Source organism: Chanodichthys erythropterus, chromosome 22 (assembly GCF_024489055.1).
Source record: "Chanodichthys erythropterus isolate Z2021 chromosome 22, ASM2448905v1, whole genome shotgun sequence".
Taxonomy (NCBI): Eukaryota; Metazoa; Chordata; class Actinopteri; order Cypriniformes; family Xenocyprididae; genus Chanodichthys; species Chanodichthys erythropterus.
In genome coordinates, this window is record NC_090242.1 from 34,074,388 (window position 1) to 34,178,946 (window position 104,559).

General features: G+C 36.5%; 8 protein-coding genes and 1 long non-coding RNA gene across 17 annotated transcripts in view; all 9 read left to right on the forward strand.

The window, feature by feature from the left end:
- The window catches only part of LOC137012398 (uncharacterized), an 8,770-nt gene extending 6,784 nt beyond the window's left edge, over positions 1–1,986 (forward strand). Inside the window, exon 3 of the long non-coding RNA XR_010893565.1 lies at positions 1,884–1,986. This is a non-coding gene — a long non-coding RNA (uncharacterized lncRNA). The remainder of the gene's footprint in view (positions 1–1,883) is intronic.
- A 5,047-nt stretch (positions 1,987–7,033) lies between these two features.
- LOC137012397 (uncharacterized) lies at positions 7,034–9,956 on the forward strand. The gene is made up of 3 exons (XM_067375577.1): positions 7,034–7,051; positions 8,607–8,835; positions 9,587–9,956. Exons 1-3 carry the CDS (start codon positions 7,037–7,039, stop codon positions 9,622–9,624), a joined length of 282 nt encoding a protein of 93 aa, XP_067231678.1. The 5' UTR covers positions 7,034–7,036; the 3' UTR covers positions 9,625–9,956.
- A 14,708-nt stretch (positions 9,957–24,664) lies between these two features.
- Positions 24,665–32,055, forward strand: LOC137012391 (synaptonemal complex protein 1-like). Of its 2 annotated transcripts, none has more exons than XR_010893564.1 (7): positions 24,665–24,801; positions 25,017–25,135; positions 25,455–25,478; positions 28,649–30,065; positions 30,873–30,998; positions 31,076–31,266; positions 31,660–32,055. XR_010893564.1 is itself a non-coding variant. In XM_067375565.1 (7 exons), exons 4-7 carry the CDS (start codon positions 25,464–25,466, stop codon positions 31,135–31,137), a joined length of 1,620 nt encoding a protein of 539 aa, XP_067231666.1. In that variant the 5' UTR covers positions 24,665–24,801; positions 25,017–25,043; positions 25,118–25,135; positions 25,455–25,463; the 3' UTR covers positions 31,138–32,055. The 2 variants fall into 2 exon arrangements, 1 of the variants encoding a protein (XP_067231666.1); XM_067375565.1 differs by having other exon boundaries at positions 25,017–25,043; positions 25,118–25,135; positions 31,076–32,055.
- Positions 32,056–39,644: 7,589 nt separating this feature from the next.
- si:ch211-241b2.5 (programmed cell death 1 ligand 1) lies at positions 39,645–55,125 on the forward strand. Of its 3 annotated transcripts, none has more exons than XM_067375569.1 (9): positions 39,645–39,844; positions 42,577–42,643; positions 44,033–44,386; positions 45,747–46,025; positions 48,325–48,432; positions 49,619–49,693; positions 51,668–51,721; positions 52,036–52,147; positions 53,930–55,125. In XM_067375569.1, the coding sequence occupies exons 2-9, from the start codon at positions 42,583–42,585 to the stop codon at positions 54,405–54,407; spliced, it is 1,521 nt and encodes a 506-aa protein (XP_067231670.1). In that variant the 5' UTR covers positions 39,645–39,844; positions 42,577–42,582; the 3' UTR covers positions 54,408–55,125. The 3 variants fall into 3 exon arrangements, with proteins under 3 accessions (XP_067231670.1, XP_067231669.1, XP_067231667.1); XM_067375568.1 differs by lacking the exon at positions 39,645–39,844 and adding an exon at positions 40,132–40,304; XM_067375566.1 differs by lacking the exon at positions 39,645–39,844 and having other exon boundaries at positions 42,186–42,643.
- Positions 55,126–68,659: 13,534 nt separating this feature from the next.
- Positions 68,660–74,759, forward strand: si:ch211-241b2.4 (C2H2-type zinc finger protein). The gene is made up of 3 exons (XM_067375575.1): positions 68,660–68,808; positions 69,906–70,700; positions 74,731–74,759. Exons 1-2 carry the CDS (start codon positions 68,733–68,735, stop codon positions 70,625–70,627), a joined length of 798 nt encoding a protein of 265 aa, XP_067231676.1. The 5' UTR covers positions 68,660–68,732; the 3' UTR covers positions 70,628–70,700; positions 74,731–74,759.
- Positions 70,564–76,539, forward strand: LOC137012393 (gastrula zinc finger protein XlCGF52.1-like). Of its 5 annotated transcripts, none has more exons than XM_067375573.1 (2): positions 70,564–70,700; positions 74,731–76,539. In XM_067375573.1, exon 2 carries the CDS (start codon positions 74,736–74,738, stop codon positions 75,504–75,506), a length of 771 nt encoding a protein of 256 aa, XP_067231674.1. In that variant the 5' UTR covers positions 70,564–70,700; positions 74,731–74,735; the 3' UTR covers positions 75,507–76,539. The 5 variants fall into 5 exon arrangements, with proteins under 5 accessions (XP_067231674.1, XP_067231672.1, XP_067231673.1 ...); XM_067375571.1 differs by lacking the exon at positions 70,564–70,700 and adding an exon at positions 73,602–74,039; XM_067375572.1 differs by lacking the exon at positions 70,564–70,700 and adding an exon at positions 73,602–74,015.
- An 858-nt stretch (positions 76,540–77,397) lies between these two features.
- LOC137013152 (oocyte zinc finger protein XlCOF6-like) lies at positions 77,398–80,673 on the forward strand. The gene is made up of 3 exons (XM_067376780.1): positions 77,398–77,463; positions 78,658–78,776; positions 78,996–80,673. Coding segments are annotated over exons 1-3 (1,659 nt in total). The 5' UTR covers positions 77,398–77,461; the 3' UTR covers positions 80,534–80,673.
- Positions 80,674–81,316: 643 nt separating this feature from the next.
- On the forward strand, positions 81,317–84,683 carry LOC137013155 (gastrula zinc finger protein XlCGF57.1-like). Its single transcript, XM_067376785.1, has 3 exons — positions 81,317–81,364; positions 82,328–82,441; positions 82,606–84,683. The coding sequence occupies exons 2-3, from the start codon at positions 82,384–82,386 to the stop codon at positions 83,475–83,477; spliced, it is 930 nt and encodes a 309-aa protein (XP_067232886.1). The 5' UTR covers positions 81,317–81,364; positions 82,328–82,383; the 3' UTR covers positions 83,478–84,683.
- A 377-nt stretch (positions 84,684–85,060) lies between these two features.
- Positions 85,061–97,114, forward strand: LOC137013153 (gastrula zinc finger protein XlCGF57.1-like). Of its 2 annotated transcripts, XM_067376782.1 has the most exons (3): positions 85,061–85,564; positions 88,644–88,766; positions 95,784–97,114. In XM_067376782.1, the coding sequence occupies exons 2-3, from the start codon at positions 88,706–88,708 to the stop codon at positions 96,980–96,982; spliced, it is 1,260 nt and encodes a 419-aa protein (XP_067232883.1). In that variant the 5' UTR covers positions 85,061–85,564; positions 88,644–88,705; the 3' UTR covers positions 96,983–97,114. The 2 variants fall into 2 exon arrangements, with proteins under 2 accessions (XP_067232883.1, XP_067232884.1); XM_067376783.1 differs by lacking the exon at positions 85,061–85,564 and having other exon boundaries at positions 88,456–88,766.
- The last annotated feature ends 7,445 nt before the right edge of the window (positions 97,115–104,559 follow it).

Consider the following 104,559-nt stretch of genomic DNA (forward strand, 5'->3'; position numbering starts at 1 on the left):
TCTACCCGATGGCGGAGATAGGCGGCGAATCTCCAGAAACCCAAGTCCTGTAGCCCTTCCATCTCACACTGAGGTAGAGGATCATCAATGCAGCAATTAAAAATATCCTTCAGTGCTGCGTCGTTGTACCTCAGCCCCACCGCCATCGTCCAAAAGAGCGTGGCGAAGCATCCTACCTCTTCTCCCTCCTGGCGTAGAGCCCTCACTGCCCCAAGCAGTGCCACGCGCTCCCTGCAAGTGCCTGCCAGAATGGTCCTCATGCTGCTGGATCTTAATGGTGGTGGTTCATTGTGTCACGGAACAGAAAGGCAAAAGGTAGATCCAAGTGCAGCAAAGGGTGTTTATTAAGGGCAATTCCAAAAGGCGTAATCCAGAGTACAGGCAGGGGTCAGCATCCAAACAACAGTCCAAAAATAAAACAAGAAACGAGAAAACTACAAACCAAAACGGGAGAACAAGGGAAAAAAAACAGGGAACAGACCAAGGGTGACATCAAACAATGAACCACAAGAACAGACAGAAACAACTCAGATTAAATACACAGACACTAATGACAAAATAACAAACAGCTGAGTGCAATGACGAATGGTGATTAGTCCGGGGAGTATGTATGGGAAATGTAGTTCATGAAATGGGTGAAACAGAGAGTCCGGGAAGGAGTGCCCTCTAGAGGCTGAAGGGCACTCTCACAGGTGATCGTGACAAAAAGGATCTCTCAGATAAGTAGGATCTAAACCAGTCAAGAACAGAACCTTTTAGCCCCACAAGGGATTCCAATCTGGACAGAAGCAATGTGTGATCAGCAGTATCGAAGGCAGCAGACAGGTCTAAGAGTACTAAAATCACAGAGTCACCAGCATCGGTAGCCACAAAAATATAATTTAAGACTCTCAGCAGGGCAGATGAAAGTGCTTAAACCCAGACTGGAAGACCTCAAAAATTTGATTATTTTCTAAAAATGATTGAAGTTGGCACAACACAACCTTTTCCATTATCTTAAAGCTAAAAGGAACCACAGAGACTGAGCGATAGTTATTTAAAACAGAGGTATCTAAAGAGGGCTTCTTAAGTAAAGGAGTAACAGTGGCCACTTTCAGACTTTCAAGTAGGAACTGAACCAGTTAATAAACATTTATCTGATCAACGCTCGTTCGGTGGCAAACAAGACCTTTCTACTTAACGACCTCTTCTCCTCTCACAAGTTGGATTTTATGTTTATAACTGAATCATGGACACAGGTGGGAGATCTAAGTCCTTTTTCTGAATTGGTCCCTAACGATTGCTCATTTTTTAACTCTCCACATCTAAATGGTCGAATGGTGACTGTACTAAAACAGACTTTCCTCTCTCGCTGTCAAATGGTTTCTATAAGGGCATTCTCTACATTTGAAGTTCAATTACTGAGATTTGAATGGAAGGGTCCGGTTCTGATAGCCATGATCTATCACCCTCCACATCTTGTTAAAGATTTTATCCTTGAAATAACGGAATTGCTGGGGTTTATCACTACTAACTTTGATCGATTTTTATTAGTTGGTGATTATAATGTTCATGTATGCTGCCCCTTAAATACACTATCAAAGGAGTTTTTAACTCTAACTTTAATATGTGTGTATATAGTGTGAATATTTCTCTGCTTTTTGTTCTTTGCCTTAACTGTTTCTCTCATATTTTATGTACACTCCTCTAATTGTTGTACAGCACTTTGGTCGGCCTCTGGCCGTTTTTAAATGTGCTTTAGAAATAAACCGAACTTGAACTTGAATAATGTAGCATAACATTTAAAAGTAATGTTCCCCAACACTGCTGTTACAACTAATGTTCCTGGAAAAAAAGATGGCACCTAAATAGTCAGTCTGTCTGTCTGTCTGTCTTTTCATCAGTGTCTGAAACCTCCCTGAACGGACCATGATTGCACAGAAACAAGATTTTCCAGCTTTCCAGTGGAGGTTGAGCACAACTGATTGTCACAAGGTAGTTGCAGGGTAAGTAGGAACAGGACCCAAATGCAGCAGTAAAAGGATTTATGAACGCAGAACAGAACAACCATCTAAACGCAACAATAACAGACACTGAAATTAACAAAACACAGGGCTTAAATATACAGTGAACTGAGGAACTAACTAGATAATTGACAAGACACACCTGAACAGAATACTAAAGCAATCAAGAACCATAATGACAAACAAGGAAAGAACGGAGGAATATGCACAGAACAGATCAAAACACAAACTGAACAAAACTCAAACCATGACACCGATCAGCTTATTCATCAATTGATTTATAAATATGATATGATATGATATAGCTTTATTATCAGACAATGGTTTTGTCAATAAGTCTGATATTTTTCTTGCATGACAGTATGTCCATTCATCCAGTTATTACCAGATGGATCAGCAGATCTTTACAAACTCAAAGCAAAATACAAATTTTTCACAATAGACTCTACAAAAAACAACAACAACAAAAATCTCATTAGTTGAGTTATGATTTTTCATATGCCTTATTCCATTCTAGGACAGCTTGATGCTCAAAAGAGTGCTTAAATTAAATCTTTGGACCTTATATTGCCGATTAGATGATAAAGTACAAATTAATTGTACATCATATGATTCAGGTCGGAAACAGTATTATTGATCATGTATAATTCATATACCTTTTCAAGATTTTTATTTTTATTTTGAACCCAACAGACAAACTCATGTACCAAATAGAATTACAGTACTGTAAATCACTCATGATCACAGACATAAAGAATAACAATAAAATTATCTGTTTTCTTGCTCCACAGGACCCAGACAGTCCTTCTTCTTCTTCTCCGAAATGAATCGCTTTTTTGAGGGCCTAAACATGCTCGAAAACTCATGAAACTTTGCACATGCATCAGTGGTGAAAATGTACGTCTGATATGGGTTTCAGAATTAGGTGTGGCAAAATGCCTCAATAGTGCCACCTACAAAATTTCAATTAAGCCCCCTTTGTGCTACTTTTCACGTACAGGTATGAAATTCTGTAGACACGTGTAACAGCCCTATACCTACAAAAAAGTCCCCGGGTGCAAAATCTGAAAACCCAACAGGAAGTGAGATATTTTGAGTTTTCCATTTTCAGATGCTATAATTTAACAAACTCCTCATAGAAATTTAATCAGATCATATTTGGTCAGTCTAATCTAAAGGCCTTTGCAACATTAAATTGTGGAGATCTTGTGTTTTCGTTAAAGGGCGTGTCTGTGGGGGCCTGACAAAATCTGATGTTTCTCCATGAAAGAGGAAGCTGTTGTAACTCAGGCAAACAATGTCCGATCTGGCCCAAACTTCACATGTGTGATAAGAGTCCTGATCTGAAGACATCTATATGCCAATATAACAGGAAATGGCATGCTTTACACTGTAATTCACTTGCTGAAACACATTTAAATATGCCACGAAAATACCAAACATACTAGAAACATGTTAAATCATGCAACAGTTGGCTAAGTGCTAATGTATGTGATTAACGCCATGAAACAGGAAGGGCGAGGGCCATTTCATTGCTGCTTGCAGCTTTAATAGTGCATTACATTTGGCAATCAGAAAAAATTGTAATTTTTCACTCTTTTAGTGTGATTACTGTGCCCTTTGTCCTTATGTGTGTATAGTGGTGTTTTCTGAACCTTGTTTGATGCTGCTTCTGTTTTACACATTTTTTTTTTTTGTTATTTACCTAGGTATCAGATTGCTTTGTATCAGTCTATTTAGCCAAAGAGGGATTACTAGGCGTGGTTATCTGCTTAGCGTCATGGTGAAAAAAGAAAAAGAAGATAATATGCACTTTATGAACTCTATATTGTAATAAATTGTAGTGTGCCTCAATCCAGATTCCAGCCCAAAGTATATTTTAGAATGAGCTCATCCCCAAAATGTCATAATTATCACAGAGAAGTCATGTTGTTTATATTGTACTTTGTCACTGCTTTGCTGCAATAAACTTCTTCATCAAGATCTTTAATGTCCTCATCATTTTTTTTTACAATAAGACAAAAGAGTTGTAAAACATATTTCACACTACAAACACTGATTTTTTAACCATGCTCTCTTAGAAAAAGGCACAAAAGCTGTCACAAGGTGTGGTACCCTTTGTAAAGGTACTAATATGTACCATTTATGTACTAGCTAGCACCTTTTAGGGGTTAGGATTGCATTATTAGCCAAATTCAGTGTTATATTCCTCAATAAGGGACATTTCATTAGTTTGTTTATTTATTTATTTATTTGTGAGGAATATCACACAGAGACACTGAAGGTGAAGTACATCTGTAACTTTCTTTCATTGAACTTCCTGTTTCATTATATTGTTTTAGGGCAAAGAGGTTTCATAGCATAACTTTTTTTTCATAACAGTATTATAACCTGATTTTTAATGTTGACTTTTTTGGTATACTCAATCTAAGTGATGTTAAAATCAGTTATAATGTGCTTGATTGATTCTAATGTGTATTCAATTATAATTATCACTCGTCATAATACAATTGTTACTATCTTTAAATATATTTATAGATAGTCAGAACTAGGGCTGGGCGATATATCGCATGCGATTGTCATGCGCATTTTGTCAGTAAAGCCGGTTCCCTGATTACCGCTAAATCGGCATCACCTGCTTTCAAATGGAGCGGCATTTAATAGACAGAACCGTAGATCACTGACAAGTGACGCAATATCACATTCATTATCGCAGATGAATCGCCTTCGATAATGAATGTGATATTGCGTCACTTGTCAGTGAACTACGGCTCTGTCTATAAAATGCCGCTCCATTTGAAAGCAGGTGATGGCGATTTAGCGGTAATCAGGGAACCGGCTTTACTGACGAAATGTGCGTGACAATTGCATGCGATATATCGCCCAGCCCTTGTCAGAACAAAGCTTTAAATGCTAAAACGGCTTGCCATACACCCCTAAAGTTTTGTCTAGTCATAATCAAATTGGAGATATATTTAATTCATTGTTTTTTAAGATATCAAAAAAATACATATGTAGATATCTTTAAGTAATTTATTACTACAGTTGTAGATATCTTGAACTGGATTTTTGACTAGGCAAAACTTAATTATAGATATCTTGAATTGGAATTCGTCCTAGTCAAAACTCATTTAAAGATATCTTCAATTTAATTATAGATATCTCAGTCTGCTTTTTGACTAGGAGGATCTTTCTTTGGAGATATCTGCATTCAGCTTTGTGACTAGGAAGAATTTCAGTGTAGATATCTTGAATGAACATTCTGACTAGTCGAAATTATTTTATAGATATCTTAATTGTGTACTCAAAAAACCCCTTTGCTAAGCCCTGCCTTTTCTAACCATACTGTCTTCGAGGAGCGTGCCAAAAAATCTCAGAACGGCCTGACCTGGTTTTCAGGTAATAAAATTACTGTAACTGTGTATGTTATTAACACTGGAATAGTAACTGCATTATCTGCAAATCACGGGCTTGTTTTGCGTTGTCAACCGTTTTCTAATGTAATATAGTTGTCAGAGATAGCGCCGGAATCATACTATCTCATTAGCCCCATAATAATTTACGTTTATGTTTTTAATTTTGTAGTAAATTTGATAAATTGTAATATCAAAGTGATTTATCAGACAGAAGTTATCTGGTGTAGGCTATTTTTTAGGTTTTAAATGTTTAGGGAGGCGGGGAGGAACTCTGGGTGGTGCTGAGGAAATGTAGTTTCACGTCACGCAAAAGCGGATTCGACTAGGAGCAAGTACAATTCAGATATCTTAAAATATAATTGTGACTAGTCGAAACCGAATTAGAGATATATCTCTAATTACCTTTGCGGATAAATGACGCATCTTTTAAAGATATCTATGACATCATTACAGATATCTTATATGGAGTTTTGACTAGTCAAAATATATATTACAGATATCTCAAATCGGATTTCTGACTAGTGCAATTATAATTGCAGATATCTCTAATTGTCATTCTGACTAGTTGAATTATAATTATCACTCATCAAAATACAATTGTTACTATCTTTAAGTATATTTATAGATAGTACGAACAAAGGTTTAAATACTAAAATGGCTTGCCATATGGCGGCAGGGATTCCCCCGAGGGGAAGTGTTTGGGGAAGTTCGCGAGTGCGTGTCTAAAACTGGAGTGGAACGCAGCCCATATCTGCAGCCAGACCCTTCTCTCTCTCAAACGAGCCTAGTGTCATCAACTGACGTCATGCGCGTGCACGCGGAGGGCAGTCTAAATCTAACTGTTGTTGGATCCAATGCCAGGCGATAGTCGTGCACCAAGAGAGTTTATTAGGCACTGAACACACACAAATTTACACTAGATATATAATTAAAATAGGATTAATTATTACAGAGAATCAGGCTGCTGCTCGGGATCCTGCAGGTATACGTCAGAACAGGCAAGAACAGCTTTTCCCTTTACTTTCACTTTCGAAGACGATGTTTTTTTCGGGTTTTTTATGGGCGTGTAGGCTATTATTTCGATAGTTTTTCTAAATAGCCATTTTTGTTCACAGGAAAAATGATGCCAGATCATTAAGAGCATTGAGAAGGTACAGATATGAATAAAGGAAAAAATAATACTAGTCATTTATGAGCATCAATTGAGCAAGGCCAAATAATATATTTCAATAATTATAATTAGTAATAATCTATAATCTAGACGCTACAGGCAAAAACATTGTTCAATCATGCACTGGTCAGTTTTGGCTATAGTCTTGTTTTAGACTAGTGTAAAGAAAACATGCAAAATACACTTTTAAGTTTTTATTTTATTATTATACTGTATCTATTTGGATCTGTATACTGTTTTTATATTTAACCTCTGATATTTGTGTTCACTTGTGATCTATATATTATTTGGGTGCGATCTGCAAAACAAATGAAACATTTTAATATATTGAACTGCTAAAATAGGCTAGTTTTGATAATGGTTTTGCAGAAAATCTTTTGATTATCCTACTTTTAATAATGGCAAAAATCATTGTGACATGACTGTATTTTTACTTGCAGGTGAAAATGGGGACAGGACTGGTGAGTCATTTTTTGATTAAAAAAAAAATTTTTTTTTTTAAACATTTAATGCAGTATACCATATTCAGCTTCATGAACTTAAGAAATTCTCATTCATGCAGTTTCTAACAATAAAAAAAGTTCTGCTTATGTGATACTTTACTTATATATTCGTTCATTTAGCAGAGGCTTTGATCCAGTGTGACTTACAAATGAGCAATATGAGTAAATATATTATTAAACTTTTAAAGTTATTTATGTAGTTTGAATTCAGATACACTTTTTTACAGATATACTTTTTTACAGTCTTTTCAATGTCAAAATGTAGCTCAATTTACCTGAATTCATCCTTCAAGGGTGGTTACACTTGATGTTTGGGTTATGCCATACTCAAACATGGAATATATGAGCCTAACACCATGTCTACATCAGATGCAAACAGTGTCACATCCCATCAAAATCTAATAGATCCCATTATAATCAGTGATGGGTTTGAAACATCTGGTGTAGACATAGTGTAAAGCTCATGTTTGTGGACAGAAATACTTTGTGTTAAAATCTTGTATCAGAGATCACTGACAGTACTATTAACTAATCATTATTAACAAAAGACACCACAAGACTTTTTCACAAAACGTGTTTCAGAATGTTGCATCTGATGCTGATCTCATGGGAAATGCAACTATTTTATGAAGTGGCGATTTAAACATGAAGTAAACATGAAAACCATCACTGGGGCATGAGCAGATTGTATAAGATTGAGATTGTATGAATTCATGCAAATTAGCCACTAATTCGTCAAAATATAAAATAATTACAAATTGCCATGAGATTGTGTGTGAGGAAAATAATAAACTGAGAAAAATAGACAGAATTTAGAAGATATAAAAATGAAGCAGTATGTTTCCGAAGCTATAGAGAGATGACTGCCCAGGTGAAAAAAAAGTACATTTCTATAATATACTTAAAGTGCTCTATTTTCGTGCACTAATTTTGTATTTAATACACAAAAAATTCTTCTTTAGTACTTCTTAAGATCATCTTAAGAACATCTAAGTGTACTAAACTGTGCTATTTTGAGACAGCATGAAATATGAACTAAAATGTGCTTTTAATATCTCTGTATTTAAAAAATATATTTAGATTCTACTTAAAATACATTTGAACCCATAGTGTATTACAGCTATATATATTTTTTAAATACAGAGATATTTACACATTTTAGTTTATATTTAATGCTGTCTCAAAATAGCACTGTTGAGCACACTTAGATGTTCTTAAGATGATCTTAAGAAGTACTAAAGAAGAAGTTTTATTATATTACGTACAAAATTAGTGCACAAAAATAGTAGATTATAGAAGTGTACTTTTTTTTTTCACCTGGGTGTATGAGTAGCGGTCAGTTAGCTCAGTAGAGCTAAACAGATTGAATGGCGTGTATTGAATTTACTGTGTCACTTTGGATAAAAAAAAGGATTTTCCCAATATATAAATAAATGTAAATGTAAAAGGACCTGTGAGAGGCAATGTATAAAAAAAGCTCATAATAATACAATTGTAATATTGCATCATACAGTCATCTGAGGTGAGGAGATCTCCATCTGAGGAAAGAGTGGCAGGACTGGATGGAAGAGAGATGGAACTGGATAGAAGAGAGATGGAACTGGATAGAAGAGAGAAAGAACTGGAAAGAAGAGAGAAAGAACTGGAAAGAAGAGCAATGAAACTTGATAGAAGAGAGAAAAAACTGGACAGAGGAGGGACACCTGTGCGACGTGACAGCAAAGAAATAGATCCTCCTAATAGTAAGAATTGTGTTATTGATGCACATTTCAATGAAAATGATGACAGATGATCATGAATTAATTATAATCAAACTTTCACTTTTTGATGCTAGACACTGGGCCTCCAGTGAGAAGATGATGAATAGTGTTATAAAATAATTTCTCTGCACACTGGAGACCATTAAAATAAATCCAAGATACATTTAAAGTACACATATATAGACCTGTATTGTTAACACTTTACAAGTAACACACATTATATCAACTAATTGTTTTTTTCGTTTGTTAAATCGTTTGTTTTTTTTAGATAACAAGTAACATGTTACCCTATTTTTAAAATTACACAATAAATAACACACATTACCTTTGTTTTAATTTCATTTATTTACTGATAATATCAATTGAAAACCCTTCTCTTCCTCACAGTGTTGTCACATAGAGCTATGCAGTGCATGAGTTGGGCAAATATCTGTATGAGATCAATTGTTTGCTACTAAATGTAAAGGTTTTCCCCTCTCTTGATCCAACTTGCTTTCAATTCTCCACTGTCCTGTCTAACAAAAAACAACAACAACAACAACAACAATAACAAAAAACAGTGTAAACACATTTTCAGTGCTATAATCACATTTGAATGCAAAGTAATAGTAACACTATAATGTAACATTTAAAACGTAATGTTCCCCAACACTGCTTACAACTAATGTTCCTGGGGGAAAAAAAGTATGGCACCTAAATAGTCATTCAATATGTCTGTCTGTCTTTTCATCAGTGTCCGGAAGTGGGGACAAACCTCCAGCTACTACTTGAATGGACCATGATTGCATTGAAGCACTGAGGGTTTTTCCAAGTTTCCAGTGAAGATTGAATACAGCTGATCAGTTGGCTCATCAGTTGATCAAAATATATCATATGATATATGATATGATATGTAACTTTGTCAGTTTTATCAATATTGTCAATAAGTCTGACATTTTTCTTGCATGACAGTTCATTCCCAATTATTACAAGATGGATCAGCAATTACAAACTGATTTTTCATATGCCTTATTCCATACTAGGGCAGCTCTAGGAATGATCAAAAGAGTGATTTAGATACATATTAATACATAGTAGTACATACATTTTACATGCATATTAATACATAGCATTAGATTTGGCTGGACAATAAAAAAAAAAAAAAAAAGAACAACCATTAAGTCATTTTTCACTCTTTTAGTGTGATTACTGTTGCCCTTATATAGTGGTGTTTTATGAACCGTTTGACATGGCTTCTGTTTTACACATTTTTGTTTACCTGTATTAAATTGCTTGGTAGCAATCTATTTATCCAAATAGAGATTACTAGATATGATTATCTTCTTTTAAAATGCTCAGCATGAAGCATAAAAAAGATATGCACATTATGAACTCTGTAGGAAGACTAATGAGCTGTAAAACTATTTTCCCACTACAAACAATTTCATCAAATTATTTATTTATTTATTTATTTGCGAAGAACATCTCACAGAGACACTGTAGGTGAAGCATATCTGTAACTTTCTTTCATGGAAATTCCTTATATATTCCAATATATTTTTATTATATTGTTTTAGTGCAAAGAGGTTTATATCATAACAGTATTATTATTATTTTTATTTTTATCATAACAGTATTATGATCTGATTTTTAATGTTGATTTTTTGGTTGTCTGTATACTCAGTAAAGTCAAGTCACCTTTATTTATATAGCACTTTTTACAATGCAGATTGTGTCAAAGCAGCTTTACATTGATAACTGGTATATAATTTTGGCTGCACAGCAGTTCTTAAAGAATGGTGTCAATATCCATCTTAAGTAAATTCAGTATTGATTCATTCCGATGTAAGAATCAACAGTTATTAATTTAGTTAATTTATCTATATCAGCACTGGAGTAAACAGTGATGTCATCATCCAGCTCAGTTCAGTTTGCATACAATGGTGACAATGCAGGAAGATCAAAACACTGTTGAATATCAAAGTTCTAATGTGCTTGATTGATTCTAATGTGTATTCTAATATTTTAGCAAAGATAATAAAACAGTTTAAGCTCAAATCAATATTGTCAAGTCTGTGTATTTGTATTTCTTATTACTTTGACAAACCAAATAATAGCACAAACATCACAGACTGCATCATGTCCACTGCTAATACTGAAGTTTGAGCTGCTGTTCTTCCACCAATATTATGTAATTTCCTGGAGGATGATATCATTATTGAAAGGGATGCTTAAGTCAAAAATGAACATTCTCTCATTTATTCACCCTTGTGACACTCTGTGAATGGACAGGCCTCAGCTCTTTAAGAAATATACCATCTTATTTCTGTTTGTCTGTTTCATGCTATTAGTGTCTGAAATACTCTGAGTCTAGATCAGGGGTCTCAAACTCAAATTGGCGGGGGCCGTTTCTGTGATTGACACCTCATAGGAAGGCCATATTAACATTCAAGCGCAAGAAAGCGCAACATTTCAGAAAATGTACTTTCCTTTGCATTATTTCTCATTTACTTCAAATTTCATTAGGCCTACTAAAATATTTTTATACGTATACTATAAATATTTTATTTACCATACTAAATGTAAACAGCAGTGTCTCTCTCATTGTTACAGAGTGTAATATAATTATATAATACTATTACTAATATAATACTACTAATATACCAATATAATACTAATATAATAGGCTACTATTAATTGCAATAGTCGGGTGCAACTTCTCACATCCAACAAGGTGCATGGAATAAAAAATTAGTAATTTAGGAACAAAACCAGCAACACTTGTGGCATGGAGGGGTCAGAAATAAACAAAAAACTTGAGCTATATATATAAACTTTATTTTGCCAAAAAATAAAAATCTCTCATTGTTACATACATTATTAGTTTTTAACATTTAGTGGAAGTATTTCCCTTACTTTATTTTAGCTTAAATAACATTAAAATCTTGCACTGAACAACACTGTACTGAACAAATAGAATCCCTGAATACATTTGTACACTCCTCTGTTTATTGACAGACACTTGGCAGCGCTTGCACTCACACAGCTGAGACACACTTGTCCAAGATGCCGTTTGAGCATCGGTAGCGTTTAATGGTTGCATCGGACGCGTTTCGGTGGTTTAAATCGACGCTCGTGACTTAAAGGTCGAGTGCTTTTACTTTAATTTAGGCAAGAGCGCTCATAATAGAAGCGACGCGGTTGAGAGCGCGGCTCATGGTTGCATAGCAACGACAGACGCCACTGGAGCGAAAGCGCATTGGAAAGAAGGAGAATGCGGCGGCCGCTTATGTGACGCGATATGTGAATGCCCCCATACAACGGCGACTTTTTCTTTGCATATCAGACAGGTAGCAACTAGAGAATAATAATAATAATAATGATAATTTAGCGGCCGAGTTATGTTTTATTTTTGAGATCAGTTGCGGCCGGGTAGAGGGGGAGGGCGGGCCGTAAATTGCCCGCGGGCCGGCAGTTTGAGACCACTGGTCTAGATATTACTTAAGTATATCCTTCGCGTAGCTCGCAGACTTGCAGGTTCAGCTGAAGTGCGCATCGAGAGCGCAAAGGGGGCGCTCGCGAGCACCCTTCTGAAATGTAAAATGAAGAATGGGACACTACGGTTTCGTGGACTTAACGGACACGCGCACGCGCACTCCATTTGGGACGCAGCCAAAGAGTGGACAGATGTCATCACATTGTGCAGGTGCAGTGCAGTGCAAATCTTGCAACCGGTGCCCAGTCGTGCATCGAAAGAGTTTGACAGGCACTGACTGAACATACACACACGGGCTAACCTGCACTGTGTATAGATAAAACAGTATAAAGATTGCACAGAATCAGGCTGCTGCTCGGGATCCTGCAGATGTTCATCATAACAGGCAAGAACAAGCCATTTACTTTAACTTTTGGAGAGATGCTGACGTTTGTTTCGGGTTTATTATGGGCGTGTATGCAATTTTATAGATTTTATTGCAAAAATCTATTTCTATCTAAAAATCTAGATAAATTGCAATTTTTTCTAAATAATTTTATGGATTCTTGTTCACAGGAAAAATGATGCCAGATCATGAAGAGTAATTGAGAAGGGAGAGTTATGAGAGAAAGAATAGGCTATTGCTGAGTCATTCATGAGCATATGGAAACATAAAAATAGACTGCATCAATTTAGCAAGTAAAATAATATAGGCCAAATAGCATAATTTAATAATTATAATGAAGGCAGGGCACTACAGGCAAAAACATTGTTTATAGTATGTTATTGGATGTCTTTCTTATCTGACAAACCCAGTGATGAGGCAGTTTTTAGATGAAAATTGAACACCACAAAAAACTACAGCATGCAGCACAATGACTCATCAATATAACTGTTTTCATATTTAACCTGTGATATTTGTGTTCACCTCAGATTTTTTATTATTTGTGTGCAATCTGCTAAACAAACATTTAAATACATTGAACTGCTAAAATTTGTTTTCAGAAAAATCTTGGAAAAACTAAGGATCCTTTATTATTATGATTATCCTGCTCAACTGAATGGACTGTTGGAATGTCAGGCAAATATCATTGTAACATGACTGTAATTTTTCCTGCAGGTAAAAATTGGGGGATCAGAGGTGAGTCATTAAAAAAAATATATATATATATATATTTTATATATATATATATATATATATATATATAATTTAAACATTTGGTGGAGTTTTCAGCTTTATGACCTTCATAAGTAATTCACATTCATAGATGATGCTGTGACTCTTTACTTTTACATTTGTTCATTTGGCAAATGATTTGATCCAAACTGTCGTATAGAGTAATCAAGTTCAAGTTAATTTTATTTATATAGCAAATTTACAACAGACACTTGTCTAAACAAGGTGCTTTACAGAAGAACAAGGTTAGAAGAAAATATAACATACATAGAAAACAAATCAAACACAATATAAGAGCAATATAATTAAGAGTATAAAGCAGGAGGACCAAAAATAGTTAATAAACAAAAAAATTAATAAATTTAAAAAAAAAATAATAAACCAAAAAAAAAAGAATCAATATACTTGAGAAAACAGGTAGGTTTTTAAAAGAGACTTGAAAGCAAACATAGAACGAGCCATTTTAATCTCTAAAAGCTGGGTGTTCCAGAGTCGTGGCCTGCCACTGCAAATGTACCTAATATGTGTAAATATATTATTAAACTCTTAACGTTAATTATGCAGGGTGAATTCAGGTAAATTGATCAATTTTGTCTTTTCAATGTCAAAATGTAGCTGAATTTACCTGAATTCATCCTTAATCGCTGCTGACATAATGGCTATGTTATGACATGACATAAAGGTTTGGCTTCATACATAATGATGTATGCAGCAGTTCTCAAAAATGGAATATATGAAATATGGAACATGGAATATATGAGCTAACACCATGTCTTTTGGAGTGTTTCAGAAAAGCAAAAAATTATTGTAAGAATCTGATGCCAAATGTGAGGATAATAATGAACAGAGAAAAAAAATTGACAGAATTAGAAGATATAACTAAAGCTGCAAGCAGCGATGAAAGGGCCCTCGCACCCGTTGGTGCATCATCGCCACACGTTGGCCTTAGAAAAACAATGAACAGTGGGTGACATGCATGTAAAAGAGTAATTACAGGAGAAATATGTCATTTCAAAGTGCCACACTTCCTGCTGCCAACAGGTAGCGCTTTGACTGTAACTTAATATTGCCATGTAGATGGGTTCAGGGCAGGACTATTATCAAACATGTGAAGTTTGGAACAAATCGGACATCGTACCTGAGTTACAACAACTTACTGTTTTGTGGCGTTAATCGCATACATTAGCCAAGTGTTGTATGAGTTAACCTGTTTCTAGCATGTTTGGTTTGTGGCACATTGAAATGTGTTTCTGGTAGTGAATTACATTGTAAAGCATGCCATTTCCTGTTGCCAGCAGGTGGCGCTATGGCTAACTGAATATTGGCATATAAATGTCTTTAGGTCAAGACTCTTATCACACATGTGAAATTTGGGTCAGATCGGACATTGTATGCCTGAGTTACAACAGCTTCCTCTTTTATGGCGAAACATCAGACTTTGTCAGTCCACCATGGACACGTCCTTCAGCGAAAACTACATAAATAAAGCTCTAGAAGGAATTTTTTTGTAGGTATTGGGCTACATGTGTCTACAGAATTTCATACCTGTATGTGAAACGTAGCGCAAAGGGTGCTTAAAGGTGCTCTAGAATTTAAAATTGAGTTTACCTTGAATAATAAGAGTTCTGTACATGGAAATGACATACCATGAGCCTCAAACACCATTGCTTCCTCCTTCTTATGTAAATCTTGTGCATTAAAAACACCACAGAAGAACAGGCGAATCTCAACATAACACTGACTGTTACGCAACAGTCGGGATCATTAATATGTACGCCCCCAACTTTTGCATATGCCAGCCCATGTTCAAAGCAAGGCAGTATTAATGTCTGGAGCTGCACAGCCAAATCATCAGATGTTCTGCAGGACAGGTATTGTGAAGCATGCAAGCAATGACAATAGTGAAAATGGCAGATGGATCGATAATAACTGTTCATGATATCATGATATTTTTTGTGATATTTGTAAATTGTCTTTCTAAATGTTTCATTAGCATGTTGCTAATGAACTGTTAAATGTGGTTAAAGTTACCATCGTTTCTTACTGTATTCACGGAGACCAAAGCCATGTCATTATTTTCATTTTTAAACGCTTGCAGTCTGTATAATTCATAAAATAATATAGGTCAGATTCATAAATCTTCATTCTTTTTAAATCTCTCCAACAGTGTAGCATTAGCCACGTTACCCACGGAGCATTATGAAACTCATTCAGAATCAAATGTAAACATCCATAAAAATAATTACCATACTTACATGATCTGATATGCAGCTTTATAAAGATCCATTTTGAGAATTATATTAGCTGTGTGAACTTATTTTATTGTTTATGCAACGTATTATAGAGTTGCGACTCTTGCGAGCTTGTGGGCGGGGAGCACGAGCATTTAAAAGTATACACGCACTGAATCTGTGCATTTTTAATTACCCCCCAAAATAGGCAGTTAAAACGTGGTATAATAAAAAAAAATCTATTATTTTGAGCTGAAACTTACCAGACACATTCTGGGGACACCTTAGACTTATATTACATCTTGTGAAACAGTGTTCTAGGGCACCTTTAATTGAAATTTTGTAGGTGGCGCTATCAAGCCATTTTTCCACAATTAATTCTAAATATCAGACGTAATTGTTCCCCACTTCTGATGCGTGTGCAAAGTTTCATGAGTTTTCAAGCATGTTTAAGCCCTCAAAAATGTGATTCATTTTGGAGAAGAAGAAAAATTGACTATGTAATTCCAATAGGGTGAAGCTGTGTGTTTACAAAGCTAGAGAGATGACAGCATGACAATGTGGAGTCCCTTGTTAGCTCAACTAGACATTGTACTAACCATAAGGTCACAAGTTCAGAGACATCGTACAGTTGTACAGACCAGTACAGTTGTGTTTATCCTTAGTTTCATTTTCATGGACTTTCAGGTTTTTTTTCCATCAGTCACATGTGTTCCTTTGTTTGAGTTTCCCACCACTCATCTGTTTCCATGGACCATTCATCACAGCTTCTCATTATTTAGCTTGTCACCACTGTGTATTTAAGTTCTTCCATGTTCTTTCTCTGTGTTCGGTTGTTGTTTGTGTATGTTTACATGCTGTTATGCCTTATCACCTGATTGTGGAAATAAACCTCATAATTAGGACCAGAGCGCCGATGTGTGAGGACCCTATTGTACTGTAATTGCTGTGTTAATTCTTCTTCTTCTCCGAAATGAATCACATTTTTGAGGGCCTAAACATGCCCGAAAACTCATGAAACTTTGCACACATGTCAAGTGGAGAAAATTTATGTCTGATATGGGTTTCAGAATAAGGTGTGGCAACATGGCTTGATAGCGCCACCCACAAAATTTAAATTAAGCGCCCTTCGCGCTACATTTCACGTACAGGCATGAAATTCAGTACACTTATGTAACATCCCAATACCTACAAAAAATCCCTGGCTGCAAAATCTGAAAATCCAACAGGAAGTGAGATATTTTAAATTTTCTCTGCAAAATATTTGCAGTTTTTGCCATTTCCTCGTTGTACTTTAACAAACTCCTCCTAGAGCTTTTAATTGCGAAGTTGTTGTGTAATTAAATTATACAGCAGGAAGTTGTTGTAACTCGGGCATAAAATATCCAATGAATTAATTAATGTAAATGTAAAAAAATCTGTGAGAAGCAAAGTATAAAAAAGCTTGTAAAAAACACAATTGTAATGTTGCATCATACAGTCACATTCAAGAACCCCATGTGAAGCAAAAGAGAAGGAAACGGAGAGAAGAGAGAGAGAACTGAATAGAATATCCATGGAACAGACTAGAAGAACATTAAAAGATAAAAGGACTATGGAGCTGGATAAAAGCACGAAGGAACTGGATAAAAGTGCAACAGAACTGGATAAAAGCATGAAGGAACTGGATAAAAGTGTGATGGAACCAGATATTAGAGAGAGAGACCTGGAGAGAAGAGAGAGAGAACTAAAGGGAAGAGAGACAGAACTGGATGAAAGACTAATGGACCTACAGAAAACATTGAAGTGCTGGTTTATAAGAGAGATGATACTGGGTAAAAGAGCAACAGAACCAGATATTAAATATACAGAACTAGAGAAAAGAGGAATTGAAACCGATATTAGAGAGAGAGAACTGGATAGAAGACTCATGGACACCCATTTAAGACCATTTAATCGAATAGCCATGGAACTGACTAGAAGAACAATGGAACTTTACATACCGTGATATACACAATATAGAAAAATCTCTAATGATAGAAATAGTTGGGAGTAACACAGATTACATCATGAAATTGCTTTTTTGAAGTAACAAAATTTTTAAAATATTTTACACCGTAAAATACACCGTAATACCTAATGATTTAAACAAGTAGCACACATACATTACCTTAAAAGGTTAGTTCACCCAAAAATGAAAATTCAGTCATTAATTACTCACCCTCATGTTGTTCCACTGTTTTATCCCCCATAGAAAGCAACATAACATTCAAGGTCCAGAAAAGTTCTAAAGACATTGTTAAAATATTATGTGACTGCAGTGGTTCAACCTTATTTTTATGAAGTGACGAGAATACTTCTTGTGCGCAAAAACAACAAAACAGAAATAACGACTTTATTCTACAATTTCTCCTCTTCCTTGTATGCAGTTGATGCAGGGAACGCTGTCCAGCGCTTCCGTGTTTACGTCAGAATGCCGGCTTAGTATTTATTGATAATATCATTGAAAAACCTTTCTGTTCCCCACAGTGTTGTCACAAAGACATGTGCAATGCATGTTCTGAGTCAAATAGGAAGGTTTTCCAGATTGCTTTCAAATCTCCACAAATAATGTCACCTAATAACTTTTCAGTGCTATATACACGTGAATGCAAAGTAATAGTAATACAGTAACATAACATTTAAACGTAATGTTCTCCGACATTGCTATTACAGCTTATGTTTGTTGAATTTGTTTCTGATAAACAACATGCTAACCTTAATAAGATATGACACTTAAATTGTCTGTCTGTCTATTTCCATCAATGTCAGAAAGTGAGGACAAACCTCCAGATGCTATCTGCAATGGACACTGAAGCAATTTGATGGATTTTCCAGGTTTTCAGTGAAGGTTGAGGTTGATCAATGATTTGTATTTTAACCTTTTTAACATGAATACCTAACTGTGTTAGTGACTTTGCATGAAATCCTCTACAGTGGTGTGAAAAAGTGCTTGCCCCCTTCCTGATTTTTTTATTTTTTTTGCATGTTTGTCACACTTTAATGTTTCAGATCATCAAACTAATTTAAATATGAATCAAAGATAACACTAGTAAACACAACATGAAGTTTTTAAATGAAGGTTTTTATTATGAAGGGAAACAAAATCCAAACATGGCCCTGTGTGAAAAAGTGCTTAAACCTAATAACTGGTTGGGCCACCCTTAGCAGCAACAACTGCAATCGAGCATTTGTGATAACTTGCAATGAGTCTGTTACAGCGCTGTGGAGGAATTTTGGCCCACTCATCTTTGCAGAATTGTTACAATTCAGCCACATTGGAGGATTTTCGAGCATGAACCACCTTTTTAAGGTCATGCCATAACATCTCAATAGGATTGAGGTCAGGACTTTGACTAGGCCACTCCAAAGTCTTCATTTTGTTTTTCTTCAGCCATTCAGAAGTGGACTTGCTGGTGTGTTTTGGATCATTGTCCTGCTGCAGAACCCAAGTTCGCTTCAGCTTGAGGTTATGAACAGATGGCCAGACATTGTCCTTCAGGATTTTTTGGTAGACAGCAGAATTCATGGTTCCATTTATCACAGCAAGTCTTCCAGGTCCTGAAGCAGCAAAACAGCCACAGACCATCACACTACCACCACCACCACCACCACATTTTACTGTTGGTATGATGTTTTTTTCTGAAATGCTGTGTTACTTTTACGCCAGACATAATGGGACACACACCCTCCAAAAAGTTCAACTTTTGTCTCGTCAGTCCACAGAGTATTTTCCAAATCTTGGGGATCATCAAGGTGTTTTCTGGCAAAACTGAGAGGAGCCTTTATGTTCTTTTTGCTCAGCAGCGGTTTTCGTCTTGGAACTCTGCCATGCAGGCCATTTTTGCCCTGTCTCTTTCTTATGGTGGAGTCATGAACACTGACCTTAAATGAGGCAAGTGAGGCCTGCATTTCTTTGGATGTTGTTGTGGGGTGATTTGTGACCTCTTGGATAAGTCGTCACAGGCCACTCCTGGGAAGGTTCTCCACTGTTCCATGTTTTCGCCATTTGTGGATAATGGCTCTCACTGTGGTTCACTGGAGTCACAAAGCTTTAGAAATGGCTTTATAACCTGTTCCAGACTGATAGATCTCAATTACTTTCTTTCTCATTTGTTCCTGAATTTCTTTGGATCTCAACATGATGTGTAGCTTTTGAGGATCTTTTGGTCTACTTCACTTTGTCAGGCAGGTCCCATTTAAGTGATTTCTTGATTGCAAAAAGTTGTGTGGCAGTAATCAGGCCTGGGTGTGGCTAGAGAAACTGATAAACCACAGTTAAGTTATGTTTTAACAGCGGGGGGCAAGCACTTTTTCACACAGGGCCATGTGGGTTTGGATTTTGTTTTCCCTTCATAATAAAAACCTTCATTTAAAAACTACATGTTGTGTTTACTTATGTTATATAGTTATCATTTGTTTGATGATCTGAAACATTAAAGTTTGACAAACATGCAAAAAAATAATCACACCACTGTAAATGTAAAATGTGAATCATGGTTATGTCATGGTGCATGTTTTTTTGTGTTTTTTTGTGTTTTGTTTTTTTCAATTCCAGAGCTTGTGAAATCATCATTGTCACAATATCAGACTGAAAGAGTGGATTATATAATGAATATGGAATCATAGTTTAATACTGTCAAGACAACTCTTGGGATATTAGTATGATAATTAAGATTAGCATGGTAATGGATATGACAGTGTTAATGTATTTGATCTTGGTGAATCTGCTACACTGCTGCTGCTGCTGCAGAGCAAGTATTGAGACTTGCTACTGCCAGTACATTCACAGACACTGCTGTGAGCATGTAAGACATACTGCTGTAACACATTTCCATGTAACATACAGGAATTAAACCCCAACAAAGCTGGAAACAGAGAAAAGGGCAGAGCCTTTAACACAAACATCTAATAGATCAATACAGGTATAAGATAAAGCCAGTAAAGTTGTGGTGAAACAGCTGAAGAAGACTATTGCTTTACATTGTAAAGCACTTTTCACCTTACACAGTTAATGATTTAGACAATAGACACTTTTAGACAAAAATGCTATACATGTGCTTTTGAGTAAGAACAAACTGCTGCATCGACAGGTATGCATATGTGACACACTAATGTATGTACACATGTTGTGTATTGTAATTTTGGAGGAAAAAGTTTCCTATATATATGTATATAATATATTAATTTCGGTTTAAGTACATGTAAAATGTGATAAGTTGAAAATGGTGATGTATAAGTTATCATCTTTTGTTGGTTGAGAGCGGGACTCTTATTTTGATACTGTGGACTCGTGAAGAGGAGCATTGTGCGCCGGCGCCCTCACAATTGCTGGGGATTTTGGCGACACACACACGGTGGCTCTGGTCTCCTCATTCTTTCCTGTTTTTACAGGTAATGCTTTTACAACATCCAAGCAATATGCACACGAATCATTTGTGTTAACTATGTGTATGTTTATTTTGTAAAAATTGTATACAAATGTTCCAGTTGATAAAGATAGTGAAAATGCGCATGTGATCCGCCATTTTGTGGATGCTGTGATGCTCGCATGTGCTCGCAACAGGGGCGTCGGACTGGGGGGGTAAAGGGTACCGAGTACCCAGGCCCCGAGGCAGGGGGGGGGCCTTAGATGTCAGTTTTCTATACATACATATACATGCACTAACATTTGTATAGCATTTATTTACAAATAAAAAAGTTGCTGTGCAAAACTAAACTTGTAGTTAGGCACTGGTTTGGTATAAAAAAAGTCATTTTCATGCTGTGCAGGGCCCCACCACCCCTCTCGAATCAATGTAAATGGTACGACCCGCAGGTCAGGTGCTTCTGCGGACCTGCGGTGATTCGTGAATCAGTTAATGAGACAGGAGCTGGAGTTAGCCGTGATATGAACTAGGAAGACAGGGGAAGAGTCATGTCTTTCCTTAAGAAAGGAAAATCAGGGGCTCAAAAACGAAAAGAAAAGAAGATTAAAGAGAGAAAGGCAAATGAGGGCAAGCAGTTGCTCACTCAGGTTTTTGAAAAGAAAGGTGAGCTACAAATGCATCATCGAGCATTGACATTGTTTTAACATAAATATCTACTCCAGGTAGAATAGCATACATTTATGTTCGTACTCTATTTGAATAATATACCAATACTTTATAGTATCACACCCTACATAGCGAGCAAACAATATTTCTGAGTAAATAACGGAGTGAGAAGCAGATGGAGGCGGAGCCTGCGCAGCTTGTCTCCTTTTCTGCTGCAGTTCTCCCCAGTCAGAACTTTACATGAAAACACTGTATATTTCCCTCCATTATCAAAATCTAACACCCGCGAAAACACAGATCGTTAGCGCCTATTTTACCGCATTGTTATGCAAATTAGCTCGCGCACGCTCTTACATTAAGTACAGGATTGTTCTCAGTTTAATGCACATCTTAATGATTGAAAATGACTTATTTTAAAACGTAATTCAAAGACTGAATGTCTAGTTTGGCGGTTAGTGTACCCTGTGATTCTATAGTCTGCATTTATTTTAAACAAACAAATAATCAGCAATTAACTTGTACTTAGCCTACACTTTAAAAAGGGTATTGTGACAATAAAGGATATTTTAGCAAGTTAGTAGTACTTTTGACAATGAAACAAAAATGTATTAATCAGAGTGTGGCTTATTTTGTTTACATTTTAAGTGTTTTTATGATAAAAATGCAATACCCCACCCATTGGTATCACTATGGTATTTGGTACAGGGGCCCAGCAAGATAGTTTGTACCCAGGGCCCAAAATTTGGTGCTACGCCCCTGGCTCGCAAAATGCATTTTATGTGATTTGTTCAGGCTCCAGTTACTAGGTTCATTACTTTCATTATTTGTTTATTCTTATTATATTTGTTTGGTTATCTAGAGTTTATGTGTGTCAAATTACAATGCACTTCTCCGGCTGAGTTTCTGTAAACCGACATCTCAATGCAAATGGATGTAATGTTAATGAGAATATACATCCTGCTAATACAGAGGGGAGATTTATGCTGAAGTGATCTGATTGTAGAATCAGTTACTCGTTAAATGTGTAATGTTTATATACATCTTCTTTCATGTTCATTCATGTGATGGTATTATATTGCATTATATGCATAAGACAACTTTTGAGTTTTTGAGTTAAAGAAACAAAGAGAAAAGCTCAAATGGATGTGTGTAGAGAAAAAAAAGGAGAAATGTAAATCTGAAATGTGCATTGTTTGACAGTAAGAAAGTGACATTTGTGCATCAATAAGGAAAAAAATATTTTATTAAGAATGCTTTATTGGTTTTACAATGTGAAAACATTGAATAAACAATTGCTGGGGATTTTGGCGACACACACACGGTGGCTCTGGTCTCCTCATTCTTTCCTGTTTTTACAGGTATTTTCTAATCTGCAAACACGGCCTTCTGCACGGGGCTTGTAACACATAAATTTGTACATGATGACATAGACAGGAAGCGATAGATAAACACCAACCAACAAGATAGGAAAGGATAGTCAAACCCCCCCAAAACAGCAGATCTATCGTCAAGACGTGTACTGCATTTTTTTTCTTTTATCTGTATTGTATGAAGTACTATATATAAAGATGACTTGACTTGACTTAACTAATGTGCGTTTGCAGGGATGGTTAAGCTGTTTTTCCACCAGCAAGCCGAACGGTTCTAAGAATGGAAAGGAACGGTTCCAGTTATATTTTCCACTTGAACTTGGTTCAGCACACCACAATTACAAACCCGTTCTCGGCCCGGAATCATGAAGGTTGGCTAACCATGCTGAACCGTACTCGAGTAGTAACATCGCAACTCAGGATTGGTCACTTGTCTGTTGCCTGGCTGCCATTAGGGTTGTTCGAGATGCATCGGACCGATTGGCGTATGATATCAAAGTACCGCAAGAGTTATACAAAAAAGGAGTTGTATGCTCTTCAAACACTCTCGCAGTACTTTGATGTCATACAAAGATCGGTCTATGCAGTGCCGATGCATCTCGAACAAACCTAGTTTCTCTCTAGCTGCAAGCGTGCAATTTGAGTGACGTAAACACAAATAAATAATAAAATTAAAAGAAATATCTGATCATCTTCCATGCTATTTATATCTCATATCGTCTTGCGTTAACCAAGTCTGATGCATTAAGGCTGATTTATATTTCTACGTTGGACCTATACCGTAGCCACTGCGCCATAGGCTATGTGACAGTTTTCATTTATACTTCTGCGTCGTTGTCCGCGCTAGAATTGACACGTTGTTATATTTTTGAAGAGGTGCACATCAGGCTGCGCTGTGGGAGAGCTTAAGCAATGAGAACAGTTTGGCCCGATGGTGGAAAAGTGGCTTATGATAGTCATGTGACCATGCAACCACCCAGAACGCCCCAGAACAATGTTCACATGTACAGAGGTTAAAGTTCATCTCCATAAAAATATGAAATGTACTTTATGAACTCTAAGACTAAGTAGCTGTAAAACTGCTTTAAAACTACTGATTTTTGTAATGTTCATCTTATAGGAATGTATTATTAGCCATATTCAGTATTATATTTAAAAAGAAAAAAGCAAAATAAGACATTTTAGTCACAAGATTTAACACAAGTGTGTGTTTTTGTCTGTAATAAATATTGTAATATTTGTTGCAGTGTCTTGTTGCCAGGCTGATGTGTTCAATGTTGTTTTGGACTTTTTATATTAGAAAAAAGCTGTAAGGTAATAAAATAATTTTTTAATTTAACTTTAATTCAATCACTTCAGCCCTATCATCAACTGTCTTCACACGTGATTTAAGCCTTTCAGAAGTCTTTTGTGGTTGGCACTTCCGTTCATCACTTTTCCTGTTCTTTATGGGTAACAGGCCTGCAGTGCATGTGTACACAGTTGCATTTTACAGATACATACATCATACAGATTTTTCTGTCTGAATTAATTGTGAATCAGTCATCAATACTCTTGCAAGAATGTCTGCTTCTGTGGCTGTTTCAGTTTTATTCTTATATTGAGTTGAGGGACTTCACAGATCTTATCGTACCAAACAAGATGGCACTAAATCGAAGGCGAGGTAACTCTTTCAATATTATCACACAATAGTCAATGTAATTTCTCAGTGTTTGAAGCTTTATGGTTTTAATGGTTTGCAGGTTGTTTTTTAAATGACATTCCTGTAAATGAGCTGTGAAGCTCAGTTCAAACATGGATGTTCTTGTGATGTTTGAGCATGTTGTATGTGGTCGACCATGTTGGCATATGTAACAAATCTTGTGTGTATTTTTTTAGCACAAAGTGAAGATTCAGAATTACGCAGTAAGTAAAACTCATTGGTACTTTAATTTAATAATTTTTAATTTTTGTGTCTAATCTTGTTTACTTCTGTCCAGGTTTACTTCACGATCACAGTAAGTATTCTTACACCTGTGCTACACTGTCTTCCAGTATTTCAGTACCCGATACAAATAAAAAATATATGGGTAATGTAATGATTGTAAGACTAAAATTCATTATTTATAATTAGTGCCAATAATAACTTTGACTATTTTCATTCAGCAAAGGACTTGACTTGATTTTCACTATATCATAATGTTGCACACATAACAGATTTTATTGTTGTTAGAAATGTTTTATTAAATCATAACGAAACAATAAAATCTAGTATGTATTAGGTTAAATTCTTGTGAATCACATATGAATTGAGTTTTAACTTCTTTTTTTCAACAGAGCAAAGTGATGAAACATTACAATGTAAGTCACTTTTTTTTTTTTTTTTTTTTTTTAAATGTCTTTACTACACAAGTTACTTTGCACTATACTGTTACAAGTAGGTTGAATGGACCACTTTTGGTTAAACATGTAATGTAGATACCTAGATGTTTTTTTTTCTTTTCTTTATTACTTTTGTTAACTTTAAGGTACACCTATAATATTTTGATTTGAATACCATTGATATAATGTTGTCACGGGATGTAGCAGGAATACACACGTAGATGATGATTCAGGTACTTTAATAAACTTCAAAGTTATCTCAAACAGAAGGCAGGCAGACCACCACATAACATTGACGAGACTGAACAACTAAACCACAGGAACTTAAATATAGACGATAATAAGAGTAACACAATGTGATGACAAATCATATTAGTGACCATGACAACATAGGAGTAGCAGGAAAATTGAACAAAGGAAAACAGGAACTAAAAGTCTGTGAAAGTGAAACTAAGATGACAGAGACAGACTAGTGTTGACATTTAATGTTATTTGCAAGGTATACCATAAACATTTTGGGGTCATGCTCTTCTCCTGACAAATTTCTTTCCAGGAAAACCCTCAAATAATATAAATCAAAATAATCAAAAATTATCCTGTATATTAAAAACATGTGATTTATTAACACATATTATCAACATATTCAACAATATATAACAAACTTAAAAACATATTGCCTAGGCTATGAGTAAAATTCATCAGTTCACTCAATGCATGTGTAAAATTCAAAACAACTGATAGAAAATGTTGTGTTGACATTAAATTTGATGAAATCTGAATATCAGAATATTCAGAAATCAAAATTTGGATGACATGCAACAACATATAGGCTTTGAATTGAATTAGAGGAACATTTAAAATGGTATCCATATTGTAAACTAACACTGTAAATCTCTAAACACTTTAAATGAACTTAAGTTGTATCCACATTTTAAAGCTTTATATTCTGTATTTACATTTTGTTCCACTTTAAATGGCACACTTTACCTGATAAGTCAAGTCACCTGTATTTATATAGCACTTTTTACAATGCAGATTGTGTCAAAGCAGCTTTACATTGATAACTGGTATATAATTTTTGTTGCACAGCAGCTCTTAAAGAATAGTGTCAATGCAGCAGATCAAAGCACTGTTGAATATCAAATGTCAAGTCAAATGTCAAGTGTCCCCGACTAAGCAAGCCAAAGGCGACAGCAGCAAGGAACCCAAACTCCAACAAGTGACATCACGTGGCAAACAGGCGGAAAAATAAGTGGCAAATAGGTGTTAAATGGAGAAAAAAACCTTGGGAGAAACCAGGCTTAGTTGGGGGGCCAGTTCTCCTCTGGCGAACAGTGCTTTGTTACGATTCAGGTTGCTATCATAAGTCCGATAGGATCGCAACATTCAAAGTATTTATTTCAGTTCCATCCAGTTGAGGATCGTATTCATCACACTGGTATGGACAGTTGTTGAGGAACTGTGTTGTGGCTGTCGTGTTGATGAGGCCTTCACAATGGATGATCTAGTTGACTCAACTATATCATCTAGTTGACTCGGTTGACCTGATAACCTCCTAATAAGCCCCAAACACCACTAAAACTTCAGAAAAGGCCAATGAAAATTGGCGAGTGGAATTTACATGCCACTCTGCTGGACATACGATTATTAAAGGAGATGGCTTACATCCACTCATTCAGGTTTGAACTGTAGCAGAGTTAAAATCAAAAATAAAAATCAAAAAGCACCTCTTTTTTGGGGGGATTCATTACAGCATAGACAACATATACTATAATTTTTATTATTGTCAGCAGTGTTTTATGTAACTTCAAAGGGTTTCCTGTAAAATGATTTTGTATTTAGAGCACTATATGTGGGTATGGGAAGCTTTTTTAATTTGGGTAAAAATTAAAATCCCCAAAATGATCCCGACGCATAAGAGGTTTATTACTCACTCTCATGTTGTTTCACACCTTAACCAGCAACTTAACCAACACTTTCAAGCAAAGGTCCAGAAAGGTATACTAAAGACATAGTTAAAACAGTCGACATGCAGTGGTTCAAACTTGATGTTATGAAGTGACGAGAATACTTTTTGTGCGCAAAAACAAAAAAAACAAAAAAAAATACATTATTCAACAATATCTTCTGTTCTGTGTCATTCTGCTACACTCTTTACATCCAGGTTCTACGTCTGAACATAATAAACTGGTGGCTCAGTATTGGCCGAAGCTCTTCACATGAGCTGCACAACACATGCATGTGATGCTGATGCAGAAGCAGGTCAATAATGAGACAGCATTCTGACATAGAACCAAAGAGTGTAGCAGAATGACACAGAACAGAAGATATTGTTGAATAAAGTCATTATTATTGTTTCGTTTTTGTGCACAAAAAGTATCTTAATTTGTGTTCTGAAGATGAATGAAGGTCTTACGGGTGTGGAACGACATGAGGGTGAGTAATTAATGACAGAATTTTTGGGTGAACTAACCCACCCAAAAGTCCACACAGTTGTACGGTTAATTTTTATATTGATTCGAGCATTTTGATATGAAAACCTGAAAATATGAATTGATTGTTGATGAAAGTAATTTATGTGAACCCATTGTTGAGGAAGAACAAGATTTTGTCAAAATAATCAACAATAAGCTGGGTTGGCCTTTTTCTTAAATTAGAAAGTATTTCAAAATGTTTTGAAAGTGAGATTAAGAAGCTGACTGATCGATGCATTGAACTGCTAATTTCAGAGTTCTAATATGTTTAATGTGTCATTGATGTTTATCGTTGCTCAAGCTGCTTAAACCTATAAAGTGATCTTAAGCATAGGTTTCTGTAAATGCTTATTTCTTGGATTGTTATTCCTTCTTAATAAATGACTCGTAACTGCACGTTGTCTCATTATAAGAGTAACATTTAATTTAAAATAATTACCAGTACTGCATAAAACAAGTAAAATGTATTTAAAAATGCAAATGGTTTTACTTAATTATATTAATTACATCCGATTTTTAAGTAAAAATTACTCCGTATAATTTCACAGGCCTTTGTTAATTTTACTCAGCTTAGTTAAGTAGATTTACTTTATTTCCATGTGTGTGAATTTTTTTTTTTTTTAAATATTCATGCAAAATAAAAAATGAGTAAATTCTACTTATTGTTTTTCTCAGTGTCTCTCTACAGATGAAACATTCATTGAAACCACTGGCTCCACAGAGCTTCGATTTATTATACTGGGAGGTGATGAAGATCTTATGGATCGCGCATGTGATATCATTCTCAGGGAAAGAGCTGAAAGAGCTGAATCTGAAACAAGGCACAGAGAGGGTCATGTGTGTGGCAGAAAGATCTCTGTGGTGAAAACGCCTTCCACCTGGATGAGTGACGTGAGATCATGGTGTTGTTTTTCCTCAGGAGTCAAATCTAAAATCAAGGATCAAATGCCAGATTATGCATCTCTGGTCTTTCCTGGACCTCATGCCTTTTTATTAGTTACTGGCAACAGGGAAGTGACTGGGAGGGAACATGACCTTTTAAATACAATCTCTGATGTATTGGGCAAAGAAGCCTTAGATTATGCTATAGTTTTGAACATTGGGAGAAACGAACCGAAAGGGATCAGCAGTGACTGGAAGTACATGAGAAAGGTTTATACGCTGGAGGACAATGAGCAAAGTGTTCAGAGTCTGTTTATAGAAACTGAAAGAAATACACAAAGTAAGAAACCCACATTCTTTATTCAGTCATCATATGAAAACCTCATGAAAAAAGCCTTTTTATCATGGGAAAATGAAAGATATGAAGAAATAAAAAGAGAAATGGAGAAAACTCTAAAGGAGAAAATTGCAGCCAAAGAAAAAGAGCATGAAAAAGAAGTGACTGAGCTGAAAGAAAAATTAAAAGTCACTGAGAGTAATCTAAGAAAAAAAATTGCAGACAAAGATGAAGAGAATGCACAAGCAAATTATAGAATTATAAAAATGTCAGTTGATAATAATGATCTAATGGAAACAATGGCAAATAAAAAAAAACAGCATGAAAAAGAAATGACTGAATTAAAATATTTTTTTAGAGAGACTGAGAATAAACTTAAAGACATTGACACTTTGAAATGTTTGATGCTTGATACTTTAAAATCCTTAAAAACCAAAGACAGTCAGCATGAAGGAGAACCAGGCGTTTCAAGTGCTCATGAGAATCCATTGACTAAAGAATTAGAGGCTTGTAAAGACAGTGAGACAAACTTGACAAATATATTTTCATCAATTGTTGATAAGCTTAAAAATCAGTTGGACACTTCTAGAAACATTTATTTATCCATGGTTGAAGAAAATATTCATCTTCAGGAACAGCTGAAAATTTATCAACTTAAAGTAAAGGACAGTGAGCTAAAGCAGAAACTGATGGAGGCAGAAGAAAAAAACACACAGGGTATTAAGCCGGTAGAGGCAACACTAGATAGAATTCTATCCACAGATCTGGATAAACTGCAAGGAGATCTGGATAGACAAGACATGGAAGAGGAACATAAAGAGAGAGAACAGCGTGTAACCAGTGGATATGAGCATGAGTCAACTTCCCCTGCTTGTAAGTGACTTCACCATCCATAATCTTATGCAAAATTTGTCACCTCAATTAAACTAATGAAGACATTTCCAAAAAAATCTACATTTGATTATATACATGTCTAAACTGTGTAAGCATGTCACATATAAACAATTTCAATAACTTTTTCAAATGTAGTATCTGTACTTTTCAATGCAGTACAATGAATGGTGACTGAAGTTTGATGATGCAAAGGCATCAGCTTCAAACAACTTCTGTCTATAAACTATGATCTGGTCTGATTTGCTTCATGAGTTTAAATGACTGACTCCAACTGTGGTCATTCATCATTCAAGATATTATTTGTCCTTAAAATAGAAGCTGGAAAGCATTTTCATTTCTGTACAAATTAATATTTAAAAGTTACCTTTAGTTGTTCCAAACTTGTGTGAGTTTCTTTGTTCTGATGAACACATATGATTATATTTTGAAGAACGTTTGTAACCAAAAAGATGATGGACACAGTGACTTTCATAGTATTTTTTTTATCAATATGGAAGTAATTTATAACATGAGATTTTAACAAAATATTGATTTTTGGTCAAATGTTGCAACAATATGTTATTTTTTAATAAATTACAGTTTTGGACATTTAAGGGATTTTTTCATTTATTTTTTATTACCCTGCAAGTAACTACAAATGAGCATGTAAAGCAAATAACTTAAAAAAAAATTCAGTGCGCAGCATGCCCCCGCCCCACGCAATGTTCTCACCTTTTTTCCCCTCTTACCCGTTTGCATCCCTGCAAGTGAAAACACTAGATAAAACTCTCTGATGTGTTGTTTCAGTATTTGAAGAAGATAAAGACAGACCTCTAGATGAAAAAGTGGAAGAGAAAAAGAGCAGAAAGGAAGATTCACCTAACTCTGGAGCCTTCAAACGACGGGGCAGTATTGAAGAGCTACCCTTCAATAGTAAGTATTCATCAGTTCAAGAATCATCCTAAACACTACAGTACAAGTTGTGTCATGCTTTGTTTCCTTTCTCCTAGTGCCTGAAGGTCAAAGTGGAAAGAAAGATTCACAACCCAGTGGATCAAGTGAGTCTGGATGATTCTTCAATCTGTTTCTTGCCCATTAAATATCAGTAGGATATGGCACCTAAAATGAACTGTGTGCTTCTGTTTGTTTGGAAGTGAACACGGACCTCTAGATGCTCTCTGAAGATTGTGATTACAAAGAGGTGAATTTAAGGCTTTTCCAGTAAAGTGTAGTTCATTTCATCAGACACACACACACTCACAGAGTAGCAGATCCTCTTTAAGTGTGAAACACCCAACATGACAGATAACACTTTATTATGATGGATCTTATTGATGTTGTGTATGGGCAGTTGAACACCAAGGCATTTAAAGACAGTATTAGTAAATGAAAACAGAAATTGTAAATTATACAGAAACCAAAATGTCATAGCGTAATGTCTGCAACATTATGTTTGAAACTTTATATAACTTTTTTATATAAATGTATAAATTTAAATTTAATAAGATTTTTCTATTGCAGAGAGTTACCACTTTCTCTGTTTTTATTTTCCATATGTAAGAAGGATAACTAAAACTGTTTTATTATCTTTCAGGTTTCTCCTCAGTATTTACAGTTGTTAAATTATATTATTAACAATTTGCCAACTTGAGCCATTCACTGGGATCATCATTACCTTAATACTTTTGGCACATAATATTTAATAATCAGATTGAATATGTATCACTATCAATTATTGTGTCGTTGATCAAGGTACTAAACTTCAGGTTGAACTGCAGATTGAATTAAACCTGTAATAAAAATGTGCTTGTTGCTTTGGTTTAAACTGGGAATGAACAGGTGCATTAAAGTCAGGTTTTGTTTTTGTATATATGTTGAAATCGTGTATTTAAATTGTAAATATATTTATTTAAATAAATGATCTGCAGGTTCTGCCCCAATAATTAAAATTTGCAACTGGAAACCTGTATTGACAAAGCTTCATAATGCAGATGATGTACTGACTATAGGTTGCAGTAAGAGTTGTTTAGTTCAAACTGAAATAATTTAAATAAAATATCCTTCATTGTTTTTTATTAGTTTAATTCTTCTGCATGTCTTACAATCATTTCAATTTAAAAGTAATTGATTTGATATACTCATAGTGTTTCATTACGCCAAGTTAGTAAGATGTGATAAAAGTGTCAACCAAATGACACTTTCAATCTAGGGAGGTTAAATAATAAAAGGATAAAGGAATAAGTCATACCGGTTTGGAACAACATGTTAGAGGGAGTAAATGGTGAGAGGATCTTCATTTTTGGGTGATCAAGCCCTTTAAATTAATGCTTTATGATGTAAGAGCACCATCTAGTGAAAATGATTAGCATTACATTAAAACAAAACATTCAAGGGACCGTTCACCCCAAGATAACGATTTTGTCATAATTTACTCACGTATGGCACGATGTTCATCTGTGGAGCAAAACTATGCCTGGTCTTTTTTCCCTCATGCAATTATTATGAAAGAGAACCAAAGCTTCAAAAAGGACACAAAGGCACCATAAATGTATTAACACGAATTGAATATTGACTATTTACTTTATTAGTTCTCCTGGGGCCTGTACCATGATGGTAGATGAACAAACTCAGGGTTATAGGATTAGTTTCGAGTTGACAAAACCAAACCACTCCAATTCGGCTTTGTTGGTACCATGATGCTGATCATAAACTTTCTCTGTCAACTCAGGCTTTGATCCTGAGTTTGTGAAGTGTGTGCACATGAATCTGTGACATCAGTGGTGAACAGCCAATCACATGCCTTGCAACAGAAATAAACTGTGATTCACTTCTCACGAGAGAGCCAGCGAGATTCAATTCACTGAAAATTAAGAATTTAAACGCATTTACACTAATGGAAAATACTTATCTTTGAAAGAGGACAAAAAAAAAGAAATGATCTTTCTCTATCAGTCCAAGTGAAGTTAGTTTATATGGTTAATAATATATAGCGATAGACACTCAAACATACAAGCTCACATGTAGTCATATTTAAATAGTATATTTACACCTTATTTATATTAGCCTACATATGATCAGTATTCATTGAAACTAAGTGCTTAATAACAACTGTTAAACTAAACTTGCGTGTGTGTAATGGATTAATAAAAATATAGATCATATACAAATCATATATAAATTATATTATCATTAAAACCAGACAATTTCATCATTAAATATTTGTTTTTGCTATATAATGACCTTTAATTTGGAGGAAGAGAAACTGGGGGAGTGACTTTATTGCGTTGGGTGTGTCAGTGTCACTTAGCTTACACCTGATTGGTCCAATTTCAGTTTGAGATCTCTAACCCTGAACATAACCTGCCCCGGAGCAGGTTAGCCATGGAGCGTAAGTTACCATGGCGATGAACACCGCTAAAAGCCAAGTCACTTTCATGGTACCTAAAACCCAGGATTGGTGCAAACTAATCTGAAACTTACCTGGCTAGCCAGCTAATCCAGCTTCATGGTACAGGCCCCTGGTCTTATTGTGAACAATTCATCAGTGCACATTATTATAAATAAAAAGTTTGTCTTCATAAACTTATCAAAGTTGCTCTGCAGCTGAATAACTTTCCTTTTCAGCTGAAATAATTAATTCATCTGGTGTTAATCAGAAATACTATATCCCAATAAAACTAGCAGCACAAATCACAGTAAATACAACATAATAGGATGTTTTAAAGCATTTACAACAACAACAAACAAAAATATTGTTGAAGTTCATACAAATATCATAGACTTAAGGATAGTTTCGGCCTTGGGCCAATAAGCAACCCCATAGCAACAACCCAGAACTCCCTAGCAACCATCCAAACACTCTAGTATCACGTCAATGACTTTCACATGGACCTTTTTTTAATTTTACCTCCCTTAGTGATTGCATTTAACATAATATAATGTTCTAATAAAAGCATTTTTGCCAATAAAGTTACTTTTTATTACAAAATATAGCAATACGTAAATAAAATTACACTTTCTTATTTTCCTATTCTGTTTTGCAGTTTCACTTCTCTTGTTGTACACTATTCTGGCTTACTTTTGAAACGGCGTGTTATGGCACTTCTAATGATTTTGGCTCTTTTAGGACCAGTTACTTCTGTTTTTCATTATTTGTCACAAAGCATCTGGCAAATGAATAAATGTCAAATGTAATGTTCTTGTTTTTGGCTTTCCACATGATCTGTATCTTTTGTTGCTAAAGGGTAAAGGGGATGATACACGGGGCAACTTTTGAGCAATGTTGCCAGGCAATGTCCCTGAGCAATGATGCTTGGGCACTTTCCCATTGAGAATGGGTAAAAAATTTCTATCTGGATGCTTTAGATCAGAAATTTGATGCCCATTGTCAACAAGCATCATTGCCTGGCAACGTTGCTCAAAACAGTTGCCCCGTATATCATTACCATTTGATTGTTCCTCAGAATCTGCCAAGAAAAGTACACTCACCAGCCACTTGATTAGGTACACCTTGCTAGTACCGGGTTGGACCATTTTTGCCTTCAAAACTGCTTTAATTCTCTATGGCAGAGATTCAACAAGGTGCTGGAAACATTCCTCAGAGATTTTGGTTCATATTGAGATATGTCGGCAGATTTGTCGGCTGCACATCCATGATGTGAATCTGCTGCTCTATTGGAATGAGATCTGGTGACTGTGGAGGCCATTTAAGTACAGTAAACTCACTGTCACGCTCAGGAACCCAGTTTGAGATGATTTTAGCTTTGTGACATGGTGCATTATCCTGCTGGAAGAAGCCATCAGAAGACGGGCACACTGGGGTCATAAAGAGATGGACATGCAACAATACTCAGGTCGGCTGTGGCATTTAAACAATGCTCACTTGGTACTAAGAGGCCCAAAGTGTGGCAAGAAAATGTAAAACACACTATTACATCAGCAGCAGCCTGAACCGCTGAAACAAGGCAGGATGGATCCATGCTGAATGTCGCAGCAGAAATCCAGACTAGGCAAGCTTTTCCCAAAAGCATCATAAGCCTAAGTTGATTGTTGAGACCATTGGTGGCAATGGACTCTCTGATCTACTTAGACTTATGATGCTTTTGAGAAACGCAGCCCTGGTCATTCTTCTCTGACCTCTGGCATCACTCACACAACTGCTGCTCAATGGATATGTTCTCTTTATCGGTGGTCAAACAGTGTAGCCTGATGACTGAATAAGTCACTGAGTTGACTGAAAACACAAAAAGAGAAATGATTATCAGTTACCATGAAAACTGCTTTATCAACAGGATTGAATTACAGAGTCAAACAAACTTCACACCAAACATCTTGAATGACTAAACTAACACAGCACATCAGTCATTCAGGTCACGGATGCACCGTTTGTCATTCTGTGTTTTTGAAGAGGGAGTTACACTTCATTCCTAACAGTAAATGTTAGTCATCGTATCAGTGTAAAATATAGAACTTCCTTTTTTATTCTGAGAACATCTCTAAGAATCGGATACCAAAACTCTTGCTTGGTTTCTGAAACTGCTTGGCTTCAGTAGGTGCTGGTAAACTAAAGATTGCAACTTACATTTGATTTGGAAATGATTTTAAAAAGCATGCGTATGCACAGATTTGATCTTAGAGTGTGCATACACTTAAATCCACACCAATGCTCATATTTATAAATGCGGTCTTTGACGTGGAAAAGTGCGTAGAGCCACGCCAGGGTCTGATCAGACGTACGCACTTTTCCTTGTCAGATTACTGCAGGTTTTAGAAATCTAAATTAGCTCTGTCCTTTTCTCCTCGGGCTCTGGCTGATGTTTCGCGGTGGGTACACACAAGTGCTCTGCGGTCAAAGGTGGTGATTTGGGCTCTGGGTCTGGCTGTGTCCTGGGTCGGGGAAGAACGCTCTCCAGACACTGGATGAAAGCTTTTTTCCAGTCCATTCCGGTGGTGTCTGGGAGGCTTCTTCTGAGCCATGGCTGCAAACTTCGCAGGGTAATCCATTTTAGGTTGGTTGTAATGCTTCATACACAGAAGCCAACATGTGAGACAGTGTGCTAAAGCACAGACAACAACTGACCATGAACAGGAAGCAGAGAGGAACTTAAATACACAGGGATGATTAACTAAAAGACAAACAGGTGTGATGATTATTGTAGAGTCCATGGTGAATTGAGTCAAGCTAGAGTCAATGAACTGAACTAAATGGAACATAACGGTGACATGATTCCCTCCTCCAGGAAGGTGCAACATCGGGCCCTGATGATGAAGATATGGGAGTTGGCTTTGGAGGAGGGCGCAGAAGAGGTTAAGGGATGAAAACAGGATGAGGCACAGGGATGGTGACAGGAGATGATAGAGGAGTGACATGATGACGAGGATGTCCTAGCGGCAATGGTTGAGATGGTCCGCTAACACAGACCCAGAGCTTGATAGTGCCGACAGCCCACGGCAGAGGGAGGATTTCTGAATCAGATGGTATCGAGGCTGACGACAACTAGGGGACGACCAATGGAGATGCGGTGAAACGAGCGACATCGCTGGTATTGGGGGCCAAGTCGAAGGTGGAGCCAGAGTACCCGAGGGCTGAGGTGAAGCCAGTGTGACAGAGGACAGAGGCGAGACTGAAGGGAAGGACGAACCTGCTGCCGACGTATGGGTGGAGAGATGGAGTGCAGCACACGCCCCGCAAATCCGTGGTGGAAGTGGTGTGACAACTGACTAAGGGGGAGCCGGCAGGATGACGGAACCCGGTGGAGCTGCAAGTCTGAGGGTCTCCGGTGGAGCCTACACTCTTAGCCTGGATTTTATATTTACTTAAAAATATAATTACAATATACTTAAAATATTTAAGTTTGGTTGCATTACTTATAAAATATAAGTAAATTCTACTAATTTGTGGGTGTATTTGAATGTGTTAATAAATGTAAGTTAAATGCACTTAAATTATGAAGTTTTTCTCCTGACCACGCCTCCTTCACACTGGTTTGCGGCAGGTAATGACGCCATTTTGTCGTGGTGTGTATGAATTCAAGGAGCTGTTGATGAGCAGTTGGAACATTTGTTTTGGCTGTACTACAGACATTTTTTCTTAACATTTACCTTTTTATAGTTTTTCACCAAAGGAGAAAATCACAATTTTTAAGTTACCATCATCGAGGGTCAGGGTTTGTTTTAGTTGAGCTCTTGACCCTTAACTTTTTAATATTAGATTTTGTTTGGGCAGTTTTAACTGCATTAAAACCTACCAGACAAACAAAGTTAAAAGATGAACTGGTGATGTTGGTTATGTTTTCACATAATCATTATTAGATCTGAATCACTGAACTCATTTAGAGCCCAATCTCTGAGTTAGATTTACATTATTGATTACAGCAGCACTGTGATTCTACAGCGGAGGATCAACTTCTACAATACAATTTTTTTTTTAAAGTTGTCCTTATCACAAAAAAAAAAAAATATATATATATATATATATATATATGACGGCTCAGTGCAGTAGACATCTAGTAGCGGTGGTCCTGGAGGACTGACTGAGCTTTGCGGTGCAACACAAGATGACAGAAAAACGGTAAGAATAGCACAGTCCATACAGATTGATTAAATGGGAAACTCATAGTTCATGCAGTCATTAGGGCTGTCCAAAAACAGCAATGATGAAGGTACCAGATGGGATAGGGTGGGAGTCGATATTTCCTCATTGAAGTCTATCAGTCAGTCCTCATTTTCCGTAGTGATGACTCCCTCGCCTGCTGATGTCGATCAGACTCATAATGAAGATTCACTTCCGGGGTGAGGGTCAGGTCTGACCTCTTCTCTACGGGTTCTGGCTGATGCGTCGAAGCAGGTGGTAGCTCTCCGTCTGCAGGGGTCTCACACGAGTACTTTTAGGTTGGTTATTCTGTAATGCTTCATCCACAGAAGATGAAGATGATGATTCAATAACATAAGGATTATTACAATATTCCGACAGTGTGCTAAAGCAAAGACAACAATTGACCACGAACAGGAAGGAAGAAGAAACTTAAATACACAGAGATGATTAACTAAAAGACAAACAGGTGTGATGATTATTGTAGTGTCCATGGTGAATGATCAGTGGCGGGAAAACAAAGACAAAGAAACGCACGTGATGAACGTAAACAAGCTAGAGTCAATGAACTGAAATAAATGGAAAAAACGATGCCAATTGTGACAAGCAGGGTGGGGAGAGATCCATAAGAGAACAACGCGAGGCCGGTGGCGGGATTGTTAAGGAGTGCGCACTGCACCGGTCTCGTATCTCTCATGGAGGAGCTCCGGAAGCATAAAGGGAGAAGCGACAACAGTGAAAGACGAGAGAGGACCAGGCCTGGACTTTATATTTTGCTTTGTTCATTGCCGTTTTTTACTTTCATTTTGTTGTTTGTTTATTTTATATATTAAAGTTATGTTGAAAGTTCGCCGGTTCCTGCCTCCTTCTTCCATGAACAATGAACTGTGTTACAACATTATACTTAATCAAGGGTGAAGATGTAACTTTTCCTGCTGGACATTGCTTTTGGCCACTATTATATATTAGTTTAAATTCAGTGTCGACTTCTGAACCTCAATACATGTATGTGTTGTGTTTGGTCATGTGTTAAAATCCCAAGGTTTTTCCCCATGCCTCGCAGTAATCTACAGACAAGTTACAATATATGCCCAACAAACGGGTCTAGCCTGAAAAAACAAAAGACATGACAACATATCGGGTGTCTTTCCGTGAAGGAAAAGGAAAAGCACATTAAAAATTTAATTTATTCATTCCTCAGATTAGTGAGGTGTGGCAGGTGTAGAGGAAATTCCATCATATATGTAAAACTGATCTGAACGAATCCCCCGAATTGAAATGGGAAACCCAGACAATCAAATTCATACCAAGATGATGCAATTCAATTGATCTGCTACTGGCAGGAAGATGATCAAACCCAAAATTTTCCAGCTTCACAAGATCCAGAATGCCCTGTGATTACATGAATGCCGTTAATGCTATTGAAATGAGACGGTTTATGTTTTCACCTCGAGCATTATATAAACAAAATCCCCTGATATTCTTTACTGGCACAAGATGCTTTATCCAAATCAAAAACATAAGTAGTATTACAGTAATGTAAGAACCTATTACAGAGAAATAAATCTTTCTTATTGAACTGTAAGTTAATATTTCAAACGAATATTAAAATCCTGTCATTTTACACACCCTCTTGCTTTAACTAACACTAACAATGAGCAATACATTCTTTGTTAATGTTACATAATATAATATAAAAACTGTTCATTGTTAGTTCATATTAGCTCAGGTTCATTAAATAATGATATTCATTGTTAGTTAATGTTAACTAATGTAGTTAACTAAAGTTAACAAATGAGACCTTTTTTTAAAAAAAAAAGAAAAAATTGTCATTTTGAAGCTTCACACACTCAGTCCTCATATACTTTCATTACAAGAAAGGAAGGAAGGAAGAGTCATGCGAGATGTCGGTAAATGATGGCAGACCTTCATTTCTATTCAGGGGCAGTAGCCTATCTGTGGTGGATAATTTTCCTTTTCCTTTTTTTTTCTTTTTTTTTTTTTTTTTTTTAAATCTGAGGAAGATTATTGTAAAATGATACTAAATTCCTTCCAAGTCTCTGCATGTTGGCCAAAATGAAACTGATGGACAACTTACGAAACACCCAAAGGACTAAACCTGGGAAGAAAGACTAAGTGTTCAGGAGAAACAGACGAGCTGAGAATTTTGAAATTTTCTTTCAACAAAGTATGTAAGAATCTATCTATCTATCTATCTATCTATCTATCTATCTATCTATCTATCTATCTATCTATCTATCTATCTATCTATCTATCTATCTATCTATCTATCTATCTATCTATCTATCTATCTATCTATCTATCTATCGATATGATGTGAGTGAATTTACATGTTCATTCCAGTAATGGTTTACTGGATTCTGTGGTGATTTAATGGTCCTGTCATTGCGTTCCCGGTATCCGTATAGATGAAGTGAAGCTGGGTTGAATTATTTAGGATTTTTCCGCGAGATTCGATTTTCTTGAAAAGCGCCGCTTCACGTGACGCGCACAACCAATCAACAGCGAGCAGGAGGAACACACGCGCTTGAAAAGCGTTTTACAGCTGTTCCTCTCCACAATCCCGCATAAACAAAACACAGAGCCACATGTTACAGTCATCTGCAGCTCATGAGATTCATCATTAAGTAAGTAAGCAAGCAATTTCGTGTACAATCCGATCTCTTGCTACTAATAGGAATAGAGCAAATGAATTGAAAGCATAGTTATTGATTTTAATTTACTTTTTTAAGTTGTCATTTTAAAGTAATACATTTTTAAGTTATTGTTTACAGTGTGTTCTAACCCAATTTAACATCCTGTGGCTTTGCTGCAACCTGTATTTCTGCAATATGAGGCAGTTTTGTGCACAAAGAAATTGAGCTCTGATAAAGTAAAATGTCGTGGTAGTAAAAAGTAATGAAAATTTCTATAGTGAATATAATTTTCTCTAGTTATGCTGGATAGGCTCAGAAAACTAAATCCACTGAGTTACATTCAAGAGCGTAAATGCTTGGACTAATCTTAATTTTTTATTATTTATTTTATTTTTATTTTTTTAAATTTTTACATTTTTTTTTTGTACATTTTAAAGTCAGTTACATAAAAAGTATAATTTGAATCTGCAAAGTAATACTAAATAACCCCTTGGCTAACTGCTAGTTAGTCATAATAGTTCTTAAAGTGTTAGTAAAACTATGTTTTTTGACACTTTGCAGTTCCTTGGATTTCCACAGAAATATGTAGAGTTTTTGTAAGAGACAGTGACATATTCTATTCAGATTTCACTAAGCAGATGTTAAACACACTCTAAATGTAAGACTGTTCAGATACACAGAGTATCCTAAAGACTGATCTTAGTTTACACTTTAGATCTAAGCTTTTTTCTTTTTTTTCAGTAACACTTTACAATAAGGTTAATTAGTTAACATTAGTTAACTACATTAGTTAACATGGACTAATAATGAACTGCACTTAAACAGCATTTGTTAATGTTAATTTCAACATTAACTAATACATTATTAAAATCTATAAAATTATTATTATTATTATTAACAATGAACAACTGTATTTTCATTAACTAACATTAATGAAGATTAGTAAATACAGTAACAAATGAATTGCTCATGATTAGTTCATGTTAGTTAATACATTAATCTTATTATGAAGTGTTACCCTTTTTTCTATACAACTATGAATTTCCTCATTCATGCTAAAGTGGATACCTTTAGAAAACCCATTTTTGTGTGTTCGTAACTGGATAGAAAATATTTGTGGTTTAGTTGTGGGTTGGTATCCCAAAGGTTGTTGGTTAAATCTAAAAAAAAAAATTAAAAAGGGGACTTACCAGAGTAAGTACTGCCACCCACCGGGTTGCCCACAGGTTACTCACTCTCCCTATTTTTTATGAGTGACTTTATGTAAGCATGTAGGTGTTTTTTTCTTTTCTCACTATCTCACAAGTTTTTTCCTGTGAGGTGAACTATATTAACCAGGGGAATCCAACTTAAAAGTCACTAGTTTCCTATTAATGTTCACAATCAACAGCGAATGATTACCAGCAGCAGAGTGAAGTGCTTAATAATATTATCAATCCTCTCAGTCCCACTATGACTGTTTGAATGTTGAGAAAAAGTGTCTATTTCTGATGTACACTTACTGTCCGGAAGGTACTTTTTGCATACTACTCAAAAACGTAGAATACAGTTGAGTCAAGTCACTTGTCAGGTCATCTAATGGGATTTAATAATAAAAAAAAAAAACGGCGTAGGAAGAAACAATTTTCACTCCGAAATTACTAGTGAATTTAATTACAAAGAAATGACAAGTAACTCAATTATATATATATATATATATATATATATATATATATATATATAATGTGTGTGTGTGTGTGCGTGTGTGTGTGTGTGTGTGTGTGTGTGTGTTATGGAAATAACTGGTTATTGTCAGTGGGAAAATATGAGTGAAACTAAATGGATGACCTTAATTTAGAAAGACATGGACCTTTTTGAGGAAGAACAGTCACTGTATTTCTCTGTCTTTGTGAGATAATCTACCTGGGGCTCTTTAGGTTTTGTCCCGCCGAATCGGCTAATGTGCTGAATCATCTGGTCACTGGTCACACACCGATGCCCCAGATTTGACTCATGTTAGGTCACATGACATTTGAGCAACAACAACAAAAAAAACTGCTTTGTAACTGTTATTAATGCAGAGTTCGTTGGTGCAGCGAGTGGTGTTTGTAAATCAAGAAGTGATTCGCTGCTGATTCATTGTGGCTCATGACATCAGTGATCAGAATATCAGCCGACCTGCTCATACATAGACACCAAACACCTCACAACCAGCTCAGTCTGGGCTTCAGATCAAGAAGATTTTGTGTGTGATATCAGCCTGATGTGTTGTCTTTACCTGCAGGGGTCAATGAGGGGAATGCTGGTTTTCATATTTCAGGCTCTGCTATGGCCTGCCATCCCAGTTTCAGGTATGACTGATATACATTACACATATCTGTCTGTTTTCTGTTTTAAATGATAAAAGATTAATCTTAAAACTGCTAAGTGAGATAAAAAAAAAAAATGTCTCTGGTTTCTCTTAAACATTAATGTAGCAAATTAAAGTTTCAAATAAAAAGCTTTAGAGATTCAGAAGAGTCTCAAAGAGTGCTCAGATTTGCCAGAATAGTGAACTCAAACATAGCTTCTATTCACATTTATTTTAGCTACATTATACCTAATGATGATGACCAGTAACTCATTTCAGGCAATACATAAAATGCAACCGAGAACTCCAGTGTGTCTATGAAAGTGCAACATTTGAGCAAGAAAATTTACCTTTGACCATTTCACTTCCAGTTCTGAACACTGATGACGTTGTCTCATATATCTCATGCTTTAAAGGCTGGTCCTGTTATGCTTTTTCCACTTTCTTTAGAGTGTTACTGTTTGAGCATGAAAAAAGTCTGAAAGGGAGTTATTCTCCAAAGGGAGAAGAGAGGGAAAGGCAGTTATTCTCTATTTCAGTGCGCACTGTTTCTGAACTCCCTGGAATGCCACCATTGTATTTTTCCAGGAACAAACACGTCACTATGTTTCTCATTTAAATAATTCCCGCCGAACACATATGCAGAATAAAGGGGTGGGGCTTGGTTGAGTTAGATAGTAGTGTGTTGAAACGTATGGTTATGGTAAGAGGCGGGACATTTCCCAAACACGCTCGAAGCGGTTGGCCAATCACAACACACTGATCCAGCTGACCAATCAGAGCACATTGTGCTTTTCAGAAGGAGGGGCTTCATACACAGAGTTAAATCAACTCTGCTTAGAGTACATATGGTCCCTCTCTAAATAGTGTTAAAGTAACACTGAAGCAGAGTTAAAGTTAATGTGATAATTAAGCAATTAATAAGGCTGTGACTGAAGTCAGTTCTTGTGTTTCTCTTCAGTGATTCTGCTTGTTAACAGCAGGTGTTCATCAATAATGCACAATCATCACTTAAATAATTGCTTAATTATCTCATTAACTTTAACTCTGCTTTAGTGTTATTTTAACACTAGAGAGGGACCATATGTAATCTGACCAGAGTTGATTTAACTCTGGAAATTTTTCTGTGTAGAGACAGGGACTAAACAGAGCGTTACTGACAGACTGGGAAGAGACACAGACCTTATTTCAGCCATTTAACCAAAAACTCATTCAAAAAACCTGGGACAATGGAACTGGAAGTGCAAAAATGCTAAATCGCTTCTGGGTTTTGGCCTAAAAAAAAAATGCGGCAGAGTTAAACACTCTATTAAAACTTTGAAAAAGGACATAATAGGTCCCTGTAAAAAATGTCTCATGTATCTGTGATTTTCGTCCTGTCTTCCTCCAGCCCTGTTTACAGTGACTGTACAGAAGAGCGCTTACGAGGCAGAGCTACACAAGGACGTGAAACTAGTGTGCGTGTTCTCCACGGTTAAAAGACCTTCAGACCTCACCGTCATATGGAGCCGCGTCAATCCGAAGCCGGACGTGGACGTGTATCGGCTTGAGAAAGGCAAAGAAAACCACAATTACACCAGTGCCCTGTTCATAACACGGGCGCAGCTCATCCAACAACAACTGAATGAAAACAAAGCGGTATTACACTTGAAAAATCTCCGGATAAAAGACTCGGGAACGTACCGGTGTATCGTGAGAGAGGGAGACGAGGGAGACTACAAGCAAGTCACGCTCAACGTTACAGGTGCTTTTGCCTCACAAAACACACAAGCCTGACAAAAACTTCATAAAAGTAACATTGACATTTTTAAGATGTCAGTTGATTGGTTAATTAACTTCTGTAATGCATTATGGGACCCTTAATAGTACTCTTTTTACTGATGATACACTAGCTATGTGTGGTATTGAATACTAAATGACTATTATTGTTATTTTTATTTATATATTATATTAAATGGCACTGTTTTATGTTTCATGTACCTTATACTGCAGTGCATTATGTGCATTAATTTATATACACCGATCAGGCATAACATTATGAGCACTGACAGGTGAAGTGAGTAACTCTGATCATCTCTTCATCATGGCACCTGTTAGTGGATGGATATATTAGGCAGCAAGTGAGCATTTTGTCCTCAAAGTTGATGTGTTAGAAGCAGGAAAAATGGGGAAGCGTAAGGATTTGAGTGAGTTTAACAAGGGACAAATTGTGATGGCTAGACGACTGGGTCAGAGCATCTCCAAAACTGCAGCTCTTGTGGGTGTTCCCGGTCTGCAGTGGTCAGTATCTATCAAAAGTGCTCCAAGGAAGGAACAGTGGTGACCCGGCGACAGGGTCATGAGCAGCCCGTGTGATCCGATCCAACAGACGAGCTACTGTAGCTCAGATTGCTCCAGAAGTTAATGCTGGTTCTGATAGAAAGGTGTCAGAATACACAGTGCATCAGTTAGAAATGGAAGAAGGTGGATGGCCGGGTGCATGTGCGTCTCTTACCTGGGGAACCAACGGCACCAGGATGCACTATGGGAAGAAGGCATGCCGGCGGAGGCAGTGTGATGCTTTAGACAATGTTCTGCTGGGAAACCTTGGGTCATGCCATCCATGTGGATGTTACTTTGACATGTACCACCTACCTAAGCATTGTTGCAGATCATGTACACCCTTTCATGGAAACGGTATTCCCTGGTGGCTGTGGCTTCTTTCAGCAGGATAATGCTCCTGACACAAAGGATCTGCTGCTAACATCTTGGTGCAGATACCACAGCACACCTTCAGGAGTCTAGAAGAGTTCATCCCTCAATGGGTCAGGGCTGTTTTGGCAGCAAAAGTGGGACCAACACAATATTAGGAAGGTGTCATAATGTTATGCCTGACCGGTGAATACTGCACATTTTGGAAAATGTAGAGTTTGTCCAGGTAGAGTTCAATGCATACAGTATGCACAACGTATACCATAAAAAAGTCCTAGTATGGTGGAATGGTATTCCAAACTTGTCCACTCTGTTATGCATAACAATCCTGAACACTCCTTCATATGTTTATCTTTAACTTGCACCTTGCATAATATATATAATATAGTATATATTATGTTTGTGGTTTCCAGCTCCTTATACTCCAATAAAGAAAAGCATCAGGAAAACGGGTCAGGATGAAGTGGAGCTCTCCTGTGAGTCTCAGGGATTCCCGTCACCTCAGGTTATCTGGAGCGACGGTCAAAACGTGAACCTCACAGAGAAATCCAACAGCTCTGCGCACAATACAGATGAAGATCTCATCAAAGTCATCAGCAATCTGATGGTGAAACGAGATCTTGTGAACAACTACACCTGTTCTTTTCTCACAAAGGGTGAAATCAAGCAGACGGCCACCTTCAGCATCCCAGGTTTGTTAACTACTATTAAGGCCCGCTCATACTAGGGACGATAACTATAATGATAAAGATATCGCATACTCTCTGAGTAGGTACTAACTTTGAATTTGAATTGACTTTGTGTTAAAAAAAACTATGTATATAGTATAAATGTAATTTGAACGTGCTACATCTGTCATGGCTTTTTGACTATGAATACTTTGTTGTGCGAATACTATGAATTCTGACATAGTACTCTTTTGCTGCACCGGTTTTTGATTTTGTAGTAGGGAAGTATTCAATTTCAGAGGCAGTGCAAGATTTAAAAATCATTCTAAATGTCCACAGTTCAAGTATATTGATAACAGCGCAGAGGAACAATATCATTGCAATCACTTTCACAATTATTTTTTCCAGCTGATGAACCATATAAACATTGTCAACCAATGAGAATCCATCCTTGAGCATTTAAAGTGATAGATGACATTTATGAGAAGCAAAATGACTTAAGATCTCAAGTCTTGTTTTTGGAATTTTTTTTATTTTAAGTGTGTGTGATATAAAATAATCTAGTTTTCCCTTTTAATTAAGTTTATTTTTATGACCCCATTGTCAGATATTTGCTTTTTTTTAGCATAAACTCACATAATATTGATCTATTTTTCAGAAAACAAGACTTTATTTCTTAAGAAGTCTTTTTGCTTCTCTAGTAAATGAATCTTGATTTAAATATTTGTAATGGAAAACATGACAAAAATACCAAGTAGGATAATCAGTTTTTGTGGTGTGTCAGTCTGGTGGAAACCAAAAGTGTGTTTAAATCTTGCACTGCCTCTGAAATTGAATACTTACTTAAAAGCTTGATATCATGAGCACTTCTGAGAAAGATCTGCATAGTGTAATGTTTTTAAAATGAAAATAATAAAACAAATTGCAATAAACATTAACAACATCAATATATTATGCAAGCGAAGAGGTGTAGCACTTCGAAGGAGTTTCAGGAAACAAAGTCTATCAGTTTATCTCAGTATCAGTATCAACCTACGGATTTGAAAGTTGTCTGTGTTTTCTATCGTTTATGGCTTATGTGAGGCAGATTTTCCTTGATGTATTTCTGAGATGAGGGGGCAGACGATGTAAAAAGTTGAAGATATACACGCACACAAAAAACAGATCTGTTTCCGATAAATATGGAGTGCTTTTGGTACCGCATTTTTCCAACAGACACTAGTCTCGTTGTGATGTAAATATGGGTAGAATATGTTTCACCCTAAAGCAAGTGTTCATCTTACAAAAGTCTGAAAGATAATATCTTCTGTTATGTAACAGAATTACATAATATGTCACGTTTATTGTATTCACTGCATGATCAGATTCAGTAGCAGTGTCGATAGAGTAGTACTGCATATAGCTTTAATTTAATTTGTGTTTATTGTGAGATAGCTCTAAAATCTGATTGGATGATATCATATTATGATCATATTATGATATTCAAAACAGGGTTATCATTTACTAAAGCTAAAACCATAAAAACACATTTCATTACTTGAAATAAACATTAACTGAAATAAAATAAAATATAAAAAACTTAAACATTTAATTTCAGCTAGTTTCCAAGGCAACATTAATAACTATAATAAATACGTAGTTCTGTCATGAAACTCTAGATGGCGCAGGCTGATGTGACCTTAACGCAAGCTGAGGATAATTACAGCGTTAACTAGTGGCACAAGCTGATTGGTCCATGTCACATTTGCAGCCAATGAGCTTGTTGCTCACACATGTAAATGACTGGTTACATTCGCTATAGCTGTTTGCAGTGCGCTTCAGAGTTCCTCTAAAACACTCCACCTTCCCCAGCTCCACCTGTATAGATCTGCTATGGGTTATTGATATATGCTATTTGTGCAGCAGCAGTATGTCTTACTTGCAGCAGCGTATTGGCGTATGTATTGGCAGTAGCAAGTTCCTGTACTTGCTCAGCGTAGCTGATCTATTCCACCAAGACCAAATAAATTAACATTGTCATATCTATTATCATGCTAACAATCTTCCGAGAGTTTTCATGATAGAACTAAAATTAAAGTAAAAATACATAGATGTATTTAAAAAAAAAAAAAACTAATAAAAATGACACAAACACAACAAAAACAACAAAATTAGTAAAACTTTAAAATGAAAATATAGAATATGATAAATAAAATATAAAAATATATATAAATAAAGAAAATATAAAAATAAAATTTAATTAGTAATTAATAATTTTAAAAATTATTAACAACAACAATAATGGTATGTATATAATATAATTTTTTTCTTCTTGTTTTCACAGATGAAATCCTTCATGACTGTTCTGCTCAGTACGTGTGGATTGTAGCTGTGGTTATCGTGCTTTTAGCCATTGCCTTCATCTTCGTCTTTCTGCGCAGGAGAAAAAATGGTACTTTGCTAACTTTGCACATTCATTTACATATATTAAAAAAAATACCATTATATAGCTAGTTTTTGACATATACCATAGTAATACCAGGATTTTTGGACCATGGTATTATTTGAAGTACCTTGCGAATACCATACTAATCTGTCAAAACGGATGATTCTGTCACAGGTTAACTGTTCGTCACGGTCCATTAAAATGTGTCATGCTGTGAAACACGCTGACATCTTGATCAGAAATGATGACGTTTTAGGTGTAGCCAGTGTAGATTTGCTTGATTGATTTATTGTTTAAGAAAATAATCATGTGAGTCAACATCATGTGATATTACACAACTTAAACAGGAATTTCCTATCTACAGGAAATAGAAACTCAGGTTTTGTCAGCTGACACAGGTGAAAAATTCACATGCTATGCTTTTGAATAAGATCAACCTTTTAGTTTTCATTTTAAATTACATTTTGTCTAAACTTTTTGACATATGAAACTAAAACTTGCAGAAACAGGAATGACCCACAGACCCAGTAAATTACCCTAAAATAACCTAATCCATTACTGACCAATCCTACCATAGCATTGCCAATATTATAATTGTAATATTATGGTTATATTCATAAACCATTCTAATATATTACTCTTACTATTTCTGCAGTATATAGTATTCATACTGCGCACTGTATGCACAATTCTTGGACACCGCTCACTCTTTTGCTGTGGTCATGAGACAGCACTGTAACAAAGAACTATTTTTGGACCAGTTATTGTGCAATGCCTACTGTTTCACCGTTTTGTCAGTCAGTAACATGTGACACATAAACGAAGAGTCCCCAGGTTACTAATCTTCAGTATGTGCAGGAAAAACAACCTGGTCATGTAAATCCCGCATTAGTCACTCACGTGCAGAGTTTCTTTGGCAACTATCTTTTAAGAATATGTAAACATATTGAAATATGAAAACAATGAAATAAGCCTGACAAGGGGAAAAACATTCGTCCATTTAATGACTATAAGCTGAATGCTGAACAGAAGAAGGCTTTTAGTGTGTCTGTCAACATTTGATGATCAGAACAGAAGATACAAAATCATTACTATGTAAAAAATGCTGTTTCATATCCTCTTTTAATGTGCAGCCATGCATGAATTCCAATTAATAATCATAAAACTTGTCTACGTGACCTCTGTTTCCCAGGTCAGAAAAGCAGACGAAATGAATCATCTAAATACGCTTTCCTGTTCCCGAACTTGCCTTCTGCGAACTCTGATTGTGAGTTTTTCACATTTACATAATTTCCAGTACTTTAAGTATTTGAGCTGTTTATGATGTATATATACAGGTGCTGGTAATATAATTAGAATATCATCAAAAAGTTAATTTATTTAACTAATTCCATTCAAAAAGTGAAACTTGTATATTATATTCATTCATTACACACAGACTCTTTCAAATGTTTATTTCTTTTAATTTTGATTATTATAACTGACAACTAAGGAAAATCCCTAATTCAGTATCTCAGAAAATTAGAATATTACTTAAGACCAATACAAAGAATGGAAATCTTGGCCAACTGAAAAGTATGAACATGAAAAGTATGAGCATGTACAGCACTCAATACTTTTGCCTGAATTACTGCAGCAATGCGGCGTGGCATGGAGTCGATCAGTCTGTGGCACTGCTCAGGTGTTATGAGAGCCCAGGTTGCTCTGATAGTGGCCTTCAGCTGTTCTGCATTGTTGGGTCTGGCATATCGCATCTTCCTCTTCACAATATAAAAAATTTTCTATAGGGTTAAGTGAATGAAATCTGCATCTCCATAAAGTTGGTCAGCAGCAGGAAGCATGAAGTGCTCTACAACTTCCTGGTATACGGCTGTGTTGACTTTGGACCTCAGAAAACACAGTGGACCAACACCAGCAGATGACATGGCACCCCAAACCATCACTGACTGTGGAAACTTTACACTGGACCTCAAGCAACGTGGATTGTGTGCCTCTCCTCTCTTCCTCCAGACTCTGGGACCCTGATTTCCAAAGGAAATGCAAAATTTACTTTCATCAGAGAACATAACTTTGGACCACTCAGCAGCAGTCCAGTCCTTTTTGTCTTTAGCCGCTTCTGACGCTGTCTGTTGTTCAAGAGTGGCTTGACACAAGGAATGCGACAGCTGAAACCCATGTCTTGCATACGTCTGTGCGTAGTGGTTCTTGAAGCACTGACTCCAGCTGCAGTCCACTCTTTGTGAATCTCCCCCACATTTTTGAATGGGTTTTGTTTCACAATCCTCTCCAGGGTGCGGCTATCCCTATTGCTTGTACACTTTTTTCTACCACATATTTTCCTTCCCTTCGCCTCTCTATTAATGCACTTGGACACAGAGCTCTGTGAACAGCCAGCCTCTTTTCCAATGACCTTTTGTGTCTTGCCCTCCTTGTGCAAAGTGTCAATGGTCGTCTTTTGGACAACTGTCAAGTCAGCAGTCTTCCCCATGATTGTGTAGCCTACAGAACTAGACTGAGAGACCATTTAAAGGCCTTTGCAGGTGTTTTGAGTTAATTAGCTGATTAGAGTGTGGCACCAGGTGTCTTCAATATTGAACCTTTTCACAATATTAAAATTTTCTGAGATATTGAATTTGGGATTTTCCTTAGTTGTCAGTTAAAATCATCAAAATTAAAAGAAATAAACATTTGAAATATATCAGTCTGTTTGTAATGAATGAATATAATATACAAGTTTCATTTTTTGAATTTTTTGGAATTAGTGAAATAAATCTATATATATAAATATATATAGTAAAATTTTAAATATATAAATATAAAATTGATAAAATATAAAAGATATAAACATGAATATATATTAACATGATTTAAAACATATTGTTGATTATTGATTTTGCTGTATTTGGCTGAGCAATTGTTTGCTTGGCTCGCTAATATATTAGATTTCTCTAATACATAAAATAAGTAAGCTTGACCAGAGTGGGGAGAAGAATGTATTGAAGGTAGTAGTGTAGTATTAGGGACTAAACTTTTTTTTTTTTTTTTTTTTAAATCCTTAATCTGCATATAGCAACATGTATATTTATATTTAGCATGTATATTAAATATATTTTTTGTGCGTTTTAAACCTGCAGAATTCCTTTAAGACATGTTTTTTCATTGTACCTTAACACAATAAACTCTTTGTTTCTTTTTATTGAACAGTATTTCTCATTTGCATTAATGCCTCTTTTATTCACAGCTTTACTGACAGTGAACGAGAACAGGCCACAAACATGTGACATAACCTCAGAAGGTAAATCATGCTCTTTATGAAAATTAATCTGATGATTAGGAGTAAATGTTCAGTTCAGTAGAAACAGGAAATATGACTATTACCCTTGAGCCTTTTACCCCCGACTGCGGCAGGGCACTGTCTATCATTTGTATCATTTCATACTGTAAATAGCACAAAAAATGTCTATATGACATTCTGAAGCACATCTGGAGGCTTCATGTGACTGAGTCACTGAAGCCTGTTATGAATTCAGCTGATGTGAGCATTAGTCAAATGGAAAATATCCCCTATTGTGTTGCTCTTGTGACACCCTTTGTCTTTGATTTGTGCAGAACTTGCAGAAAAACCTCCATCTCTGAGGGACATACTAACACAACAGTATTCACAGCTTGACACAGATGTGGAGGTGAAAAGGAAACTTGAGTCATATGCACTTCACAGCAAGTAAGTGGTTGATATGAGGGATTTCAGAATCTGACACACTTAAACATGCAAAGAGTTCCTCATGTGTTTCTGCTGAATATCTTTCACAACATGACAGCAATCTTCTTTAGAAAAACAGACAAATTAGTGTTCTTAAGGACAGTGTACACACACACACACGTACACACACACAGATTTATGAACTTGATTGCACAGCAAAATACTTCTGCATGAGTCTCCCACAGATGTTTCTCCTGAGAAAAGTCTCTCATGTGTCTCCTCTAGAGTTTCAGAGATCTCAGCAACATCTCACATATCAAATGACCTGAGCTCATTTTATAGTCCTCATATAGAGGTCAACAATTATCTCATTTTATTTTCTAGGAAAAACCTCTGAGACAGAGTTGATATGTAACTAAATAGTAGCATAAATAACCTTTTTATTACGCTGTTCCTACAAATGAAATTTACCTGAGAATTCTAAGGGAGCTACTTATGAGAAATGAAATTTTCCTGTTAGGGGTGTGACGAGATCTTTAGAGATTAAAATGTGGCAAAAAGATGTCTTGTGATATTGCCATGATGGAGAATGAGGGTAAATTTAGGGTAGAATATGACACCGCTACGTTTACATTACGCCTCCACTGTTTTGCTTTTTATAGAAATACAAACCTTTTAATTCAGTTGGATAATGGTTGCTCAAATCCCATCTAGCTCATCCAACACGAGCTGCAGAGTCGTATGTAGTGCAGCAGGAATCGGAGTTCACTGATCACATAACGAGATGATGGTGGAGGATTTGTTGCACAACAGAGCTTAAGTGTCTGACAAATGTCCCTCCTAACAGAATCCGTTCCCTATTCATAGGGTGTGCTTGATTGCAAAATCAAAAGTGAAAGTAAAACATGAGCATGCATTCAAGCACGATTTCAGTACCATGCAAAGCGGCTCCCTGATGCATGCAAATATCTCACAATATGAAAGCTATTTTAGGCTGGGCAGTGTAGCTGTAACCACCTCTAGCTCTGTATCATGCTTGAAGAAAAATGTGGTCTCTATTTGCACTTTGAATATTGAGAGAGTACTTTGACTATGGTTCACTTATTGTTTGCACTTAATATGACTAAGAGAAAACTGTTATTCGTTTTTATTTCTATGATCAATTTGCGAAAAGGAGTCAAAAGTTGTAGAAGCTCATAAATCATGTACAGTAAGGTCTGAAGAACCTCATGTGAAATCATACAGGAGAGAAGCCAGTCAGTTGAGTTTGTAGCAAAACCTTTTACAGTGCTTGAGTATTTTTGTCTTTCACTGCATATGATAATTCATACTCAGAAAGTAGAACTGAATGACATTCATTACAAGATGATTAGTTAAAACATTCCAAAATGCACTTGCAGACATTTTTTCTATAGTCATGTATTTCATAATTGAGGATTTCTTAAAAATATTTTGTAAAAATCTTGTCTCGTTCTCATGTACTCAATTTCGTGTCTTGTCTTGTCTCATCACACCCATTATAATGAAAAAATATGAAAATTATAATTGATTATGAAACATTCTGAGATTTTATATTATGATATATTGTAAAAATGGTCATGCATGGATGTAATTCTGTGCAATGGTTGGCGAGGGTTGAGAAATTTTTATTTGTATTAAAAAAAAAAAAACTATAACAGAGAAGGGAAGGTGTAATTGTTTTCCAGTAAACTGCTAAAAAACAGCACTGGTTGCTTGAGAGATTACCACAACAAACACATATTTCTCAGATTTCCATGCTAATCCACTCCCTCTCACTTCTAGAGAAGGCCAATTGCTAAACATCAGCTCCATCCTGCCTGATAAGAAGCAAACTATCCTTCTGCTTGGAGAACCAGGCAGCGGGAAAACCACCGTGGCCCAAATCCTGTCAACCTGCTGGGCTCGGAGAATCACGGCAGATGCCTTCAACATTCACCAACTCCATCTGGTCGTGTTGGTGGACTGCAGCAGAGCGGAAGGAGACTTTTTCCAGGTGGTAAAATCCAGCTTTAATTATGAAAAACCATTAGACTTGTCTGACCTCAAAGAGATGCTTCTGGGGCCGACGGATTGTTTGCTCATCCTGGACGGCTATCAAGAGGGAAATAAGGTCTTGGATGAAACTCTCGAGGGGTTTCTAACAGAGCGGCAAACGTGCAGGGTGTTAGTTACGTCACATCCAGGACAATGTCCAGCCTTGGAGAAAACCATCAGGACAGTATTGCAACTCATTCAGAGACCGGAAGAGTCTGGATCATGATGAAATCGGAGACATTTCATTCTTGTATAGACAATTACAACATTGTGCAAGTGTCTGAGTCCCAGATAATGCCTTTCACTTCTCTGGAATTTTTTTTTCCGACTTTTGGTAAAGACTCTGGCTGGAGATCAAACCATTTCGCAATACTTGAATTCAGTTGTATTTTTCAAAGACCAAGTACCAGAAAGGAGAAATGAGATCATGATAATAAAACATTACACTGTTAAAAGTGGTAACCTATAAATGTTATCTTAATGAGCGGATTTAACTTAATTAATTTTTTTGGTATGAATTAATGTTTTCAATTGATTCAGTGTTGTTAAATGACATTTATAAATTTAATAAAACCAGTTAATTTAGATGTAAAAAAAAAAAATCCAGTATATTTCTGCATACTTCTTATCTGGCAATAATACATGTGGTTTAACTGTAACAGGAATACAGCAGAACTGATTTGTATGCTTTCAACAAAATATAGTTATAAACTAACCATAACTACCGTTTTTAAGTAACAGATCTTTAGATCAAAAGCTGATCGTGCAAAAACAACTTCTCTGTTAGCCTTACTTCAAACTTTCTGTAACAACAGTCACACTTTTATACTTAGGCTGTGTATTTTGTTTAGACAGAGAGAGTTATATTTTATACATATATATTTTTATACTTTCATTTAGTGTATTGATGTAAAATGTCATGATTTTGATAAAAGAAAGAAATGAGTATGAAAACTGTGGTTATTTATTTTATACTCTTTCAGAGGCATTTGCAAATTCAAGCAGCTCATTTTGAGGGGTTGGATGGTTGCATTTTCTCACATACAGACAGTGGTGTTTGTTTCACTTTCGCTATGCTTTGACACTCAAGAGGAGTAACTTCCATTTCTGAGAAAATGCACTCTGCTTTAACTGGCAGTGGAAAAAAAGGGAAGTGCATGTTTCCCGCAAAGGGAGGCCAAAAAAAAAAAAAAAAGTCACAATTGCCTGAATGTCATCTGGATACATTTTATCAGCTATTGTACTGGTACAGGGCGCTAACCATTTTTAACTATTATGACAACACTAAGGAAGAACCAAATGCTGGAGTTCAATTTAGCAACATGCTTTAGTTACAGCATTAGATGAACAGACAGAGAAATGTCTGAGGGGAAATTCAGTTACAAAAAAAGAAACATGAATACAAATCATGTATTGAAATCAATGAATACAAAATGAATACAAAAATCACCTATACTTCTGAGGCTGAGACTAGTAATGCATATATATATATATATATATATATATATATATATATATATATATATATAATAGGGCTGTAACAGTACACAAACATGATGGTTCAGTACGTACCTTTGTATTGAAGTCATGGTTTGGTACGGTTCTGTACAGCAGGGGGAAACTTAAAATAGCTTTTTTTTTGGTAACACTTTATTTTACAGTGTCATTGTTACATGTAGTTACTATAGTAATAACTATAAATTATGCATAACAACTAACCCTTAATCAAATCAAACCCTAATCCTATCCCTATAGTAAGTACATGAAGTTACTTAACATTACTCAGTACTTAAATGTATAGTTACAGTGTAACAAAGACACCTTAAAATAAAGTGTTACCCTTTTTTTTATTAAACTGGTTTCTTTAAACAAATGTGATGTAATTGTTATGATATAGACACGGAGGCAGAGATAAAAGCAATCCAGGTGAGTTTATTGGAACAATATGAGAACACAGAGTGGAAATGGCAGTTATCCGGTTCTTGAGAGATGAATGGAGAGTAATACTGTCCTTGTATGGTTGATGATCCAGGAGCTGAAGTGAGATGGAGGGAGACGTTGGAGACACTCACACACACAGAAGGGTAAGCACACGAAGGGACCAGGAGACGAAGGAGATGAAGGAGATCGCTGGAGCAGGTAAGTATGTTGAAGGGGAGTCCTTAAGGTAAGCATAAACACAAGGTATTGCAAACGAGACCGGACAGTGAGTGTGTGTGAGTGTGGTGGTTTTGAAGTGCTGGTGATTGCAGAGTGAATGAGATGCAGGTGGCGGTGATTAGTATGCTGGTGATTGGGTGCGTGGGTACTGTGGTGAGGTGGAGCCTGGCGTGTCTGTGACAGTACCCCCCCTCCCACGGCCCGCTCCTGAGGGCCGCGGACCCCGACGTCGTGGTGGTCTTCCCCTGGGTCGTGGGGCAGGTCTGTCTGGATGGTTGGTATGGAAGTTCTGTAACAGAAGAGGATCAAGGATATCGTTCCTGGGAATCCATGAGCGTTCCTCGGGACCATAGTCCTCCCAGTCCACGAGGTATTCGAGTTTACCACCACGGCGCCGGGAATCCAGGATCTCGTGGACCACGTAGGCTGTGCCGTCTTCTAGGAGAAGTGGAAGGGGGGGCTCGGCGGCTGCCACGTCAGGCTCTGTGGAGGGAACAACAGAAGGGTGGTAAGGTTTGAGTAGGGACACGTGAAATGTAGGGTGAATTCTGCTATACTGTGCCGGGAGTTGGAGACGATAGGTGACGGGGTTGATCTGCCGAAGGATGGTGAATGGGCCAATGAAGCGGGGACTCAGCTTCTTGCAGGGCAGACGCATCCTGATGTCCCGGGTGGACAGCCAGACCTTCTGCCCCGGCTGGTAGTCAGGGGCCTCGGAGCGACGAAGGTCGGCTGCCATCTTGCGTCTGCGCAGGGCTCTCTGCAGCTGGTGGTGAGCTGAGTCCCACACCCTCTCGCTCTCCCGGAACCAGTAGTCGACTGCCGGAACGTCGGAGGGTTCCCCGTCCCAGGGGAACATCGGGGGTTGGTAGCCGAGTACGCACTGGAAGGGTGTTAGTCCAGTTGAGGCTTGGCGGAGGGAGTTCTGTGCGTACTCGGCCCAACCCAGGTACTGGTTCCAGGAGTTCTGGTGGCCGTGACAGAAGGTACGCAGGAAGCGGCCGATCTCCTGGATCTTCCGTTCCGTCTGCCCGTTCGACTGAGGATGGTATCCAGACGATAGGCTGACGGTCACACCCAGGAGGGAGAAGAAGGCTTTCCAGACATGGGAGATAAACTGGGGTCCTCTGTCGGAGACGATGTCTTCAGGTAATCCATAATAGCGAAAGACATGATTAAACATTAGTTCTGCGGTGGCCATGGCGGTAGGTAGACCCTCCGAGGGGTATTAATCGGCAGGACTTTGAGAAGCGGTCTACTACCACCAGGATGCACGTGTGACCGTCAGACTCGGGGAGGTCGGTGACGAAGTCCACTCCCAGGTGGGACCAGGGTCTCTCAGGAACGGGCAGAGGAAAGAGCTTGCCGGTGGGAAGATGGCGTGGGCTCTTGGAGATGGCGCACTCCCTGCAGCCCTGTACGTACCTCCTGACGTCGTTGGCCATGTTGGGCCACCAGAAGCGTTGTTTGAGCAACGAGAGGGTCTCCTTGACCCCCGGGTGACCAGTGCCAAGTGAAGAGTGAACGTTGTGCAGGAGTGGAGTGCGACGTGCCCGTGTGATGTACTGCAAGCCCGGTGGGCAACCCGGCGGAGTGCGTGTGGAGGCATTGGCGGAGGGAATGGTTTCTTCGGACCACTGGATAGGGCTCACGAAGATGAACTCCGGCAGAATAGTATCAGGTCTTTCGGGCTTTTCCTCAGGAGCATAGAGGCGAGATAAGGCATCAGCCTTCGTATTCTTAGAACCAGGACGGTAGGAGATGGAGAAGTTGAATCTAGAGAAGAACATAGCCCAGCGAGCTTGGCGAGGGTTGAGTCTCTTTGCGGCCTTCAGATATTCGAGGTTCTTGTGATCAGTGAGGACTTGAAATGGGTGAGTAGCTCCCTCCAACCAATGCCTCCACTCCTCAAGGGCAAGCTTGACGGCCAGGAGTTCGCGGTCACCGATGTCGTAGTTGACCTCCGCCGGGTTGAGCTTGCGGGAGAAGAAGGCGCATGGATGGAGTCTACTTGGTGTCCCCTGCTGCTGTGAAAGGACCGCTCCCACTCCGGTGGTAGATGCGTCCACCTCTACTATGAACGGGAGGTCCGGGTTAGGGTGGACGAGGAGAGGGAGCGGTGGTGAAGGCTTTCTTCAGGGTCTCAAAGGCGTCGGTGGCTAAAGGAGACCAGGACAGAGACTTGGGCTGGTGACGGAGGAGGTTGGTGAGTGGACTGACGATTGTGCTGTAGTTTCTGATGAACCGGCGATAGAAATTGGAGAAACCTAGGAATCTTTGGAGTTCTTTGATGGTGGTAGGAGTGGGCCAGGACTGTATGGCGGAGACCTTCCCCTCGTCCATCCGGATGCCACTGTGATCAATCACGTACCCCAGGAACTGGACGGAGGGTTGGTGGAATGAGCATTTTTCAGCCTTGAGGAAGAGATGGAACTGCCGTAAGCGCTGGAGGACCTCCGCAACGTGGTGGCGATGTTCGGCCAAGCTCCGGGAGTAGATGAGGATGTCATCTATATAAACCAGAACGGACTTATGGAGAAACTCCCGGAGCACCTCGTGGATGAAATCCTGGAATACGGAGGGGCGTTGACCAGGCCATACGGCATCACGAGGTACTCGTAGTGTCCAGTGGGCGTGACGAAGGCGGTCTTCCACTCGTCCCCCCTCACGTATCCGGATGAGGTTATACGCGCTGCGGAGGTCCAACTTGGTGAACACAGTGGCACCGCGGAGATGTTCCAGGGCCGCTGGGACGAGGGGAAGTGGATAGCGGAACTTGATGGTGATCTTGTTGAGTGCACGGTAATCGATGCAGGGCCTCAAGCCTCCGTCCTTCTTTGCCACGAAGAAGAAGCTTGAAGCAGCAGGGGAAGTAGACGGGCGGATGTAACCCTTGTTCGAGTGCCTCCTTGATGTATTCCTCCATGGCCTTCTCCTCCGGTATGGACAGGGGGTATATGCGTCCCCTGGGCACTGGTTCACCCGGCAGCAGATCGATGGCGCAGTCCCATGGCCGGTGTGGAGGAAGCTTGGAGGCGCGTTGCGGGCAGAAGACGTCGCTGAAGGGGGCGTAGTCAGGGGGAACATCCACGGAGCGCTTCTCAACAGGGCTCTCGATGGACGTGGCATTCACGAGAAGAGACTTGGAGAGTGGAGGTTTTGGAACAGGAAGCGCTGGGAAGCAGTCTGGGAAGCAGTGATCGCCCCACTTCAGGACTTCGCCCGTGCGCCAGGAGATGTTGGGGTTGTGTTGTTCCAGCCACGGGCGCCCTAGAACCACGTCAGCGGTGGATTCCTCCAGAACCAGCAAATGGATGTGTTCAGTGTGCAGGATACCGATGCTGAGTTGAAGTGGACCCACACAGTGACGGATGTGTCTGCGGCTTAGGGGTTTGCCCGTGATGGAGTGGATTTGATAGCTCGTCGGTGAAGGAGAGATCTTAAGGTTGAGTTGTCTACAGAGGGTGCCTGAGATGAAGTTTCCGGCTGACCCTGAATCAAGGAGCGCCACCACTGGAACAGAGATGTTAGCAGCAGTAAGGGTTACAGTTGTAGTGAGTGGTTTCATTTTCTGAATGGAGGGAGATATTGCACTCACCACGGGTCGAGGAGGACGAATTGGGCATGTGGAGAGATTATGCCCCATTGTTCCGCAATAGAGACAGAGATTCAGGGCCAGCCTTCTTTGTCTTTCGTTTGGGGTGAGACGAGAGTGATCAATTTGCATGGGTTCGTTGGCTGGTTCTGGGGAGCTGACGGGTTCGGACCGACGGAGGAGGTTGGTGGTGGATGACTGGCCCTGGTGTTCTTGAATGCACGACTGCATACGGGACCCCACGCGGATGGCGAGTTGGATGAAGCGTTCTAATCCCATGGAGTCCTCGTATGCAGCGAGATGCAGCCGCACGGAGGGTTCCAGCCCCTGACGGAAAGTGGTGATGAGGGCTTGCTCGTTCCATCCGCTGGTGGCGGCTAGCGTTCGAAACTGCAAGGCATATTCGTTAACAGATAGGTTTCTTTGCTTTAGATTATAAAGTTTCTCACCAGTCGAGGAATCAGTCAGAGGTTTCCCGAAAACTTCCCGGAAGTGGAAGACGAACGCCGAATAGGATTGGACGACTGGGCCTTTCTGGGTCCATAACGAATCTGCCCATTGCAGAGCCTTCCCTTGCAGTTGTGAAATAATGAACGCTATTTTAGCCGTGTCTGTGGTGTAGAGGTGCGGCTGCATCTCCAGGACCAGCTCACATTGGAGAAGAAATCCGCTGCATTCCTCCGCCGATCCAGAGTAGGGCGCCGGTTTGGCCATGGGACTGGCGGTGAATGCAGGTGAAGGAGTGGTGCTGGTGGGTGCGGAGACAGCCGTGTTGTGGGATGACGATGTTGAGGGCTGTGGTGTGAGTGCTCGACGTAGCACGTCCACGAGTTCCTGGAATGGATCGTTTGTACTCATGCCGTTAGTTGTTATGGTCCGGTCTTCTGTTATGATATAGACACGGAGGCAGAGATAAAAGCAATCCAGGTGAGTTTATTGGAACAATATGAGAACACAGAGTGGAAATGGCAGTTATCCGGTTCTTGAGAGATGAATGGAGAGTAATACTGTCCTTGTATGGTTGATGATCCAGGAGCTGAAGTGAGATGGAGGGAGACGTTGGAGACACTCACACACACAGAAGGGTAAGCACACGAAGGGACCAGGAGACGAAGGAGATGAAGGAGATCGCTGGAGCAGGTAAGTATGTTGAAGGGGAGTCCTTAAGGTAAGCATAAACACAAGGTATTGCAAACGAGACCGGACAGTGAGTGTGTGTGAGTGTGGTGGTTTTGAAGTGCTGGTGATTGCAGAGTGAATGAGATGCAGGTGGCGGTGATTAGTATGCTGGTGATTGGGTGCGTGGGTACTGTGGTGAGGTGGAGCCTGGCGTGTCTGTGACAGTAATGCTATGCGAGATATTATTTTCAAGCTGTTTTATTGATATCTTTACACAATTGGTTGAGAGGTTGCATGTAAACAATTTTTACTGGTAGCAAACATTGTTGCATTACCACATGCACCCCCTTCTGGATTGGAGTGTGATCGCCTGTGACTGACTGTATTTGTCGTGTGACTGCATGTACCAAACTGTGATGCCCGTACCGTATGGTTTGGGATGAATACATGTACCGCTACACCCCTAATATGCATATATATTAATAGTCTCAGCCTCAGACATCACGCTCATGGACCGTTGGCTGAAGGTATACTTTGTTTTTTTATGCGTACACTAGTATATGTGCACAGTTGAATGCACAAGCTTGAAAAAGTATTCTTCACTTGACTCGTATGTGTACGCAGGCATTCGACGCATGCACAGTTTTGAGCAATCTCTCATCACGAGTTACAATATCTTTGTATTCTTTCATGCTAGAGTTGTACAAATGAGGGTACTTTCTAACCATTTCACACAATATCTCATCTATGTAGGCCTCCATTGGCGCTGTAGCTTGCATGCGGTCTGTTCTGTTTATGCAGTTTTTCTCTGAGTACCTTGTGAATTGACGCACCCAGGGCAGGGCACTGCAAAAAAAAATTAAATGTGCATGTGTGATCTGCACTTACAAGCTACAAAAATCTGGCGGTGTGCGTACAGTAGGTGTGTACTCTTCTGATGATGAAAGTCACGCGCACTGTACGCTGACCCTTTCGTACGTGTAGAAAGTGAATATACTTCAGACACACAACATCGGAAACACTTCATCATCTGGTTGAATTCTCCAGGATTACCGGGAGATGTGTGTGACACGTTCTTCTACGATCCACCTGGAAGCAAATCCATTGTGATGACAAACCCCCTTATGGAAGAAGAAAGCCGTCATGTTTACAACTGTGACAATGAGCTCTTATCAAAATCAATTAAACACTAGATTTTCAAAAGTTTGTGAAGTCTGCCATTGTTGCAGTAAACTTGCATGATGTTCTCGAATGAATTGCATGCCGGTCTGTTATTGTAGGAACATCAACTTTACATTTTCATGCCCCCAAGCATGATGCTGAACAAAACGAACTGTGATTGGTTGCCTCTGGGTGGGGGTAGAGTCCAGAGCTGCGATAGAGTCCAGACATTCTGCCATCAGTCTGATGCATCAAGTGTTAAATAAGTACATTCGTTTTATATTTGCAGCAATTCTCTGTCCATTGCAAGATAATAATAATAATGGTTATATTATCTTGAACTCAAAAACACAAAGGACAGATCATGGTAAAGGTCATCGTCAACCAAGATGGTGTAATGACTGAGATAAATCACACCCAAATATTTGTTTTATTTAACAAATATTCTTAACACCCTCACTGAATGCAAGCCAAGGTGTCTGCCCAACCCCTAAGGTAATAGAACTGGCTGCCATGTTTTTTTTATGACCCCGGACTATGCAGACATCTGCACACAAAATTTTTCATGAGTCAAGTTACAGGGAAGGCACAAAGCCTGTAGAAACAGACTCTCCTGCATTCATTTATACATGAACTGATCTATAAATGAACATGCATCCCAGAACAATGTGTGTATGATTATAACTGTCTTGTAAAGGGCTCTTGCACTGCATGTTGCTTTACGCACATTTTATGAGTGAACTATTAGTTTAGATAACCCTTGGTATACCGTGTCTCCTATTAAATTAATGCTCATTTCATAGCATATTTTTTGGTAAATGACTTCCTCATTGGATGTAGTGTTTTGTTTGCATTAATTGGAGTATAAAGGGAAACAAATCCACATGGAGCGATCCTATCAGACTTATGATAGCAACCTGAATCATAACAAAGCACTGTTCACCAGAGGAGAACTGGCCCCCCGACTAAGCCTGTTTTTTTTCTCCATTTTAACACCTATTTTCCACTTGTTTGCCACCTGATGTCACCTAATGGAGTTTGGGTTCCTTGCCGCTGTCGCCTTTGCCTTGCTTATTTGGGGACACTTGACATTTGACTTGATATTTGATATTCAACAGTATTCTTGACATTTATTCAACAGTGCTTCTGATCAACAGTGCAGCAAAAATTATGTATCAGTTATCAATGTAAAGCTGCTTTGACACAATCTGCATTGTAAAAAGCGCTATATAAATAAAGTGATTTGACTTGACTTGACTTGACTTGACTTGACGGCCCAGTTTAATCATGATCAGTCATAAAAGCTCCCATAGGAGGAATTTTGCCGCTCGGAAATCCTACCTGCTGGGCAGCCTCTTCAGGCCCAGCCATGTGCTTAACTAGGAAAGAAAAGGACTCTTTCACACTAAGATTCAAACTAACCATGCAAGTTTGTGATCGGTTCTTCATTCAACACAGAAGACATTGATTGCACCTTAAGCACCATTGGACTGAATTCTCAGGACATCCTATGGCAACAGAGTATCCAGACGCTCTTCAAAAAGGCAGAGGCCTAATGTAAGTATCGTATGATATATTAAATTGCTGCTAGTTAGTTAAAGTTGTGAACCTCCTTTGTTAACAAAGGAGCTTTGTAATGAATACTGATGATTCTTTCCAGGGTTTTGACTTTTCCCCATAGCTCCTCATGTTTCCCGATTCCGGTCTCACTCTCATTCCTCATTTTCCCCATGTATGTGTGACTTGTGTTCGTGATTTAGTTAATAAAACTTGTGCACAATACATATTTGGTTCTGACTCTCTGTCTGCAATAGATTGTCTCTTAAATGGTCAGATGTTATTACCAGCTCTGAGCACTGTAAATGCTAAGAAAGAATTGTTTTTCTGTGGCCATGAAAAATACCCTTCTCTTAGAATTAATACTGAGTGTTCACAGGATGATCTGATTCTTGATTAATTTTAACATAGCTACATCAAGTTAATCTGATTAACTGATTCAAATATTCTTAATTAGTTGTAATTAATAATTATAATGAGCTATGAATAATTATTAATATTTCCCCTTTGGATTTATTTGCTACAATGGTGTGAATGTAACATCTCATACACAGAATAATTGAAATAGTTTTAAAAGATCTTTTTACTGTAATATCTACCCGATCTGACCCTAAAAGGTGTAACCTAATGTAATCAGGTTTATTAGTCATATTAAATAATACTTTGGCTTAGATGTTACCACTTAAAGCACATTTCAGGCTACTCGACAAACAGTGCAATGCAACCAAACTAGATCAGGAAAGACAGAAGTGTGTGGGCATAGAGGGATTCCCCATGGCTCCTAACCACTGTTATTTCCTGATTCCTACTTCAATGAGACTTAAAAAAACAAGACCAACAAAAAAGGAACAAATGTTCTTTCTGATTCAAGCTATGCTATCCTAAAACCTCATGTATGCAAAGGATCTGGATGGATAAAACTCCCTTAAACTCCCTTAACTGAATGAAAATTTCAGCATTAAAGTTGTTTACATGCAACCATCACTTGCACATATAAACTGCATCCTAATTCAGAGGCTGCATCCTGCAAATGCTGCATTCCCTGCAAACCATGTTTAAAGCAAAGATAACTATCATGATCTATATATAATTTATCATGAAATAAAATTACCCATATTGTGAAATAAGATTTTCTGCATGGAAGGTTTTGGGTTTGACAATCATATTAAATTAAATTGTGTGTGTACAGTATTCAGGAGTGACTCCAGATCTTGCATTAGTCTCCAAAACAATGTCTTTAGTTTGGTTCTGCACTTATTTAATTTAAATCCAGAAATAACTAGCTAAACTTTCTGGTAGCAAATTAATTTGTAAAATGTAGCTGTTAGTCCTTTAAATAATCAAACCGTGTGCATAGAGAATGTGTTTAGATGCTCAGATAACAAATGAACTGAGCTCCGTGTATAAAGTTCATAGATGTGTTGAAGTTCAATGCTTTCACTTTCATATTTAATGTGAAATGAGTCATTGTTGATGATAAATTTGCAGATAAGAATGCTATGTCTGTTTCTTCACTCTATTACTTCTTTCTTATCTCCTCACATCTACACTTTAATTTAGATTTGGTTTGGTTTCTACCGTCAATGTGTCACTGTAATCTATAATCAGATTTAACTTGAAATTCGTTCCTCCTTCTGGGTGCCTGCTTTTGTCTATAAATACTGTAATTCTGTGTTACAATATCTAATATTTCAGTCATTTTGTAATCCAGTGTTGTCCATGAATTCTTATATCAGGACAGATGCTGATTTCCCCATATTGAAAGCATTAGATTTTTGTAAACCAGCTGCTTCTGTTGGCTAATGTCCATGTGTGTGTGTTAAAAGTGCTCAGTGGACAACACATGTAACTTCAGGGCTGTTTATGATAAGACTGGACTGAACGGTGCTTTCCAAACCACTCGATCATGACCTCTATTAACCACTGCTGGACATGATAAACCACAGACACGTTCTGCAGGGGGAATTAAAAAAACATTGTTGTTTCAAAAATGAACACTTTAGCCATGTGGGCTTTTAGAAAATCTTTTTACACTGAAACTAGTTGGCACTAGTTTAATTAGTCCACTGCCAGTTTCCAACAGTGGATATTCATGCATTAAATAAAGAGTCATTTTTTCTGAAAGTCATTGAACATTTTTGGATTATACACTCCATATACATGATTTAATAAAATTTTCACACTTCTTGCATTATTTGACAGCTTGATTGGAAATTATGTGCAATAAAAACATTGTTTTTCGTAATTTTCTTCACACAAGCTAAAGAAACACTTGAAGTGCGCTTGTGTTTCCATGCATTATTTTCAGGACAGGCTTCTACAGTAATGCAGTGTAAAAAGTGAAGCATTTCAGCATGCAGAATAAAGGCACAAAGCATGATTAGATCACTGACGCTAACTGAACAATGATCCATGCTCTGTACCATCATGGCTACAAATGCAACTACCTGCACAAGCAATGAGAACTAAGTGGTCAATGTGGAACACACTAAATAGGCAGCAACTGTGTGCAACAATGCAGCACAAACACAAGCAGATATTTTTTAAACATATATTTAAAAAAAAATACAAAAAGGTCAAAATATAGGTCAAAAATATATCTCTAATATGGACATAAATATACATATATTATTATTAATATTATTTATATATATATAAAAGTCTTAGGCATGGCAGTATTTTCACCTCCCCAAACATGGTTTTAAGCCAGTTATTTATATCTTTTTCTAGTGTGTCAGTAGGAAACATCAGTTTACATTTCCAAACATTCATTTTGCCATTAATTGTAATAATCCAGTGAGATTTTTGAATGCACAAGGAGTCTGACAACAGCCGGTGCTCCACAACGAGATCTGATCTCACCATCACTGAGTCTGTCTGTGCCTACATGAAGAAACTGATGAAACGGAGACAAACTAAATCCAGAAGAACTGTGGCCGTGTCTCCAAGACACGTGAAGAATCCTTCCTCCAAAGATACGGTACTGTGAAGTAGGGGTGTAACGGTATGCATATACATGAATTCACGAGGCAAATTCCAAATGTAAGTGATCATCTCTAAGTGATCGTATGCAGCAGTTTGGAATGCACTTGGCAAAGGGAGCGTAATTAATTTCCTCATTATCTTCAGCTGGGATGTTCCCGTGACGTGAATAATGTTGCTCATGTTATGCCTTTATATTCCTCATATATATATATATATATATATATATATATATATATATATATATATATATGTATATATGTAAATACATTTATATTGTCCCAAATATATTTTTAAAGAATACATTTTGGGTAAATCCCAGATTGGAAATGCATTTTCTTGTCTCCTGAAGTATATTTACTAATATATTTTAGCATGTAAAGGGTTAAATGAAATATATTTTAAATTTGACAAATTTAATATCTCTAGCATGAGGCACATATATATATATATATATATATATAATATAAATGTATTTACATATATACATATATATATATATGTGCCTAGTCATGCTAGAGAGAGGAAGTGTTCCCACGTGTTCGCTAAAAGGATCATAAACACATTCTCTTTGTGAGGAAGATTAATGTCCTGTTTATGAGAAGGATGTTCAGCCCTTGTCAAACAATCACAAAGTCAAATATGAGCTTTATAATACAGCAGCTGCTGATAAACATTTAAGTGAACAAGGAACAAGGAAACTGACCAAACACTAACATGAATGTGATCTTTCATAACAGCCTTCATAATAGTGCTGCTGCCAGAAAAAAAAAAAAAAAAAACTGTTCCTTGTATAGTTTCTCCCTCCTCTTTTCTTTTCACTTCCTGGTGACCTTTAGGAAAAATATTTGAGGAAACACTTCATTCTATTTATTGTCATGTAGTTCTATTAAATTCTCTCATGTTCTGTTTAATAATTTTATACATTGAGGTCATTGTGTTAGTCGGCTTGAATGCTGCTGTCGTTAAAACATGCAAAAACAGGATAAATGCATAGTAATATAATTTGTTGCAAACATATTGTAAGACTGCAGAATAAAAGCTTTCTTGACTTTTGGAATCCATTGCATGCCTTTCTCGGTAAAAGCAAAAATGATTGACTTCCTCCCTCTCTCCTGAGGGATGCAGGAATTGGTACAAAAGGTATTATCTTCCTCCCTTCACTGTGAGCTAATCATTAACAGAGTCAGAGAAGGAAGTGAATAAACAAACAAGTCAGCACGTGCTCGATTCCCGCACAAGATTTCCCTAGATTCAGAAGAAACTTTTTTTTTTTTTTTTTCAGTTAAAATCATAGGCGCACAAATCTACACAAAGAACATACATGGGTCAGTGGTGTGATGCTAATTTAGTTTATCCTAAAAAAAAAATAATAATAATAATAATAAATAAATAAATAATAAAAAAATCATACACATAGGGACTTGAATATAAGCTACACCTCTTCTGTGATTTTTAGTTTCCAGTTTTAATTTTCATTTTCCAAAGCTGCTTTGACGCTTCACCAAAGTAACAATAAGTGAAATGGAATGAAGTTGAAAGTGAAAATAAAGTGCGCTGTAGCGCTACTGCCATCTCGTGGTTGAGAGTGGCACCAACATCCCTAAAGTTCCGATTCTCTTTAATCAGATCTCTCACATAGCCTAAATTGTTTTATATAAATGAATGTTTAACACACAAGCTCGCGCATTACAGTTTCAAAAAAACAAATGCAATTTTTAAAGTGCTTCATTATAATGATTGCTTTGCTTAGAATATTACCAAAACATCAATACACATTCAAAAAGTGATTTAAAGAGGGCTACCACTACAATGAAAGCCCACTTCACATTCTAGCCCGTTAGATGGCGGAATGCACCGTCAATACAGCAGAAGACAACGAAGAGGAAGAGTGACGCTAGTAAACAACAGTTGAAAATGTTGGGGAATGTTCCCATCTTCAATTATTCAAGGAGAAACAACTGACTTCTACATGCCATGCTAGAGGAGAATGAGAGCATGAGTGATTCAGAAGCCTGCAGAATGAAGAAAGATGATCCTGAGCAACAAACAGGTTGGTGTCTGTATTGATTCCTCACTGATGATTGTTGCAGAACATTCAGGTCACAAACCTTCATGCATTTCAGCAGATTTGGTGGTGGTAGATAAATATAAATATGACATAATGCATATAAATAATAATAATGCTTGATATTTAACATTAAAGGATTAGTTCACTTTCAAATTAAAATTTCCTTATAATTTACTCACCTCCATGTCATCCAAGATGTTCATGTCTTTCTGTCTTCAGTTGAAAACAAATTAAGGTTTTTGATGAAAACATTCCAGGATTATTCTCCATATAGTGGACTTCACTGGAGCCCAAACGGTTGAAGGTCAAAAATGGCTTATTCCTTGTCTTATTCCCAGACAAAGAATAAAGGTCTTATCTAGAAAAACCATCACTCATTTTATAAAAAAATACAAAACTTATATACGTTTTAACCATAAATGCTCTCTTCTTCTTCTCTATTTGAATTCCAGCAGTTTAGACACTGCTAAGTGTATTACTGCCCTCCACAGGTCAAAGTTTGAACTAATTGTCATATACAATATGCTTGTGCAAGTATAAATGACAATTCAGTTCAAACTTTGACCTGTGGAGGGCAGTAATACGCTTAGCAGTGTCTAAACTGCTGGAATTCAAGTAGAGAAGAAGAAGAGAGCTAGTTCAAGATTTATAAGCATTGATGGTTAAAACGTATAAAATTGTTAATTTTTTTAGAAAATGAGTGATGGTTTCTCTAGATAAGACCCTTATTTTTCGTCTGGGATTGCTGTAAACTGTAATTTTGACCTTAACATCTTGGATGACATGGGGGTGAGTAAATTATCAGGAAATTTTAATTTGAAAGTGAACTAATCCTTTAAAATATAACTAGAGCTAGAATTAACTTAATATAAGTTACTATTAGATAGATATTGGCTTGATCTCTATGTTTATGCATGCATACAATAATAATATCTTCAGTGCAATAAAGTCTTTTTTTCAGATCTCAATGCATCAGTTTTCATCATCTTGGTTGTGAAATGTCTGGATAATGTTTTAAATCACATTTTCCCTTTTTAATTTAATTGTGACTCTTTAATATGTTTAACATGTCATTTCAGATCTGTTGGAAGTCATTGAATTGGAGGTTTTACCTAATCATTTCTTAACTGGAGAAAAATCTTCAAGCCGCTCACAGACCGAACAGAGAACAAGAGCCAAAACATGTTTCCTCTGCCCTCACTGTGGAAAGAGATTCACACGTAAAGGAGACTTCATTAGACACGAACGGATCCACACTGGAGAGAAGCCCTTCACATGTCCTGAGTGTGGAAAGAGTTTCACATTAGCAGACGGACTCAAAAAGCATCTGCGCTCTCACTCTGGAGTCAGATCGTTTAAGTGTGATCAGTGTGGAAAGACATTTATTTTGCCATCGCACCTAAAAAGACACATGATAATCCATTCAGATTTGAAGCCTTACTCGTGTTCTCTTTGTGGAAAGAGTTTTTCTCAGCTAGACTGTTTGAAAAAGCATCAGAAAACACACAGCGGTACGAAACCTCACATGTGCTTCGAGTGCGGGACCGCCTTCCATTCAGCCGACACCTTGAAGCGACACCGGAGGATTCACACCGGAGAGAAACCGTACAAGTGCTCCGACTGCGGCAAGGGTTTCACTCAGTCGGGACACCTGAAACAACACGAGAGAGTTCATACGGGAGAGAAGCCGTACTACTGCTCGCTTTGTGGGAGGAGTTTCAGCACATCGAGGAATCTGCCGGCTCATATGAAAAAACATTGTCCGGACACTTATCAGATCAAGGAAGATGATGAAAAGTGATGCAGAGAGATCTGTGCAAATCACTATTCTCTATTATTACAGCATGGATAAAAATATATCATCATATCAATAAGTAAATGAGATCAGTTTGGTCATTTCAGCATTCCTATAAAGGAATTGATATTGCCTACAGAGGAAAAAGCACAAAGCAACATTACATGCATCATTTCCTCATTTTATAGTCACCATGAAATCATAATTGACTATTCTTATTTTTAAGGAATATTGCAGTATTTATTATAAATGATTTATCCATGCACATCATTATTTTTTATATATATTTAACTTCCCCTCTTGCAGCAACTTCTCTTCTCTGATGATGAGGCCAACCTGTCAATCACATGAAATCCACCAATAGAGTACCTCAGGGATGACGTGTTTTTGTAGGCCAACCCGTAAGTTAGCGGCGCACGGGTTCCCTCGATCAAAAGCCTATGCATTTTTCCTATAGACTTTTGTAAAATCGCTAAAAATAAGCTCTGTGTTTAACAAAGGGTTATGACACTTACACGTTTTGTCTATCAAGATAATGTTTACAAGTTAACACAACATTTATACATTTTGAAGCCTAAATAAAGTGGTCAGATATAAAAGGCTAACAGTATGCTATAAACGGACTACAGACACCATGATCAACATCACCACAAAGCTTCCTCAAACTTTATTTAGAAAACAACTTTATTTATAAACATGCTCACTGATTATGATATGTGCCGTGTATGAATACTTATCCACTTTTTCATGAAAAATACTGTCCAAATGTCCTGTTTGTCATGATGACATCTAAAGTCCCCGCCAAAGTAAGTAGTCCATTTTAGCAATTTGTTAGCAACCGCCGATTTTAAGACACAGTAAAAGTTAAAAAAATCACAAGCTGGTTATAACTGGTGTGTTTTATGTCATAGATTAAAATGTGAAAATATTTAGAGGCTTTGTTAACCACAGACCTTATTTCAGGAGATTTAGCAAAAATCCATTCAAAAAACCCATAGACTTTAGGGCAATGGAACCGGAAGTCCTAAAATGCTAACCCGCTTCTGGGTTTTGCCTACAAAAACACGTCATCCCTGAGGCACTCAATAGCAAACCACGACCATCCAATCAGTTCCCCATAGGCAAAAATGTACATTTTCTGTTGTCTTCAAAGCTGTTTTACTCGGAAATACATCACAATCAAGGCAACCTCCCTCCGTTTCTCTTGAAGCCAATACAGAAGTGACTTAAACTGCAATTCATCGACTGGCCGCTAGGGACAGGCTCCAAAAGAGAGCAGAATCTCATTGAGTCCCATGTTAAAATGCCCAACTTTACAGCAGAAAGACACGTTTACAGGCTGGTACAAATTGTGGTTTTGGTCTATATAGCTAATTTTGCCCTTCTTGACAACTGTGAGGGCGGTGATTTTTTTTATAATTCATCCATTTAAATTATATTAAGCCTTAAAGTTCTGCATAAGTCAGGGCGCGGCCACTTGAGTGCTAGGTGGATCGCCGCTGCTGTAACCACTAGCCGTTTGTCTGCTACCGTCACGTCACCTGAGCTCCACTCACATTCCTCCTCTTTGCCCATTTTCTGTTATCTGGGAGTAACGCGCGGTGATGCACTGCCAAGATGGCAACGGCCGTCTTTAGGTTTCAAAAATGCTCTTCGGAAACCTACGGGTGACGTCACGGACACTATTTCCATATTTTTTTTTTACAGTCTATGGTCACAATAGGGAAGAAAAGACAGTCGCAACTTCCATTTCATGCTGACTAAAAATAATGCCGTTTATGACATCATATGTAAAGGAGTGACATCTCCTAAAATACTTTGTGATCATAAAATAAGTATTCTTACAGCTTCATCAATATATTTTTTTATGTTTTATGTTATTGCAACACATTTCTTTGCACAAAGTACAAAAATATTGACTGTGAATAATTTTGTTGTGTTGTGATATTTGCCATTTATGGTTAATATTAGTTTCTGATTTGCAGCTCTGTAATATTTAAAGGGTTAGTTCACCCAAAAATGAAAATTCTGTCATTAATTACTCACCCTCATGTCGTTCCACACCCGTAAGACCTTTGTTAATCTTTGGAACACAAATTAAGATATTTTAGTTGAAATCCAATGGCTCTGTGAGGCCTGCATAGCCAGCAATAACATTTCCTCTCTCAAGATCTATAAAGGTACTAAAAACATATTTAAATTGGTTCATGTGAGTACAATGGTTCAATATTAATATTATAAAGCGATGAGAATATTTTTGGTGCGCCCAAAAAACAAAATAACGACTTATTTAGTGATGGCCGATTTCAAAACACTGCTTCATGAAGCATCAGAGCATAAATGAATCAGTGTATCGAATCATGATTCAGATCGCGTGTCAAACTGCTGAAATCACGTGGCTTTGGCACTCCGAACAGCAGATTCGATACACTGATTCATTGTGCTCTGATGCTTCCTGAAGCAGTGTTTTGAAAATCGGCCATCACTTTAAAAGTCATTATTTATTTATTTTTGGCACACCAAAAATATTCTCATCGCTTTATAATATTAATATTGAACCACTCTCATGAACTGATTTAAATATGTTTTTAGTACATATATCTTGAGAGAGGAAATGTCATTGATCCCTATGAAGGCCTCACGGAGCCATCGGATTTCAACTAAAATCTTAATTTGTGCTCCAAAGATTAACGAAGGTTTTACGGGTGTGGAACGGCATGAAGGTGAGTAATAAATGACAGAATTTTCATTTTTTGGTGAACTGTGTACAAATGGCACTATTTTAAAAACAGCCCTATAACTCAACCCATTTACAAATAAACTATTTAAAAACAAAATGCAGCAGATCTTTTTTAGTTTATATTTCTATTTTATGTTTACCATCAGTGCCAGTGGAAGCCTAGTTCTGAAACAATCGCGTGGTTTTCAGCTGACAAAAGCGTCGAACGTCATAGATCACGTGCTTATGGCTTCGAATCTTCGGCGTCGAACGTAAACAGTCTTTAGCATAGATAGATATGCTCTTTAGAATCTTTTCAAACACGTCGCGTTGTGAATTCCGTTTGCGAGTTCCACGGCGGACTCATTTCCGACAGCATGTCAACAAAGTGTGGATGAGGAGAAGCATAGCAGGGGCTTTTATGGCGCGTTTAAGACAGACTGCTGGAGAACATTCACATCCTTCTTACATGTGAGGAAGACGCCTTCAAACATGAGGAATTAACTTCAGCTGAGTTCTGCGCGACATACTGCTGGAAAGATGGAGTTTATTAAAGAGGAGAATGAAAACATGAGCGGTTCAGAACCCTTCAGAATTAAAAAAGAAGAATCTGAGGAGCAAACATGTTGGTGTCTATTATTTATTCTTCATCAATGGCTGCTGAGGAATATTAAGGTCACAAAAACAGATTTATTGGCTGTAGGTACAGAAATTCTTGAAACTGTCAAACATAAATATTTTATAATTCTTATTATTCAGCAGTATAATATAACATTATTTGTATAATATAAAATTATTATTATTATCTAACATTGTTATTCTGTTAGCCTATATTATTTAAACCCAAATATTAATAATAATAATAATATATTAATGATAATATAACGTAAAATTAAATATTTTAATGGCCTTCATACCATTAAATATTATTATACATTTTATTATTATATAATTTTGACAGCTAATATTAATAATTAATAATAAGAATTGTATATAATGGTATTATATAATTTGACAGTTTTTCCAGGTTGTTTTGTAAATAAATACATTTTGTACTATTAAATTATATATTATATACTTACATAATATCAAAAATGTAACATAAAATTAAACATTTCAGTGCTTTCCTGCCATTAAATATTATTGTGCTATATTTTTTATTGCTAATATTAATAATTAATAATAAGAAGAATTGTATACATTATTATTATTATTTGACAGTTTCTAGAGTTTTTGTGAATAATGATTAAAAATATAAAATAAAAATTAATTTTAATGGCCTTCCTGCTACTAAATTTAACTTTGAATTGGTAAATCTTTAGTTAATTGTTTACATTTCACAATTGTTCCTCTTAAATGGATTTTTAACAATTTTGTATCTTCATTTTAGACCTTATGGAACACAATGAGTTGGAGGAGAAACACCATCAGCATCACTTCACAACTGGAGACAAATCAGGAGGCAAAAATTATTTCATCTGCCCGCAGTGCGGAAAGAGCTTCCCGCATAAAGGAGACCTTAATAAACACATACGAATCCACACCGGAGAGAGACCATTCACATGCATTCAGTGTGGAAAGAGCTTCACGCAAAAAGCAAACCTTAACAGACACCTGCGAGTTCACTCTGGAGAAAGACCCTTCACATGCTCTCAGTGTGGACGCAGTTTCACGTCAACAAACATCCTCAAAAACCATCTGCGCCGTCACTCTGGAGTGAGCTCGTTCAGCTGTGATCAGTGCGATAAGAAGTTTATTTTGGCCAAACTACTGAAAAGACACCTGAAGATGCACGCAAACGTGAAGCCTCACTTATGTTCTTTTTGCGGGAAGAGTTTTTCACAGCTGGAGTATTTCAACGAGCACCAGAAGATGCATATCGGTGGAAGACCTCACAAGTGCTCTGAGTGCGGAAATTCTTTTAATACGGCCGACTCCTTGAGACGACACCAAAGGATTCATACTGGAGAGAAGCCTTACACGTGCTCGCATTGTGGAAAGGGTTTCATTCAGTCTGGACACCTGAGAGCGCATGAGAGATTGCACACGGGAGAGAAGCCATACCAGTGCGCTTCATGTGAGAGGAGCTTCACACACTCGAGTAAACTACTGACTCATTTGCGAAAGCGTTGCCCAAAGTTGTCACTGAGCAAAGTTCATGCTTAGGTCCTTCACTTTAAAGTTACTGTGAATGCTTTTCATCCCATTTGTCAATCGAAAGCAACTTCAGGCTATAGCATCTCCATCTTTAAAGGGTTAGTTCACCCAGAAATGAAAATTCTGTCATTAATCACCTTCATGTCATTCCACACATGTAAGACCTTTGAAACTAAAAAATTAAGATATTGTTTCTAAACGTTTTGAAATTTCAATGGTTCACGTGACTTTGATAGTTTGATACACGCTCTGAACTACTGATTCGAAACAAAAGATTCGTAAAGCTTTGAAGCTTCATGAAGCAGTGTTTAGTCTTTAGTAGCTTTCTGGGCATTTGAAACTTAATTTTCTTGCTGGCAATGCAGGCCTCACTGAACCATCGGATTTCATCAAAAATATCTTAATTTGTGTTCTGAAGATGAATGAAGGTCTTACACATGTGGAACAACATGAGGGTGAGTAATTAATGACAGAATTTTCATTTTTGGGTAAACTAACCTGTTAAAAGATTAATTTTGTAAGTCTGTATGCTGAAATGCTGATGCATTGAGATCTGTAGTCTTAATGTGACGTCTTTTGCACTTAAACCCGTTTCTTCTCACAGCATGTGAAAATGAATGCAAGATGTTGCTGTTCATGTTCATTTTTCTGTCATTTACAGATGTAAATATGGACACAACCCTTTTCCAGACTTGTGAATTAACATCTAAAGTATGTAATATTGTGTAGACTTGTGCATACAAATTCAAGGTGCAATGTAAGTTACTTTGAATTAAAACATCTGCCAAATGCATTCATTTAAATGTACTTATGCTTTAAACCAAAAACCCTGAATTTGTATGCATGGTAAATTCATGCATTTCATGCATTGCCTTCGAAGTGTTTATTTTAGGTGTTGACTGCTCACTGTTTTAAAATCTTTTTTGCTTGCATTTTTAATTTCAATGATCTTGTGATGTGACAAATACATTTTTAAAAGTGCCAACATTCAGTGTATTCTCTGAAATAACATACCTTCATATACAGGTGTAATAAATCTTCAACCGGCGGTCCGCAAATTAATGTTTCATCACAAGTATTTTTTGTTAAAAAATTTTTTAAAAATATCACAAAGTAGTCAAATTTAAGTATAAGCACTCTGAAAGCAAGAACACCCACAGATGATACTGTAATAATATAATATTACTAGTGAAACAGATTTGTCAAACTCTATTGCATTTTTGAGTTTGCACTCTGGAGAAAGTACGTGTTCCTACTTTCAGCGTGTTTTTGCAGCGGTGAGAAGTGTAGCCAATCACAGATATGTTTGTTGCTCTCAACGCATTGGCCAATCAGAGCAGTGTTGCCAAGTCCGCGGAATTTCCGCGGGATGTTTTTCATGTCCGCGGGTTGAATCGACCCACAATAACGTAATAGTCCCTGGAATGCGAATTTTACCGGGGCAGCCTCGCCAAAAACGTCGGACCCCAGGTGAAAAAAAGTACACTTCTATACTGTACTTAAAGTATCTCTGTATTTCAAAATATATTTAGTTTACACTTGTACTACACTATGGGTTAAAATGTACTATAAGTAGTATCTAAATACATTTTTTTAAATATAGAGATAGTATATTAAAAGCATATTAGTTAATATTTCATGGTGTCTCAAAATAGCACAGTTCAGTACACTTAGATGTTCTAAAGATTATCTTAAGAAGTACTAAAGAAGAATTTTTAGTATATTAAGTACAAAATTAGTGCACGAAAATAGAGCACTTTAAGTATATTATAGAAATATACTTTTTTTTCACCTGGGACCCTTAGTTTTGAGAAGCAATTAGTCGGGGTTTGCTGTGAAAACCTGGCAACCCTGAATCTGAGGCGTTTAAGTTAAGAATCCAGTCACCAGAAGCGTAAAACGACGGAGTTTTTGTTCAAGTCGTGAGTTCTGCTCGCTTTCGTGAATCCTCAAACGAAGACACGATGTAAGTATGAGATTCTTTATGTAGTGTGTGTAGACAACTTTACTGACTTTAATGGAACGCTGTGAGATCGCAAACTGTGTTTGTGAATCCCTCTTTCGCGCTCTCCAGGTTATAGGGTACAACTGGGCTAAATGTACACCTTAAGAAAAACTGCTTTTCACTACGCCAATAACGTTTGACAAAATATATATGTTTGTATTGAACATTTGGAGTGACAGATTTCGTGTGAAAATAAATAATAAAAGTGGTTTAAAGAGGTGGCGAGGGGGACCTTTTACCAAACACAGGGGTGAAAACCAGCAAAAGGCACACAGTATTGTTAAAAATACTTTAGCTAAAATAATGTACATGTTAATGCTTGATCAAAACAAACACTTTAGCCAAATTTGTACTATTTTCTGTTTATTTTGATAAATAAAAGAATTCATTTTTTTTTTCAATAAATATACTGTCATTAAAATGTTTATATAAAGTATATTTTAGAAAATACAGAAACGAAATTATCTTAAAAAGTAAAGATTTCATAATATTTTACCATAGAATTTCATTGGAAACATTAAATTGTATTTTATTATATGATATAATTAAAATGTTATGGTTTCATTATAAATATGGCATCTCTATCTACTAAATATATGATATTAACCATCTAAATCTAACCACGTCATGTCAACAAATGGAAAGTCCTTGGTAAGTTTTTGTGCCATCAAGTGTTTTAGAGGAAAATAAAATCAAAGGTGCCTTTAGCCCCACTCTACATTACCCTATAGCTACTAATCCATTGAATACAATTTTCATGCTTCTAAGGGGAACAATGGCCAATTACACAGTGCAAAAGTTTGTGACAAACATATAAATGTAATTCACTATTGAAACTGCAATTAACAGTAATAACTAGCCCAGAACAAAAATATGGCATGTCAAAATATATGCGCAATGCAAATGGGAACTCATAGATTACTTAAATATATTCCTATCAATATATTTTTGAAATTCCATTTGAATTAATTAAAAAAAAAAAAAAAAAATCTTATTCCTTATTCGTAAATAATCTTAAAGGTCTCACTGTACATTGCTATTCTTGTTATGGTGGAGCCATTGCTTACACATTACATCTGCACTTTACTAGAAAAGCTGCTCCCACAGCTGTTTGTGAGAGTTTAAATGCTTGGGAATATTCCCATCTTCCCACAGGAGAAGAAGAAGAAGCAGCAAACAGGAGGAATTACTCCAGGAGAAACTACTGACTTGTAAAATAGAGATTAAGGAAGAACCCTGCAGAATAAAAGATGAAGATACAGAGGAGCAAATAGGTTGGTGTTTTCTCTCATTCTCTTTAATGACTGATGAGGAACATTAAGATGAAAACTGACATATCAAATTTAAAATGGATACTAGTTGACTGTTGTATTAGAGAGTAGGCTGTACTAGTAGAGTTGTACAGTAGATTTTTGTTAAATACAAGCTCATATTTCTGTTTGTTCTCATTTGGCTTTCTTTAATTTAATTTTGGGAATTTAATATGTTTTTAGACTTGATGCAAGTGAATGAAGACAAACATCACCAGTTTCAAAAACTTCAACATTTCAAAAATGAAAATGGAAATGCTGCCATTTCACAGACTGAAGAGAATGGCACAAAAAAAACTGGACACAAAGGACCACTTGCCTGCTCTGTGTGCGGAAATGTTTTCATGCATAAAAAAAATTTAAATGTGCACATGAGAATTCACACTGGAGAAAATCTATTCTCGTGCACCAAGTGTGAAAAGAGTTTCACTATGAGAGGACACTTAAATGTTCACATGAGATCTCACCCTGAAGAAGGACCTTTTACCTGCTCTGAGTGTGGAAAGAGTTTCAGAAATAAAAAAGACTTAAATGTGCACATTAAATCTCATACTAAAAAAGGACCTTTCACCTGCTCTGAGTGTGGAAATAGCTTCACAAATAAAAAAGACTTAAATGTGCACATTAAATCTCATACTAAAAAAGGACCTTTCACCTGCTCTGAGTGTGGAAAGCGTTTCATGTGGAAAACAAACTTAAATCTGCACATGAAATCTCACACTGGAGAAAATCTGTTTTCGTGCACTAAGTGTGAAAAGAGTTTCACTCTGGAGGGACACTTAAATGTGCACATGAGATCTCATACTGAAGAAGGACCTTTCTCCTGCTCTGAGTGTGGAAAGATTTTCAGAAATAAAAGAAACTTTAATTTTCACATGAAATCTCACACTGGAGAAAATCTGTTTTCCTGCACTAAGTGTGAAAAGAGTTTCACTCTGGAAGGACACTTAAATGTGCACATGAGATCTCATACTGAAGATAAAACTTTCTCCTGCTCTGAGTGTGGAAAGAGTTTCAAGCATAAAAAAAGCTTAAATGTGCACATGAGAATTCACACTGGAGAAAATCTGTTCTCGTGCACCAAGTGTGAAAAGAGTTTCACTATGAGCGCAAAATTAAAAATGCACATGAGATTTCACCCTGAAGAAGGACCTTTCACCTGCTCTGAGTGTGGAAAGAGTTTCAGAAATAAAAGAAACTTAAATCTGCACATGAAATCTCACACTGAAGAAAATATGTTCGCATGCACTCAGTGCAGAAAGATTTTCACTTCCAAAAGCATTCTCAAAAATCATTTGCGCATTCACTCCGAGGTGAAGTCATTCAGCTGTGATCAGTGTGATAAAACATTTGTTGCGGCATCATACTTAAGATCACACCTTAGAGTTCATTCTGCTGAGAAACCCCACATGTGTTCTTTTTGTGGAAAAAGTTTTTCATTTCTGCAAAGTTTACAACAGCATGAGCGTTTTCATACTGGTGTGAGACCTTATTTGTGCTCTGACTGTGGGAAGACCTTTACTTTGTCCAGCGACTTGACAAAACACCAGAGAATTCATACTGGAGAGAAACCGTACAAGTGCTCACACTGTGAAAAGTGTTTTGCTCAGATAGGTGCCTTGAAATCTCATGAGAGAGTTCATACTGGAGTGAAATCTAAACGAAATATTCATAAGAAAAAGCATTGCCAACTTAAAAAGAGACTGTCTGTTAAGAGGTGATAGCAGATGCATTATTATTAATGTCATAATCCATATCCAATTGCATCTTGTGTAATTTATGTTACATTAACTTATAAAGAACTATGTTGTACTTACTGATTGACTTAATGAACAAATTGTATTCAAGGCTTTCGATTGTAACTGTGCATTGGAATGAATCAACTCTGCATTAAAAAAAAATCAGTTTTAAACCAAAAAACTTTCAGATTTTTTTCTTTCACAAATACAATAGAAAAACAAACTGGATATGAAAACTGTACTGTCTGTGGAGGTGCATTGAAAAAATAACTGTTTTAAAATGGCCAATATAGATAAAAAAAAAGACCTTAATTACATGGTTAAAAAAAATGGACACTGAAAACCTATAATAATTGTCCATCAATATGAATGTCATGACATAAGGGTTTTTCAAGTAACTTACACTGTGGTTTATTAGTATTTTAGTATTTAAGTGACTACTGAAATCAAGAGCATGCATCCCTGTGTACATCAAATGGGTTTTAATATTGTATTTGATGTTTTATCTCAGCATTCTAAATAGCATTTTTTTTTTAAACAAAGTAATTCCTATAACATTGTTTTGAATATAAAAATTAACATGAAGTGAAGGTCGTAATGTTACATTATGAAACTGTGGAGCATTCAAGTTCCAGTAAAAATGACTGAATCGTTTCTGCTTCATATTATTGTCTTTTTTTTCCCTTCATTAAATGATAGTAGTTAATATAACAGATCTTCCTCTAGGTGGCGGCATTTGTTTTTATTTCAACCACCAACGTTTGTTGAAGCCATCTTGGGTTTGTAAAACTGAGCGTTGCTGTTTCAGACTCTGTGAGTACATTTATTTAGTCATTTTTTGTAAGAAAAATACACATCTGATCATTTAATTATGTACAGAGTTAGACCAGTGTCCGATTCCTGAACAAATGACTCTTAAGAGCCGGTTCACTTTAGTGAATCAAAAACTGTCTGCCATACAGACTACTGAAATATATTTGACTCTGATAAACCTAACGAATTGAAACTGTACAAGAGTGAAACACGACTTTATTTTCTCTTCACGTCTTCACTCAGATTGCATGTTTTCTTGCGTGGCTGTAATTTAGGCTCATGAACAATAATCAAGTTGTCTGCATCTGCCCAAAACAAAATAAACTGTACGTCATGGGTCCTTTTGTGATTATCAAATAATTAAACTTTTACGTTCTGGTGACAAATTTTATACTTAAAATTAATAAAATAATTTAACGTCGATCAGAAAATTGAAATTTCCCTGAAAATGTACTTATATTCACCAAGTCAGAGGATTCATGCACTTTATATGAAGTGATACAGGCTACAGTCAAATAGAAGCCATGAGGCGACACTCTGATACTTTCTGGGCAACAGTCACTAGGTGGCGCTCTGGTAACCCCATAATGGCGGCATTTAGGCTGCTGAGGACGGGAACTTAAAAGGTTAGTTCTCCCAAAAATGAACAGTCTGTCATTAATCACTCACCCTCATGTTGTTCCACATCCATAAGTCCTTCGTTCATCTTTGGAAATCAAATTAAGATAGTTTTGATGAAATCCAATGTCTCATTCAGGCGTCCATATCCAGCAAGATAATTAACACTTTCAATGCACATAAAGCTACTAAAGACATATTTAAAACAGTTAATGTGACTACAGTGGTTCAACCTTAATGTTATGAAGAATACTTTTCATGGGCCCTAGTGAAACACCTTCACTAAAGCCACTCATGAGAAATGCTAAGGGTATATTGCTATAGTATATTGCCACCTTCCCACAGGTGAAGAAGTGAGGAGGAATTACTGCAGAATAAACTACTGACATACTATTGTAAAGATGGAGTTTGAGGAAGAACCCTGCAGAATAAAAGATGAAGATACAGAGGAACAAATAGGTTGGTGTTTTGCTTCATTTTCTTTAATGACTGATGAGAACCTTCAAGATGAAATATAACGTATAAAAATGTATTTAAAAGTAAGATACTACCAGACTTGATAGTAAACTGGATTTTAAAGTTCACCTTTATTTTTCTTGTTTGTCTTTCTTTTTATGGGGAAGTGAAAGAAGACAAATGGCATCAGTTTCAAATACCTTATTTCCTGAATGAAGATGGAAACCCAATAATTTCACAGACTGAAAAAAATTTAACACAGAAATGCACTCAAAAAACTGGAATCAATGATTATTTTACCTGCTCTGAGTGTGGAAAAAGTTACATCCATAAAAAAAACTTAAATGTGCACATGAGAATTCACACTGGAGAAAGACCATTCACATGTGCTCAGTGTGGAAAGAGTTTCATTCACAAATGTCATTTAAATGTGCACATGAGAATTCACAGTGGAGAAAAGCTGTTCACTTGCACCCATTGTGAAAAAAGATTCTTTCACAAAAGAAGCTTAACTGTGCACATGAGAGTTCACACTGGAGAAAAGCCATTCACATGCTCTCAGTGTGGAAAAAATTTCATTTACAAAGAAAGCTTAAATTTGCATATGAGAATTCACAATGGAGAAAAGCCGTTCACATGCAGTCAGTGTGGAAAGTGTTTCAATAACAAAGGAAACTTAAATGTGCACATTAGAATTCACACTGGAGAAAAACCGTTTACATGCACTCAGTGTGGAAAGAGTTTCATTCACAAAGAAAGCTTAAATTTTCACCTGAGATCTCACACTGGAGAAAGGCCTTATACATGCTCTCATTGTGGAAAGAGTTTCATTCAGAAGGGACACTTTAATGAGCACATGAGAATTCACACTGGAGTGAAAATGTTCATATGCCCTCAGTGTGGAAAGAGTTTCAATCACAAAGGAAACTTTAATGAGCACATGAGAATTCACACTGGTGAAAAACCATTTACATGCACTCAGTGTGGAAAGCGATTTAAATTCAAAAGTGTTCTTAACAATCATCTGCGCTCTCACTAGAGAGTTGTTAAACTGTAATCAGTGTGATAAAACATTTGTTGTGGCATCAGACTTTAAGAACAAACCTTTTAAATTCATGCTGCTGAAACTTTTGTTCTTTTTGTGGAAAGAATTTTTTACCACTGCATTCTTTAAAAAATCTTATCCATACTGATGTGAGACTATGGGAGGACCTTTATTTCATCTGGCGACTCAGAGAATTCATACTGGAGAGAAACCTTACAAGTGCTCACACTGTGGAAAGTGTTTCACTCAGTTAGAATCCATGAGAGAGCTCATAGTACACCAGTACTCTTCATGTAGGAGGAGCCAATCATCTAATATTCAGTTTCATGAGAAAGGGCATTGCTCAGGATTGTCTAGAAAGCAATGTTCATGTTCAGGTCCTTCACTTTAAAGTAAATATCTTGATATAATTCTAATAGAGCAAAGGATGGAATTTATTGCAACATATAAACATCATCAAAGAGAAACATTTGTTAAATATAGTGGTAAATATTGGTTGTATGTTCAACTCAGGAAGGTCAAAATGCCGCTATTTACTATGAACACTTTTGTTGGTATTGGGGAGTAAACATAGTAAAACTTTGTGTAAAAATAATTGTGTACAAATTTACTTTGTTATTCTGGCTGAAGCACTGTTGTGATTATTATTGTCATTTGTTCTATTTATAGCAACTTGCATTGTGTTACATCAAAATTGTTACAACAAGAAAAAATTAATTACTGACCTTCATGTCATAACAAAAAACCCTTAAGACTTTTCTCTTTACATGACTCCAGTGCAGTAGATGGCAGACTGTTCATTTAGAGAGAGAGAGAGAGAGCAACGGGTCATATTACTATGTGAAATGCATTGGAGGGGAACGTAATCGGCGACAGGTGAAATAATTCTTTGACATGGTAAAAAATAACGAATGGTTTGTTTTTGTTGGTTTGTTTAGCATATGTTGTCGCCGATTACGACCCCCTCCAGTGTATTTCTTAAAGTAATTATGACCATTTGCGCTCTGTCTCACTGCCTGTATCCACTTTTATGTCCTTAAACCTTCATTTTTTGGGATCGACAGCTTATAAAAACTTATTTCTGGGTTTTTAACCTTGTCACACAGCAGCTTTTAGACATTGTTCTGTTTTTTGTAATAAGTCAGAAAAGACAAAGAGGCAGCCTCACGCAATACAAAGTCAATGGAGACGGTTGGTTTATTGCCCACAACCCATTGTGCTTTGGAGGAGGTTTCAGTTCAGAACTACAAATACGAGTAAAAAAAAAAAAAAAAAAACATGGCGGATGCGCGCAACCGACGGTGAGAGGTTTGAGTGACTAATCAGTTTAACCGAAAATATATATATATATATATATATATATATATATATATATATATATATATATATATATATATATATATATATATATTTATTTATTTAATGTTATCCGTGTTATAGTTCATCTGCAATAACAATGTGGGCTTTTATAAAGATCCGTTTGGCCCTAAACTTTTAAATGCATTATGAGGAGAGTTATCCGCATGAAAGACGTGCTACTGCATTTCTCTCTGACACGGTAGGAAATAAAACGAAATGTGAAGGATTTAATATGATTGACAGGCCAGTTTACGGTAGGAGGTCCCAAAGCTTGTCTACTTGACACAAACTAGGGCGTAACTTTAGTATAAGGTGAATTGGGACGCAGCATGGTCAGCGTACATACGTTTTTGTTCAAAATGTAAATATTTATACAAATAGCGAGTACATTATGAATCTTTCTTCCAAACCGTGCTTTTGCCTTACCCTGAAACATTACGGTACACCTTTATAATGTGTTTATATTCGGACTATTTTAGACAGAGCTGGACGCCAACCCCCGCGGAGTAACGTTACATAGCAGAGGTAAGAAGCTCCGGCTACAATGTTCTTCCGCAAGACGCATTACGTTTTGGTTATTAAGCGCCAAAAACGCGCGTCCTTTAACTGATTTAATTCACTGTGTTTATCTGGCTCCGAGGACTGATTTTATTTTTGGGGGGAGAAATCAGACAACTTGCATTGAGCTGCTCGGACAGAACTGGAGATCTGGAGTTTTCAAGGTAAATCTTCTCTCAGTAACTGGGTCATTCTTTATTTGTGGTGGCAAATGGTGTTCCTCTACTTTACAACAGTTAAAATACACTTTAAATACCAATAAAGTCAATTTTTGCATGTTTGTATTCTGTAGAATAAACACAATTTGTGTACTATTAATAGTTAAAGTTTTGTTTCAAATTACATATTTAATTAAGTTTGGAAGATTGCATTTGAAACAAAATATGCATGTTCCCGCCATACCTCACAGAGGTATCATGGAATGTAATTGCAACAATATTACATTTTTAACACAAATAAAGTGGTTAAACTGGGAACATAGATTTTATTTAACATGTACAATTGTATTAAATTGTTTCAAAAAATACATATTTTGTATTATTTAAGAAAAAAGTAGTGTCCCCCAAATTCATGTCTGTGGTGTTACTACAATGGATGTCGCCCCTTTAAGAAAAGGGGGAACTCTATTTGAACTACTTCCTGTGTGTAAAGGTCATTGCAGGTCCTGATTGATCTGAGGGGTGCATCATGAGTACATTCTTTATTATTAATTTTCTTAAAATTAGCTAAATTTATGACAATTTCATGTGTCACACTTTATTAGTGTCTGTGGTGTTATGTTGATAACTTGCAGATTTTACATATTTTAATCCAAATTTTGATAAATACATACTTACTAATATTTACAAAATGTCCCCTGATCTTGAAATCATCATGATGACAGCCTCCATTTTAGAAAAGTCTGGATTTAGGTTAATTTGTCTGTGGTGTTACTGTCTTTCCTGGTAACACCACAGACTCTATAGTAACACAGACAATATACAGCCAGAAATGTTGTATTTTTAATAAAACACATAGGACATTCTAGTCATATAATTGTATCTCTCTTGTCAGGTATGGCAAGATTAACTGCTGCTGAAAAGTAGCGTCTTTATAGACAGCGAAAGATGCAGAGTACCTCATCAGACCTATTTAAAAAAACAAAAAACAAAAAAACTAAAACTGAGAACAGGAGATCTCTTAATCGAAAGAAAGTTTAATAAGTTAAATAATTTTGTGGATACATGTTTTATTCACAGAACATTTTCTGGATTTTTATTCTCTATTGAAACAGATCACACATTATGATTGCATCACAATCCAATTAAAGGGATACAATTTTTTGTTCTCCCTATCATCATTCACTCACCAACAAGTTGCTCCAAACCTGTATACATTTCAGATAACACTTTATTTTAGGGTCTTTTAGTTGTTTATTATCATGCATATTACTAGAATGGCTGTGTATTAGTACTTATTAAGCACATATGAATGCCTTATTTTGCATGATCATATTGTACATTCTTAATCCTACCCAATACTTAAATTTTACAACGACTTTACTAACTAACTATATGTGTTTCCTATACTAAAGTGTTACCAAATTTCTTTGTTCTGCTGTACACAAAGGAAGATATTGGAAGAATGTTTGTAACCAAACAGATCTTGCCCCCCACTGACTGCCATTTTTTTTTTTTTCCGCTACTATGGTTGTCAATGGAAGGTGAGATCTGCTGGGTTACAAACAATCTTCCAAATATCTTCCTTTGTGTTCAGCAGAACAAAGAAATTTATACAGGTTTGGAGCAATGTGAGGGGGAGTATGATGACAGAATTTACATTTTTGGTTGAACTATCCCTTTAAGGAGTGAGAAACAGGTTGCAGGTTGTTTTAATTATATATTTTAATACAGTTTTTCTCTAAATGTTCTTTTATCAGAATAGATACTTCTTGTAATCCTACTTATGATAAAATTCATTATTTTGCTCAACAAACTTTTAATTGTTAAACCTTTTATGCAGTGTAAAGTCTGTGGTGTTATATATACGTCTGTGGTGTTACTTCAATATGTATCTGAAATTTCTTTCCTACAAAACCATTTAATCTTTTAATTTAATGTTTTTAGACTGTAAGGTGGTGTTAATATTTTAGAATAAAGACTATAAAAGTTGCACAGACCATTTTTCCTGCCTTTTCTGATGTATATCCAAATTTTTTAAAAAATAAACAATTCTTCTTTGGCAAAAATAGAAGCCAAGATGAACAATTAAACATTTATTTTAAAAATGAAATTTAAATTATCAATAAAACTGAGTCCTTAAAGTAATTTATTTACTTATTAATTATTACCTAAAGTTGCATATCCCTGCTCATTTTAGAACAAACCAAAATTTGACTTCAAATATTGGTAACACCACAGACATAAGTGGTTGTTTCACCAGTGTTTGATTAAAATTATTTAAAAATCTAAATATTATTAAGCTTAAATTTTAATGGATAAAGCATATTAAACTAATCTTAAACGCATAGCAATACATATTATAAAAAAAAAGCAAACAAGAATTTTTACAATTTCTGCCTCTCATTTGCCACCGCAACTGAAGAATGACCCAACTCACATGTTCTTGTCTCAATACTAATCTCAAATAAGATAGTGGTAAGAAGTGGTATGTTTTTCAGACTGTGAGTAACGTTACATTAATTGTATCATTTAATATGAGAGTCAGTTAATTTAGTGAAATTAATAAATGAACCGACTGTTGTATCAGTGTTGGGGTAACTCATTACAAGTAACTTAAATTATGTAATCAGATTACTTTTTCAAGTAACTAGTATTTAAAGGGTTAGTTCACCCCAAAATTAAAATAATGTAATTAATTACTCACCCTCATACCGTTCTACACCCGTAAGACCTTTGTTCATCTTCAGAACACAAATTAAGATATTTTTGATGAAATCCGATGGCTCAGTGAGGCCTGCATTGAGAGCAAAGGCATTCAAACTCTCAAGGTCCATAAAGGTACTAAAAACATATTTGAAATGGTTCATGTGAGTACAGTGGTACTATCTTAATATTTTAAAGCGACAAAATACTTTTGTGCACCAAAAAATAAAACAAAATAAAGACTTTTCAACAATATCTATATAGGCCGATTTTAAAACACTGCTTTAGTTAACACAATTCACACCTTCAGTCAGTGAAGCTGCTTCCACAGCTGTTCATGAGAGATTAAATGCTGAGGAATATTCCCATCTTCCCACAGGAGAAGAATCAGCAAGCAGGAGGAATTACTCCAGTAGAAACTACCAACATACTAATGTAAAGATGGAGTTTGAGGAAGAAACCTGCAGAATACTACAAGATGAAGATACAGAGGAACAAACAGGTTGGTGTTTTCCTTCCTTCTTTTTAACCCTTTAAACCCTGAAGTGACATACACATTTTCTGAGTGACATACACATTAGTAAAGACCCATAACTCCAAAACTATAGCAAAGAGAGTCAAAAATGTTACATATATTTCTTATTTTACATGCAATAACACAGAAAGGAACTAAGGTAGGTGGATAATTCTTTGTTGGCGAAGTTGTGTTCCCCTACATGCGCGCTGCATCTGGATCAAATTTTGTGGTGTTAGCATAAAGTAATCAAAAGTTGCAGCATTTGGAACCAATGTAGCCATTTTCTTTAGCCCTTGACACACCCCTTATGGGGATTTTTTTTTTTTTTTATCGTTCATCCATGAGGAATATCTCCTGAGCGTACAAGGGATTGTGCTGAATATGTTTACATTGGAAGCATCCATTGTAAGTAATGATGCTACATTTTCTACGATCTATGCGCATTTCATAAAGTTATAAGCGAAAACGCCAAGTGAAATTTTTTTATTTAGTGCCTGTACACAGTAAATTTTGCAGTGTTAAATGAACTCTATAAGAGTCAAATTTAACACTCAGCCCGAGTGTATTTGGTCCCACTCAGAATTGGTGATAAATTGACTCTCGTCATAGTGTTAAATTTTCAGAGTTAAATTAACTCTATTTTGAGTAAAAATTTAACACTGCTCAACACTGTATAGTGTTACTAGAGTTTAACACTAGGGGAAAATTAACTCCGTTTGGTGTTACTAGAGTTTAACACTAGGAGAAATTAACTCTGTTTGGTGTTACTAGAGTTTAACACTAGGAGAAAATTAACTCAGATCAGTGTTAATATTTCACTTATGTAGAGTTTATTTACATTTGTAATAGTGAAAAATTCTCAAATTTTAAAACCCAGTCAGTGTTTTCAAAACAGAAAAGAAAACAAGTTCAACGACATCACATTTAAAACATTTATTTAAACGTTGTCAGGCTCAAGAAACACACGTATATGCACAAAAATACGTCACATCTGCATGAAATGACAATACATCACTGTATGCAGTACAGAATCTGTTGAACCACCTAGCTTAGCAACCTTGCTCTAACCTCAGCAATACAAGGACTTCACTTTGCCAGCATCTTTTTTGTGCACTGTCATTCTAACAAAAGTGTACATCTTGTGTAGAATAGTGTTATAAATGGTGCCAAAAACAAAGTGTGCCTTAAAAGGTTAGTTCACCAAAAAATGAAAATTCTCTCCTTAACTCACCCTCATGTCATTCTAAACCTGTAAGGCTTTTGTTCATTTTCAGAACACAAATTAAGATATTTTTGATGAAATCTGGGAGACTTCTGTCACTTCATTGACAGCCTACACAACTACCACTTTCAAGGCCCAGAAAGGCACTAAAGACATCATTAGATTAACCCATGTGGCTCTGTTGATTTAACTTCAGTTTTATGAAGCAACGCAAAAACCGGACTTGCGTACATGAGAGCACCACGACGCATGATTTGTTGAAATGAAAGCAGTCGTTGTTGTGTGAATGCGTGTATAAAGTTGAGGTTAACCAATAGAGTAACATGGATTACTTTAATGTGTCATTACTACCTGTCGGGGCCTTGAATGTGCTAGTTGTGTAAACTGTCAACAGAGGGACAGAAAACTTTCAGATTTAATTAAAATATCTTCATTGGTGTTTCGGAGATGAACGAAGGTCTTACGGGTTTGGAACGGCATGAGGGAGAGTTATTGACAGAATTTTCATTTATGGGTGAATTAATCCCATTTAAAATTTCATCAAAAGAAGAGGCTGACTTGCATGGAATGACATGTTGATCAAGAATGAAGAACTGGTGAACTGAATTCTTGGTTTCAACAGCCTGAGCACTTGAGCCTGAGGTGATAGGGCCGAGCACTTCCAGCGATGTCTTGAAGATGCTTCTCAATGCTTGTTTCACTCTGAGAAAACCAAGCAAATTGCAGAGGACTAATGTTAAATAAAGAAAACTACAAGAAAATAATAATAAAAATAATAATAAATAAAAACAAACCTTCTAGAAGACAAGATACTTGAGATGTAGACGCCTTTTCTGGTCTTGACAAGACGATCCTTTTTTCCTGATGAACAACAAAAGCATTTTAAGATCAACACTGCTTAAAGAATGCTATATGAAGTTAATCCTTAGTCACATTTAAAGGGTTAGTTCACCCCCAAAATGAAAATTCTCACCCTCATGTCTTTCCAAACCCATAAGACTTTTGTTCTTGTTTGGAACACAAATTATGATATTTTTGATGACAGAATGCTATCAGATTTCCTTCCATAGACTGCCTTTCCAACTGACACTTTGATGCTTCAAAAAGTTCATAAAGAGATTGTAAAACTAATCCATATGAATTGAGAGGTTTAGTCCAAATTTTCTAATGAGAACCTGTCGCTTGTTATAATGAACAGATTTAATTTTTGCTTTTACTCGCATGTAAACATTGATCAGCGAACATAAGCAGAAGCTCAACCGAACCTTAATAAAAACACAAAACCAAACCTCATCCGGAAGCTCAAACGTACCGCATAACACACGAGAATGAACCTCACTGGTAATACAGCACGGTTCTTGTGCGTTAAGTTTCAGTTGAGCTTCTGCTTATGTTCGCTGATCAATGTTTACATGCGAGTAAAAGCAAAAATTAAATCCGTTCATCATATCAAGCGTCCGATTCTCATTAGAAAATTTGGACTAAACCTCTCAATACATATGGATTAGTTTTACAATCTCTTTATGAACTTTCTGAAGCATCAAAGTGTCAGTTGCAAAGACTGTCTATGGATTAGAAATCTGACAGCATTCTGTCATCAAAAAGATCTTCATTTGTGTTCTGAAGATGAACAAAAGTCTTAGAACGACATGAGGGTGAGTAATTAATGACAGAACTTTTCATTTTGGGTGAACTAACCCTTTAATGCAACACCATGGCAATAAAACTGCCATGAAAGATGACACAATGAAATTCTCATTTCATTTTGTACCTTCAAATGATACTCCTTGTTCTTCAGCAATGCCTCTCTGTATAGTTTTGATTCTCCATGGCAAGTATCTGGTGGCACTCTCACCAACATAGCAATGCTCCTTAGAAAGACAAAAGCACAGAGAGAGAGAGAGAGAGAGAGAGAGAGAGAAAAAAAAGTTTTAAAATCCAAGAGCAAAATACACCATTTAAAACTTGTCAAATAATAAAAAAAAAAATAAAAAAAAAAGTGTGTGAAAAAAGTAAAAGTGTGATACTTACATAGCCATTTTTGAAGGAGGGGTCACTGAGATACAGGAACACCACAATTACTCTGCATATTTCTCATTCATCTTCCTTGGTTATGATGAACTGCAAAATAAAATACAAATTTATATATCTATTTATCTATCTATATCTATATATAAAAGAGAGGACTATAGTGAAAGATCATATACAGTTAATAATATGAAAATTACCCATTCTTTTCTGTCATGTCAGCTAACAGGATATTGAGTTTCTCATTTCATCCCCCAAAGTCGTAGTTTGATTCTATTCATTTATTTTAAGCTCCCCACCAGATTTCTGCAATGGATTCCACCAGCTTAATGATTAAAAAACAAAAATAAAAACAAAAATATAAATATGGTATGTAAAAATACTTCAAACAAGATTTCTAAATGTTTAATCATATAAAGATCAAATTAATGTTGGATTTTTAAATTGAATTATTAGTTTCAACAGTAAGTTTTTTTTTTCTTTCTCCCTCAAATGCATAAGTAATAACGTGCTGCCCACCTTTTTTGGCTTCATCATCGAGCCTCATTCGTGTACTTGAAAACCTTTCTTCAATAATGAGTGTGTCCTGTGAGTCAGTGGAGTCAAAGGATGAAGACAGGGACTTGTTTGAGTGCATAGGAAAGGCTTGTTAATTAAAAAAAAAAAAGAGAACAAAATACGTTAGTTCAGCAATATGTGCTATGCCACGCCAATAAGTCACTGCTAACAAAGTGAATTTCAAAATGCGTTACTTGTATCAACCGCCGCTCTGCTCAAGTCTACTGATTGTTTGTCTAATAACAATAATATAAAATAGTTGTTCGTCCTACTGTAATCATTGCAGAAGGTTAAAGTGACGAGAAAAAAAGCGGGTATTTTTAAATGAGACTTTCCGCCTTCTTCGTTGTGCAGTGTTGGGCCATGTTAACGCTATCCCACAGCGCCATCTAACTTACGTGGCTTCAATAAAAATACAATGGTGGCATTTGACAAATCGAATTTATAATTAACTTCAACGTTACGTTTACATTATAAAATGTTGAAAACACCAGCCACAGCCCTACCTGCAAGATTTCGACCATCCAAATACATAAATATGTGTCAGCTTACCCCCTATTGTGACGTTAGATAATTAAATGTTTTTTTTTTTAAACTATAAACACATTAAACGGATACACCTAACTACAGCTGAAAATCAAATTAAGTAAGATTTCTGACATCATTTAAACTTTATCATTACCACATTGTGACGAAAAAGCACATTTCTCCAACATAGGCCTAGTGACTTGCAGTGAAGTTATTCGATATTTCCGAGTTTAAACCAAATTTCACCAGATCAAAAAAACTGCAACTGCATTATTATCAGCACAATCGTTAACATCAAATATTAAGCATATGTTTTAATAAGTTAATTAAAAGAACTTACCTTTTAGTGCGAGGCAAAAGAAAATGGAGACGAGAGAACTTCCGCTCAGGTCTTCGGAGTTGGCTTAAGGGGCGGAGCTTAACAGAGTTAATTTAACGAGGCAGAATTCAACTCTGATTATTTTCACCAACACTAGGGGGTATTTTTCACTATTTGTTGTTAAATTAACTCCTTAAGAGTAAATGCAGATTAACACTGTTTGATTAACACTGCTGATTTTACTGTGTAGGGTGCATTATTTGTCATAACTCTGTGAGGAATATCTTGTGATCGACGCATTTGATTAATTATATTCATTATCTTTAGAAATGATTTTAATGCAAGTCATCAGGTTTTTCGATCTCGTGAAAAGGCCGACACGACACTCATTTAGGTGTCTCACAATGCGTCCTATGTAGTTTAGCATTAAATAAAATGATTTAAAGCACAGTAATGATTTTATAGATAAAATAAAACCTGAATTTCACAGAGGAAATGCAATAATTGGTTAGTCAAATACACAATAGACAAAAATAGACAAATAGACACAATAGACATAGTTTTGTTAGTGTGAAAACATACATGTTCAACTCAAACCATGTTTGCTTAGTTTAATTGTCAACTAACCGTTAAGCCCAAAGTGTAGTTCATTTTTTACGTGTAGGTGAGGATCAGCATACAGTGCATGTGAGTGACACAAATTTCATAATCAGGACAGTAATTGTACATGCAGATCACACATGCGCATTAAAATTTTTTGCAGTAATTAGTTTCGATTCATAAGGTAGTAGAACAGACCAAAATGTATGCAAGCTACAGCGACAATGGAAGCCTACATTGTGTGAAGAGGTTAGAAAGTGCACTTATTTGTACAAGTCTAGCATGAAAGAATACAAAGATGTTTACATGGATAACTCGTGGTGAGAGATTGTTCAAAACTGTGCATGTGCCGAATGCCTGTGTATGCGTATGAGTCCAATGAAGTATAATTTCCAAGGCTGTGCTGTTCGTGTACACTAGCATACACATAAAATACATATACCCAGGGCTTAATTTGACTAGAAGAGGCTTAGTCAACCAAAACTTTATTAGTCGCTTAGTTGCAAGAAAAACAAAATCCACAGGAAGTTGCGAAATCACGCAGTCAGTGACAGACCGATCGTTAACATCTGGTCTATGTGGTATTTATTATCAGAAACGTGTAAGTAGTAGCAACTTTACATGGCTGCCTGCTTTAACTTAGAAAAATGTGGGCTATTCAGGTGTTTGTGCGGAGTGTGAAAGCTGAATTGTAGCAATAACAGCTAACATGGGAGGCACCTGTGCGATCTCTTGCACTTAAAATTAGGGCTGCACGATATATCGTATGAGATTGTCACGCGCATTTCGTCAGTAAAGCCGGTTCCCTGATTACCGCTAAATGGCCATCACCTGCTTTCAAATGGAGCGGCATTTAATAGACAGCCGTAGTTCACTGAAAAGCCACGCAATATCGCGTTCATATCACAGATGAATCGGCTTCGATAATGAACGCGATATTGCGTGGTTTTTCAGTGATCTACGGCTGTCTATTAAATGCCGCTCCATTTGAAAGCAGGTGATGGCCATTTAGCGGTAATCAGGGAACCGGCTTTACTGACGAAATGCGCGTGACAATCTCATGCGATATATCGTGCAGCCCTACTTAAAATACTCTGTTATTTTTGGTTATACAGATGAGAATAATACATCTTTTGAATCTGTGAAGAATCTTATTTGTGTGCATTTACAATAACAACAAAAATGTGCTTTTGTAAAATAATGAAAGCAAACAGGGTGTTCTTTCTGGCGTCTCTCTGTGAACTTGAGTGCACCCAAAAAAAGGAGAAAAAAAAGAACTGAAACTCCATGTAAACTTGTCTCACAAATATGAAAAATATACTTTTAAATTAAATTCAAATAGAAAACAAATTATCTCAGGATATGTAATACGTATAACGTGCATAGGCGTGCCCAGTCCACTACTGCGGAGATGAGTCAGTATTGTCAACTTCATCACTGCAGCCGAAAATACAGAAAAAAATAGTTTTTCAATGAGTTATTACAATATTAAAGCAAGCTCCTTGCTGTTTTTCCTCGACGCATTCATAATCATTACTTCTGCTGGTGTGCTGTGGCAAGCTTTATGTGTGCGCTTGAGCACTGATTAGGCTATGTTATATTAGGTTTATGTGTATGTTATGTGTGTGTGTATATATGTATATAATGTTCTCATTTGGCTGTCTTTAATTTCTCCAGTGTGAATTTTTTGGCCTGTTCTACTACCTGTCTTTAATTTAATTTTGTGAATTTATCATCTTGATTTTAGACTCAATGGAAGTGATTGAAGATAAACTCCACCGGTTTCAAAAACCTCACCATTTCAAAAATGGAAATGCTGCCATTTCACAGAATGAAGAGAATTGCACACAAAAACAACATCAGAAAACTGGATTCAAAGGACCTCTTGCCTGCTCTTTGTGTGGAAAACTTTTCCATCGGGAAACAAACTTAAATGTGCACATGAGAATTCACACTGGAAAACGTCTGTTCTCGTGCACTAAATGTGAAAAGAGTTTCGCTCTGAAAGGACACTTAAATGTGCACTTCAGCAGATCTCACCCTGAAGAATTACGTTTTACCTGCTCTCATTGTGGAAAGAGTTACAAGCGTAAAAAAAACTTTAATTTGCACATGGAATCTCACGCTGAAGATAATCCGTTCTCATGCACCAAGTGTGAAAAGAGTTTCACTCTGGAAGGAGATTTAAATGTGCACATGAAATCTCACACTGAAAAAGGACCTTTTACCTGCTCTGAGTGTGGAAAGATTTTCATGTGTAAAACAAACTTAAATGTGCACATGAAAATTCACACTGGAGAAAATCTGTTTTCGTGCACTAAGTGTGAAAAGAGTTTCACTCTAAAAGGACACTTAAATGTGCACATGAGATCTCATACTGAAGAAGAACCTTTCTCCTGCTCTGAGTGTGGAAAGAGTTTCATCACTGAAAAAAACTTAAACTTGCACAAGAAATCTCACACTGGACAAAATATGTTCACATGCACTCAGTGTAGTAAGACTTATAAATACAAAGGCGGTCTCAGAGTTCATTTGCTCACTCACTCACAGGTGAAACGGTTTCATCAGTGTGATCAGTGTGATAAAACATTCTTGATGTCATCAAAGTTAAGATCACACCTTACTGTTCATTCTGCTGAGAAGCCCCACATATGTTCATGTGGAAAGAGATTTTCACTTCGGGGAGCTTTAAAACTGCATGAGCGTATTCATACCGGTGAGAGACCTTATTTGTGCTCTGACTGTGGGAAGACATTTACTTTGTCCGGCGACTTGACAAAACACCAGAGAATTCATACTGGAGAGAAACCGTACAAGTGTTCACACTGTGAAAAGTGTTTCGCTCAGATAGGTGCCTTGAAATCTCATGAGAGAGTTCATACTGGAGGGAAATCTAAACAAAATATTAGAAAAAGAAAAGGAAAAAAGAAAAAGCATTGCCGGTAGTTGTCTAGTGAACAGAATTCATTATCCGATTAATCGCCTTCAAGCGATTAGTTTGATGTTGTTCCAAAGCTAAAGATGGTTTTCTTGCAGAACTTCAACACCATCTGAGAAAGATATTTTTTTTTTTTTTTTTTTAAATAACATTTATGAGGATTAGTTAAGATTGTTTGTTCAACATTGGAAATTGTGGGGAGGTCAAAATGCCACAAAATTTAGTGGGAATGCTTTTGTTTATGTTGGGGAGTAAGTATAGTTAAACTAATTGAATGATATCAATCAGTCTTTTATCTAACAAATTCAGGTTATTTGCTTAGGGTTAGTATGGCTTTCAAGAAATGTATTATTATTATATAATGTCATTATCTTTATCCACTCACGACTTGTGTAATTTGTTACATAAACAGAAAAAAGGAACAAAACATGTTGATTGGTATTTCCAGGCAACTGTAATCAAAGGGTTTCAATTGTCTATGCATTTTGATGTATCAACTCTGCATTAATAAATCAGTTTTAAACTGAAATGTTTTTATTTTCCAGTTTCTTCTTAAAATATGGACTTTCTCAAATGTACAAAATAGGAAATTAACCTGGATATTTAAACTGTACTGTGTCTGTAGATGGGCGCTTTCAAAATATCAAATCAGTGGTTCAGCATGCATCAAACTACCAAAGACATGTGATTTCAGTAAACAAGGCTTTGTTTCATCATGTAGTCACATGAACTATTTTAAATATGTCTTCAGTACCTTTATGGGCAATGAAACCGTTAATCGTCTTGATTTGTGCTTTTGTATCTTGCTTCTGACCTTTTGTTCCGAAGATGAATTGAAGGTCTTACGGGTGTGGAATGACATGAGGGTGAGTAATAAATTAAAGAATTTTCATTGTTGGGTGAACTACCCTTTTAAAACTTAAAATGGTCTGAGTGATCGGATACAGAAAGGCAATGAGTTCCAAAGTTTTGGGGCAGTGACTGAAAAAGCACGATCCCCCTGACTTTTAGGGTGTGTTCACGCTTGTAGTTCGGTTTGTTTGGTTAATTTGGTCCAGACCAAAAAAGAAAAAATAATTTAGTCCTGGTCTGATTAGCGTTTCGGATTCAATTTTAGCATTCTAAAGGCATTCACCAAACCTAAAGGCACAGGGATACATTCACAATTTGATTGGTTGGATTTTATGACATATTGCCTATTTTGAGACCGAACTTGCCAAACATCCCAAACAATGCTGTGCTGATATAAATGTGCTCGTTGTGTGTGCGTAGTGGCCTGCATGTGATGGCCAGCTGGGAACTCATGAAGAGCTTAGAAAATGTGTAACTGACTCAAAACCGCTGCGGGAATCCATCCGTCAAACACACTAAACAATCTGCTGCATGGAGACGTGTGTCTGATGCCTGTCATGTGCAAATTCGAGTCGTGACTATGACAAAACTGATATGCGTGAGGATTCTGTCCTTTTTAGGGTCTCATCTTCCTGTTTTTGGTTCTTTTACATGTCTGGTCTGTGTAGCGTTCATATATCATTCGAAGTTCTTTTGGAAGTGGATCAAGATCCATGTTTTCAGCAGTCTCGACCCGCTTGTTTGGTACGCACCAGGGTTCGGATGGCAGCATTCAGACATGCTCAAATGAACCGCACTAACCGAGCAATCGCACCAGGGTTTGTTTTAATAGAACCAAACATGCCAAGTGTAAACACACCCTTAATCTGGATCTAGGAACCACAGAAGCTGATCAGAGGAACTCGGGCCTAACAGAGGAGTGCTGGTTCACTAATGTTTCCAAGTATTTTGGAGCCAACCCATTTAGAGATTTAAAAACAAACAAAAGTTTATATTCAATCAGTAAACAGACCAGCAGCCAATATTTATTTAAACACTAAATTAATCAACATCTTTATACTCTAAAAATTATTAAAGAGCAACAAAAACACTCCAGTGTTTCCTCTAAGAGAGCCCCTGGGGCCTATTTCATAAAACAAGTTTACCAAATAATCCAGGTTTATTTCAGTAAGTTTTTTTTATGGTCAGTAGATTTGGTTCAAAATAAATCAGACTAACTGAAATAAGCATCTTATTTGATAAACTTGTTTTATGAAACAGGACCCTGGTCAGCATGTCTAGTATTGATAAAGTTTAGACAAAATATCATCTTTATGATATCATAACGATGATATAAAGATGATGTATGTACTGTAACATGTTTGCAGAAGTTAAGCTACATATAAGCCTACCCTATACCTATTTTTAGTTCACATGGACTTTGCACTTTTTGCATGATGAAAAAATGTTTTGATAGATTTCTTAAGTCTGTACTGGTTTCAGTGTGCAGCCAGCTACCTTTGTGCTCATTTTCATTTTAAAATTACAGAAATTATTTTGTGCATAGGCTACTATTATTTTACCCTAAATACCATACTTTTACATATTCTTCCATTATTAAATTTTTTTTTTGTTAATTATCTTTTAACTAATTGAAACCATGAACAAGACCTTTGTATTTTTCTTAAATATTAAATCAAATTTAGTGCAGAATCAACTTTTTGTTACTGTCTGAGATGTCAGATGGTGTATATATTATACTGTAAAAAAATCCCAGTAAAATTTATGGTAAAAAAACGGCAGCTGTGGTTGCTAGAACTTTACCGTAAAAAATACAGTAGCAACGTAAAAAAAAATGTTAAATTTACGGTAAAATAAGGTATTTCATTAACAGATATAATGATAATTTACCAACCTAATGAAGTACTAATATCTGTTTTGTACCTTTTATAATACACTGACAGTCACCAAACACAGTGGTGATAAGAGTCACATGATGAATCAAAGGAAAACACTAATATATAGAAGGTGCACACAGTGTCATTCACACACACACACTAAACTCCATGAAATTTAAAAAATGCAATAAACATTAATTTAACAACATTAGATGTAACATAAAACCCTAATGTACATAACTGATTAGAAAAAAAATGAGAAAAACTAAGAAGAAACAGTTATTTCAACAAAAATATATCAAATGTGAAGTGTCACGCAGGGAATTGTGGGAATGTAAATTTACGGTTTTTCACTGTAAATTTTACAATGAATTGTTATTTTTCACTTCCAAAAACTGTGAATTTAACAGTATTTTACTGTAAAATTACATTAAATGTACCATTAGATCGATTACACTTATTCACCGTACATAGTATACAGAAACTTTCTGTTTGTATATATATATATATATATATATATATATATATATATATATATATATATATATATATATATATATAAATTGTTTTTTTTTTTTTTTGTTAAGAGTTTCATTCTGAACAGACACTTTAATAAACACATGCAAATTCACAATGGAGAGAAAATGTTTATATGCCCTCAGTGTGGAAAGAGTTTCAATCACAAAGGAAACTTTAATGAGTACATGAGAATTCACACTGGTGAAAAACCGTTTACATGCACTCAGTGTGGAAAGAGATTTCAATTCAAAAGTGTTCTTAACAATCATCTGCGCTCTCACTAGAGAGTTGTTAAGCTGTAATCTGTGTGGTAAAACATTTGTTGTGGCATCAGACAAAACTTTTTAAACTCATGCTGCTGAAACTTGTTCTTTTTGTGGAAAGATTTTTTTTTTTTTTTTCACCACTGCATTCTTTAAAAAAATGCACTTATCCATATTGATGTGAGACTGTGGGAGGACCTTTATTTCATCTGGCGACTCAGAGAATTCAGAATCTGTGAAAGATCACGAGAGCTCATAGTACACCAGTACTCTTCACGAGAGGAGCCAATAATCTAATCTTCAGTTTCATGAGAAAAGGCATTGCTCAGGATTGTCTAGAAAGCAATGTTCATGTTCAGGTTCTTCACTTTCAAGGAAATATCTTGATATCATTTTAATGGAGCAAAGATGGAATTTATTGCAATATATAAACAACAATTTAGTGGTAAATATTGGTTGTATGTTCAACTCGGGTAGATCAAAATGCCCAAATTTACTTTTTTGTTCATATTGGGGAGTAAATATAGTAAAACATTGTGTACAAATTTACTTTGTTATTCTGGCTGTTAAGAGGTGAAGCACTGTTGTTGTTATTATTGTCAGTTGTTTTATTTATAGCAACCTACATTGTGTTACATCAAAATTGCTACAACAAGAAAAACATGTATTTTGAATTGCTTAAAGTTAGTTCACCCAAATATGAAAATTTTGTCATTAATTATTCACATTCATGTCATGAACCCCAAAAAAAAAAATCCCTGAAGACTTTGTTCATCTTCAGAACACAAATTAAGCTCTTTTTAATGAAATGGATTGACCTTAGTTTTCTGAAGTGATGAGAGTGCTTTGTTTGTGATTTACTGCCTGTGTCTGAACAATATGTAATCCATAAAAAGGTATCTATAGTATTTTACAGCACAATATAATCTAATTACAAGAACATAAGATTTTGAATTGGAATATGTTCCAGATTACATGCAATCAGTAACTACCCGGCACTGCATTTGAAAAATAGCAAGGATTTTTGATATTACATTACAGTGGAATACTTTTTCACAAACTGTACATGAATTAAGAACTGTAACTGATTTTATATCAAGTAAATCCACCCATTATACAAACATAATTCTCTTCAATTGACTCCAGTGCAGTAGATGGCAGACTGTTTATTTATAATTAACTATTGTGTACAGCAGCATGGGAGGAGGTAGTGACCATAGGAGAAATGTAGCTTTCAAAATAATTAACTCTTTTGAAGTGCTTGAAACTCTCGAACTGCTGTTAGAAATAGTGTAAATGCAATGAGAGCTCAGCCCACATGTGTAATGACACCTTTACAAAACAACTGCACGTTATCATAAAAGCATAATAAATTACATTTACTAATATTAATGATCAATTAATGAAGTATATAATTTGTGTCCCCATCACTAGAGGGAGGAGAATCACTGCAGTTGTTTGGGAATTTAATGTTTAAGTGAACTTTATGATGAGTCTATTTTTGAGAATATTATGTATTTTTTAATGGGAATCTGACTTTGAGTTTGCTTTTTAGTTTGAAGAATTTGTTTTAACTGAATTGTTGACTGTGTTAGCAAGTTATTTGTTAACTAAAAATTAAGCAGATGTTTTTAATTTAACATTTCAACATTTCAACAGATAACATTGTTTCCCCAACAACCTTTTTTTTTTTTTTTTTTTTTTTTTGTCTGTGGCAAAATTCAGCAGTTTTTTTTATTGCATTTTTGACATGCTTCAGAGCTGTCGACAAACAGATGATGTATCTCAGGCTGAGACCAAACTATAGGTAAAATATGTATGGTTAAATTGTGTAATTTCATTTTTATATCATTAGCAACTTTTAGTTAACCTAGTTTATTTCTTATGTTAAATATAACTGTGACAATATATTTTCACATTTATACATTTACTCTAAATTTGAAGAACTTTAGATTTGTATACAACTCCACTTATCAAATATTAAGTGTGTCCCAATTCATACTTATGCACTATTCTATGACATTTTTAAGTACAAATAGTACACGTAGTGCATTGACATTGAAAACTTAAATAATGTACACTTTAAATACCTGGATGATGCTCTAAAATAATAATAATAATAATACCTCAAAATCCAACAATTTGACACAAAATGATAACTGCAAATCCATGTTTCTCTGATCAAGTCCAGCTGTTTCTGTGAATTGCAGTGATCCATTTGCTTTTTTTCTGTATTTTTCGGCAGTCTTTAAATATATACCTCAGGTTTTGTGTCAAAGCTATTTGTACAGTCAATCACAAATTGTGAAGGTGGAGTTAACGCAAGGAAAGGAAACGAGGATGCACAAATAAGAATTGAGAAGCACCCACAGGCTTTCGAGCGAACCCGTGCGCTACTAACTTCCGGGTTGGCCAACAAAAACACGTCTTCCCTGAGGTACGTACATAACTTTTTGTTCAAAATGTAAATATTTATACAAAAAGCGAGTACATTATGAATCCTTCTTCCAAATCGTGCTTTTGCCTTACCCCGAATCATTACGGTACACCTATATAATATGTTTATATTCGGACTATTTTAGACAGAGCTGGACGCCAACCCCCGCGGGCCGCGGAGTAACCGAGTAACGTTACATAGCAGAGGCAAGAAGCTCCGGCTACAGTGTTCTTCCGCAAGACGCATTGCGTTTTGTTTATTAAGCGCCAAAAACGCGCTTCCCTTTAAATGATTTAATTTAGTGTGTTTATCAGACTCCGAGGACTACGTGATTTTATTTTATTTTTGGAGGGCTAGAATTGGAGAAATCAGACAACTTGCATTGAGTTGCTCGGACAGAACTGGATATCTGGAGTTTTCAAGGTAAATCTTCTCTCAGTAACTCTCACATTTTCATCCTACTTGTCTCAATTCTAATCTCAAATGAGATAAAGGTAAGAAGTGGTATGTTTTTCAGACTGTGAGTAACTATTTATTTTATCATTTTATATGAGAACTCTAAATATAAACAAGCAAGTTAATTTAGTGAATCACTCAGAAATTAATCTAAATTAACCGACTGTTGTATCAGTGTTGGGGTAACTCATTACAAGTAATTTAAATTATGTAATCAGATTACTTTTTTAAGTAACTAGTATTTAAAGTGGTAGCTCACCCAAAAATGAAAATAATGTAATTTATTACTCACCCTCATGCTGTTCTACACCCGTAAGACATTTGTTCATCTTCAGAACACAAATTAATATATATTTTTTATGGAATACGATGGCTCAATAGAGGCCTCACTGAGCCATCAGATTTCATCAACAATATCTTAATTTGTGTTCTGAAGATAAAAGAAGGTCTTGCAGGCAGTGGCGGAGCCAGGGTTTTTTCATAGGGTTGGCCAGGCAGGGGCCAGCAACTAGTCTGGGGTGGCACAGAAATCTTCATTATTTGAACATAAAAATGAGTCTGACTATAAAGTACTGAACTGCCTACAACACAACTGAATACAGTTAATTTGTACTTAATTGAGATGGGTGGATTTTTTTTTTTTTTTTTTTTTGCGTTCCTCCCTTGCAGGCATATTAATAAAGTGGCTCACACTATTGCTAAATTTCAACTTGTTCAGTCAGCTTGTTCTGGTTCTCAAAACCCCCATAGCTTGTTCTCCATTGTTGCATTGCTCCATGGATGAGACAGATGCCTACATACTGTACTTCAAAGATTATTGAATTGAATTTTATGTATAATCAATGAACTTAAACAATTCTGAGTTTGTCTGTTTCAAAAGCTAACCAAAAAAAAGAAAACACTAAACTTTCTATATTGTCAAAATAAATAATTGCAACAGTTCGATCATACCTAAACTCCGTACAAAGCGAGAAAAAAAAATTCTCTTTTGAATTCCAATTTGCTGATGCGGAAGTGGGAAAAGAGAAAACAACAGCACAAATGCCGAATGTAAAATTAATTATTTTATGCATTTAAATGTGATCATTTTTGTTTGTACTTTATACATTAAAGTAAAAAGCATCTTCTAATACAAATGCAGTTATCACATTTAAATGCATTAAAAAATTACATATCTATCA

What these genes read in the sequence shown, in the direction of transcription:
- LOC137013153 (XM_067376782.1), top strand. Translation starts at nt 88,706, where the DNA reads ATGGAGTTTGAGGAAGAAACCTGCAGAATACTACAAGATGAAGATACA. An exon ending in AGATACAGAGGAACAAACAG is followed by an intron (nt 88,767 to 95,783) that starts GTTGGTGTTTTC and finishes TCTTGATTTTAG; the next exon opens with ACTCAATGGAAGTGATTGAA.
- si:ch211-241b2.4 (XM_067375575.1), top strand. Translation starts at nt 68,733, where the DNA reads ATGCTAGAGGAGAATGAGAGCATGAGTGATTCAGAAGCCTGCAGAATG. An exon ending in TGATCCTGAGCAACAAACAG is followed by an intron (nt 68,809 to 69,905) that starts GTTGGTGTCTGT and finishes ATGTCATTTCAG; the next exon opens with ATCTGTTGGAAGTCATTGAA.
- LOC137013152 (XM_067376780.1), top strand. An exon ending in AGATACAGAGGAGCAAATAG is followed by an intron (nt 78,777 to 78,995) that starts GTTGGTGTTTTC and finishes ATATGTTTTTAG; the next exon opens with ACTTGATGCAAGTGAATGAA.
- LOC137012393 (XM_067375570.1), top strand. Translation starts at nt 73,881, where the DNA reads ATGGAGTTTATTAAAGAGGAGAATGAAAACATGAGCGGTTCAGAACCC. An exon ending in AGAATCTGAGGAGCAAACAT is followed by an intron (nt 73,966 to 74,730) that starts GTTGGTGTCTAT and finishes TCTTCATTTTAG; the next exon opens with ACCTTATGGAACACAATGAG.
- LOC137013155 (XM_067376785.1), top strand. Translation starts at nt 82,384, where the DNA reads ATGGAGTTTGAGGAAGAACCCTGCAGAATAAAAGATGAAGATACAGAG. An exon ending in AGATACAGAGGAACAAATAG is followed by an intron (nt 82,442 to 82,605) that starts GTTGGTGTTTTG and finishes TTTATGGGGAAG; the next exon opens with TGAAAGAAGACAAATGGCAT.
- LOC137012397 (XM_067375577.1), top strand. An exon ending in AGAAATAGATCCTCCTAATA is followed by an intron (nt 8,836 to 9,586) that starts GTAAGAATTGTG and finishes TCTTTTCATCAG; the next exon opens with TGTCCGGAAGTGGGGACAAA.
- LOC137012391 (XM_067375565.1), top strand. An exon ending in TGAGTCAACTTCCCCTGCTT is followed by an intron (nt 30,066 to 30,872) that starts GTAAGTGACTTC and finishes GTGTTGTTTCAG; the next exon opens with TATTTGAAGAAGATAAAGAC. An exon ending in TGAAGAGCTACCCTTCAATA is followed by an intron (nt 30,999 to 31,075) that starts GTAAGTATTCAT and finishes CCTTTCTCCTAG; the next exon opens with TGCCTGAAGGTCAAAGTGGA.
- si:ch211-241b2.5 (XM_067375566.1), top strand. Translation starts at nt 42,556, where the DNA reads ATGTGTTGTCTTTACCTGCAGGGGTCAATGAGGGGAATGCTGGTTTTC. An exon ending in ATGTGACATAACCTCAGAAG is followed by an intron (nt 51,722 to 52,035) that starts GTAAATCATGCT and finishes TGATTTGTGCAG; the next exon opens with AACTTGCAGAAAAACCTCCA. An exon ending in TCATATGCACTTCACAGCAA is followed by an intron (nt 52,148 to 53,929) that starts GTAAGTGGTTGA and finishes TCTCACTTCTAG; the next exon opens with AGAAGGCCAATTGCTAAACA.